Source organism: Excalfactoria chinensis, chromosome 1 (genome assembly GCF_039878825.1).
Source record: "Excalfactoria chinensis isolate bCotChi1 chromosome 1, bCotChi1.hap2, whole genome shotgun sequence".
NCBI classification, from domain to species: Eukaryota; Metazoa; Chordata; class Aves; order Galliformes; family Phasianidae; genus Excalfactoria; species Excalfactoria chinensis.
The window spans coordinates 6,718,328-6,860,279 of record NC_092825.1 but is presented as its reverse complement, the minus strand read 5'-3'; the positions used below and the strand labels follow the sequence as shown (position 1 = coordinate 6,860,279).

Here is a 141,952-nt window from a genome sequence, read left to right as displayed (position 1 = left end):
AGGGTCATCACTGTCATGGTCATCAACTGAAAAACAATCTCTGATAACCCATAACAAATGAAGATCAATGGCTGAACTACAGACAACACTGGATGCATGGTGGTGACTACCTCTCTCTTGCTTCCCACAAAGGCTCCTTGCTTTTATTTCCTATCTTTTCAAACACCTGTCTTCCAATCCCCATGTCCCTAAACGACCAGGATTTGTAACAGAATGGTCAGACTAACATTGGACCAGTTCCACCTTCATCTCTCCATCAGTTACACATATATTAAGAGATCCTCCTCTCCCTCCTATATATTGGTGCAGGACAGTATGATACAAACATTGATGATACGATGCTAAGGTCGTGCCGACAATACAGCAGCAGTTTGTTACCAAAGCATCACAGAATGCTTGGGTTGGAAGGGTCCTGACAAGCTGAACTAATTCCAACCACCTGCCGTGGCCAGAGATTCCACTCCAGAAGGTTAGAACAGAGCATCCATCCAGCATGGCCTTGAAAACCACCAAGGATAGGGCATCCACAGCTTCTCTGGGCTGCCTGTGCCAGTGCCTCACCAATCTCAGGGTAAACAATCACCTCTAAGACTTAGTCTAAACTACTTCTCCAGATTAAAAGTAGCTTAAACCATGTTCTATCCCTATCAGAACATGCAAAAAGTCACTTACCACACACACTAGACACCAAATATGCTGTTAACTTGCAGTCTTTACTAGACCATGCAGAAACATAGACTGGACTCAGATCAGAAGTGCTAGCGTGGGACCAGGGCTGAAGTGTGGCCAAGGGAGAGCTGCACTTCAGCATCTGCCATGAGGAGCAGAGCCAGCAGGTTGAGGGAGGCCGTCCCTCCTCTCTGATGCAAGGCAGCACCAGGTCCTCACTCTGCGCTGCCTGCAAGGGCTGCCACCATCTTGCTTGAGGGCCTGCACCCACACCCGCTGTGAGGCAGTGACTGTGATGTCACAGTGGGTGTCAGGGAGGGGCCATTGTGACGTGATGCTTGGAGCAGAGCTAAGGCTGCTGGGCTCAGCCTGAGCATCAGTGCGGTTTGGTGAGGCGTGGAGAGAGCAGAGACTCTCGCAGAGCTCACTGTTAGCGCACAGTATGTCCGGTAGGAAGAGGAAGGCCTCCAGCTCGGAGGAGCCAGGTGAGAGCACAGCATCCCTGAGCACAGCTCCTGCCAATGGGCAGAGGAGTGCTGGGGGTCTGCCTGTGGCTGAAAGGCTAAGAAGGGACAGGCAGGAACTCCCCAACAGCTGCAAGGCAGGGCCACTCTGCTCCCGGGCAGGTGGGCCCAGCTTGGGCTGTGTCTGCCCACTAACAGCATTGGGCCTGCCCTGGCTCCTTCTCCACCACCGCCTTCAGCCAGCACAGCAGACACTGAGCAGGACCCTGGGGACAGCCCTCAGGGACACCTGGCTGTGCAGGGGGCTCTCCACTGATCACATTTGCTCTCTCCTCTGCAGTGTGCCTGCTGTGTGGCCGGGCAGATGTTGACCCGAACATCTGTGGGCACATGGTCCATCAGAGTGGAATTAGCGTCCATGAGTTGTGCTTGGTGAGTTCCCCCATGGGCTCCTTCCACGTCACTGCTCGAGATGCTCCCTTCCCTCCCGTCCTAAGGAGATCCTGCTCTTTTCTCTCCTACAGGAGTTTGCCAGCACTATTGATGAAGCAGCACGGGCCCGGTCGGGAAGTCAGGGCCTCCCTGTTGCTGCCATCAGACATGCCGTCAAACAGGCAACCAAGAAGGTAAGGACTCGTACAGAGCAGGCCGATTGGTGCCAGGAGAGGCTGACACCAGCTTAGTCTGGAGCCAAAGAAGGCAATCGCAGCCTTTCCAACGGCCTCCTGGACAAAGTTAGGGGATGAATCCTGTCCACCTGGCACGTTTGTAGAACATGACCCAGCAGTGTCCACGTCCTGGGCCCTGCCCAGAGATGTGCGGCCAGACACAGAAGCCCAGAGCCTGCTGCTGACAGGCTTGTTCTGCTCCTTCCAGCAATGCTGCGTTTGTGGACAGAGGGGTGCTACCATCGCATGCGCACAGACAGGCTGTGAGCGCAGCTTCCACCTGCCCTGTGCCCAGGACGGGGAATGCATCATCCAGTCCGTGATGCTACGCAGGTAAGTTCTGTCAGCAGCAGCCAAGCCAGGGAGGAAGCTGCACTTACACCTCCCGGCAGCCGCACAGAGCCTGAACCAGGGCCTGGGGCTCCTTCCTGCTCCTCTGCCCTTCTTGCAGCACTTCTCACTCTGCCCATCCCTTCCATCTTCCTTCAGGTCCTTCTGTTCGGAGCACCGCCCTCGCCAGGAAATCCAGGAAACTCCACCTGAGGGCACCAACTGCCTCATGTGCCTGGAGCCTGTGGGGGACACCCTGTCCTACCACACCATGGTGTGCCCAGAGTGCAGACACTCCTGGTTCCACCGGGGCTGCATCCAGGTAGGAGCCCTCCCCTCACCCTGCAGGCACACTTGGAGCTCAGCAGCACCAGGCACTGCTCACGCTCACACTGCTTCTACTTCTCCTGCAGCAACTGGCCAGGAGTGCTGGTCTTTTCTCTTTCCAATGCCCCAACTGTCGGAGTGACATCCCATTCATTGCGGAAATGGTCATCCTGGGGATCCACATCCCTATGAGGTTGGTGCCCTTCTGCCCACTTCTGCTGACAGAAAGGCTGTTGTGCTGGGCCTGTCCAGGGACCGTCCTGGCTGGATCATGAGCGCGTGTGTCCCACCTTCGTGGAGAGGCTGGAAATGGAGTTGGGCTGGATGAGATGGGAAGACCTTGGATCTTATGCTGGGGACACTGGGGGCTCATCACTTCCACTCCCTTCTTTTGCAGACCGCCAGAATGGGAAGAGAACGATGCATACGCATATCTTCTAGAGAGGCACAGCCGCTGCGATGCCAGCGAGTGCCTTTATCCTGGAGGCAGAGAGCAGGCAGAGGGAAGTGGGTGAGTTACCGCAGCAGCTCTCAGGGGCTCTCTGGGGGATCTCAGCCTGAGCACAGGCTGGGGGAGCAAGGATTGAGCACCAGAGATGTGCTGTGCTGGGCACTCCCTGGCTTGGCTCTCTTGGTCCTCACAGCCACAACCCCTTTGCTTCCCCAGGCCCTGGCAGCTGCTCCTGTGCAGCTCCTGTGCTGCTGAGGGAACCCATCGACGCTGCTCCCACTTGAGTAACACAACAGAAACGTGGGAGTGCAACAGCTGTGCTGGCCTGGGAACTGGTAAGAGGCAATCAACTGCGTGACACCATAGTGGAGCCAGGCAAGGCCTGGCAGCAAGCGCTCAGGGCAGCTTTGCTAGAGTCTGTCTGCCCCAAGTGGTCAGGCAGATCTCACTGCGGAGCTGCAGCTTCATCCTCATAACCTTCCTGACTCTTCCTACAGCCTCCAGTGCTGATGATGAGAGTGCCAGTCCCAGCACTGCCTCTCAGAGGGCTCTGGAGCCACCCAGCAGCTCCGTGGAGCCTGAGGACTCCACGCCTTCCAGCCAGGCAGCACGGAGGACATCACAGACCTCCCAGCTGCCTGAACACAGCAACCTGCCTGACAACGAGCAGGAGACAAGCGGCCCACGTCCATCTGAGGATCGGGCAACCTCTCAGCAGCGGCGAGGACGTCGTGGGCGCAGACCAAGAGCAGCCCAGAGAGCTGAGAGAAGCTCCCGCAGATCCACCAGGCGCAGGGCATCCAGGTCCTGCAGGGCGTCTCGTTCAGCTGCACGCAGAAGACGTCCCAGGCAGCGAGGAAGAAGCGGCACACGAAGCCGCTCCCCGCTGCAAAGTCGGGTCTCGCATTCCAGGAGCCGGCCAAGACGACGTCACGGCAGCGGGAGAAGGCCAGCCTCAGGGGAGCAGAGCGGCACCCGCAGATCAACAAGATCTGCAAGATCAAGATCTGCCAGGTCTTCCAGAGCGCCTGGACGTAGGGGACGGTCCAGGCGCTGAGAGTGGGCCCTCACCCAAATCCTGATCAGAGACCTCGGGCCAACAATTCCCAAAGCTCACAACAAAGAAGCAGCGTGAGCTGGGCCCAACAGTGGAGGCCTTCCTGTGAGTGAAGCTGCTCCCCGGAACAACATCAAAGTTCCCCCAGACAGCCACCGAGTCAGCGTAGGAGCAGCCGACTGCCTTTCAGAGAATGGCCTGGGTCAAAAAGGACTACACTGCTCATCTGGATCAACCCCCCTTGCTGTGTGCACAGCCAACAACCTCTACACCACACTGCCCAGAGACACATCCAGCCTGGCTTTCCATGCTTCCAGGGCTGGCGCATCCACAGCAGACTTGGGCAAGCTGTTCCGGACTGTGTCACTACCCTTTCTGAGAAAAAAGTTCTCCTAATATCCCACCTAAACCTCCCAGGTCTTAGTTGAAAACCATCCCTCCTAGTCCTAATGCTATCCTCCCTCGCATACTGTTGTACCTCCCTAATGTCATCCCTCATTACTCTGGTCCCAAAATTCCATCACAATAAAGATCAGAATTCCCTCACAAACACTTGTTGGCTTCATCCTTTCCTGCTATGGCAGTGATGGGCAGAGGTACGGACCTTGACAAGAGGCTTTTCTCCTCCCCACTACCATCCCAGGCCTCACTTCCCCTGGCCTAGTCCAGGCTGAGCTGGGTTTAGGCCACATCTCTAGTGGGGCACTCGACCCACATTCCTCAAGAGCCCAGGCCGCACTAGCAAGGTCAGCCCATTCCTGGGCTTGTTTCTGTCTTTGGGGTGTCACCGTGTTCAGAGAACATGTCAGGTCCAGGGCTGCTTCCAGCTATGCCAGAGCTTGGGCTTTCCTCCTGCAATGCAACTATGTTTCTAAACTGGGGTAGGGAAGATTTAGTCAGGGTGGATGCCAGGAGGAAGTTGTTTGCAGAGACCGCTGAGGTGCTGCAATAGGCTGCTCAGAGAGGCTGTGGATGCTCCATCTCTGGAGATCTTTGGAGCTGATGACAACTCAGCAGGCCCTGCAACCGCTCCAAGCCTCCAGCGGAGGTGGCAGTTGCTCCAACTGTCATGACGGAGCCTGCAGCCGCTTCCGTCCCAGTGACAGGCCCTGCCGTTGTGACGGGCCCTGTGGTTGAGACAGGCCCTCTGCTTGCTCCAGCCCCTGCCACAGGCCCTGCAGCTGCTCCAGTCCCCGTGAGAGGACTTGTGGTTCGTCCTGAGAGCCCATCTGTGCCACCATTAGACGCCCGTGGAAACAAGATGAGTCAACAGCTGAAAAGCTTGCAGAGTTTAGAAAGGAAATCAGCTGTTACTGGGATGGGCTTGGAAGATGAAATGAGAAGGAAGCCGAGCCATCACAAGATGTCTGCGGGAAACAGTTCAGGGAGAGGCAGGGGCCTGCAGTCTCCTCACAGGTTGGAAGCACCGTGGCTCTGAGGTGCTGTGAGCGGAGCCAGGAGTGACGTGGTCAAATCCTGAACATACAATGGCTGCTCTCAGGGACTGTCATCAACCAGGAGCGTGGCTGAACAGAGCCAGCAAACGACTGTGGCACGGCCCTTGGCACAGGCAGGGCGAGCAGGGAAGGCAGAGTCTCCCTCCCCACTCAGGAATGGCTTCCCAGGGAGATGGTGGAGTCACCGTCCCTGGTAGCGTTCAAGAGGCGTCTCAATGAGAAAATACGTTTTAGTGGTTTGCTGTAGCTACGGTAATGGGAGCACAGTTGGACTAGATGATCCTGTAGGACCTTTCCAACCTTGTGATTCTATGATTCCATGATCTACTTACCAACTCCCCACTACAGGCAGGGACACCACCTGCCAGAACATGCTGCTCAAATCTCCGTCCAGTCTGGCCTTGAATACCTGTATTCGTTACGGTGGTGCTCCAGCCCTCTGACCATGCCCTCCTCCCAGCTCTGCTCCAACCACTCCTTACCCTTTTTACTATAGGGGTGCCAAAACTGGATGCAATAGTATCTGAGAATTTAGGTGTGTGGCTTAGTGGGCAATATTGGTGACACCAGGACTTCTCAACCAGTAGATTTTAGAGGTCTTCTCCAACCCTCCTTAAAAATTCAAGGATCTCTCATTCTGTGAATCTAAGAATGGTATATGGATGAGGCAGAACTCTTAGAGCTGACAAAAACTGTTCAACTGCTGTGCCCAGGGGTGAGCTGAGAGATTTGTGAAAAGACTTCAGCCATCATCCGGGTGAGCACTGTGCCCCATGGCTGCTCTGTTTATGGGAGAATGGGGCACTTGGTCTGTTCGTGTACAGTGAAGGCAGGCATCTGAGATGCCTTTGAAGAGGAAGGGATGCTGACAAACCAATCAGAGAAGGGACATCTGCTTTCATGGGATGGAAGAGATTCTTTCTCTGCCATGAAGAAAAAGTACCCATTCAGGTGAGTTCAGGCAGGTGGAAAAGTGGTGAGAACCAGAGTGAAGTAGCTGTGCTTGGATGTGATGCCTAACACTGAACAAAGAAAGGAGAGATAGATAAAGATTGGATGCTGGGAGGAAATTCTTTATTCAGAGGGCAGTGATGCACTGCAACAGGTTGCCCAGAGAAGGTGTGGAGCTGCCAGTCTCTTGCTTGGGAGATGAGGTCCCACATCCTGTATGTCCAATGTGGTGAGGTGACCATGATGCCACAGAGTGTGGCAGGGAGCGGCCACCCAGACCCATGAGGCCAGGAATCAGGCCTACATTTGGTGCCCAACTTGAAAGGAATTTGATTCAGAGCAGCATTTCTTATTTCGGGAACTATTCTGGGCTCAGGGGACTGGGATCCATGTGGAGGAGATTGTCATTTCCACAGGAACAAGCTTAGAAAAACGTGTAGTATAAATTAAAAACATAGAAATGATGTAAAAAAAAAAAAAAAGTTGTCCGCTAGTACAGCCACAGCCGTACTTCCTGTACTGTCTTTTGCCACTCCCTTTAAACCTTTCCTTTCACCTACAGTTTATAGGATGAACTGCCTTACTGAGCTTTCTGAACCCTTCTTTGTTTTTGACTCAAAGCTTGCTCTCCGAGGCATTTCATGATGTAAGACCCTGACATATCTAGGAGATGAGTTGTGTGCTGCCGTGTGGCAGTCGGCATCACTCGATCACATTTCAAAATGTTTCTCTGGAGCTGTTTGCCTTCGGAAGAGAATGCTCAGGGCTATTTACTGGTAGAAGATCTGGCCTATGCCCAAAGAACTCCAGCTTGCTATGGGAGACTGGGAGATCATACCACTGTATTCTGTGAGGGCAAGATATAACATGGTGCCTCCATGCTCCCTCTTATCTGCTGCCAGGGCCCAGAAGATGAGAAGGAGTTCCTGCTGAGATCCAAAAGCCAGAAGCTGTCAATCCAAAAGGAGCTGACTCGACCACTTTGGACTTATCAATTGATACGTCTGTACTGCCCTCGGAAAGGGTCATCACTGTCATGGTCATCACTTGAACAACAATCTCTGATAACAAACAATCTCTGATAACAATCTCTGATTTGTGAGCCTCCGGTGGCGCAGTGGTATAAGCTGCTGCTTGCAACACCAAAGGCATGGGGTTCGAATCCCCCCTGTGGCACAAGTGGTAGAAATGCTGCTCGGCTAAACAGAGGGCTTGAATCCTGGAAGTTGGACTCGATGAACTATAAGGTCCCTTCCAACTCGCACGGTACTGTGATACTGTGATACTGTAATAACCCATAACAAATGAAGATCAATGGCTGAATTACAGACAACACTGGATGGTGACTACCTCACTCTTGCTTCCCACAAAGGCTTCTTGCTTTTATTTCCAAACTTTTCAAACACCTGTCTTCCTATCCTCATGTCCCAAAATGACCAGGATTTGTAACAGAATGGTCAGGCTAACATTGGACCAGTTCCGCCTTCATCTCTCCATTGGCTACACATATATTAAGAGATCCTCCTCTCCCTCCTATATATTGGTGCAGGACAGTATGATACAAACATTGATGATACGATGCTAAGGTCGTGCCAACAATACAGCAGCAGTTTGTTACCAAAGCATCACAGAATGCTTGGGTTGGAAGGGTCCTGACAAGCTGAACTAATTTCAACCACCTGCCGTGGCCAGAGATTCCACTGCAGAAGGTTAGAACAGAGCATCCATCCAGCATGGCCTTGAAAACCACCAAGGATAGGGCATCCACAGCTTCTCTGGGCTGCCTGTGCCAGTGCCTCACCAATCTCAGGGTAAAGAATCACCTCTAAGACTTAGTCTAAACTACTTCTCCAGATTAAAAGTAGCTTAAACCATGTTCTATCCCTATCAGAACATGCAAAAAGTCACTTACCACACACACTAGACACCAAATATGCTGTTAACTTGCAGTCTTTACTAGACCATGCAGAAACATAGACTAGACTCAGATCAGAAGTGCTAGCATGGGACCAGGGCTGAAGTGTGGCCAAGGGAGAGCTGCACTTCAGCATCTGCCATGAAGAGCAGAGCCAGCAGGTTGAGGGAGGCCGTCCTTCCTCTCTGATGCAAGGCAGCACCAGGTCCTCACTCTGCGCTGCCTGCAAGGGCTGCCACCATCTTGCTTGAGGGCCTGCACCCACACCCGCTGTGAGGCAGTGACTGTGATGTCACAGTGGGTGTCAGGGAGCGGCCATTGTGACGTGATGCTTGGAGCAGAGCTAAGGCTGCTGGGCTCAGCCTGAGCATCAGTGCGGTTTGGTGAGGCGAGGAGAGAGCAGGGACTCTCGCAGAGCTCACTGTTAGCACACAGTATGTCCGGTAGGAAGAGGAAGGCCTCCAGCTCGGAGGAGCCAGGTGAGAGCACAGCATCCCTGAGCACAGCTCCTGCCAATGGGCAGAGGAGTGCTGGGGGTCTGCCTGTGGCTGAAAGGCTAAGAAGGGACAGGCAGGAACTCCCCAACAGCTGCAGGGCAGGGCCACTCTGCTCCCGGGCAGGTGGGCCCAGCTTGGGCTGTGTCTGCCCACTAACAGCATTGGGCCTGCCCTGGCTCCTTCTCCACCACCGCCTTCAGCCAGCACAGCAGACACTGAGCAGGACCCTGGGGACAGCCCTCAGGGACACCTGGCTGTGCAGGGGGCTCTCCACTGATCACATTTGCTCTCTCCTCTGCAGTGTGCCTGCTGTGTGGCCGGGCAGATGTTGACCCGAACATCTGTGGGCACATGGTCCATCAGAGTGGAATTAGCGTCCATGAGTTGTGCTTGGTGAGTTCCCCCATGGGCTCCTTCCACGTCACTGCTCGAGATGCTCCCTTCCCTCCCGTCCTAAGGAGATCCTGCTCTTTTCTCTCCTACAGGAGTTTGCCAGCACTATTGATGAAGCAGCACGGGACCGGTCAGGAAGTCAGGGCCTCCCTGTTGCTGCCATCAGACATGCCGTCAAACAGGCAACCAAGAAGGTAAGGACTCGTACAGAGCAGGCCGATTGGTGCCAGGGGAGGCTGACACCAGCTTAGTCTGGTGCCAAAGAAGGCAATCGCAGCCTTTCCAACGGCCTCCTGGACAAAGTTAGGGGATGAATCCTGTCCACCTGGCACGTTTGTAGAACATGACCCAGCAGTGTCCACGTCCTGGGCCCTGCCCAGAGATGTGCGGCCAGCCACAGAAGCCCAGAGCCTGCTGCTGACAGGCTTGTTCTGCTCCTTCCAGCAATGCTGCGTTTGTGGACAGAGGGGTGCTACCATCGCATGCGCACAGACAGGCTGTGAGCGCAGCTTCCACCTGCCCTGTGCCCAGGACGGGGAATGCATCATCCAGTCCGTGATGCTACGCAGGTAAGTTCTGTCAGCAGCAGCCAAGCCAGGGAGGAAGCTGCACTTACACCTCCCGGCAGCCGCACAGAGCCTGAACCAGGGCCTGGGGCTCCTTCCTGCTCCTCTGCCCTTCTTGCAGCACTTCTCACTCTGCCCATCCCTTCCATCTTCCTTCAGGTCCTTCTGTTCGGAGCACCGCCCTCGCCAGGAAATCCAGGAAGCTCCACCTGAGGGCACCAGCTGCCTCATGTGCCTGGAGCCTGTGGAGGACACCCTGTCCTACCACACCATGGTGTGCCCAGAGTGCAGACACTCCTGGTTCCACCGGGGCTGCATCCAGGTAGGAGCCCTCCCCTCACCCTGCAGGCACACTTGGCGCTCAGCAGCACCAGGCACTGCTCACGCTCACACTGCTTCTACTTCTCCTGCAGCAACTGGCCAGGAGTGCCGGTCTTTTCTCTTTCCAATGCCCCAACTGTCGGAGTGACATCCCATTCATTGCGGAAATGGTCATCCTGGGGATCCACATCCCTATGAGGTTGGTGCCCTTCTGCCCACTTCTGCTGACAGAAAGGCTGTTGTGCTGGGCCTGTCCAGGGACCGTCCTGGCTGGATCATGAGCGCGTGTGTCCCACCTTCGTGGAGAGGCTGGAAATGGAGTTGGGCTGGATGAGATGGGAAGACCTTGGATCTTATGCTGGGGACACTGGGGGCTCATCACTTCCACTCCCTTCTTTTGCAGACCGCCAGAATGGGAAGAGAACGGTGCATACGCATATCTTCTAGAGAGGCACAGCCGCTGCGATGCCAGCGAGTGCCTTTACCCTGGAGGCAGAGAGCAGGCAGAGGGAAGTGGGTGAGTTACCGCAGCAGCTCTCAGGGGCTCTCTGGGGGATCTCAGCCTGACCACAGGCTGGGGGAGCAAGGACTGAGCACCAGAGATGTGCTGTGCTGGGCACTCCCTGGCTTGGCTCTCTTGGTCCTCACAGCCACAACCCCTTTGCTTCCCCAGGCCCTGGCAGCTGCTCCTGTGCAGCTCCTGTGCTGCTGAGGGAACCCATCGACGCTGCTCCCACTTGAGTAACACAACAGAAACGTGGGAGTGCAACAGCTGTGCTGGCCTGGGAACTGGTAAGAGGCAATCAACTGCGTGACACCATAGTGGAGCCAGGCAAGGCCTGGCAGCAAGCGCTCAGGGCAGCTTTGCTAGAGTCTGTCTGCCCCAAGTGGTCAGGCAGATCTCACTGCGGAGCTGCAGCTTCATCCTCATAACCTTCCTGACTCTTCCTACAGCCTCCAGTGCTGATGATGAGAGTGCCAGTCCCAGCACTGCCTCTCAGAGGGCTCTGGAGCCACCCAGCAGCTCCGTGGAGCCTGAGGACTCCACGCCTTCCAGCCAGGCAGCACGGAGGACATCACAGACCTCCCAGCTGCCTGAACACAGCAACCTGCCTGACAACGAGCAGGAGACAAGCGGCCCACGTCCATCTGAGGATCGGGCAACCTCTCAGCAGCGGCGAGGACGTCGTGGGCGCAGACCAAGAGCAGCCCAGAGAGCTGAGAGAAGCTCCCGCAGATCCACCAGGCGCAGGGCATCCAGGTCCTGCAGGGCGTCTCGTTCAGCTGCACGCAGAAGACGTCCCAGGCAGCGAGGAAGAAGCGGCACACGAAGCCGCTCCCCGCTGCAAAGTCGGGTCTCGCATTCCAGGAGCCGGCCAAGACGACGTCACGGCAGCGGGAGAAGGCCAGCCTCAGGGGAGCAGAGCAGCACCCGCAGATCAACAAGATCTGCAAGATCAAGATCTGCCAGGTCTTCCAGAGCGCCTGGACGTAGGGGACGGTCCAGGCGCTGAGAGTGGGCCCTCACCCAAATCCTGATCAGAGACCTCGGGCCAACAATTCCCAAAGCTCACAACAAAGAAGCAGCGTGAGCTGGGCCCAACAGTGGAGGCCTTCCTGTGAGTGAAGCTGCTCCCCGGAACAACATCAAAGTTCCCCCAGACAGCCACCGAGTCAGCGTAGGAGCAGCCGACTGCCTTTCAGAGAATGGCCTGGGTCAAAAAGGACTACACTGCTCATCTGGATCAACCCCCCTTGCTGTGTGCACAGCCAACAACCTCTACACCACACTGCCCAGAGACACATCCAGCCTGGCTTTCCATGCTTCCAGGGCTGGCGCATCCACAGCAGACTTGGGCAAGCTGTTCCGGACTGTGTCACTACCCTTTCTGAGAAAAAAGTTCTCCTAATATCCCACCTAAACCTCCCAGGTCTTAGTTGAAAACCATCCCTCCTAGTCCTAATGCTATCCTCCCTCGCATACTGTTGTACCTCCCTAATGTCATCCCTCATTACTCTGGTCCCAAAATTCCATCACAATAAAGATCAGAATTCCCTCACAAACACTTGTTGGCTTCATCCTTTCCTGCTATGGCAGTGATGGGCAGAGGTACGGACCTTGACAAGAGGCTTTTCTCCTCCCCACTACCATCCCAGGCCTCACTTCCCCTGGCCTAGTCCAGGCTGAGCTGGGTTTAGGCCACATCTCTAGTGGGGCACTCGACCCACATTCCTCAAGAGCCCAGGCCGCACTAGCAAGGTCAGCCCATTCCTGGGCTTGTTTCTGTCTTTGGGGTGTCACCGTGTTCAGAGAACATGTCAGGTCCAGGGCTGCTTCCAGCTGTGCCAGAGCTTGGGCTTTCCTCCTGCAATGCAACTATGTTTCTAAACTGGGGTAGGGAAGATTTAGTCAGGGTGGATGCCAGGAGGAAGTTGTTTGCAGAGACCGCTGAGGTGCTGCAATTGACTGCTCAGAGAGGCTGTGGATGCTCCATCTCTGGAGATCTTTGGAGCTGATGACAACTCAGCAGGCCCTGCAACCGCTCCAAGCCTCCAGCGGAGGTGGCAGTTGCTCCAACTGTCATGACGGAGCCTGCAGCTGCTTCCGTCCCAGTGACAGGCCCTGCCGTTGTGACGGGCCCTGTGGTGGAGACAGGCCCTCTGCTTGCTCCAGCCCCTGCCACAGGCCCTGCAGCTGCTCCAGTCCCCGTGAGAGGACTTGTGGTTCGTCCTGAGAGCCCATCTGTACCACCATTAGACGCCCGTGGAAACAAGATGAGTCAACAGCTGAAAAGCTTGCAGAGTTTAGAAAGGAAATCAGCTGTTACTGGGATGGGCATGGAAGATGAAATGAGAAGGAAGCCGAGTCATCACAAGATGTCTGCGGGAAACAGTTCAGGGAGAGGCAGGGGCCTGCAGTCTCCTCACAGGCTGGAAGCACCGTGGCTCTGAGGTGCTGTGAGCGGAGCCAGGAGTGACGTGGTCAAATCCTGAACATACAATGGCTGCTCTCAGGGAGTGTCATCAACCAGGAGCGTGGCTGAACAGAGCCAGCAAACGACTGTGGCACGGCCCTTGGCACAGGCAGGGCGAGCAGGGAAGGCAGAGTCTCCCTCCCCACTCAGGAATGGCTTCCCAGGGAGACGGTGGAGTCACCGTCCCTGGCAGCGTTCAAGAGGCGTCTCAGTGAGAAAATACGTTTTAGTGGTTTGCTGTAGCTACGGTAATGGGAGCACAGTTGGACTAGATGATCCTGTAGGACCTTTCCAACCTTGTGATTCTATGATTCCATGATCTACTTACCAACTCCCAACTACAGGCAGGGACACCACCTGCCAGAACATGCTGCTCAAATCTCCGTCCAGTCTGGCCTTGAATACCTGTATTCGTTACGGTGGTGCTCCAGCCCTCTGACCATGCCCTCCTCCCAGCTCTGCTCCAACCACTCCTTACCCTTTTTACTATAGGGGTGCCAGAACTGGATGCAATAGTATCTGAGAATTTAGGTGTGTGGTTTAGTGGGCAATATTGGTGACACCAGGACTTCTCAACCAGTAGATTTTAGAGGTCTTCTCCAACCCTCCTTAAAAATTCAAGGATCTCTCATTCTGTGAATCTAAGAATGGTATATGGATGAGGCAGAACTCTTAGAGCTGACAATAACTGTTCAACTGCTGTCCACGGGTGAGCTGAGAGATTTGTGAAAAGACTTCAGCCATCATCCGGGTGAGCACTGTGCCCCATGGCTGCTCTGTTTATGGGAGAATGGGGCACTTGGTCTGTTCGTGTACAGTGAAGGCAGGCATCTGAGATGCCTTTGAAGAGGAAGGGATGCTGACAAACCAATCAGAGAAGGGACATCTGCTTTCATGGGATGGAAGAGATTCTTTCTCTGCCATGAAGAAAAAGTACCCATTCAGGTGAGTTCAGGCAGGTGGAAAAGTGGTGAGAACCAGAGTGAAGTAGCTGTGCTTGGATGTGATGCCTAACACTGAACAAAGAAAGGAGAGATAGATAAAGATTGGATGCTGGGAGGAAATTCTTTATTCAGAGGGCAGTGATGCACTGCAACAGGTTGCCCAGAGAAGGTGTGGAGCTGCCAGTCTCTTGCTTGGGAGATGAGGTCCCACATCCTGTATGTCCAATGTGGTGAGTTGACCATGATGCCACAGAGTGTGGCAGGGAGCGGCCACCCTGACCCATGAGGCCAGGAATCAGGCCTACATTTGGTGCCCAACTTGAAAGGAATTTGATTCAGAGCAGCATTTCTTATTTCGGGAACTATTCTGGGCTCAGGGGACTGGGATCCATGTGGAGGAGATTGTCATTTCCACAGGAACAAGCTTAGAAAAACGTGTAGTATAAATTAAAAACATAGAAATGATGCAAAAAAAAAAAAAGTTGTCCGCTAGTACAGCCACAGCCGTACTTCCTGTACTGTTTTTTGCCACTCCCTTTAAACCTTTCCTTTCACCTACAGTTTATAGGATGAACTGCCTTACTGAGCTTTCTGAACCCTTCTTTGTTTTTGACTCAAAGCTTGCTCTCCGAGGCATTTCATGATGTAAGACCCTGACATATCTAGGAGATGAGTTGTGTGCTGCCGTGTGGCAGTCGGCATCACTCGATCACATTTCAAAATGTTTCTCTGGAGCTGTTTGCCTTCGGAAGAGAATGCTCAGGGCTATTTACTGGTAGAAGATCTGGCCTATGCCCAAAGAACTCCAGCTTGCTATGGGAGACTGGGAGATCATACCACTGTATTCTGTGAGGGCAAGATATAACATGGTGCCTCCATGCTCCCTCTTATCTGCTGCCAGGGCCCAGAAGATGAGAAGGAGTTCCTGCTGAGATCCAAAAGCCAGAAGCTGTCAATCCAAAAGGAGCTGACTCGACCACTTTGGACTTATCAATTGATAAGTCTGTACTGCCCTCGGAAAGGGTCATCACTGTCATGGACATCACTTGAACAACAATCTCTGATAACAAACAATCTCTGATAACAATCTCTGATTTGTGAGCCTCCGGTGGCGCAGTGGTATAAGCTGCTGCTTGCAACACCAAAGGCATGGGGTTCGAATCCCCCCTGTGGCACAAGTGGTAGAAATGCTGCTCGGCTAAAAAGAGGGCTTGAATCCTGGGAGTTGGACTCGATGAACTATAAGGTCCCTTCCAACTCGCACGGTACTGTGATCCTGTGATACTGTAATAACCCATAACAAATGAAGATCAATGGCTGAATTACAGACAACACTGGATGCATGGTGGTGACTACCTCTCTCTTGCTTCCCACAAAGGCTTCTTGCTTTTATTTCCTATCTTTTCAAACACCTGTCTTCCTATCCCCATGTCCCTAAACGACCAGGATTTGTAACAGAATGGTCAGGCTAACATTTGACCAGTTCCACCTTCATCTCTCCATCGGTTACACATATATTAAGAGATCCTCCTCTCCCTCCTATATATTGGTGCAGGACAGTATGATACAAGCATTGATGATACGATGCTAAGGTCGTGCCGACAATACAGCAGCAGTTTGTTACCAAAGCATCACAGAATGCTTGGGTTGGAAGGGTCCTGACAAGCTGAACTAATTCCAACCACCTGCCGTGGCCAGAGATTCCACTACAGAAGGTTAGAACAGAGCATCCATCCAGCATGGCCTTGAAAACCACCAAGGATAGGGCATCCACAGCTTCTCTGGGCTGCCTGTGCCAGTGTCTCACCAATCTCAGGGTAAAGAATCACCTCTAAGACTTAGTCTAAACTACTTCTCCAGATTAAAACTAGCTTAAACCATGTTCTATCCCTATCAGAACATGCAAAAAGTCACTTACCACACACACTAGACACCAAATATGCTGTTAACTTGCAGTCTTTACTAGACCATGCAGAAACATAGACTAGACTCAGATCAGAAGTGCTAGCGTGGGACCAGGGCTGAAGTGTGGCCAAGGGAGAGCTGCACTTCAGCATCTGCCATGAGGAGCAGAGCCAGCAGGTTGAGGGAGGCCGTCCTTCCTCTCTGATGCAAGGCAGCACCAGGTCCTCACTCTGCGCTGCCTGCAAGGGCTGCCACCATCTTGCTTGAGGGCCTGCACCCACACCCGCTGTGAGGCAGTGACTGAGATGTCACAGTGGGTGTCAGGGAGCGGCCATTGTGACGTGATGCTTGGAGCAGAGCTAAGGCTGCTCGGCTCAGCCTGAGCATCAGTGCGGTTTGGTGAGGCGTGGAGAGAGCAGAGACTCTCGAAGAGCTCACTGTTAGCGCACAGTATGTCCGGTAGGAAGAGGAAGGCCTCCAGCTCGGAGGAGCCAGGTGAGAGCACAGCATCCCTGAGCACAGCTCCTGCCAATGGGCAGAGGAGTGCTGGGGGTCTGCCTGTGGCTGAAAGGCTAAGAAGGGACAGGCAGGGACTCCCCAACAGCTGCAAGGCAGGGCCACTCTGCTCCCGGGCAGGTGGGCCCAGCTTGGGCTGTGTCTGCCCACTAACAGCATTGGGCCTGCCCTGGCTCCTTCTCCACCACCGCCTTCAGCCAGCACATCAGACACTGAGCAGGACCCTGGGGACAGCCCTCAGGGACACCTGGCTGTGCAGGGGGCTCTCCACTGATCACATTTGCTCTCTCCTCTGCAGTGTGCCTGCTGTGTGGCCGGGCAGATGTTGACCCGAACATCTGTGGGCACATGGTCCATCAGAGTGGAATTAGCGTCCATGAGTTGTGCTTGGTGAGTTCCCCCATGGGCTCCTTCCACGTCACTGCTCGAGATGCCCCTTTCCCTCCCGTCCTAAGGAGATCCTGCTCTTTTCTCTCCTACAGGAGTTTGCCAGCACTATTGATGAAGCAGCACAGGGCCTGTCGGGAAGTCAGGGCCTCCCTGTTGCTGCCATCAGACATGCCGTCAAACAGGCAACCAAGAAGGTAAGGACTCGTACAGAGCAGGCCGATTGGTGCCAGGAGAGGCTGACACCAGCTTAGTCTGGAGCCAAAGAAGGCAATCGCAGCCTTTCCAACGGCCTCCTGGACAAAGTTAGGGGATGAATCCTGTCCACCTGGCACGTTTGTAGAACATGACCCAGCAGTGTCCACGTCCTGGGCCCTGCCCAGAGATGTGCGGCCAGCCACAGAAGCCCAGAGCCTGCTGCTGACAGGCTTGTTCTGCTCCTTCCAGCAATGCTGCGTTTGTGGACAGAGGGGTGCTACCATCGCATGCGCACAGACAGGCTGTGAGCGCAGCTTCCACCTGCCCTGTGCCCAGGACGGGGAATGCATCATCCAGTCCGTGATGCTACGCAGGTAAGTTCTGTCAGCAGCAGCCAAGCCAGGGAGGAAGCTGCACTTGCACCTCCCGGCAGCCGGACAGAGCCTGAACCAGGGCCTGGGGCTCCTTCCTGCTCCTCTGCCCTTCTTGCAGCACTTCTCACTCTGCCCATCCCTTCCATCTTCCTTCAGGTCCTTCTGTTCGGAGCACCGCCCTCGCCAGGAAATCCAGGAAGCTCCACCTGAGGGCACCAACTGCCTCATGTGCCTGGAGCCTGTGGGGGACACCCTGTCCTACCACACCATGGTGTGCCCAGAGTGCAGACACTCCTGGTTCCACCGGGGCTGCATCCAGGTAGGAGCCCTCCCCTCACCCTGCAGGCACACTTGGAGCTCAGCAGCAGCACCAGGCACTGCTCATGCTCACACTGCTTCTACTTCTCCTGCAGCAACTGGCCAGGAGTGCCGGTCTTTTCTCTTTCCAATGCCCCAACTGTCGGAGTGACATCCCATTCATTGCGGAAATGGTCATCCTGGGGATCCACATCCCTATGAGGTTGGTGCCCTTCTGCCCACTTCTGCTGACAGAAAGGCTGTTGTGCTGGGCCTGTCCAGGGACCGTCCTGGCTGGATCATGAGCGCGTGTGTCCCACCTTCGTGGAGAGGCTGGAAATGGAGTTGGGCTGGATGAGATGGGAAGACCTTGGATCTTATGCTGGGGACACTGGGGGCTCATCACTTCCACTCCCTTCTTTTGCAGACCGCCAGAATGGGAAGAGAACGGTGCATACGCATATCTTCTAGAGAGGCACAGCCGCTGCGATGCCAGCCAGTGCCTTTACCCTGGAGGCAGAGAGCAGGCAGAGGGAAGTGGGTGAGTTACCGCAGCAGCTCTCAGGGGCTCTCTGGGGGATCTCAGCCTGAGCACAGGCTGGGGGAGCAAGGATTGAGCACCAGAGATGTGCTGTGCTGGGCACTCCCTGGCTTGGCTCTCTTGGTCCTCACAGCCACAACCCCTTTGCTTCCCCAGGCCCTGGCAGCTGCTCCTGTGCAGCTCCTGTGCTGCTGAGGGCACCCACCGTCATTGCTCCCATTTGAGTAACACAACAGAAACGTGGGAGTGCAACAGCTGTGCTGGCCTGGGAACTGGTAAGAGGCAATCAACTGCGTGACACCATAGTGGAGCCAGGCAAGGCCTGGCAGCAAGCGCTCAGGGCAGCTTTGCTAGAGTCTGTCTGCCCCAAGTGGTCAGGCAGATCTCACTGCGGAGCTGCAGCTTCATCCTCATAACCTTCCTGACTCTTCTTACAGCCTCCAGTGCTGATGATGAGAGTGCCAGTCCCAGCACTGCCTCTCAGAGGGCTCTGGAGCCACCCAGCAGCTCCGTGGAGCCTGAGGACTCCACGCCTTCCAGCCAGGCAGCACGGAGGACATCACAGACCTCCCAGCTGCCTGAACACAGCAACCTGCCTGACAACGAGCAGGAGACAAGCGGCCCACGTCCAGCTGAGGATCGGGCAACCTCTCAGCAGCGGCGAGGACGTCGTGGGCGCAGACCAAGAGCAGCCCAGAGAGCTGAGAGAAGCTCCCGCAGATCCACCAGGCGCAGGGCATCCAGGTCCTGCAGGGCGTCTCGTTCAGCTGCACGCAGAAGACGTCCCAGGCAGCGAGGAAGAAGCGGCACACGAAGCCGCTCCCCGCTGCAAAGTCGGGCCTCGCATTCCAGGAGCCGGCCAAGACGACGTCACGGCAGCGGGAGAAGGCCAGCATCAGGGGAGCAGAGCGGCACCCGCAGATCAACAAGATCTGCAAGATCAAGATCTGCCAGGTCTTCCAGAGCGCCTGGACGTAGGGGACGGTCCAGGCGCTGAGGGTGGGCCCTCACCCAAATCCTGCTCAGAGACCTTGGGCCAACAATTCCCAAAGCTCACAACAAAGAAGCAGCATGAGCTGGGCCCAACAGTGGAGGCCTTCCTGTGAGTGAAGCTGCTCCCCGGAACAACATCAAAGTCCCCCCAGACAGCCACCGAGTCAGCGTAGGAGCAGCCGACTGCCTTTCAGAGAATGGCCTGGGTCAAAAAGGACTACACTGCTCATCTGGATCAACCCCCCTTGCTGTGTGCACAGCCAACAACCTCTACACCACACTGCCCAGAGACACATCCAGCCTGGCTTTCCATGCTTCCAGGGCTGGTGCATCCACAGCAGACTTGGGCAAGCTTTTCCGGACTGTGTCACTACTCTTTCTGAGAAAAAAAAATCCTCCTAATATCCCGCCCAAACCTCCCTGGTCTTAGTTGAAAACCATCCCTCCTAGTCCTAATGCTATCCATCCTCTCATACTGTTGTACCTCCCTAATATCCTCCCTCATTACTCTGGTCCCCAAATTCCATCACAATAAAGATCAGAGTTCCCTCACAAACGTTTGTTGGCTTAATCCTTCCCTGTTCTTGCTGAGATGGGCAGAGGTACGGACCTTGACAAGAGGCTTTTCTCCTCCCCACTACCATCCCAGGCCTCACTTCCCCTGGCCTAGTCCAGGCTGAGCTGGGTTCAGGCCACATCCCCGGTGGGACATTCGACCCACATTCCTCAAGAGCCCAGGCCGCACTAGCAAGGTCAGCCCATTCCTGGGCTTGTTTCTGTCTTTGGGGTGTCACCGTGTTCAGAGAACATGTCAGGTCCAGGGCTGCTTCCAGCTGTGCCAGAGCTTGGGCTTTCCTCCTGCATGTGGTCTGGCCCTCTCCTGGTCAGATGGGCCAATGCAACTATGTTTCTAAACTGGGTTAGGGAAGATTTAGTCAGGGTGGATGCCAGGAGGAAGTTGTTTGCAGAGACCGCTGAGGTGCTGCAATAGGCTGCTCAGAGAGGCTGTGGATGCTCCATCCCTGGAGATCTTTGGAGCTGATGACAACTCAGCAGGCCCTGCAACCGCTCCAAGCCTCCAGCGGAGGCGGCAGTTGCTCCAAATGTCATGACGGAGCCTGCAGCTGCTTCCGTCCCAGTGACAGGCCCTGCCGTTGTGACGGGCCCTGTGGTTGAGACAGGCCCTCTGCTTGCTCCAGCCCCTGCCACAGGCCCTGCAGCTGCTCCAGTCCCCGTGAGAGGACTTGTGGTTCGTCCTGAGAGCCCATCTGTGCCACCATTAGACGCCCGTGGAAACAAGATGAGTCAACAGCTGAAAAGCTTGAAGAGTTGAGTAAGGAAATCAACTGTTACTGGGATGGGCATGGAAGATGAAATGAGAAGGAAGCCGAGCCATCACAAGATGTCTGCGGGAAACAGTTCAGGGAGAGGCAGGGGCCTGCAGTCTCCTCACAGGTTGGAAGCACCGTGGCTCTGAGGTGCTGTGAGCGGAGCCAGGAGTGACGTGGTCAAATCCTGAACATACAATGGTTGCTCTCAGGGAGTGTCATCAACCAGGAGCGTGGCTGAACAGAGCCAGCAAACGACTGTGGCACGGCCCTTGGCACAGGCAGGGCGAGCAGGGAAGGCAGTCTCCCTCCCCACTCAGGAATGGCTTCCCAGGGAGATGGTGGAGTCACCGTCCCTGGTAGCGTTCAAGAGGCGTCTCGATGAGAAAATACGTTTTAGTGGTTTGCTGTAGCTATGGTAATGGGAGCACAGTTGGACTAGATGATCTTGTAGGACCTTTCCAACCTTGTGATTCTATGATTCCATGATCTAGTTACAAACTCCCCACTACAGGCAGGGACACCACCTGCCAGAACATGCTGCTCAAATCTCCGTCCAGTCTGGCCTTGAATACCTGTATTCGTTACGGTGGTGCTCCAGCCCTCTGACCATGCCCTCCTCCCAGCCCTGCTCCAACCTCTCCTTACCCGTTTTGCTATGGGGGTGCCAGAACTGGATGCAATAGTAACTGAGAATTTAGTTGCATGGTTTAGTGGGCAATATTGGTGACAGTTGGATGTTTGGACTAGTTCATTTTAGAGGTCTTCTCAACCCTCCTTAAATATTTGAGGAACTTTCATCCTATGATTCTAAGAATGGTATGTGGAAGAGGCAGAACTCTCAGAGCTGACAATAACCATTCAACTGCTGTCCATGGGTGAGCTGAGAGATTTGTGGAAAGATTTCAGTTCACCAAAGGAAGAGACCTTTCAGCTGAGTTCATCTGCAGTCAGGAAAGCTCAAGCCATGCTGGGAGGAATGTGTTTGGGCATTCCACAGACGGTTCATGAACTGTACGTCTGGGGGTTTTCTTTCTCTTGTTCCAAGTAAGCTTCATACTACATCACATACGTATCTGCAAGTGTGGAAGACTTCTACTTTGTAGATAAGGTATGAATAACACCATTCATGTTTTGCCCACTGCCCATAATACAGAAGTAGTTTGGATGAGCTGCATACTCTGGAAAAGCACTGAAGACGCTCAGCTTGTGGCAATGGTACTACAGCAAAGATTGTTGCCACAGAATCACAGAAAAGGTTGGGTTGGAGGCAAGCTCCAACCTCTTCCTATGGACAGCGTTGCCACATTTTAAGGTTAGAATAGGATGCTATCCAGCACAACATTAAATGCCTCCAAGGATGGGGCATCCACAGCTATTCTGAGCAGTCATCAAGATGCATAAGTTCAAAGCTCGTTCAGTTCTGCAAGGGAGGCTGTGACTCCAGGGTATCAGGTATACTGCTCTTGGCCAGCTAAAGCTCTCTGAAAAGCTGACTGATGTCAAAGCTGGCTTTCTGAGCTCTCTCAAATTTTGCCTCCTTGTCCCCTGAATTTAGCATCTGGAGTAAAGACAGGGATCTGAGCTGACTAAAGGGACCCCAGTGCTCAGATAGGTAAACAGGACATGGATGCAAAGCTGTTGGAAATGCATGGCAGCTGCCCAGTGAAGCTGTATCCCAAGGGAGTCAGGGTTTTAGTGAGGGATTTTCCTTTCCTCCCCTCACACCACCATCACCTGCATTTAAGTTTTTTTGAGATGAAAGACAAAATACGTGCAGGAGCAGGGGCAGCTCAGCAGCCACTATAGAATACTGTGCAAACCCATCCCATCCTATAGCCTTGCTCCTGCTTCCCATGACTGCCAGAAATACTTTCCAGAGTTGGTTGCAGGCTGTATTTTAAAGCTTTGATTTCTTATTCTACGTGACAATTTCTTTAACCAGGACAGTGAAGAACTTTTCCATGAGGGCTCCGCACTACTTAAGACAGGGAAAGATGAAACAAAAAATCAAGTTTTCCAGTGAAAAGAATATTACTGCCAAGCATATATCATAACTAAATGTTGATTGTGCTGAGAATCTGGTGACAAATCAAAGATGAGCAAATGCAATGAACAAATGGGACAGCTACGTTGTAGTAGTAGTTAGAACAAAGAATGATGATGGATGAAGGATGAGACGTGATGGTTATAAGTTCATACATCCACAGGTTTCCACTAAAGAGGCTGCAGCACTGAATCGCAGAAGTGCAGGGTTTGCAAGGGACCTCTGGTGATCATCGTGTCCAAACCCCCTGCCAGGGCAGGCTCAGCAGGATGCACAGGTGGGCATCCAGATGGGTCATGCCCACTGTGCCCACTAAACTGTGTGCTTCAGGGCCACATCTCCATGTTTCTTGCATGCCTCCAAGGATGATGACTCCAACACATCCCTGGGTGGTGTGTTCCAATACATTTCAACTCACAAAACTCTGAGTAAAGTATTTCCTCTAGGAGTTAATCTAATTTCAACTTTTAGATTAAAACAATCCATCCTTATCCTATACCTAGCAAACCATGTAAAAAGTCACTCACTACATACACTAGATATCAAATATGGTGTTGACTTGCAAATGTTTAATAGACTTTCTAGAAATCTAGACTGGACTCAGACTGGAAATGGTAGTGTGGCTCCAGGGTTGCTGCCTTGGCTAAAGGACAGCACTGCTCCTGCCTCTGGCTGGGGGAGAATTGCCAGCAGGTTGAGGGAAGCCATAATTTCCAACCTGACTCTGTGCCACCTTCCAGAACTGCTACTCTCCTATGTAAGGTGGTGACCGTGATGTCACAGTGGGTGTCAGGGAGCAGCCATTGTGACGTGATGCTTGGAGCAGAGCAAAGGCTGCTGGGCTCTGCCTGAGCATCAGTGCGGTTTGGTGAGGTGAGGAGAGAGCAGGGACTCTCACAGTGCTCACTGTTAGCGCGCATCATGTCCAATAGGAAAAGGAAGGCCTACAGCTCGGAGGAGCCAGGTGAGAGCACAGCATCCCTGAGCACAGCTCCTGCCAATGGGCAGAGGAGTGCTGGGGGTCTGCCTGTGGCTGAAAGGCTAAGAAGGGACAGACAGGGATTCCCAAACAGCTGCAAGCTGGGCCACTCTGCTCCTGGGCAGGTGGGCCCAGCTTGAGCTGTGTCTGCCACTAACAGCATTGGGCCTGCCATGGCCCTTCTCTTCCACTGCCTTCAGCCAGCACAGCAGGCACAGAGCAGGACTCTGGGGCAGCCCTCAGGGACACCTGGCTGTGCAAGGTGCTCATCACTGCTCACATTTGCTCTCTCCTCTGCAGTGTGTATGCTGTGTGGCCAGACAGATGTTGACCCGAACATCTGTGGACACATATTTAATGAGAATGGGATTTGTGCCCATGTGTTCTGCTTGGTGAGTTCCCCCAAAGTCTCCATTCAGATTCCTACCAGGGATGCTCCTTTTGCTCTATCCTATTGAGATCCTGCTCTTTTCTCTCCTATAGAGCTTTGCCAACATTGTTCCTGAAGCAAGACCACCATGGTCAGGAATTGAGGACATCCCTCTTGCAGCCGTCACACACATGTTCAAGCAGGCAAACCAGAAAGTGAGTACCTGAGTGGAGCAGGCAGATTTGTGCCAGGAGAGGCTCAGACCAGAAAAGTTGAAACCCAAAGAAAAAAAATGCAGCCATTCCATCTGCCTCCTGGACAGAGTTAGGAGACGAGGCCTGTCCACCAGGCATCTTTGTGGAACATGACCCTGCAGTGTCTGCGTCCTGGGCCCTGCCCAGAGGTATGAAGCCAGCTGTGGAGGCCCTGAGCCTGCTGCTGATGGTGCTGTTCTGCTCTTTTCAGCAATGCTGTGTTTGCGGTGAGAGGGGGGCTGCCATCACATGCACAGAGGGAGGATGTGGACACAGCTTCCACCTGCCCTGTGCCATGGATGGGAAATGCGTCACCCAGTACTTTGGAGAGTACAGGTAAGGGCCATCAACAGCAGGATAGCCAGGGAGTAATCGGCAGTTACAATGCAGGACAGTGGGCTGCCAGAGCCCGAGCCAGGGCTTAGGGCTTCTTCCTGCTCCTCTGCCCTTCTTGCAGCACTTCTCACTCTGCCCATCCCTTCCATCTTCCTCCAGGTCCTTCTGTTCAGAGCACCGGCCTCGGCAGGAAATTCAGGAAGCTCCACCTGAGGGCACCAACTGCCTCATGTGCCTGGAGCCTGTGGGGGACACTTTGTCCTACCACACCATGGTGTGCCCAGCATGCAGACACAGCTGGTTCCACCGGGGCTGCATCCAGGTAGGAGCCCTCCCCTCACCCTGCAGGCACACTTGGTGCTCAGCAGCAGCGCCAGGCACTGCTCATGCTCACACTGCTTCTGCTTCCCCTGCAGCGACATGCCTTGAGTGCTGGCGCTTTGTGTTTCCAATGCCCTGGTTGCCGAGACATCCTTCTCTTCTTTCAAGAAATGTCCATCATGGGGATACAAATTCCAGTGAGGTTGGTGCCCTTCTGCCCACTTCTGCTGACATTAAAACTGTATTGCTGGGCCTGCCCAGGGGCTGCTTTGGCAGACCTGGGCCTTGGCTGGATCATGAGCGCGTGTGTCCCACCTTCGTGGAAAGACTGGAAATGGGGTGGATGACATGGGAAGACCTTGGATTTTATGCTGGGGACACTGAGGGCTCATCACTTCCCCTCACTTCTCTTGTAGAGAGCCAGAATGGGAAGAGAATGATGCATTCGCATCACTTATAGAGAGGCACAGCCAATGCAATGCCAGCAAGTGCCTGTACCCTGGAGGAAGAGAGCAGGCAGAGGGAAGTGGGTGAGTTACCGCAGCAGCTCTCAGGGGCTCTCTGGGGGATCTCAGCCTGAGCACAGGCTGGGGGAGCAAGGATTGAGCACCAGAGATGTGCTGTGCTGGGCACTACCTGGCTTGGCTCTCTTGGTCCTCACAGCCACAACCCCTTTGCTTCCCCAGGCCCTGGCAGCTGCTCCTGTGCAGCTCCTGTGCTGCTGAGGGCACCCATCGACGCTGCTCCCATTTGAGTAATACAACAGAAATGTGGGAGTGCAACAGCTGTGCTGGCCTGGGAACTGGTAAGAGGCAATCAACTGCGTGACACCATAGTGGAGCCAGGCAAGGCCTGGCAGCAAGCGCTCAGGGCAGCTTTGCTAGAGTCTGTCTGCCCCAAGAGGTCTGACAGATCTCACTGCGGAGCTGCAGCTTCACCCTCATAACCTTCCTGCCTCCTCTTATAGCCTCCAGTGCTGATGTTGTGAGCGCCAATCCCAGCTCACCTGAGAACGAGCTGGGGACAAGCAGCCCATGTTCATGTGAGGATCGGGCTACCTCCGAGCAGCTGCAAGGTCGTCGTGGGCGCAGACCAAGAGCAGCCCAGAGGTCTGAGAGTGACTCCCTCATATCCACCAGGCGGAGGGCATCAGGATCTTCTTGGTCATCTCCAGCAGCTGCACACAGAAGACGTCCCAGGCAGCGAGGAAGAAGCAGCACTCGAAGCCGCTCCCCGCTGCAAAGTCGGGCATCACGTTCCCAGAGCCAGCCAACAAGACACCATGGCAGCAGGCTAATGCCAGCCTCAGGGGAGCAGAGCGGCACCCGCAGATCAACAAGATCTGCACCATCAACACCCTCAACATCTTCAAGGTCTTCCAGAGCACCTGGACACAGGGGACGGTCCAGGCGCTGAGGGTGGGCCCACACCCAGATCCTCCTCTGAGACATGGGGCTCACAATTCCCACAGCTCACAACAAAGAAGCAGCACGAACTGGACCCAACAATAGAGGCCTTCTTATGAATGAAGCTGCTCCCTGGAACATCAGAGACAAAGTCCCCCCAGACAGACACTGAGTGAGCGTAGGAGCTGCTGACTGCCTTTCAGAGAATGGCCTGGGTCAAAAAGGATTACAAGATTCATCTGGATCAACCCCCTTGCTGTGTGCACAGCCAACAACCACTACACCACACTGCCCAGAGACACATTCATCCTGGCTTTCCACGCTTCCAGGGCTGCCGCATCCACATCATCTTTGGGCAAGCTGTTCCAAACTGTGTCACTACCCTTTCTGAGAAAAAAGTTCTCCTAATATCCCGCCTAAACCTCCCTGGTCTTAGTTGAAAACCATCCCTCCTAGTCCTAATGCTATCCTCCCTCGCATACTGTTGTACCTCCCTAATATCCTCCCTCATTACTCTGGTCCCAAAATTCCATCACAATAAAGATCAGAGTTCCCTCACAAACACTTGTTGGCTTCATCCTTTCCTGCTATGGCAGTGATGGGCAGAGGTACGGACCTTGACAAGAGGCTTTTCTCCTCCCCACTACCATCCCAGACCTCACTTCCCCTGGCCTAGTCCAGGCTGAGCTGGGTTCAGGCCACATCCCCGGTGGGACATTCGACCCACATTCCTCAAGAGCCCAGGCTGCTCTAGCAAGGTCAGCCCATTCCTGAGCTTGTTTCTGTCTTTGAGATGTCACTGTGTTCAGAGAACATGTCAGGTCCAGGGCTGCTTCCAGCTGTGCCAGAGCTTGGGCTTTCCTCCTGCATGTGGGCAGTGCTGTCAGGCCTGAGTTCTGGTTCTGTTCTGGGGATGCTGTGAGCCCTAAGGTGCTGCAGAGCATTGTGTGTGTGCAGTCAGTGCAAGGCAGGGCAGCTCTGTGATCTGAGCTGTGGCTTTGCTTGCCCAGCTGTTTCCTCCAGGCTGGCTGCACCCACACATGCTGATGGAGTTGTATGAAGCGATTGCTGAGCCCTCCTCTATCACCTTTCAAATGTCAGAGTTCTGGTTTCTCCTGGAACAGTTGACTTTCATATGGTACAATGCTATGTTTTGCGTTAGGAGAAAAACAGTATTGATCAAACAATGATATTTTATTCATTTCTTTGCTGTTCTGCACGGAGCCAAGGTTTTTTCCTCCTAATGTCATCCCAGCGAGTGGGATGAGTTGAGCACAAGGAGCTGAGAGGGGACAGAACCAGGACAGCTGAGCTAAACTGGCTAACCTGGCCCTATAATGTGATGTGATGAGAAAAATACACTATGGGGAGTTGTTTGTGTGAAGGAGACAGACAGTGCTGCAGGTCTTCAATCTGTTGGCTTTGAGCAATTGCATCGTGTATTACTTGTTTTGTAAATATATATGCATGTGTACAAATACCTCATTCAGGTGGAAGAGATCTTTGGTCTCAAGGTCATCCTTTGCTGGGAGGTCAAGTGGAACTGAAAAGCCAACAGCAATACAGACTGCAAGAGGTTAAAGGTGGAAAGACTGAGTGAGGGTACCTAGCAGCTGGAATCCCCTTCACTATCATCTCTTCTACAAATTTCCCACCTCAAATGTAAATGCAGGTGAGAAATGGGTAATCTAGTTTTGCTGGAGCTGTCAGGGGAGGGAGGGCACTTTTTGTAGCTAATGAGGGAATCTGATGTATGTTTCTATGCTGTATGAACTTTGTGGCGGAAATCTGAGCCATTTCAAACAGAATACTTACTTTCTTCCTACAAGCTTCACTGCCCACAGTTGCCATGGGAACTCAGCCCGCTCACTAGCCAACCACATGAATAGAATTGTTGTGTTAGTAGTAGTAATATTAGCATTATTTTTGGAACAAGAATCCCATCATTGCTACCACTTGTGTTTCTGTAGTGTCTTTGATATGACGTGTACACATGCCCAGTACTGTCTGGAGAAAGAACTGATGGTAAATGTACCATTGGTCCAAGGTAGCTAAGAGAAACCTTTCATTCATTAGGGAGATGGTCTGTTTGCCTGTTACTGTTAGGTTCTGAATCCCTGTGCAAAGAGGAAGGGGAGAATGCGATGAATCTCAGATTGTGACCTGAACAAATCTGCTACCAGAGCCACAGAAGAGGAAAAATGAGAGTGGTGGGGAGGGGAAAGTGGGAGTGAGTATTTTAGCGGCAGCAGAGAGTCGGGGGACTGAGGAGGAGAAGATTAATACTGAAGGGAAGGAGCCTGCACCGAAGTGCAGTTTGTCATGAAGTTTGCAGATCTGCTCATTGGTCATAATAAACTGAGCATGCAGTAAATCATGCTTGGAAGAGCATATCCCTTTGCAAGTGACAGCCACGGAGACCCCTTGTTAGCAGAGTAAAAACGCAACTTTGGAAGCACAGGATGATAAAGCATAAGCAGCAGAATAAAGGTTCGTATCATGTTGAACTGTTCCTTCTACAGAGAGACAGAGGGGGGAAGCACAGTTGGATATGTGAGCTTTCACCACCTCTTACATTGATTGCTAATTTAATGATATAATGACTCATTTTCTGCTGATAGCTCTACCTTGTTATCAGTGTTTGACAAGGTTGTATTTCCAAGTTGCAGAAATATTTTTGATTTAATGAAAGGAGATGGAAATACAGGAGAAGATTTTGCTTCTGGCTGAAATGTTCCCTCTGGATCCCTTGGTGACACTAAATGTCCATTGCCATTAACCTCTGCGTCCTTCTCCTAGACACTGAGTTGCGTGAAAAGCTTCAGTCACACTCCATCCATAGGATATACTCTTTCCTTTGACCCACAACAATTTTCCTTTGGATGTAATTTGGAAAAAAAAAAGAAAAAAAGAAAAAAATCATCCATAAAACAAGTGAGCAGATGAAAAGAGAAATCATAACAGGAACCAGGATACAGGTTGCAGTACAGCACTCATCAATACAGGAAAGCAAACACGTGTTCATGAGAGTAGAATTTCATGCTTTATTTTAATTGCCATTTGCTCCAGGCGGTTAGAAGGATTTTACAAGAGAGTTCTATGACTTAGTACAATATCTGAGGTGTAAATCCCGCTCACTTCACTAGTAAGAGTAGTTCTATTGGCTAACTCCAACAGTTCTGACTGCCTGATGAGAGCACGCCATGTGGGATACATCCAGCTCTGTAAGTAGGGTGGATACGACACACCTGGCATGAGAAAAAATAAGCACATCATGAGAAGGTCTTCCAGATGCATTCAGATCCCTGAGGATCACTCCTTCCTGCTCAGAAAATCATGTGTTTCAGTCCTACAGAGAGAAACTGCCTCTATCAACATTATCATAATGAAGAAACTCGTTATATCACAAACCATTTTCATACTTGAAGCAAAGTCTTCTGCTTGGACATGATCCAATTTCCTCTGCAGACAGCATGCTGACAGTGCTAACAGATTAGCACTTCATTCCTCGTCGCATTGAATTTGCTGCAGAAGTATAACCTCTGGCCCCACGCATATGGTTGCTATTTGATGTCAATGTGACTCGCATAAATGCTCCAGCTGTGTCAGCCCCAGGTTAGCTGCTGTGTTTGTTAATGCCTATCGGAGGGGAAGGCTGCCCTGTAGCTCAGAGCAGGCAGGGGAAATCTCAGCCAATAGGAAAACGAAGCAAGATCCAAAAGCTCTAAAACTGTAAATCACTGAACTAAAATAACAAACCAAATCCTACAGAACCAGAGTGCTCCACAGGAAAGCAGGGGAAAGCAGCTCCGTACCTCCCTATGGGTACAGAATGGGCTGGGAAGCTATGATGAGGACAGAGATAAAAGTGTTGGAATACTCACCATACCTTAATGAACAGATCCTTAAAGCTGTTTTCATCTCACGAGGCTAAAGCAGCCCAGAGGTTGCCATCAGCAACCAAGATGGAAAAACCAGAGCCCTGGGAGTGAGGAATTTCTCCCATAGCCTAAAGTCATTTGCACAGCCCTTAACCTGGGCTGAGGGATCACGGCAGGAGCACAACCAAAGGGTGGGACCAAGAAGTTTGAAAAAGCTGAAAGGCTTTATATTGCTGAGAGCTTTATTCACAGTCCAGTTTCTCATTTGATAAATCCATAGCTGTCAGCTACAGACACTGCAGGGCAGATTCGTTGCATAAGAGCACAACACGCCACGCCCCCAACTCTGCTCTTGGCAGATACAGAAGTGAAGAATCAATTTCTCACCCCTTTGTTTGAAAGGCGGCTGTCTGTAAATGCTAATTTGAGACTCATTTTCTGTGAGATCCAAGTTTTCATTCACAACAAAAAGGAAAATTGGTCACACATCAGTGGCTGATGATCAGGCAGTTATTGCTCCACCAAAGGACAACCCAAGCAATTCAGAACTGAGGTTTGAATAAGAGAAAGTGAAGACAGCCTGCAGTGTGAAAGGACAATTTACACATTCTCTGTCCCAGGAATCATATACAAAGTTGGTTTAAATTTGTACAGCTCAACTGACTTCAGTGAAGTGTTGTGGATCTATATCAACCCCGAAAGGAAAAGACCTAGTGGTCTTTAAATGCTGGGGAACAAATACTTTCACCTGCAGAGCTTTGGAGACTGTGCTACAAACACAAGAGAGGGGCTCCTGGGAGATGCAGAAGCCCTGTCTCCATTTTCCTGCTGGGCTCAGGGCTCCCACTGGTGCCTGACTCTACTGACAGCAGTTCCAGAAGCGGAAGAAATTCAGGAATCATCCCCCCCCTTGGTGCACAGCTTTAAATTAACCCGATTATTTCATCCCAGCTCTTTGAACAACGAATCTGATTTTATTTAGCTCATTTAAAACAAGTTCATTTTAATGAAGTTATTTATGTAGCTACTTGATGCCATTAGCCAGATTACATGCTGTCCAAAGGGTGTGATGCATGATCTCATTTCCAACTTAAACCCCTTCTATTTCTTTCATCCTCTAGTGTAAGTAGCAGGAGTTCAGAACATATGTTCTTCCGTTTTCTCTCTTGACAAAAAGTCATTTGACAGCTGCCAGGTAGTATTACCAGCTCATTTAGCCACTTTTTCTCTAGCCCAGCAAATCAGATTAGAATGTGAAGCATATTTTACTAAGTCTCATGGAAATGCAGACTTGTTCAAGGTTCGGAAACAGATCACTCTGACACTCGTGGAAATGGATGGTGTTATCCCAGCCACCACCCTGTAAATTGCCAAATTTGATATACTGCTTTGATTGCTTCTGAAGATTATACTCACCAGTTTGTCTACATCTCCGATAGGAAAAGACAGATTGATTACAGCTCAGGTTTCAAACCCTAACTTTCAGTGAAATTTCAAAGAGCTGAACTTGACAGGGATTCATCCAAGCCCTTACTCTGTAATGGGCATGAGTCCATAGGTATGTTCTTCTGAGGAGGTTCCCGAAGTACTCCACTTGCAACTAGTTCTGCTCACATGTCCTGTAGCCTTCTCCTGTGGTTTTGCTTTAGCCTCCCAGGTTTGTGTCACTGAAAAGATCCAAGGAAAAGCACAAAAACAACAACAAATAAGTTATTCTGGACCATTTTGGTCACGCTGCATTCTGGCAGAGAAAGTAAAAGCAAGGGAAGCTTCTCCCTATCCTGACACAGAGCCATATGATGAGCCCAAGGTAGGAAGCCTGATGCTTAGCTGAGCAGGAAGAAAACAGAACTCTCACATCCAGCACACTAGGATGTGAAGGGCTTTTACATTAAATTCTTATCAGATACACTTGAAATAAGTGACAGAAGTTTGTCTGCCTTCAGGCTCACTGGTTGTTAGAATAGCATCTTTCTTTCTTTTTTCTTCTCATTCTTACTATTCAGCTCCTGCGTTTTCAGCCACTCTTCACGAATACAGGAGCAGGGATGCTGGGGACACCTCAAGCAAACCCAAGAGACATGAAAACTTTAAAACACCTACTCCAAGGGAATCTGGAAAGCAGGTGAAGTCTAGCACTGCTTTCTCAGCAGCTTTTTGGGCCTTCAAATTTAGAGATTAAACAAACTGATCCTACCCTTCATTAATCCCCCTTATTCAAACTTTCTGTTTTTGTTGTTGTTTCCCAGAAATAAAGCGTTGAGAGAAATCTTTAATCACACTGTACTTTGCAAGACAACCCATCAGCCAATGTGCCACAGCATCAAGAAGAGAGATAAAAGGAAACAAAAATTGGGGCAGAACTGCCATGAGGGATTGCTTAGGTTGTGTATCTATCTGGTATATCTGCTGACAGAAGCTCCAAACTGCTGTTTAAGAGAGGCTGCAAGATCTGCTTGGGCCCAAAAGGCAGGCTTTTTAAACACAAGAAAATCCTGCATCAGGGGGAATAACGCCATGGATAGCTTTTACTGCAATGGAAATGGAAAGATCCGGCTTTGAAGTTGAGTTCTCCCAGCCAGCTCTGTGGTAATCTAACAAAACTAGAATAAAATTGGCTGATCTGTTAATATACACAAGTACATATATATATATACTTCCATACAAGTTGGAAGCAAAAAAAAGAGGCAAAGAATTTCATTTTGTAGTGAGTAAAGCAAAATTAGGAACAAACTCGAACGACAATATAAAGTAGATTCTGCTTGATATCCCCTCTATGAGCTGAAATAGCTGGTTCCCAGTTCTAGGATATATTGCAGCACCATCTGTCTGCAGAGAGTAGAATTACATGATAAATAGTACATTTTGCTTAAGAAAAAACAAACAAACAAGCAAACAAACAAACAAAAACCCACATTGTCCCCTTCAAAGGATCAGGAGCTTTGTCAGTATTTTCATGGTGACCAGGATATGGCAAACACTGCCAAAATGCTGACCCTACATGAAAGCTAAATCAGTCTTCAGCTCCAAAACAGGTCGTGTTCCTCCACTATGCAAAACATCACTTTCCTCCTCACAGCTCCTCAGAGAGTTCAGGATTGTGGTCATACCAGCCCCAGTTACTGGAATTTCACAGGTGACACAGACTGAGGAACCAGCTCTTGTCCTCATGTCTCTCTCCTCCCTACACAGCTGCAGTTCCCCTGCCCACCCGTAGCCCTTGCACATCATCTCTGTAAGGTACCATGCAGAAAGGGCCTGTCCACTTTGGACTGTTCTTCCTACAGCAAGAACTAAATTTTGCCACCCTCTCCTCAAGCAGTGCCTTGTCTCCTCCCGCAATCAGCACCTCTGATGTCGGTGTCACACAGTAAGCCGCTTCCCAACTGGGATCCATCTGCTCCTCCCATCTGCTCTGTCCTCTTCTCTACCACCCATTTCACCAGCAATTCTGTGAAGCCTCTTTCTTTCTCCTCTTTTTCTCATGCACCCATCATACAGAAGCTCTGCAGTGGAGACAAACAGACTACTCTGCAGTAGAGAAGCCATGCAAGTTCATGTCATGTTCCATTACTTTTTCTCTGGGATCTTTCTTTCATGGCATCTCTTCAGAGCCTGAGCAGTCCTCAATAGCCAGCTCCTAACAAATTCTGAGCATACAGATGATCAAGTATTTTAGAAACAGTAGGTTGTTTATATATACATAAACACATTTTTTTTTCTATAAATAAGTAATGAATATATTTGCTATAACCGCATGTAATTATATACACATCTATACAGAGAGACATCCATATAAATACAAATAATGTCATACACAAACAGGAGGCAGACTGTTTGCAGGATGGTACAGTGAGCAGAGGTGTCTTTTTCACTGTGCATTTTCCCTCCAGCTTGTGCAAGCTTCCACCTCCACTCAAAAATTCCCTGCCCCCAGGAGTTAAATCTCCACGTATGTGACAGCAAGATGCAGTCCCTTAAGAAAGGATGGAAGAACCCACATACAAAAACTTAGACAGGGTATAAACTGTGGGAAATTATCTACTGGAAAGCAGCCCTGCAGAGAAGGGCCTGGTGGACAGCAGGCTATGAGCCAGCAGTGTGCCCTTGGGGTCAAGAAGACCAATGGTATCTTGGGCTGCTTTAGGAAGAGTGTTAACAGTAGGTTGAGGGAGGTCGTCCTCCCCTCTACCCAGATCTGTTGTAGCCACATTTAGAGTATTCTTTGCAGTTCTGGACTCCCCATTACAAGAAAGACTCAGAACTCCTTGTGCAAGTCCAACAAAGGGCTGAAAAGATGGTTAAGGGGTTGGGGCAACTCTCTGATAAGAAAAGGCTGAGGGAGCTTTAGACAGAAGAAGACCAAGAGAGGATCTTAGTAATGCATACAAATGTCTTAAAGGTATCAACAGGATGGGGCCAGGCTATCTTCCACCTGGACGTGATCCTGGACAGCGTGGTATAGGTGACCCTGCTTAAAGATGAAGGGCTGGATCCCAAGTGATCCCTTCTATCCTCAACCATTCTGTGGCTGGTTCTATGGTTCTGTGATAGCCTACCTCTTCTCCATGGGCACGTCTTCTTCCCAGAGAAAAAATGATGCATTTTTAGAATATGAATTCTAAGCCACTGCTCAGCACTCCTGATGTCTGTCATAGCCACTGGGAACAAACAGAGTTACAGCGGTGGATGTTTGGTAGGTTCAATTTGTGCTTTTGCTCTACAAGTTCCAAGTGCCAGTGGGAACGTTTTGCACTAAGCAGACATGACAAACACAAAACACATGCAGCCAAATAAGGCTCATCTGGAATTGTGGATTGCAGGAAGTTGGGGAAAAGTTATGATTTTTGCCAGCATCTTTCCATGAAACCACAGCCAAAAGCAGTAATCTGAAATGGACCCAGCACAATAGACTTCATTAAACAGGGCATGTGTAATGTGCCAGTTAACATGGAGCATAAGAATCATTGCTCGTTAAGTGCTGAAACTCCTACCATAGTGCAGAGGTGCGCAACTGACGACCTCCACGGTCCACTTAAATGAGCAGCTCATTCTGCATTTAATCACTGAACGTGCAATGGGAACTTGTACAGGTCAAAACACTTGGTGTCCCCATCCCAAGAATGGAAAACCTTGTTGCTTCAGAAGCAGAAGGCACAACTGGCACTGCTACCTTACCAAGGGGACTGGGACAGCCTGAGTAAAACCCACAGGGTGGCTAAGGGAAACTAAGCCTGCAGAAGAAGGTGGAAATGTGTTAAGGTGCTTTCTTATCCATTAATGTTCCTTTTTGATATCCACATCAGTAATCAGAAGTTGGTCTTAAATGGCAATAAATTAAACTAAGCAAAAATTTCCCAAAATTTGAGATCATTTTTTCCCACAACGCTGAAGTCCTTTGCAGGGGATTGTCCTGTATCTGTCTACTACAGCTGAGTTCTGCAGTGGTAACCTACCAGGATGTTGGTGCTCTCAGAACCAAAGAGAAGGTGCAAAACCTTCATTTGAAAGTGGATCTCAGTGGAGCTGAGCAGGAGGTGACCATTCATCTCAGAACAAATGTACTCCAGGTATCCCTGGGAAACTGAAGTTAGGAGGTAAAACAACTTCCCAGACAGGGGTACAGGCTGGTTTGATCCCTTGCTTGTGTGGGACTTCAGTGCTTAAATCAACTGACATAGGTTTTAGGCACAGTGATCCCAGCCAGCTAACATGAGAAGGAAGAAATAAAGAGCTGTACAAAATATCTCCGTCACCTCTGCTAATTGTTCTGACTTGGCATTACGGTGATCCTTATGTCAGCTCATCTCTGCTACACCATCTGCAACTGTCCCAGGAGCCTTTACTCCCTCCGAGCCTTTAGCTTGCACATAGTCTATGTTGAGATCCTGTTCTCCCTAAACCATGAGGCAGAAGACATAAGACATTAAGCAATGCATGCATATCTTAGCCAACATCATAATGTTATCCTAGCATGGCTACAGCCTCACTTCTCCCCTAATGAGGAGTGAGAGGACTGTACCTGCAGAATAATGTTAATTTAGTTTTAACTTCAGCGCAGTGAAGGGAGGAAAGTTGTGTCTCTTGGATGCAACTGGTGGGTCCAGAGCACTTTGCAATAGAGACACCTCGTGGCTACCAGGAAAATTGGCCTTATGGAAGTAAAAAACAGTATGAGTGGTTTAAATAAAGTAACTGCTGCTTAAAGAAAGAAATTGTGAGGTTCCATATTGTTTGATTCTTTCATCAACTTAAGTAATTACTTATAATTGTTTCTTTAACACAAAACAAATCAGGATGCACAGATCTCATTTGCTTCACAAAATAAGAGCCTGTTACGGAGATTTCATCCTCCTCATGAAACACCAGAGAATGGAAGCCATTGTTTCTTCCACATGTCTGCATTGAACTCACTATAAAGTAAATGTTTCTGAACAAGGTTTATACCGTTCCTCAGCCCACTAAGTGCTTCAGTGTGACCTGACAGCAGTGGTTTATCATCACTGCATCCCACAACAACACATCACAGAACATCACTACATAAAAGCAGCCAAAGATTTTTTTCTGTTAGAATATTGTTTTCTACAAGGTACATTTGGATAAATACGATAAAGGGAGAATAAGGATAAAGACTTTACATTTTATTCATGTGATAACATGAACGTCTCACTTGATGAAGACTGAGGTATAAGAAATGTCAGCATTATTGCCTTCTGTACATTCTGAACTGTTTGCAGCAACTTATTGCAGCTACCTTCTTGTCCCAGCCATACTTTTATTCCCCATCTCTCACCACCATAATTTTAGGGGCAACATCTCCTCCCTATCCTTTCCTGTGTCCCTATTAAAATTCAGTCTTTGCTTCCATGTAACAAATGCAAAACTTGATTCTACAGATGAACACCTCCGGCTTTTCTTTATGACTACGTTTTAATGTGTTCTCTTCTACAGAAGAACAATGCAGGGAGGACCCTATTCACCCCCGGATCATGAAGCTGTAGCACGCTCAGGGCATGCACGGTGAATTGAAACTTGATGGGCAAGATGCATTTGCTGAACCATTGACAATGAGATGTTCTAGACCAGATGGAGTCTCTCTCCTGCCCAGGCTCCCTCCCATTGCTTGTTCAGAAGCACAACATTTCCCTGGTTCTGTACAACAGTTCCAGGTAGGCACCTTCCCAGCCTTTGGCTTCCTCATGTGGAGGAATGGAGGGGCAGAAGCTGATCTCCCCTCTCTAGTGACCAATGACAGAACTGGAGGGAATGGGATCGAGCTACAACAGGGGAGGTTCAGGAACCTCCCCAAGGTCAAGTCTGGGATACAACCCCTGTTGTATCCCATTCATTTACGAGGCTGGTCTGTGAGGAAGCCCAGCAGGTTACTATTTACCAAGGGCCACATCCATGAGGTGACCGACGCCACGAGCCACACACTGCCAGGTGCCCCTATTCAATTTTAAAGCTCGTATTTCAGTGATACGTATCTTTTTGCTGAGGTAATGAGGCCAATAAAAGCAAAGTGGACGGAAAGAGAAGCTTCTAACCATTAGGGAAAGCAGGAGGCCTTCCTCCTGCAGCGCTTAGGGCCGCGCCATGGAGCCCTCGAAGGTCCTCGCCTCGAAGCCCCGTGCGCTTTGTGGCGCCGCCACAGCGGTTAGCACCGCGCTGTGCGCTTTGTGGCGCCGCGGTGGGGCGGAAGCGGAGCCGGGTGGGCGGTGGGCCCTTCCGGCGGGCTCGCTGGTTGCCTGCGCTTCGCTTTGCCCCGCCACCGCCTCCTCCTCCGCCTCCTCCTCCTCCCCCACCGCCGCTCGCTGCCGCTCGGCGCCTCCATCCTGGTACTTCGGAGTCTCCATCCTGGTTTCTCAAGTGCCCGGACCCAAAACAGGAAGTAAGGCGCGCGGGGGCCTGCGGGCTGCCAAAGGCCGGGAGCGGCCGGACCGAGGCGGGTGGCGGCGCCGGCGGCGGAGCGCGGGGCGGGGCGGGCCGAACCGAGGGCACCGGGAGGAGAGAGAGAGAGGCGGCCATGTCCGACCCCGCGCTTCTGCCGCGGCCGGGATGGCGTGGGCAGCGCCACAGCGGGCCGGACTGGCCTCAGCCGAAGCCGCTGCCTGCTGAGAGGACGGGAAAATGGCGGCGGCTGCGGGCCGGGCCCAAATGGCGGCGCTGGCGGCCGGGGGCAGAGGCTGTGAGGCAGGCTGTGAGGCGGGCCCTGAGGCTGGGGGAGCCGCTTCTTCCCGCGGCCGTTCTTCTCCGCCTCCCCGGGCGCTGCCGGGCGGCATTTGGGGGCGGGGTAGCGAAAGTAGGGAGAAGCTGGAAGAGTCCCCACGGTGATGGGGCCGGGGAGGGCGGTGCGGGTTTTGTGTTACAACTTCTTTCTCTCTGTGTCTGTAGTAATGGGCCACTTGCGGGAAAGTGATTAAAGCGCCCGGTTTCCCCTCTCTCGGGTATCCTAAGCTCGTGGCTTTTATCTGTTTCATTTCATTATTTCTTATCCAGCGAAGGTGTTGAAGTTGCTCGGGGCGTTGGGTTCTGAAATATATTACCCTGCCAGGATCAGGGTTTGCATCCAAGACCAGGACCAAGCTTCCTAGCATCACCATTAAATTCCGCTTCACCACGGTGCCCATTCAGGAGGAGCTGCTCCATTATTTCCTTCTTTCTCCCCCGCCCCCCTGTATTGGTTTTAAATGTACAGATGGAAACAAAATGTACAGAAGGTATATAAGTGAATGAGTAAAGGGAAAACTCACCAACGGTGGTGCCTTGACTGAAGCAGCTGAGGCAGTCCTCCCTGGTGAGCGATCTCCAAGAGATACTGCTCCAGTGGGAGTCAGCCCTTAAATGAGGTCTCAGAGGGGATGGAGTCAAGCTCCACCCCTTCCGGGAGCACAGCTACATCACTCTCACCTGTGCTCCCACAGCTGACCCCATACTTGCCTCAGCTGATTAATCAGAGGTTCAGGCTGTGATTACCAATCTCCCATACACTCCACCCCTTCACAGCGTGAACCAATGATTAGGTGAGTTTTCCCTTATCACAGAGACCCAACGCGACGCTGATACAATTTCCCGTCGCACCGAATGCTGATGTTATTCAAATGATGATTGGATGGGTATTCACGATCTTCCGTGGGCCAGTGCTTGATAGATGTTACTGGAGACAAGCCATCTCGAGGTGCAGGTCCATTTGCGTTTCATCAGTCCACACAAATTGTTCTCTGATGGTCCTAGAGGCTTAGAATCTTAGGGAGAGTAATACAGGTGTTTCAAGGGTACCAGGAGAGGAAGGTCTGCCCTCCAGGGCAAGATACAGGCCGTATTCTTGTCTTGGGTCAATACTTCTGCTCGCACCGGATTATGTCCCGGCCTCCGATACCATACCCTCTGGCCAGATATCTGTGGCTGTATAACTATATCTGGCACCAGAGGAGGAGTCCTGATCTGCCATAGGGACATGATGGGTGTCCCTTTAGCAATAAAGACCGGAGTATTGACCACGATGTCAGTAGGCCATGTACCTATCACCGAGGGGGTAACTGAACCTCCCACCTCCAATAGTCTCCCCCAAGGTGCAAGTAGGCCACACCACTTGGGTCCTACTTGCACCTTCCAGGGCCAATTTATCTTATGGATTCCTGGTTTTAGATTCTCAGGGGCAGGGAGCAGAAGATTATTGTCATTACCAACCTGCGGTTTTACCTCATTATCAGCACCTGTAATTTGAATCCTAAGAGGGGAGGCCCATATAGTGTGTAACATTTTCAGAGCACTGGGTCTGCCATCCCGAGGTCTTTCGTTCAAGTCCCGCAGGGTTTCGTATAATCTTTTTGTCCACCCCTGCAGGGACTGGGAGTCCGTCTTCAGGGCAGCCTTAAGAATACCATTGTAGCGTTCAATAAGGCCTGCCCCTGTTGGATTATATGGCAGATGGAATCGCCATTCAATGTTGTTCTCTTCTGCCCAGCGCTGTATCATCGCTCCAGTAAAGTGAGTCCCTTGGTCGCTCTCGATGACTTGAGGTGTCCCATATGCAGACATCAGTTTAGTGAGTGCCTTAATTGTATATGCTTGATTTGCCTTTGGTACGGGATAGGCTTGCAGCAGTCCACTTACAGTATCAACGCAGGTCAGGGCATATCTCGCCCCCTCAGACCGAGGGAGGGGCCCAATGTAATCAACCTGCCATCTCTGAAGAGGACTATATCCTCTAGCAATGTGGGATGTTGTTTCAGGCAACGGTCTTGGTCTCATCTTCGAGCAAGCGTCACAGTCCTGACATGCTTGGACGATATCAGATAGCTGTACAGGCAGCCCCCATGCTTTAGCAGCTGCCCACATTATCTTTTGTCCAGCATGCCGTAGCTTCTGATGTAACCATCGGGCAATATTTTCGGATTGTGAATTCCCAATCCATCGAACTCGGGCCAGTGTGTCCGCTTCATCGTTTCCTGGTGACTGCAGGGGTTGATGACCAGAGACATGGTAGACACATACCGTCCTGTGTTTGACTGTATTCCAAATGTCTACCCACATGTCTTTCCCCCAGATCGGTCGGGCGTGGATAGTCCATTCCTGGGTAGCCCACTGCGTAATCCACAGAGTAAGCCCCCGGTACACGGCCCAACTATCCGTACAGATGTTCAGGATGCCATCACCAGGTTCTTTAGTTATAACCATCCACACGGCTCGTAATTCTGCCCATTGGCTGCTCTGACCATCCCCCTCATCAAACCAGATTGTCTCAGTAGAGGGATGGTATGCTATAGCTCGCCACCTGCTCGGGTTGCCTCTGCTGGACCCATCCGTATACCAGGCATCTTCAGGAATAGGATATCTTCCTTCCTGAACAGGGCTCTTCTCTGGTGGAGCGACCATTGGTTCTTTCGGCGTATCACTGCGATATGTCACTGGGCCTAGGATCTTCTGTAATTCCTCCTTGAGTGGAGACGAAGACAGGCTGCTTCTTTGACTTAGATAGGCGACCCATCGTGCTACCGTCTGTGCTTGGGCCACCCCTGTCTTAGGAAGGTGAGTTAGATCTCTTACCCACCCCTGGATCGGTAATGTAGTTTTAACTATAACCTCTGCTGTTTGCGTTATTGGCTCTACCGCTTGTAACGCTGAATAGGCAGCCAATAACTGTTTTTCAATCATGCTGTATCTTTCTTCTGCTCCGTGCCAAACCTGAGACCAGAATCCAATGGGGGTTCGAACAGAACTCTGGCGTTGCCACAGGCCCCAGCCAAAACCATCCTGGGTAACATGAACGTCTAGTTCAGCTGGGAGGGTCGGATCAAATATACCCAATGCCTGGGCTTGTTTAACTGCCAGCTTTGCCTGTTGGAAAGCATCTTGTTCTACCTTCCCCCAGTTCCACGATTGACCCTTCTTGGTAAGCTTATACAATGGCCTCAGCAACTGAGCTAAGTGAGGTATAAAGGAGCGCCAATACCCCAATATACCTAAGAACTCTTGTAGCTGTTTCGATGTTGTAGGGACTGGGAACGCTTGGACTTTATCCACTACTGCACTGGGTAGTACTTTGGTTTTTCCGGACCAAATTACTCCCAGGAATTTTACAGATAGCCCCGGACCTTGCACCTTCTGTGGGTTTATAGCCCACCCTCTCTTCTGCAGATAAGCTATCAATAAATCTGCTGCTTGTCTCACCGCCTCTAATGAATCGGATGTTAACAGGAGGTCATCAATATAATGATATAAATTTACATTATGTGGCTTCTGCCACTTAGCCAGATCACGCGCCACCAAATTATGACAAAAAGTAGGTGAATGCACGTACCCTTGCGGCAGAACCTGAAAAGTCCACTGCCTGCCTTCCCATGTGAATGCAAACTGGTCTTGTGATTCTTCACTAATTGGAATACTGAAGAATGCATTCGCTAAGTCTAGGACACAGTGATACGTTTTAATTTCTCTACTTAGTGTGTCCATTAGGGAGGCAATATTGGGTACGGCTGCATGAACGGGCGGCGTGACCTTGTTTAATTCCCTGTAATCCACTGTCATCCTCCATGTTCCATCCGATTTTCGCACTGGCCATATTGGGGAGTTGTACGGGCTATGTGCAGGCCTTATAATACCCACTCTTTCTAATTCCTGCACTGTTTTTGTTATTTCATCCTGCCCACCTGGGAGTCTGTACTGTTTTACATTAGTAATCCGACGTGGCTTGGGCAGACAAATAGGCTCATGTTTTGCATGGCCTCTCAATATTGTCTGAATTGCCCGGATACTAATGCATCTCTGCCGCAACCGGAACTCTCCCACTGTTGTGTGGAGAGCCAGACCCCACAAGATATCAATTCCCAATATGTACTCCGGAATTGGAGCAATAGATACCTTGTACTCCCGTGGTGGGAGGCGCCCGACCCCCAATTTTACCCAAGTTTGGGTGACTGGAACGGTCTGTCCCCCAAAGCCTCCAATCATTACTTTGTTCCCTCTGAATTTTGTTGGGTCTCCATATATTATAGATGTTTCCGCCCCAGTATCAACGAGGGCCATAACCTTCTGCACATTTTCTCGGGACCAATATATTGTCAATTCCACATAGGGCCTCCGGTCCCGTCTAGAGGCCCTAGGGTGACTGACGTCCCTCATCACGCCATAAACTGGGCCAGATTCAAGTCTTTTACCTCTGATGCCTCTGGTACTGTGACCCGAGGCACCTGAGGTGGCCTCTTTTTCCTATTTGGCACGATAAAGTCTTCTAGATTCCAAACTGTTGTTGGTCGTCGTTCTATAAGCCTTATCCCCGGTCTTTTGGGGCGGTTTTGAAATTTTTGTTCATCCTTCAGCTGTTTCCACAACTGAAGCAGAACGTGATTGGGCTGCCCATCAATTTTGGCAAATTGAACACCTGCTCGGAGTAGATCATTAAACATTTGTTTTCGGGACACCCTAATGGGTCCCGCCCGAGGGGTTCGTGGAGCCGATCTCCTGGCTCGGGCTATTGGAAAAACTTCAGAATCTTCAATTACTCTAATATTGCGCTTGGTTCTCAGGCGCTCCGTTTCCCCCAGGTCCGCTACCAATTGGGCAGCATGCTGGACTGCTGCCTCTGCGGCCACTAAAGGATTCAATATAGAAACCAATGTTCCATACATATGTGAGGGAGCCTGTTGTAAGATTAGGTCCCTCATTCCCGCGGAAAACTTCACCATGTCCGGACTAACAGATACATCTTCATAGACAGCCTCTCGCATGCCTAGTTCCCGGATATAATTTTGTAGGTCTTCCATAGAAGACCACATTCCTGTATGTATTGGCATGTCTGTTTTATTTGACCATACCATACGGCAGGCAGCCATTATCCAATCTACGATTGAATGATTCTCTTCAGGGAACTGGGACCCTGAGTACAATCTCTGCCTCAGGGCAGGATGGACTGTTATTGTTGCTAGCTTAGATACCTCGGAGCCGTTAACTATTACACTTTCTGCTCCCGAGTCCCATAATCGTAGCAGCCAGGCTGGGACACTTTCCCTCGGTCTTTGCCTGAAGCGCTGTACTAGATCCATAAGTTCGGTGGGTGTGTATGGACGTGCTGTTACGTGTAAATAGGAGTCAGCAGGGGTCCATTGATCAGGAGGCACCCCTGCTGGTCGCTCCTGGACTTTTTTTGTTTTTTGAGTTACCATAGGACGGACTTCTAATAAGTCCGTCTTAAGTGGCTCTTCTAGGTCAGATTTAGTGACCTTAGTTTGATCCGATGTTTCAGGATCCTTACTATCATCCATTGTAATATATCTAATTTGGGGGGTGTTTGAAAAAAATGATGAATTTTTCCCCGTTAATAGATTAATTTCGCCCTCCAATTTTTCAATGCGGGCTTTTAATAATTGATTTTCATGTTCAATCTTATCTGATTTAACCTCTGCCTGATTTAAAGCATTCAATAAAGGCCAAGCAGCCATGGATGCAGCCATTTGCCTTTCTTTGGTTGTCAAAATATCTTTTTGCAACCCCTGAAAGTATTCAGTTAGATGGTAAGGGGACATATTGCCCGTTACCCGTAAGGGCCCCCATTGTTCGATAATCGTCGCTAATTGAAAATATGGGGACGCCTCAAACCCTGGTATTTGTCCAGGGAGGATTTTCCCTAAGGGGGTGATCTTCTCCCCCTTGAACCAGCTAAACACATTCCATAGGAAAGACATTTTTTTTTTTTCCGATATTTGCAGGCTCCTGCCTGGCTCGCCAAATGTATTGGTTTTAAATGTACAGATGGAAACAAAATGTACAGAAGGTATATAAGTGAATGAGTAAAGGGAAAACTCACCAACGGTGGTGCCTTGACTGAAGCAGCTGAGGCAGTCCTCCCTGGTGAGCGATCTCCAAGAGATACTGCTCCAGTGGGAGTCAGCCCTTAAATGAGGTCTCAGAGGGGATGGAGTCAAGCTCCACCCCTTCCGGGAGCACAGCTACATCACTCTCACCTGTGCTCCCACAGCTGACCCCATACTTGCCTCAGCTGATTAATCAGAGGTTCAGGCTGTGATTACCAATCTCCCATACACCCCCCATCTTTCCTTTTGAGATCTCTTTATTCTTGAGTGTGTATTCAGGCACAGTGAAGTGTGTTACGCTTCAGATCTTTGGCTCACACTATTTGTGTGCCTTTATTCACCATTGCTTAGACCCACCTGGCTGTTATAAGTAATACACCAAAGTAATCTAGAAAATCCTTTTTGTTTGCCAGCACTGCCTTGGCTGTAGATGCAATTAATTCCTTGACAGCGTGTTTAAAGTCCTGCTGCAAAAATAGAAGGTGTCTTAGCAAGAAGGTGGACAGTTCTACTTCAGAATGGCAACAACTTCATGCTTGCTTTCTGGACGTTTAATAGAACTATCTGTGTAGCATTGTGTGACTTACCCAGAAGAATAAAGAGTGAGTTAAATGCCTTAAATAGAGGAGTTAAATACGATGATCTTTACGGATCCCTCCCAACTTTGGATATTCTGTGGGGATAGCTTTAAGCTGAAGGAGGGGAAGTGTAAGTTAGATGTTAGATTCTTTATTTAGGGGGTGGTGAAGCTGTTTGCCCCGTCACAGGAGGTGTTGGTCCCTGGGCTGCCTGGTCTGATGAGGGGCAACCAGCCTGTGGCAGGGAGTTGAAACTAGGTGGGCATTAAGGTCCCTTTCTTCTCTGATTCTGTGAAACATTTTCCATGTGTCTGTAGTGTTTCTTGCCATTTCTAGCACCGCACTATTTGTGAGAGCTTGTGCTGTGTTTCTTCATCTAACAGAAGGCAGCAGAGCTGTGTTTTTATCTCATGCCTTCTTTAATTAGCATCCAAAATTTGATTGTTATCCTAAATTTCCGCCTCTCTATAATGGTGAAAAAGTTGATCGTTTAACGCTTCAAATGAAACTGGATTTATACGAAAGAAAATATACACCTCAGTCTTACCAAGATTCTTATCCATACCCATACTTGGGTCTGAGGGCTGTTCCCTGTAATTGGGAAGGGGAGACACTTGTTTTGTTGTGTTTTCCCTTTTGGAGCAGTGCTGACTTCACTTTGTGTGTTTTTGACATGTAAGCATGCTCAGTTGCTTCTTATCAAAATATCAATGGATAGGCTAGCACTCATGGAGCCAGACATAAATCAGTTTGCATCAATGTAAATGAGAACAGTTTGTCCCATTGACTACAGTATATTCCCATTTTTTGTGATGACTTGCTTCCTTAAATACCACAAATGAGTAGAACTTAATTGCTCTTGCAGGACTGCAATCTTATGTTGATATGGTTTAATAAATCTTGGTGTATATTTAACTCCGGTCTCTGGGTCCTTGTGTTTGATATCTGTCCAGTTTGCTCCCCTTCTTAGCTTCTTGATGCAGCTGTTGAAGTCATTTCCTCTGTGACTTTGATTTCGATTGGAGTGGAATCCATGCAGCGTGGGAAGAAAGTTTTGTGGGTTTTATTTCATTTTTTTCCATCAAATAATAGCGTAAGAGAATCGGCTCAGGTCATATAGCAGCATCTCCTGATTGTGCATCAGAAGCGTTGATATTACAAAAACCGTGCTATGGAATACAGAAAACATTTAGGTTCTAGTAAATAGATGTGTGGTGTTCTGGAATGACACCGTATCCACTGCGTCACTCTTGAGTGAATGCACTGAAATCCTAGAGCATCCTATGTGGGTGTTCCCACTGATAATTCAGTAGCTGGAAGCCTCCTTTAGTGTGCTTTAATACTTGCTTCAATATTAATCAATAACAAGGCATCGTAACGGAACCTTTTCTGCAAGGGAAAAATGCTATTTCTTGCAAGCACTTAATTTTCCTAACCCGCAGAGCAATTGAGCCCATCTGCCTGATGAAGATGACTTGGAATTACAGGAATTTTATATTAAAATATTTTTTTTTTCTTTTTTGTGACTCGGTATAAAATAAAACTTTGTTATTTTCTGCCTAAATTTGCTGTATGTTTTTTAATACAGATAAGAACTGCTGTATTATGTAGTGGAAAATCAATGTTGGTGTTCTATATTAAAGGATTCTTGTGGGCAAAATGTTCTTGTATCTCTTTAGTTGTGCATTGAAACCTATTTGAAGTAGTCAGGAGCTGTGGATTGTTAGCTTTAGTAAACACACCCAACAATCTATCAAAGCACTGTAAGGTGCTTATCAAATTTGCATTTGTTTCTCAACTGTCAGCTTAGAAATAGAAAAAATCTTCAGTCTTCATTTCATTATATCCATCCAGACTGTTCATGCACATGTGTTCAATGCTGTTCCCTTTCCCCACAAGCTAACGCCCTCCTTCGGAATACAAAATTAATGATAGATTTATATCTCTAAAGAAAGCATTGGAATCCAGGATGAAGAAGTGTCCTGGGTCACTCATTTACAGTGAACGAGCTCCTTTCACATGGAAAGCAGTGCATTTTCAAAGGCAGACGTTCACATATTTTCAGTGATGCTATGAAAATAATGTTTTGGAAATAAAGGGACTGCTTGTTACATTCTCACTTATTAAAAACTATTGGCCGTCATTAACTTTGTTGCTGACTTTTTCATTAGTGGATGTGTGGCTGATATGCAGGTGTACATACTAAATGGAACTTGCATGGCCCATCCCAGGTCTCTGTGGTAGTGGTGCAATATTGTCTCGCAGGGCTTTGGCTGTCAACCTGCAAGAAATGGAGGACCTGGGGTGAGTGGAGTGTCCAAGCAGCCATGTCAGGGCATTCTCACCAGGAGAAATGCGCTTTCTCCGCTGCACACCCCATAAGCTTCAGGTGGTCCCCTCCTATATCATATCTGATGGATCTCCAGCATACAGGCTAGTTCTGTTGCTACTCAGCTGGAAACCAGTGATTGTTACGAAGTCTGGAGATTTGCAGGCTGTTTTCTATTCACATGTCTTCTAGGTTAGTGCTGGTGTCCTGGTGTAAATGTACCTTGAGAGAGCAAGTTTCTTTGTTTCCATTAGTTTACCTTGTATCTATGCGTTTTAATTAATAAAAAGATATAATGTTTAAAAGACCCGCTTGGCTTTGACTTCATGTTCTACACAGTGAAGTGTTTTTTGTTTTGTTTTTTTTTTGTGAGGTTCCAGCTGATCCATTAAAACTGATTTGAATTTTTCCACTCAAGTGTAGAATTTGGCCCTTCCTCACTTTTCACCAAGTCCCAGTTAGGTTTATTAGTCAGGGAACTTGAGATATGCTTAACATCGAGTGTCAAACGGAACATGATTCTATTTCTCGGTGAGAAACCAGCTGTTGGGATGAATCAAGCTTGGGAGAATGGCAGAAGGTTACAAAGGCCCTGCTCAGGCCAGGGGTTACACCAAGGGATGTTTCTTTCCTAGAAAATCTCAACTTCTGGGACAATACTATGCGAATCTTTCCATGCTTTTTAAGGAGTACTTAGGATCTCGATGCTGTTGTTAGATGTGCCCCAGCAGTTGTCTGTCTGGATTCCTGTTCCAGCTCTGTAGCAGCTGCTGGTCGTGGTGAACCTTCCTCCCCAGCTGCAGTGAAAAGTCTCAGGTTTGGATGAACAACATTCTCCACAGTAAAATTATCCAGGAAGTAAATATGAGTTCTTCACCTTTTAGAGTTAAGGTTTCCCCTTTGGGTTCTTAACGGTCAGCATTTAGCCATGCAGCAAACATCACAGCTAGTAAAGACCTGCACTGGTTTTGTCTTTCCAGGCAAATACTGCTCTCAGGTATCTTCAATACCAAAGTGCTTGTTTGCTGATGACAAGTTGTTTTTTATTAACTGGTTATGTTTGAGAAGACACTTGTTTTGGGGTGTTTTTGTTTGTTTGTTTGTTTCAGTTAGTAGCAGTATTTGTTTACACAGATTTGTTCAGGCCTTGTGTTTCTGTATAGTGTTTCTGTGATGGCAGTGACATTAGCAGGAGCACTTTGTAACACTGCAGTTCACTTCAGTCCGTATTGCTTTCTGCTGGCACTACTTCTGTAATCTTTTATGCTGGTGACCACCTTCATGCAGCTTTTCTGGTGCTTAGGTTTGTTCTTTGATGGAGAAGAAGCACTAGCAGTTACTTGTATGCATGGAAGGGAGTAAAACTTCCCGACTTAGCTCTACGTAAATCGCTCAGCTATGAGCAGTGTGAGTACAAAAGTATTTCTCAGCGTTGACTGACTTTTATATAACAGTAAAATTAAGAAATGAGAAATGTAACAAATACCAAAGGGGCAAATATTACAAGATGCTGAAAAAGCAACAGCTTAGTTTTCTATTCCAAAATAAAAAGAACAATAAAGTAGGTCTGAAATGCTCCTGAGTATGAATGTTGGGTGTTATTTTATCTAGAATAGTAGCTTTGATACTACCAGATCTTACTCCATGCAATGTATAAGTATGCAGAAGTGGCAGATAAATCTCTTTTAACTCTGGAATTATTGTAGAAGAACAGATGGAGATTTGTCGTTCTCTGATGAGTTTTGATGGGCTGTTTGAGAAAAAGAAGGCAGCGTTATGGGCAAGGTGGCAGTCTGAAGGAAACTAACGTGTGCATTGTTCTTTCAGGTTTGAGTATGAGCACAGTTGAAGAAGAGTCTGACACAGTGACAGTAGAAACAGTGAACTCCGTGACTCTGACTCAGGACACTGAAGGAAACCTCATACTTCACTGCCCTCAAAACGGTATAGAATTCTATTGCACAATATTATTTCTTCCTCTTTTCATTGATCTTTCTATGATTCTTGCCTGCCTCCAAATTAGACAGGCTATTGGGATTCTGTTTGTTGTGCTGAGATTAATTCTGTTTCAGTTTAAAGAAGGATGAAGTGTCATATGAAGCATAAGCCCCAAAATTTGGTAGGTACGTGCCTGACAAGGCTATAGCTGTTCTCATTTATTTCAATGGAATTGTGTACTTAGAGCTGAGCACACACACAAATTTCTGTAGGCTTAAGGGTTTTGTTATCAGCAGAGAATTGATTCAGGAAGGATAATGGTGGAATTTATGAAGAAATCTTCATAGATGTACTACAAGATGTACTACATGTACTTCATGTATGCGAACTGTTACTGCTCATAGCTGATTTTAAGATCCTGGGCAGTAATAAACATTTCAACCAACCTCTCACATTTGCTGCTGCTTTTGATTTGGTCGTTATCCAGTTTTTCTCAAGAATTCTACTTTGCAAACAGAAAGGGACCTGTGTGTGTTTTTGTTGTTAGAAACTGATGAAGTAAACTCTGAAGACAGCACTGAACCTCCACACAAAAGGCTTTGCTTGTCAGAGGATGACCAGAGCCTTGATGATTCAGCTCCCTGCATTTCTGTTGTTGCAGTTCCGAGTAAGTTGTTATAAGTTGAAAGAGTTGTTTTTGTTGGTAAGAGTTAAAAGTTAACTCTTTGGATTATAAGCAGAATGTTTTGTGTTGAGTTTACATGTTCTATTAATACATGTTTGTTTGTTTGTTTTTTTACCTCTTAAGAGTCTTGGATGTTTTGCAGCAACTTGTATCTACAGTACAACGGGGAATGGTTATAAACTGAGACAAGGGAGGTTTAGGTTAGATGTTAGGAGGAAGTTTTTCACGCAGAGGGTGTTGACGCACTGGAACAGGTTGCCCAAGGAGGTTATGGAAACCCCATCCCTGGAGGCATTGAAGGCCAGGCTGGATTTGGTTCTGGGCAGCCTGCCCAAAGCAAACATGCTGTGTTTACTTGTTTCAGATTTGTTTTCTGATTGTAGTCACATGAAAAACTGAAGGTTTCTGTACCCATCCTTAAGTTTTATGAACAAAAAGAGTTGATAATCATCAAGATGATTTTACTCAATCAACAGTTAAATACCAGATAAGGCCTCTTTAAAATTCTCAGAGCTAAGGTGGCAATTGGTAAAACCCATAAAGTGTACATAAAAATGTTACCGAAGTGAGGTATATTACTAACTTACCTATTCTGAAGTTTCAGAGAATGATCAGAGCTTTGAGGTGACCATGACTGCTACTGCTGAGGTAGCTGAAGATGAGATTAACGAAGGAACTGTTACTCAGATTCAGGTACAGTAAAACTGACCTTTTTCATGTATATTGTTTTGTAAATTGAAATGGAAACAAGGAGCAGAAAAGTCTTATTAGATGAATGAGGTTACTTTTAGTATGAAGCTGATGCATTTGAGGACAGGCTGTATTTACAAACATGTAAAAGTGCAGTTGGATAATTTTATGTATATAAAAGGTTATTCAAATCTAACTAAAGAGCAGTACAGTAAACAGTAATAGGTGTAAACCTCTAGTGCTAATTATTTGCTCCATGGTAATCAGCATAGATGTAAGACAAGATTATTTGTATTTCTGCTGGTTCTGGGGTTTTTTTAGTTATAAATTCAACTTTATAACAAAGTTTAAGCAGGCTTGTCACCAGTTCCAGTGGCCACGCTCTGTTTTTGTTGTGGGCGTATCATATTTAAAAGGTCTATACTGGAGAACTTGGTTATAGTCCTCATTCCTCCAAAGCCCATGAAACAGTGTGAGGTCTGCTGTCTACTTAATTCCCACAGCATCTGTCCATTAAAATGCTAAATCTTACTTTAAGTCTTAGGAGAAAGGTGAATTTACTTTTAATGCCACATCTAAAAGTGGTACTTCCTGAGCATTCAGCAAAGTAACTACGTGTGGTACTTTCCTTTTCCTTCAAGTTATGCCTCCATGTTAGATGGAAAGTGATTGAACGAACTGAAGATTTCAAACGATTTCATTCTTGTCTTTTCAAGATTCTTCAGAATGAACAGTTGGATGAAATCTCTCCAATGGGCAATGAAGAAGTGTCAGCTGTTAGTCAAGCCTGGTTCACAACCAAAGAGGATAAGGATTCCCTGACAAATAAAGGTAGGATACTTACGTTCTCTGTAGGAATGTAAGCTGTTCAAAATGCCCTTGAGAACGTTGTGCAGGTTGCATAAAGTAATCTCTGGTGTGGCTTTTTTAGTGTAGATACTTGAAAAGACCAATTCTAAATCTGCAGAGAAATCTAATGCATTAAGTCTTCGCCATCTCTCTTACACTTCGTATGCAAGAAGAAAGATGGAACTCCAGATACACTTGGAAGGGAAGAGGGGCTGAACTTGAAGTGGTCAGACTGTTTCTAGTGGCCACGTAGAGAACTGCCATAGGTAATGTGTCTTAGCACACATGAGGCACATGGTTGTATGTTGTCTCCATTTGCTTGGTTGGGAGATGGGAAGCACCTGTCACAGGCTAGGTACTTGTGAAAAAATGAAGTTCTGAACTTGTGCTCAGATTAATACTTAAATAACCACTGCTACTCCTAAAACTACCAGCTAACAATTCTTCCCTTTCCAAATGCACGGTCCATGTAGCGGTTCAGAAGTTGCTGAGCTTCAGAAGTTTGTTGTTGATATTTTTTTGTCCCTCCATCCTCCCAGGCATGCCTAAGCAACTTATGTCATGTCAAATGAACACATCTCTCCATATTCCTCAGTCTTTCCACTATTTGTCTCATCCTGACCTTACTGCTTCACAGAAGAAAAGCTCTTCCATCAGTCCAAAGCAAAATCCTTTACTGTTAGAAAACTCGAGGGGAAGACAATGGTTTTCTCTCACAGAAGCAAATGGTGCCTTACACAATGATTTCTACTCCAGAGTGCTGCTGAGTCTGTGAAAAAAAATATGGACGAAGCATGAAGAGTTCAGGTGTTGGATATGGAAAATTAAGAGGAAGGGAGCCAAGCAGTTCTGTCCATGTCAGTTAGGCTCACTGTCATGTTACTACAAATACTGTTACAAGCACATTACTACATTTCTGTGCTCTGGGATGAGAGAGAGCACAGAGATTACCATCTTTTTGATAGCTAATGGTGAAGGACTTATGTTGAGCTTAGCACATTATCAGCTCTGACTGAAGGAGTCAGTACTGGTGATCTGGCAGAAAAATGGCTGCATGTGGCTTGATGACCTTATATTTGATGAGTGTCCTGCAAAATGTGTCTGAAACTTACTGCATTTGGTCCCTTATTTTTTTTTTTTTTGTAGCTTTCTCACAGGCATATTAACTGACATCACAAGTAGTATTTTACAGCTGTGAATGAATGAGGGCACTAAATGTTGTGCTTTTAATTAGGAGAAATAGCATGGGGAACACCTTTCCAATGAAATATATGAAACAATGAAATCCAATGAAACTATACTAGTTGAGCCTCTTATGAGGTCTCCGTGAGATCAGCTGTGGAGGAATCCCACTGCTTATCTCCTCTTACAGGAGCTGGAAGTTTGACGTGTTGCTTGAGCTTATCATTTTATAACAATCACCACCTGTTCAGAATGCCCACGTGTCTTGGAGAAAAGAAAGCTTGATAAGCTTGGCTCTAAATATGCAAACATGAAGTATAAAAATAGACTTCCTTTCCTAAAATAGTAGGTTGTGAAGGGTCATTCCAGATAAAGAAGTAGCTGTGTCCATTCAGAGGTCAGTTCCGGTGCTTTGATAATGGCATGAATAATCACAGCTAGAGTAGTAAGTTCTGCCTCTGTAGCTTTGGAAGAAGACTTTGAAATTGTCATGCACAGGGAAGAGTTTTCTCTCTTCAGTTTGAACAGAATTAGTGATAATGCCTGTACTTTGAATTCAAGTAAATAGCCTTTTGGTGTGTACTGCTTCTCGGCTCCAGTAATTAGTAAGCTGAGAAGGAAGTACCCTGACTTCTCTGAGCAAAGATAGGCAGGTAGCCAGCACTCACCAGGATGTAAACTGGGTCACGAGCATAATCTTAATTACAAACGATCACTGATATTAAGTATGTTATGAGGGGAAAAAGAAGAAGCTATGCATAAATTCAAGGAAGGAATGTCTCAGTGTTTCAATGAAACTGGTGCTTGGAATTTTTTCTTAGAATAATCTGAATTATTTTTACTTTTAGAGCTTAGCTGCCATTGAGGTAACTAAGGACATAGACAGAGGAAACGTAACATTATTCCCAATGCAAAAATAGAGGATGCCTCTCTGGAAAGCACCCTGGTAGATAGCACTACTCATGAGCTGGGAAGCAATAAGGCATGTAAGAGAAGCCCATGTTGCTGTCAATTTCCAAAGTTATATCTTGAGTTACATTTTAAGTTCCAGCTTTTGGAATCATCTGAGTGCATAGTGATTTCTGTCAGCTTCAAGACAGAAGTTTTCTAAGTTTCAGGTTTTCAGGTTCCTACTCTTTTTTTTCCCCTCAAGTTGGGTATTAGGAAAAATTTCTTCTCAGAAAGAATGGTGATACACTGGCACAGACTGCCCAGGGACGTGTTGGAGTAACCATCCCTGGAGGTATTCAAGAAGTGAGGTGATGTGGCACTGAGGAATATTGTTAGTGGGCATGATGGGGATGGATTGATGGTTGGACTACATGATCTTAATGGTCTTTTCCAACCTTTATGATTCTGTGATAGTTTTGTCTGAAGAGAGACCCTGAAAACATGAGCTAACAGCACTTAAATCAGTGGGTTTTTTTCAAAGAATAATGGTTTGGATGAGGCATCTGACTTACTTGATTTAAATATTTGTTGACAAGTCACTAAGTATCACTTCCCAGTTCTGAAATAGCATCTGTTCAAAACCAATTCTAGTTAAAATACCTAAAATTACTACTCTTTTTTTCTCTGTTAATGCATTGCAGTAATGAGGGATGTGTTTTCTGATATATTGCTTTACTGACTTTCACTTCAGTTTCATTTCTGTTTTAAGGCCATAAGTGGAAGCAAGGGATGTGGTCAAAGGAAGAAATTGACATTTTGATGAGTAATATTGAACGTTACTTAAAGGTATGTGTTAGAGTACATTATCTGCCTGTTGATATAGCTATACTGCTAATAGAGCACCACTAGAGCTCCCTTAGCACTTTCCAAAATGTGCTATACGTGATTCTCATCAGTACGTAGTAGAAATTGTCAGTATTCATTTGAAATACATAAGATAATTGTACGCAAGATTTAAGACTACAGAACAAACGCTGCAAAGATAATTTTCCTTCCTAAGTGCTGAGCTGAACTTTCAGAATCTCGATACCATATCTTACCTGTTTTTACCAGGTTGCAGGATGTCTGTCTGCTTTCTTACCCTTAATATACCAGTATCATAGTTCAGCATAGGAATGCAGTTAACGTGCCAACAATGATAACTGCCAGTAAGTCAAGTTTGTGGTAGGCTTACAGCTGAGAATATTTGAGCTTACTTAGTGCTTGCAGCTTCAAATACATAGACTGGATATAAGAGGTTCGCTATCCTTCATTTGTGGATCGGAATAGCTCTGAATTCAGTCTTCATTGGCATAGAAATGGTATTGGTTCTAGCAACTTGTGCCTACCCACATCTGTATTAAAATTTCTGCTATTAAATTGTTCACAGTGAGTAATTCTTTCCTAAATCTAGATGTATGTTTTTAAGCCATTTAGATAATTGATTTACTGCTGATTTGTCTGATTCCTCTTTTTCCATTTATCTTGCTTCTTGTTTTTTGAAGATACAATACTTTTAATAAATAAACTATTATGTTTTTTTGGTTGAAGCTAAAATGAAACAAAAACTTTCCATTTATACTTAGTTCCATTGGCTTTTTTGTATTAAAATCTGCTTGCAATTTCCATTAGAAGTAGCTTAAGTGGGGAAAAAAATGCTTTTAGATCAAGAATATCTAAAGTTAAGTAATAAATTGATAGGGAACTGTTTGACAACTTTTCCTTGTATGACACCAACCTAATTCTACTATGATGTTCAACTTTTGATAATAAAATATGTTGGACAGTTTTTATGTGGATGAAGGTTAGAGCTGCCGTTTCTGCCCATGCTTCAATGCTAAAAACCAAATGTTCAAGACTTTTATTTCAAGTAGCTGTTTTATAAACACTCAGTTAAAATCCTGGGCTTTCTTATTTGGAATACATAGAAAACCGCATAATGGTATGCAAAGCTTCAGTTCTTAAATGTTCTGCATGAGCTTTAGGAGTCTTCATCTAAGCTTTTTTTTAAATACTTTCCTCTAGGCCCGTGGAATAAAAGATGCCACTGAAATTATATTTGAAATGTCAAAAGATGAGAGAAAAGATTTCTACAGGACAATAGCTTGGGGTCTGAATCGGCCTCTCTTTGCTGTTTATAGAAGAGTTCTTCGCATGTATGATGACAGAAACCATGTTGGAAAGTATGAAAACCTCTAATGCTGCATGGTTTTATTGGTATGAGTAGAGTCGTTTGTTTAATGTGTGACGTGTTACGCATGAGACAGAAGATACTAGCCAAACAGACCCAGCTCTTCCTGATCATAAGTGACCTCTGCTGAATTCTGCTTGAACAACCGTGATAATAGTTAAGTTGATGGTATCCACAACTTAAAAGGCAGACTGCAGAGGGGATTCTGATGCAATTAGAAGACTTTGACACAAGCATGGATCTGCTGAGGTATAGTTTCTTCCTAGAACTGTGACCGTGAGCTAATTGCTCTTAATCCATCTGCCCTTAGTTTCCCTCTCTGTAAAGCAGTGGGTATGGTGCAATCTGGAATTGCTGCTGAGGATGTGTGGTTTTATTTTTTAAAGATGGTTGGAAAGTAAAATATTATCCCAATGGTGATTTTTTTTTTTTTTTAAATTGGTTTCTGCCTAATGCTGGTTGTAAACTGAGACAGAAAGTAGACAGAGAGTAGCTGTTTGTTTCAGAGACTAAGAGATGACGTTCTAATTGTGTTTCTTAAAGTGACTTCACTGTGAATGGAGATTTTCAGTGGCAAATGAAACAAATTTTAGACCAGATTGCCTTAGAAATGCACTGACATGGTAAATGGCAGTTGTCCTTTGTGTTCTCTCCAGGCATTCTGTCATTGTTTCTTAGAGCTGAAATTCTTTAATCTTCATGGTAATTAAAATTTACGGTGTGGTTAGTAAAACAAAAATGTTTGTGTTGTATGCTTTCTGGTTAAATGATGTCTTTTCATTTACCTGTTTCCTAGGTATACACCCGAGGAAATTGAAAGGCTTAAAGAGTAAGTCTTATTAACGAGGTCATATTGAATACCTTGGGTGGTTGTAATGGGTTGTTCTGTTGTATGAAATCACTGTAAGGTCAGGTGTAAAGCTGAGTTCTCCACATATCAGAAAGTTGTGGCTGCTAAATTAATCTGAAGAGAAATTAAATTGTGATTGTTTTTTAGTGTATATTCAGGACTTAAGTAACCTGCCGCAAAGTCTGAAACAAGCCTTCTGCTGAAACGAGTCATGTTTCAGATGTGCCATGAATACTCATGGCTCAGCATGTTAAGTGACCCTATATTGTGTGTGGCAGGAAAATAATAGTTACATTTTGAGTATGATTTTGCAATATTTTGCCTCATTTAAGTTGTAGCTCGCCTGGATTTTGATCAGATGCTACTTAGATTTCTCAAGCAGTCCTGTTCCACTTTAAAAAAATCAGGGAACCTTTGTAGAAGGGATATTGTGTGTTTGTCTAAACATTCATAATGTACTTACACAATAATTAAGCTTCATAACACACCTGAATGACAAATAGATAATAAGTTACAGATGCTTGTTTTAAAAGCAAGTATCCTGTGGCTCAGTTGTACCACTGAAAAGACATCCAGAGATGTGTAGAAAAATTGTCATTGATAGCAGAAAATATATTAAAGCTCTGTACAGTAATAACAGAGTGACTTCTCATTTTGTTTTTAAGTTTGAGAACTGCATGTTTTCCTACATTTGTAGAGAATTAATTTGATAATCTCAGAAGTGGATATAGTGCTAATAGGCGTGTTTCTCTTCAGACTGAGAATAAAGTACGGCAATGACTGGGCCACAATAGGAGCTGCGCTGGGGAGAAGTGCTTCTTCTGTGAAAGATCGATGTAGACTGATGAAGGATACCTGCAACACAGGTGAGGTAAATGCCAGTCAGTGACATATTCCAGTTAGAGTTGTCCCATCTCTGCCTTTGTCAATAACTGATTAAATACAAGGAAGAAATTACTCATTGTGAGGGTGGTGAGATAACAGAACAGGTTGCCCATGGAAATTGTAGATGCCCCATGTCTGGAAGAGTTCAGAGCCAGATTGGATGGGGCTTTGGCAACCTGATCCCAGTGGATGGCATCCCTGCTGGTGTCAGGAGGTTTGGTACTGAATTATCTTGATCCCTTCCAACCCAAAGCATTCTGTGATCCTGTTTTCAGATGTGTAGGACTGGGCTGAGTGGGTAAAGTGTGAAATCTGGAGATATTTTTAGAATGCATTTAGTATAAGTTTCTGCTGTTTATCATCTTAAAGATACTGGAGTGGATTAAAAATACTTTGCCTTTTGTTGAGTGTTTATAGACATACACTGTCTTCATGTCAATTAAGAGACATGAACACTTAAGGAGTAAAGTATTGTTTATTTTGTAATTTATACATTCAAATGGAAGAAAAACTTCATCAGACCCCATGTAGTTATTGTAAGCTAAAGTTTTCTGTGTTTTATTTACTTCAACTCATATATGTCGTGTAGCTTGGACCAGTTTGCTTTGGTGTTTTATAAGTTCTGTGTGGCTTCATTCATCCATAAGAAAAGAGGATAAAACTTTACAACAGCATGGCAAAAATGAATTATGAACCCTAACCCTATTAGTTAAGAATGGATTATACTGTAAATTGTTGGTAAATGAGAACAGTCTTACATTCTTTGCAAGTCCATACTTGCATCTGGAATACAGTGTTAAGTCATGAAGATAAATGTATTGGTTGACATCACAGATCAGAAGAGAGGTCATCTGCTGGTGGTTAAGTTGGAGGGCTTTTCTCTCTTTCAGGAAAGTGGACAGAAGAAGAAGAAAAGAGATTAGCAGAAGTAGTTCATGAGCTAACTAGCACAGAACCAGGTGACATTGTCACGCAAGGTGTATCATGGGCTGCTGTAGCAGAACGGGTCGGAACACGCTCTGAGAAACAGTGCCGCTCTAAATGGCTCAACTATCTCAACTGGAAACAAAGTGGGGGGACTGAGTGGACCAAGGAAGACGAAATAAATCTGATTTTAAGGTTTGTTATTTTAGTTGCTTTTAAAGGTTCAGAATATGTGATGCTAGCAGGATTCCACTGGGGTCCCTTTTGCTGGTCTCTTAGACTCTTAAAAACTTTAGAAGCTTCCAAAAGTCACTGCTGCATTTACAGTTCCCAGAGATTTATTATTGAACGTATTTTTTGTTTTTTGTTTTTTTAGTGAATTTTAGTGCTCGTGAAAGGTGTCAGATTGAAAACCCTGGAGACTGAAGTCTTCTTTATTCCACAGAACAGGTACAGCACAGGCAGCGACCGTGCAAGCTTCCCACACGTTGCCCCACCAATGCGCTTCAACCCTTAACTGGAGGGTAGTTCAGTCTCCCTGCCCGTTCAGTCCTTGGCCTCTCTGATGAGATGACCAACAAGGGTCAAGTGTGGTGGTGGTTTCTGTGATGTGGACATCTCGTCTACAAAGAACTAAACTGAGACTGCAAATTAATTTCATGTAGGCTGACAAACACTGACTGGATTTCAGCATTTTTGATGACTCCATTTGAACTGTCAACCTGGTAGTAAAAAGCTCAGTAACTTTGGAAATCTCTCTCCAGTCCTCCTCCCATTTCAAATGCCTTTAACTCAGGCTTTTTAGCCAGTGGATTTTTATGGGTTCATAGTCGGGGGTGGGAATTAAAATCCTGGGCATACAGGGGAATCTAAAAGTTATTTACAGAGCACTATTCACTGATATCCTGAATCCGTTTGACCTGATCTCAAAATGAGTAACCTGATTCTGTATATGCTGGCTGTGATTTATGCACAAGTGGTATCTTTTTAACTCTTAGTACAGTCATCCTTCAGGGCTTGTTTTGGTACCTTTTTCCCTTTTTTTATTCTTTTTTTTTTTTTTTTCTTTTTAAGCTATCAGTATTCGGTATCACTGCTTGATTTATGAGCACTCTTTCATGTGCTCCAGGTACAGATGAGCAGGAGGTACTTCAGAGATATTAACGGTATTCAGACAGATTCTGGTAGAATCTGTTGTGTGTAATGTCTGCCAGAACTGTGTGGAGACTGCTCCTTTCCTGGAGAGCCTGGTGGGATCCATTTATGAGGAGCCATTTAATATTGTAGCTAATTTCATCTATATCTACTTTGGCTAAGAAGCATTTGAGAGGAGGCAAAAAACAAACAGTTAAGGATGGATGAGTGTTATTTAGGAGAAAACAGAAGTAAACATAACATGAAATTAATTAAGTGAAAGTTTAGAGTGAATCTCAGGAAATATTTCCTGCCATGGAGATGTGTTTGAGGAATGATTTTCCAAAGAATAAAAGATACAAATGCCATTGTTTGTAATGCCTAACAATAATCTGAATAAATCCCTAATGTATATGTAATAAGGAGAATAATCCTGCATGACAAGGGGATGGTTTGGATCATCTAACAGGTCTAGTCCATTTTCTGTTGTTTATGATTTTGCTTGACCTCTGGCAGCGTGGAGCCTTGGAAGCATATGTTGATACATGAGCTCTGGCAGACTATTCACTAGCATGCCATTTTGCCTCTGTTACACGTGACAAGACCAGAGATGTGCAACACCCCCTCTGGTCCAGAAGGTAGTTTTTAATAGGTGAATCTTTTCTATACCCTGTCAGGATAGCAGAACTTGAAGTTTCTGATGAAAACGACATCAATTGGGATTTACTCGCAGAAGGATGGAGCAGTGTCCGCTCACCACAGTGGCTTCGGAGTAAATGGTGGACCATCAAAAGACAGATTGCAAACCACAAAGATGTTTCATTCCCTGGTAATGTACTAGTTGTGCACTTTTCTGAAGACATCAAAGAAATAAGGCTGGATGTTTTTTGTCTACTTAAAGCATTGCAGGCTGAAGAGCGCATTGCTCTTAGGCTAGAAGTTACCAGCCCATTGTATCTACCAGCTAAGCTGCACCCATGTCCAGTCCCTTCAGTGCTTCTGTTGAAACAAGCCAAATTGTTGTATACAACTAAATAGTAGATATTGCCAACTCCTTTCACTTTGTCTTAAGTGAGAGCACATAGATAAGCAGATCAGCTGGCAGGTCACAGTTGATGACTGTCTTTGGTATTTAGGGCAGCAGCCCCTTCAGTTTCAGGAGCATGTGGATTTGCAGCCTAGCGGTGTCACCCCAGATTAGGTCTGTTGCATTTACCACTTTAAAGGTAACCTGTGTGAGGTTAGATGTTGGCTCAGTATTGGCTGCAGCAGAAGGCAAATCAGTTACTAGCTGTACAGTGAGGAAGAGTGGAAGAATTGGGATTACAAAGCTCTCTAAGTCTGTCACTCATCACTTTCATTCTTGGCTGGAGAAACTAGAGCCAAAGTGGATCTCAGTTTCTGCGAACTTTTATTTAGTTCTTCATTTCTGTTGTGGGGAGAGGAAAAAGATCACAGAACCATCAAAATCAATCATATTGTAATGAAAGTTGTAATGGGAGGATATGGTTGAGAGGGTGTCCCTGTTATGCTTAATATGGTACAAAAAATAGGTTAGTAGGTAGTTGTTGTATCAAATAGTTGATAATACAAATACATGACTGAATCCACAAGATCTGTTCCTGTTTCTGAGATGGAAAATACTTATGCTGTCAAGAATGGGAGGTGTGTAGCAGCTCCCTGTATTGCATGCTAGAAAAAAAAGACCACAGCTTTCTCACTTTATTTATGTCAACTTCAGAAGGACCAGTGATAGTAAGAGAAAATAGGTGGGTGGTTTTATTGGAGTAATGGGCCACTTAGTATGCAGATTGTAGTGCAGCTACTGAGAGATTAAGTCTGACTGTTGGTTCCTATTTCCAGTGACAGGCTTGTCAACTACCTGAATAAATCCAGTCCAGCAAGACTGGAGGTCTTACTTCTTATAGCAACATTGCCCAACTAGTGGTGCATTTAATTATAACTTGGGAAGATACTGTGAAAGCTTTTGAAGAGGTCTAAAATACCACCAGCGTTTCCTTATTTTCCATGCGTGCTGAAATATCTGGGATCCCTGAGAAATTCAGGCCCATTCCAGTAGGTGACTATAAATGTGTTGCATCTATGCACTAACTTTCTAGTTTAAAATCTCTCTGATTTCTTTAGGTTCCAACATCAAAAGGATTTTGTTGTTTTGTGTTTTCTTTTTTCATCTTGGATAAATGTCCCATGCAGCATTTCAAATGCCCTTCTTCAACGTACCTGAGCATGAGTATTCTTTCTTTCAGTGCTGATAAAGGGTCTTAAACAACTGCATGAGAACCAAAAAAACAATCCAGGGCACCAGCTTTCAGAGAACAAGTCTGGAGGTGGATTACCAAACAGTAACTCTACTTCGGGTGTTCAGCACGTGCAGATTCGAGTGGCTCGCCTGGAGGAGAATGCAGGGAACACACCAGGCCCTGTGACAGCTTTGCAGATCCCAGTCCAGATTACACATGTCTGTAAGTAGCTGAAATGTATGACTTGCTGTCCTCTAATGGAACTACAGCTCCCTTATGTTAAGAAGGTGAAGGAGAAGTTAATTCTGCTCTGGTTGTGACATAATTTCAGATAAGGATTCCTGGGTTCTGTTCACCCATCTTTGTTAGGCAAATTTAGCTACAACAGTGACAATAGGAGCTAGGCATCTAGCTCCTCTCTGCGTGGACAGAAGAGTGTGCTGTATAACACATTAGTTGAAAAAGCCTCTTTTTGAAAAGGCCTTCTGAGAACATGCAGGAGCCTCTTAAGGAAAATGCAGTAGATATGTTTAATGTTCATGTTTCTTCTGGTAACTCTTGTCCATAATTTACAAGATCTTTTGTGGAAGACGTTACACCGTTGTGCTTATCTTCTGATAAGGGGCACTGAAGCAAGAAAGTATTCAGCAGTTTTTATAGCCCAGCTCCATTTTATGCAGTTATTTCTAGGCACAGGCAGCCTGGAAAGCATTAGTTGCTGATTCACACTCAGGAGTTCAGCCGATGATCTTCTCTAACCAATTTTTTTAATTTGGTGCTTCCCATCCTCTTAAGGAAGAGCTTTACTCATTAGCAAACGTTTATTACCAGCTCTACCCTGACAGTCATCCTTGTTGTTTGGTTTTGTAGCTAATCTTATTAGGTAACTCCAGTTAGACTCCAGTCCTGTGACTTCATATGCAGTTTGTCTTCTCCATTGGCTACCATTCTTCAGTTCTTACTGATTAAAATGTTAGGTAGTTGGGCTAAGAACTGATTCTTCAGAGAATGAGTAGGAAGGCATTTGGTAAATAATTTTCTGTTTACAATTTCGTTTAGATTAATCTGTCTTAATCTACTTAAGTGCCACCTTCATTTTATTTAGTTTATTTCTTAGAAAGCCGTGCAGTACCACGCTTAGAACTTTTTAGCTGTAGTAACACATCAATCTCATAAGTTCCACCCATCTTGGTCAAAGCTACTGGTTTTTGATCAGCCAGCTGGTATTCTGTAACCCTTAAATCCTGTCAGAGTTCTATAGTGGTTATTTTGTGATGTCACTCGCTTCTCTGCTTAACAAGCCTCCTCCCCGTGCTAATCTGCTTTCTGGAAGAGTTTTGCTTGTGTAATCAAAGTGAATTTTTCATCATGTCTTTTCTGTCTGTTTCTCAGTGCCTTGAGAGCTAAACCTATTAGACAACTGCAGCTGCATATGATAGGAGACTCAGTGTTTCAAAAGGGTAATTACTATAAGCTTTCTGGACATAACTGGCTAGGTAACAGACAGACCCCACCTTACAGCTAACTGGTGCTGGATGCCAGGAAATCTGCAACAGGAAACCTTGAACACGCCACTGCAGTAATAAAAGTTTCAAAGTCAGAGCTCCTATCTTCTTAGCAACCAAAATTAGTCTACTTTGAAAGCACAGACTCTGGGATGCTTAAGTTTTCAGTGCTTGTAGCATTGCTGTTGTCATATCTTTTGCCCTTTAAGTATGGAATTACTGTATAATCTCAGACAAGTATTTATTTGTCTCCAGCTTCCTGGAACTTCTGAGTTTTTTGAGAGTAAAGTTCTTAATTCTGGTTCTGAGCAGAGGTTTTGATACCTTTTAAAACCTGAAGTACTACTTGTTTAGACGTGGTGATCCTTAAATGTCTGACGTGTAAATTATATGTACTGTTAGCATGAATGGAATTACATAAATACTTGTGATCATAAATAATAGAATCATAAGAGTGATAAGAGTCTGATAAGAATAAGAATGATAAAAGTGATAAGAATACTTAGAGCTTTTCTACACTTCAACCAGAACACACAAAATACCTTGGGGAGTGCCTGATGTGTCGTCATTGGCTGACATACTGTGGAGGGCAGAAAAAGTTAAAACCAAAATTAAAAATAAAGTAGTAATATAAAAGTAAACATCACAGTATTACGTCTGTCAGTGGTTTAAAAAAACAACAACAATATTCAATTCAAAAGATATCATTACACCGGAATTCCTTACAAATTTCATACGTATCTTAAGTAATTAGGTGACCTAGAGGGTGGTGACGCACTGGAACAGGTTGCCCAAGGAGGCTGTCGATGCCCCATCACTGGAGGCACTGAAAGCCAGGCTGGATGTGGCTCTGGGCAGCCTGGTCTGGTGATTGCTGACCCTGCACATAGCAGGAAGTTGAAAATGGATGATCACTGTGGTCCTTTTCAACACAGGCCATTCTGTGATTCTATTATGTCAGGTTTACTGTGTTTGCTTTTATCACTGTGCATACTTTCTTTGACTCCTGTAGAGCCTTCTGTACGTGATATTGTGTCTTAAGTACCAATTAGAGAGCCTTGTCATTAGGATTGCAGTCACTTTTCTTTTTCATACTACTGGACTTAACAATTTTCTGCTGTGTAGCAATTACAGTGTGTAATGCTCTCTGCGGGACTGAAACATTTTGTTTTACATACTTACCCTTTCTTCTCTTCTTCCTTTTGCAGCCTCAACAGAATCCCCTGCTGCTACAGTTGACTCTGAGACGATAACACTGAACAGTGGAACACTACAGACCTTTGAGATTCTTCCAGTGAGTAAGAGAGAACTGGTGTTTATGTGGATTTTTTTCTCTTCAGCACAGCTATTTCTGAGACTGGAACTGGGTGTTTTCAGAAAAAGAAGGCTCAAATGGGAAGAGGAATCTAACAGATATAAAACTTGTAAAAGTTGTAAGCAAAGTATATTTCCAGAGCTTTAATTTGTTAGGTCTACAGAGTACAATGTGAATTGCAGTTGTATGCTTTAAATCTGTCTTGATGCCTTAATACTATGAAGTTTTTCGCAGTGCTTTTATTGAAATCTGACATAGCAGCAGAAGCTCTCAGCAAGTAGAGATTCTCTTAGTTCCACTGTGCTGTTATAGCACTTTTTGTCTCATTTCAGTGTTGAGAGTAAGTTGAATGTAATCACTTCCTAACTGCTGTTATTCCTCATAATACAGTCCTACATGGCTTAATATTTGTCTCTGTAGCCTAAAGCTGTAGATGAGGTTGTTTTTACTTCTTGAGTGCAGTATAGCAATTGGTGCAGCAGGGATTGGGTTTTGGTTTAGTTTTGAGTTGTTTGTTGTTTCTAGTTCATGTAAATAAGCATGCTCTGGGTGCTGAGTGTGGCCCAGGAAGGCAGTGTGTTTGGGTATTAAACTTGTGTTATGTCTTGTAGTCTTTCCATCTCCAGCCTACAGGAACACCAGGTACATATTTGCTACAGACGAGCTCAAGCCAAGGCCTTCCTTTAACACTGACAACCAGTCCTACCATGACTCTAACAGCTGCTGCTGCTCCAGCCTCCCCAGAACAGATCATAGTACATGCCTTATCTGTACGTATTCTGAACGGTGAAATGTTCCTTGAAAATGTGGCTTAGATTGTTCTTACTGTGACTGAACGTGATGTCTCCATCTAGTGGTTTGTCCCAGCAAAACTACAGTCTCCTGATGTTTCATTTATTCTAACAAGCGAATACTCGTGCTCACAAAACTTATAGTGGGAGTCCTGGTCTTTATTAGAGGGAGGGAAAGAGAAGGAGACTGAAGAATTGAATAACAAATACGATGTAAAAGTCAGGAAAAGAAAATAGCTCTAATCTTTAAAATATCTGGGGCAATCCTCACCTGAATGGTTACTTTTATTTCCTACTATGGATGTACTTTATACAGTTAGCACAGGGTCAGCACGTGATCTGGGTTGACGTGCTACATATGTAGACCTCTAAATTACGCTGAATAATGGCTTCTTTTCTGTTTGCTGAAAGATGTGAAGATACCTGAGGGGTTTTTATTTGTCCTTATTTTTGTTTGTTTTTTTTCTCAAATATCCTTACAGCCAGAGCACTTGTTGAATACAAGTGACAATGTCACAGTGCAGTGTCACACACCAAGTGTCATCATCCGCACCGTTGCTGCCGAAGATATCTCCTCCTCTGTCACTCAGGCAGAACTTACTGTTGACTCAGACATTCAGGCAGCTGGCCTGACAGATCCTCCTGATACCCTGGAAACAAACAGCTTCCCAGATGATATCCATCAGTCCAAGCTGAGTGATGAAGAACATTCAGCGTACAATGAAGATGATGCCTCGAAATTCAGCAGCAGAAATAGCAGTGAACTGATGGATGGAGTTATGGTAAGAACTGAAGAGGAGATTTCAGATGCCAGCCTGAAGCAGGAAGAGGATTCGCACTCTGATTTACCCAGCACATACGTCACTGAGGTAATCAAGTGGATAATACCTGATTTTTTTTTCCATGCTTCTATATTGGGAATGATTTCCTTGCATCTTTGACCTTTATGCTGGTCTGTTCATATCATCTTGACAGTGATTTAATGCATATTATAATTCTGAGAGCTTTTTTTTTGGATCCTCTATCATTAATATGTTATGAATGTGAAAGTGGTGTGATTTAATTTGGAACTAGGGCTTAAATTTGACTTTGTCTTGGGCACTGAATACCTCCCTAGCTGTGGAGTTGCTTCACCACTCAGGGTACTTTGGAGTGGTGATTGTAGAAAGTAATGATGCTAGTGGCTTGGAACAGCTGTCTTCATCACCACTTGATGCTGTTTAAACCAGGCTGTGAATTGTTTGTTGCATGTATTTTATGGGTAGGTAGACTGCTGAGCAAAGGAGGCGAGAGAGAGTATTCAACTTCTGTTCTGGGAATGTAATAGTGTATTTCTATGTGCACCACTTAACCTGGGTTTCTATGTTTGAGGACTTTCTTTAAGTATCTGTTAGGTGGGAATGAGAAGCATTTAAACTATCTAGGTCTGTTGCTTCCATTTCATTCAGATCAGATCCTTCTGATGCAGAAACAAATGTATCCAAATGATTTCAGACATTTGGAGTGTTTATATAGAATTCTTCCTCTTTCATTTACTGAAACTATCACAGAGAATAAGGGAAGGAAAGTGGGAATATGGAAAAGAAGACAGTGCTATTTAGTGGGTGGAAAATATGTCTTTCTTTAGAAGCTGGATTATGTTGGACAGTGGCAAGCAATGAGTTAGATTCAAATACTGCCTCCTTTTCTCCAAAACAGAAAGCTACAGTTGCTGTAATTCTGCTTTATATCCATCTTGAAAAGTCCATTGTTGATATAGTTGATCTTTGTTAGGCTTTGTCTTTGCAGAACTGAATAGGCCTTGCATATCCCTTATGCTGTCAGTAAGAGGAGGATCTTTGTGTTTCTCAGCAATCTGCTGCTACATCCAAAGATGGGGATTATTCATCTGTGTTCTTCTTTCTTGTCTCATATAGAAACAGTCGTCATAAAATTTGTTCTTCCTTATAATTCTTAATTTCTTTATCCTTCTAATTAGATTCAAGTTTGTGTGTGCTTAAATTCCAGGAAACAGAGCCTGCCTGTGGGTTTAAACGTTACTCTACAAAGGCAGGTCTAAATTACGCTTACTTTAAGCCAGTGTTGTTCTTCTGCACTTGCAAGCATTGTGTTGTTGCTGTAAGTATGGGCAGTGGGAAGTACCCAGTCGTGCTGCAGAGATTTGTTATTTCTGACTGGGAAAGGTGCCCATTTGTCTCAATGGCATTTTCAGGTTTTTTTCCACACCTCCTTTTCTCAGTTTTAAGCTTTGCCACGTTCTGCTTTTCGTGGGTGGGTTTTCAGCTGTGTTCTCTGCAGAAACTGGCTTTTGCAGGTCAGGCACACTGTGTCTTGCATGAATGGGTGCACATCTGGAGTGAGCTGAAATCACTGAGCTGCAGCACAGGTAGTCAACTCCTCTTCAGCAGCACCACAGAAAGAGAGTTCAGAGGATGCTGCCTGTGCAGAAACATTGCAGAAACCACATAGGGAAACAGGTTTCCTGTAACTAACTGGAACCTGAAGATTTTCTTGAGTAGGAGGAGCTGTTACCTCTCACAGACATTTCTTGGACCCTCTGAAAATGGGGATAAATCCCTGTATTTTCACCCTGCCAGCTACATTTGCTATTGTTCCGCATCAGTAATTCCTGAAGGTTGAATGAACCTTACACATGCTGCATGCACAAACTGGAATTCAGATACCTGGTTATTAAGTCTTCCCACTGCACATGCAGAACCAGGAGTCCACCGGAGTGTGCTGTGACACCAAGTAAGCCAAGTGTGTTATTCCCTATCAGTGCTAGTACTACAAGAACCAGGAAAGAGGCAGCAACAGAAGCTGTGGGGTTAGAAGAAAGGAGGGATATTGGCAGCTTGCACCTGGAAGGAATGAGTGTGTTGCCAGTTATTTTTTGTTATAATGTGGTTCAATCAAAAAAGATCTGGGCCACCCTTCTGTCAGCAACTTAAAGTACAAGGCACAGCATTTAAAACTGGTCTTCTGAGCTGTGTGTCCATTAGTTAAAACTTGTTACAGAAGCAGGAGTTATGAGACTTAAGGACTTATGAGCTTAAGCTCAGGTAAACCCACCACATTTGTGGAGTTGGTAGGTGCTATAAAGGTATTGCTTCATTCTCTCAGAACTAGGGAGCAAGTAGAGGAAAGGATTAATTATTCCTGTTAATAGTCAGAATTTGTTCCTTACATGGGAACATTTTATCACTATTGTGCAGTCTCTCATTCCATCTCCCCCATGTCCTTGATACCGTTCACAGGGTAGAATTCCTCTTATCTCATTTCAAATACCTATCCTAGGATGAAATGTACCCTACGAATGCTGAAGTAAGTAGCTCAGATGTTGACATTTCAACTTACAGAGATAACGTTCATTTGGGGAATCTGTTACTTCTTCTGGAGTATGGCAGGCCAGAAAGTGTGTTGTTCTGTTTGTGCTATCAAGAATAACACCCACATATCCTTTCCGTCTGCGTTTTACAGGACCTGGGTTCTCCAACAATAGAAGAACAAGTTGATCAGCCTACAATAGACGATGAGACTGTGCTCATTGTTCCTTCTTCCCATGGTTTTATCCAGACATCAGATGATATAGACAGCGAATCAGTGTTGCCACTGACAACTCTAACAGGTATGACAGTCCCTTTGTAGGGTTCACTACATCAGAGTAGTGCTTTTAACTTCCCTTAAACAATGCTTCATAGATCCTTGCTTTCTCTAGAGTTGTTTTCCTTATCATTGCTATGAAACTTTAACCAAGGTGATTAGCTCGCTTACATCAGTGGGATTGGAAGAAAGTCTCACTTAACCTCATGGGAAAAGCAATAGAACAGCAGGTTCTTCATGACTTTCTGAGCTGTTCCCATTGTCCTTGAGCCTTGAATTAGTACACATAGGCTAATGAGTAACTCTGTTTAGTGCACGTTTCTTCATGCCTGCTGATAGAATGAAATTGGTTTCTCATTTAAGACAACACTGGAGACATCAGAAATGCAATTTGCCACTTGTTACCTCTTATGGTGAGAGGCTGGGCTCTTCAGGATGTTTGCACAGCACTCACCTGGAAGGACTTTCATATCTTGTGCCACACTTCCCAGTGCCAGGAGTCATCTCATACTTGGAAACAGCACAGGAATATTCTCCCAGTGCCACACCTACCAAATAATCCTTTCTGGAGGGAGGATCTCATTGCACAGCCACCTGAGGGTCAGCCTTAGGCCTGGTGCATTAATACCTGGGGTGTCTGAACCCGAGTCGCACTGGTTGCATCTTTATTAGTCATGGCTTCCCTTGGGACTAGAAATTAAGAACTAGTTTCATTTTGAGTTAACATTGCCTAAAATGGTTTCAAAGCTCAGACTGCGTTTTCTGTCTCACATGTATTTAACATTTGTTCTAATGGAACTGTGAATGATGAACGAGTTCTCTTTTACTGCGTCTCTTGACAGATCCTATCCTACAGCATCATGGAGATGGGTCACACATTATTGGCTCATCACTGGGCAGTCCTGACTCAGAGGATTCGAAAGATGTTGAAGATCTGGTGAGCTGTCACTGAGAGAAGCAGTAATCATGTCCATTTTGTATTGACCTTGTTTGCATTGTGAAATTAGTTACAACCCTGTGCCACGTTTCCAAAGAAGGCAGTCAGTCCATGTCTTTAAAAAGAAACTTAACAGTTTGAAATGACGACGGTGCACTTTTTCTGCTCGGGCCATTTACCTCATTTGTGAAGGGTTACAGAGCAGCCAATAGAAGCCTGATGTACTACAATCCAACCAGGGTGTGTTTTCCAGTGTTTCCCTGTTGGCAGTGCTCACTGCTAGGAGCCACGTGGTCAATTCTGATCTGAATTGTGCTGAGCTGCACATCTCAGAAACTGGACAGAAGGCAGCGATTGTGGACCGTGGCCTCTTAGTGCCACAGCAAGAAACAGTTTGCACGTTTCATGAAGAATGGGTGATGATTTCTGCACTTATTGACTCTCACAATACGTGGAACAAGACTGTTACATTTCAGGAAGAAAATGCGTTCCATCAAAGACTTCAGGGAGCATGGGCAGCATCGTAAGGAAATGGTCTGTATTCCCATCTCATCTGGTTTATTAGTATGTCTGCAACATAGGACTTGAGGCAGATGCTTATGGGATTTGTCGGGTCTGCTTGTTCCCAAGTAGTCCGTTGCTGGCAACGGATAGAACTCAGAAAGATCATTTGTGGAAAATCTTTTTTGTTTTCCTTCCTTCATCACTACGTGAAGCTGAATAAAAGGGAAGGCCTATGAGAAAGGGAAGCTACAACACCCACCAGCCTCTCCCTGAACCGTTATGAAAGGTTGAGTATGCTGGAACATTTGGTCTCGCTGTTTACATGACGCTACCAGCCACCTCTAGAGGTGATTTATGCAGCAAGGGAGTCGATGGCAGGTTGGTGTGGAAGTGGCAAAGTCTTGGAGAAATAGCTCTGTGAGAACTTAGGCACAGAGCCCTGAGGCAAAGGAAGCCAATTAATTCCTGTATTCAAGGATTGCAACAGGCCGTAGGCTGAGCAACAGCCTGTTAGCTGGGGACTGAGAGTAAGAGCTATAGAAACTAAAGACTCATGTATAAGTTATTTTATTTATTTCTGTAATTAGCTCTTCATAATCAAGAGTTGGTCTTTTTCAGTCCGTGGTTTTGTTAATGTGAAAAATAAGTTGTAGTTTCAAATGGTTGCCTAGGGAACAGAAGTAACTGTATATTCAGTTTCAACAAAATAAAGAGTATTTGTCTTATGCAACCGTAAGATGCCATTTATTTATACTGCTAAAGAGCCTCGCAATGCTGCAGTTTATTCGTACAGTAATAAAAAAATGCTCTTTTTTTTTTCCAAAATGAAAAAGCTTGTGCCATTCAGAAACGTCGGTACAACAGGAATGTTCATTAGGTGCAACTGTAGCTCTTCAAAAGAAAGCAGAATGTCACATCTTATGGCAATAATTCTCCCCAACAAGAGGGACATTACATATACATTTACATGAAAATCATGTACTGATTTGTCCTTGCACGATCCACTTCTTTCAGGCTAACTGTACTCATTTATGTCTCAGGTAGAGCCGAGAGCTGAGCTGAAAGCAGTCTGGTAACAGCAGCGTCATCGCTGGGTATTCCCAATGCCTCTCATTTACCCACTTCATGGAAGTACAGGTTGGCACATATACATAACATGACGATAGAGAATAATACATAGTAAATTAGGTTCCTGAATTTAGGTTCCAGGTCTCCCTGTCGATACCAGTAGATCTAGAAGAAAGAGTGAGTTCATGTTAGTTAAGGTTTCAGATATTTCTTCCTAGGAAACTTGCAGTAGAAACCGAACTGGCATCTTCTGCAGTTGGGTTGCTTTTGGTTTTTGTTTGTTTTTTCTTGAACAACCCAGCTTTGCCCAACTAGAGGAAGCTAAATATTGAGTCCAGCACATTTTCTTAATAGTTAAGATACAGCATTTCTGTTCTGTGGGTGCCCCATCCCTGCAGGCATTGAAGGTCAGGCTGGATGTGGCTCTGGGCAGCCTGGTCTGCAGGTTGCTGACCCTGCACACAGCAGGGGGTTGGAACTGGATGATCATTGCGGTCCTTTTCAACCCAGGCCATTCCATGATACTATGAAGACGTGAGTCGCCTTTCACTTTTCTTGAAGAGATTTTGTTTTCACAGAATCATCATATGAGTTGGAAGGGACACTTAAAGGTCATCTGGCTTAACCCCCCTGCAGTGAACAGGGACACCTCCAGTTAGATCAGGTGCTCAGAGCCCCAGCCAGCCTCACCCTGAATATCTCCTGGGATGAGTCCTCCACCACCTCTGTGGCTACCTTTGTTTAGTGCTTCAGTGCCCTTCATGTGAAAAACCTTTTCCTTACATCCAGTCCTTTCCCTTACATGCAGCCTCTTCTTGCTTGAGGAGTGTTTATCTGTTTGGTTTTTAGGCTCTCCCACCTGTCTACAGTCGAGTCAGCAAAAACAAATGGAAGGTTTGGCCAAACACAATTTGCCTTGGGGTGACAACCAGCCACGGACACAAGCACTTCAATGTCCTTCCCTTCTTTTCCCTGCAGTGATATTACAGAAACTCTTGTGAGTGACATGGGGATTTTCCTGCTGTATGACTCACAGGGAGGGTCCTCCCGAAACTAGCAGCTGTTTTCATGGCCATACAAATACATAGCCATACAAATACAAGGCCATACAAATACACGGCCATACAAATACACGGCCATACAAATACATGGCCATACAAACACACGGCCATACAAATACACGGCCATACAAATACACGGCCATACAAATACACGGCCATACAAATACATGGCCATACAAATACACGGCCATACAAATACACGGCCATACAAATACACGGCCATACAAACACATGGCCATACAAATACACGGCCATACAAACACACGGCCATACAAATACACGGCCATACAAATACACGGCCATACAAATACACGGCCATACAAATACACGGCCATACAAATACACGGCCATACAAATACACGGCCATACAAATACATGGCCATACAAATACTCCTCCCTTTGCGGGAGGAGGAATTGGGCAGTGTGAAAGTGAACTGGAAACACATCTGGGTTGTGCAGTGTGACCTAAAGCTGACGCTGGAAGGGGTGCAATTAGCAAGGCCTCCTGTGAGGGCAGTGAGATCCCAGCAGTCTCTCAGGAGTGTCAGAAAGTAAAAGGCACCACGTAAATAAGCTTTTATTTAGTGACACCTGAAAGCACGCCCAGCAGACGAGGTACTTACAAGTATGCCGGCAGAAATGCAACACAAGAAGATGCAGATAGCAAAAAATATATTCACAGGTTTTGGACGTAGTTGTGGGAAGACAAAAGCACTGATCAGAGTGACCTGTAAGGAGGAAAACACAGATGAGTTAAGCCCTCCATGTCTTGGCATGGCATGGGCATAAGCTCACGTCCTCATCAGCTGGGGTTGCTTCAGTACAATCAGCCCTATAATGTTACACTGGCAGAAGTTCAGGAAGCTGTGTGATAATCAGGCCATAGGCACCTATGGCACATTTTCACTTGAAAACTCAAAGACGGGTTTTCTGGGGGCATAACCAGCACTGGCAGAAGGGAAGCATCAGGTTTTCACCTCAGTGCTTACAGGAGACACGCAGCACGGGACATGGGGTACTTACTACAAACAGCAGGGACGTCAGGCTGCCAACAACTAGATTGATGATCCTGTCCTAAAGAGGAGAGAGGAGAATTACACGCACGCCAAAATGCACGTAAACCAGACACAGAGCACTGAACCAGTGAGCATTCCTGTTATCAAAACAGCCTCAGTGCCTGAGAGCGGCAGCACTGAAGTGTTTGAGTTGGAAGGGACCCTTAAAGGCCATCTAGTCAGGGACATCTAGTTAGATCGGGTTGCTCTGAGCCCCATCCAGCCTGACCTTGAGTGTCTCATGTTAGAAAGGGGGAGCAGAACCTGCATTCAGGCACCAGCAGCAGAACACGTTTCCACATGGCACCGGTCCCTGTGGGTCAGGGTTTCCCATGAGTGCTGAAATTTTCCAAGCAGGCCGCTGGCAGAAGAAGGTATTTCAGGTTACAGAGATTAGAGGCACTGATCCTGAAATCCCGGACTTGGCAGAGCAGAGACGGGCTGTGTTCCCTGCGGCCACTTCAGCTCCGGGGCAGCTTAGCAGAGCAAAAAGGTTAAAAATACACAAGCAGAGGCCGAGACGGCTAAAGGGGATTGGGGCTGATTGGAGCCTTTCACCTCCAGGCCATGTCCCAGAGCACAGACTGGGGCAGTGATGGGCGGTGTCCAACCAGCACCATGTGCTGCACCGGGGAGACTCTGCATCACTTTATTATTAGACCTGCACATCCAAGCCGTGAGCGTGTGGGCTGCTGGGAGCTAAGCAGGAAGATGGCTTGTGCCAGCACAGCCTGCAGCTGGGGACTCGTTTATGATGGGGATGTCCCATCCATGGAGGTGCTCAAGGCCAGTGTGGATGAGGCCCTGTGCAGCCTGAGCTGGTGGGGGGCATCCAGCCCATGGCAGGGGTTGAAGCTGGGTAGGGTTTAACGTCCCTCCAAGCCAAGCTATTCTGACTGTGTAACCTGCAGGCATGATGGAAGAGCCGTGTTCACACCCCGCATCACCAGCTCCAGATGGCCGGCAGAACTCCCAGCGTGATTCCAGCCCACTGCAGCCACAGAGGACGCCTCAGCCTACAGCCAGGTGACACGGCATGGGACAGCAGACAGGATGGCCCCGTACACCAGAGGAACCAAGCTCAGCTCCTCCAGCCACACGCCTGCAACAAGGCCTGGGGACAGAACCCCCGCTGTGCCCCCACCATCTCCACATCATCACCCTGTGCTGCACGGCCTCCTTGCTGCCTTCTGCTCCCACCCGCAGCAATCAGTGCCCACTCAGCTGTACTGAAACGTTCCCACCGCAACGCAACATGAGCAGCTTCCACTTTTAACTTCGTCCTCCAGAAATCCCACACCTGTGATGCTTTGCCTATTGTCACATAGCATCTCCTGCCTTCGTTTTGCACCGAGTCCTACCCAGCACTGCAGCCATAGTAACGGCAGCAGAGTCTCCATCTCCCCGTACTGATACCATCCATACAGCTGCACCTCGGGGCTGCCCCTCACATCCCAAAGCCCCGTGTCTGAGTGTTGGCCAAACGCTCCTTGGACTCTGAGCTCAGGCTGCCCTGGGCATGGTTCCATGGTTCCATGGTTCCATGGTTCCATGGTTCCATGGTTCCATGCCTACCACCCTCTGGTGCAGACCCTTCCCTGACACCCCCTGCCCCTGCCCTGACAGCTCCATGCCGTTCCCTCAGGTCCCATCACTGCCACCATCCCACGGCCAAGGCCGCCTCTTTGCCTTGTCCCATTCCCCATCCAAGCACCCATCACACACCCCAAAATCCCTACCAGCCCCATTCATGCCTTGGTGCTCCTCCAGACCTTCTCCTGTCTTAAGGCACAGTCAGCTCTCACTCGGAGCACTCCCAGCTCTGGACCCCTCCGGCATTTGTTCCTAAGCAACCCTGGGAATTCCCAAGGCACCATTCAGCTCCAGCACAGAGCTCCTTTGTCCGGCGCTGCCACGGATACGTGGACCTCTGCCTGTCCCATGCTGCAGGTTTCCAAAAGCCAAAGTGCTTTGGGCAGAGCAGATGGGCAGGGGGAGATGTGCAGGGTGCTGGATCCACAACGCAGCACATGAATTCAACGCCTGGAGGTTTGTATTGACTGCTCCCCTCTGCACAAAGAGCAGCAACGGGAGAGAGATGGGAAGTCTGGGCCCAAAGGCTTGCCTGGGGACAGCGAGTTCTGACCCATCCCCGGAGATGCTCAAGGCCAGGTTGGATGGGGCAGCCAGCCCACAGCACGGCTTGGAGCTGGGTGGGCTCTGAGGCCCCTTCAAACCCCAGCTGTTCTTTGGCTCTATGGTTCTATGGTGAATTTGAGGTTTGCCTGTCTTGCCCTTCCCAACCAGTCCTACTGCTCTGCGTCCCGGTGCTGCCGGGCTGTACCCACCATTAATAACCCAAACCCCCAGGTCCTTATAGACACCAACCGCCACGAACCCCTGCAGTTTATGCTCTGATGTCTGGGTGGTGCTGAACAGGGACGGTGGAAGTGGTTTTCTTCCTTTTGCGGGCAGCTTCGCAGTCGTTTCTTTGCTTTCTGTTGCTGTCCCGGGGGTGCCGGGGGGGGAGGGGGGGAGATACTCCTCCGTACCTGGGGCTGTTTGTCATTATTGGGTACTTCACCGTTTCATTTTCATTTCTGTTTTGTGGGGTTGTTTTACGGGGGGTTTCCCTATTCGGGGCTCTTTTCCCCCCTTCCACCAGCACATTAAAGCCCATCCGCTCGCCCCCCCTCCCCCCTTCCCTCCGCCGCAGCCCTTACCCTGGCCGAGGTCTCCCCGAACAGCGGGCGGTTGTCCGGCCCTCCCGTGCCGTAACTCCGGGCGGCGAAGCCCTCCATGGCGGGGGGGCGCTGGGGCAGCCCGGGGGGGGCGCGCCCTCATACTGCGCTCCGGACCGCGCAACGCTCCGCACCGCTCCGCTCCGCACCGCTCCTCTACGCCGCCTGCGGCGCCGCCCCCGCTGCCGGCCCGGCCCCGCGCTGCGCGCACACACATACACGGCTTATACACACACACACACACACACACACACACGGGGCTGCAGCTGCACTCAGGTGCCGAACGGTCTGAGGGGGGACGGGGAGGAAGGGGGAGGGGGGGACTATTCTGTTCTATTCTATTCCATTCCATTCCATTCCAATTCTGTTCCTCCATCCCACCACATCTCATCCCATCCCACCCCATCCCATTTCATTCCATCCCATCCTGTCCCACCTCATTCCATCATTTTCCTTTCAGCTCGTGTTGCAGAAGGAACCAGCCCAGCTCAGCAGCACAATGTAGTTGAATATCACCATACTGACCCTATCTCATCCCACCCCACCCCATCCCATCCCATCTCTTCCCATCTCATCCCATCCCACCCCATCCTGCCCCATCTATCCCATCCCATCTCATCCCATCCCATCCCATCCCATCCCATCCCACCCCACCCCACCCCATCCCACCCCATCCCATCCCACCCCACCCCATCCCACCCCACCCCATCCCACCCCATCCCATCCCATCCCACCCCACCCCACCCCATCCCATCCCATCCCATCCCATCCCATCCCATCCCATCCCATCCCATCCCATCCCATCCCATCCCACCCCACCCCACCCCATCCCATCCCATCCCATCCCATCCCATCCCATCCCATCCCATCCCATCCCATCCATCTCATCCCATCCCATCCTCTCCCATCCCACCATTTTCCTTTCTGAATGCTTTCAGTCACGTTGCCAAAGGAACCTGCCCATCTTGGCGGCACGATGCAGGTGAATGTCACTGCACTGACCCTGAGCTATTTAAGATCTTGCTACTGAAGCTGATACCGTGAGTTCAGCAGATTAAAATGTTTATTATTGATGCTTTAAAACCATCTGATGAGCTCAAAAATGAGCTTTTGGGGTCTTCCTTTTCCCCTGTGCAGGTACATGAAGTTTTTCTTACTCTTTGCCTCAGTTTGTCTCACAAGATACGTTTCCTAGTGGCAATCACGGCAGCATTTCTCCAAGTGCATTTTAGGATGAAAACAACAGCAGATGAGCAATAAACACACACACACACACACCCTCCCCCACAAATGCTGTGCATTCATTTGCTCAAGGCCCCAGTTTGGATGAGCCCAATCATCCCAAATCCCCCTTTGAGCCAGTGGTCACCACTCATGGGAGCATCCCAGCTCCTTAGTTGGGGAACCGGGCACTTATATTGCAGACTATCTCAGCAATTGGAGGCAGAGGAGAATGCTTGGCCCTCAGTCTCGGGGCACACAATGTGTACTCAGGGCCCAAGCACTCTTCATCCCCACTCAGCCTCTCCCCTCTCGCGGTCACCGCGTTTGAAGACCAAAGCACCGCAGCTTCAGAGATGAAAGAGAAGTTCAATCAAACCATGGAGGGTTCTCTGAGCTGCCTTTGTCCCGAGATGAAGTGCTGGGTGGATGTCAGAAAACCTCGACCAGCCCTCGGGTGTTTGCTCCCACACTCGCTGGTTGGTGAAGGAGAGTCTTGTGAAGGGCTCTTCACGTCACCTTGATCTGCTCAGAAAATACATCCCACAGGTCAAGCAAGTGCTCTTGACATGTGGAAATGTTATGGTCAGTTTCATTGGTATTTCAGTTCTGCTTTGTATGCCTGAGCTCTGCCCAGCTCAGTTCCAAGGTGCCAGGGAAGCACCACAGTGCTGTTGTGGCTGCCCCTGTGTTGTGTGCTGCGTTTAGTCGTGGAGTTATGGCTGAAAATGGGCACAACTTTCTCTGACACCCAATTGAATCCTAATAATTAAGAACAGATGCAAAATCCAGCCACAACCTGATGGAAGCACCAACCCTCACTCAACGTGCATAGCATCTGTGATGCCGATGGAGGGGCTGAAGACGCCAACCAGTTGCATTTGAGATCACTCTACAGTGGTTGGGTTTCATTAGACCAGCACAACCATTTAGAACCATGGAATCGTTTGAGTTGAAGGGGCCCTTTAGAGGTCATCTGCTCCAACTCCCCTGCAATGTACAGGGACACCTACAGCTCCATTGGGTGCTCAGAGCCCCATCCAGCCTGTCCTTGAGTGCCTCCAGGGATGGGGCATCCACCACCTCTCTGGGTAACTTGTTCCAGTCCTTCACTGCCCTTACTATAAAAACTCTTAGATCTAATTCTGCTCTCTTTCAGTTTGAAACCATTTCCTTTTGTCTCATCCCAACAGACCCTGCTAAAGAGTCTGTCCCCTTCTTCCTCATAGCCCCCCTGTAGATACCTGGCGTTTCAATGTTGGTTTCACTTGTATGGGTCAGTTCAAAGCAACCTGGGCCTCTATGGGCTGCTGCACGTGGCCCCGTGCACGAGTTGCACACACAGCTGGATCCCTCCGGAGGCTGGAGATGAGTTATTCTTTATAGCAGGAGTCTGCAGGGAAGGAGGACATATGACCAGGCAGGGGCTGTCTCACATGAGAAGACTGGAAAGCTCAGCTTGGCTGCTGAATGGACAAGAAGAGATTTTGTGGTTTTATTCGACACATGAGAAGGAGTAAATGCTAAGGAACAAGCTAAATGTTTAAGCTAATGGGTTTTGCTGGCACGAAAGCAAATGGCAGTGAATGATATTCAGACTGGGAGGTTTCAGGCTGTCAAAGGAAGGAAGCTCAGGACAACCCTTCAGATGGAGCTGTGGGAGCAGGAAACAAAACTGCTTAAAGGGTGAAGTTTGGTTGGCTTATGAGAAATATAATAAGGTGAGAAAAGGGAATCAGGTGTCCTTTCCAGCAGTGTCTGCTTTCCACAAGTCACAGGTTGGATGCAATTTCCCTTCCCTCGCTCCTGTTTAGGATACATCACATCTCTCACCTATCAGGTGTGATAGGTGGCACAGCTGCACAGAGAAGCTGTGGGTGCCCCATCCCTGGAGGTGCTCAAGGCCAGGCTGGATGGGCCCTGGGCAGCCTGAGCTGGTGGGGGGCAACCAGCCCATGGCAGGGGGTTGGAGCTGTGTGGGCTTTAAGTTCCATTCCAAGCCATTCTTTGACTCTATCACAGCTGGCTGTGTTGAAGTGCCCACGCTGTTCCAAGGTTTACTCACTGCACTTGAGCTCTCCTTTCTCACAAACAGCTCTGGCATTGCTCCCAACGCATGGATTGAGCCCATACATCGCAGAGAGCTTTGGATTCTCTTCAGAACATCAGCACCACAAATATAGTATATAGTATAAATAATCTCTCCTTTAATATTCAGCAGAAGGGCTGGCAGCATCACTGGTGTCCCCTCTTGTTTCTCTTGGCTTATAGCAACTTTCCCTGAGTATCTTCCTAACTGTAATTGGTCATCTTCCTTTAATCGAGGATTCATGCCTTGTTTCAAGGTGAATGGAAAGATCCAGTGGCACCGAGACCCAAAGTGAACTCAGCGCTGCTAAGATGACACACACCGGCATCAGGCGCTGGGGGCTGATGTGAGGAGCTCCTTCCTGCTGTGGTCACCAGCTGGGACGTGGGAAGGGCATTCATCCATCGGCAGGAGAAAAAAACAGTAACAAAAATCACTCCCTTTTTATCCTATGCGATAAAGGAAGGGGCTACGGGAGCCAGGATGCAGTCAGCAGAGGGAGACGTGGGCTCACAGATCCAGCGCACAGCTCCATCCCAAGGCATCCCTCGCTGGCTTTGCCATCTGCTTCTTCCCATGGTGAGATCTCAGGTCACTGCAATTGACAGCAGATCAACAGAAATCACTTTGCTGGTTATTGTTTTTGTTGTTGTTGTTGTTGTTTCAAATTTTTTGGAAAAAAATATCTCCAAACAGAGAAATACTTCATTAAGTATAAATATACACAATGAAATTGTCCCTCTTCCACACGTGATATTCGTACAAGCAATGCAGCAGCATTCAGCTCTTCTCTTCATTCTGCTGGCAGGCTTTGAGCAGACGCATGGCTGCGGGCCATCCCTGTGAAGAGCAGGGGAAAATGCTCCAGCCCACACCAGCTGCTTCCACAGGTAACAGCCATAGGATGAGAGCGAATGGCCTCAGGTTGTGCCAGGGGTGGTTCAGGTTGGATAGGAGGAAATATTTCTTCTCAGGAAGGGCGGTGAGGCATTGGCACGGGCTGCCAAGGGAAGGGGGGGGAGGTTCGTGCTCTGCTTTGTGCTCTGCTTTGTGCTCTGTCCCCTGCCAACCCAGCAGCCCAGGCAGGGCACTGTGCCTCTGGGGGAGGTGTTTGGGTGTTCCTGCCAAGGCTGCTGACAAACATCTGCAGCAAGGAGCTGGGACCGCCCCCAACCAGCCAGAATGGAGCTACTGCCAGCAGGGGAGGGAGGTTTCTGTGGGTACCAGATCATAGAATCGTAGTCACAGAACTGGGAGGGAGTTTAAAGCAGATCCTGTTCCAATCCCCTGCTGTGGGTTGGTTGCTCCCCACTGGATCAGGCTGTCCAAGGGGGCCCTGACCTTCCAGGGATGGGGCATCCACACCTCTCTGGGCAGTCGGTGCCAGGGTCTCACCAAAGCTCTGTGCATCTTGTGTCTGACTCCCCAGTTCAGGGGGTGTTTGGACAAACATTCTCAGATGTAGGGTTTGAATGTTGGTTGGTCCTGTGTGGAGCTGGGAATTGGACTCAGTGACCTTTGTCATGTCCCTTCCAACTCGGCACGTTCTAGGATTCCATGGTTCTTTGAGTTCACAAAACGACCTACGATCTGGCAGCACCTGACACTAAAAGCTGAAGGATATGGAAGAGTTCAGTGGAACCGGGGAAATATGAGAGAACCTGCAAAGAAAATACAGCAATTCCATTCAAACTGTCCCCAGACAGGCTTCATGTTTTTCCAACAGTGTGAGGCACAGACACACCGACAGCTGCTGAGTTAAAGTTCTCCTTAACAAAGTTTGAAGCTATTCCCAACAACTTGAAAGAAGGAAATGATGTCTAAAAAATTGAAAGGTTGAGGCTCAAAAGCCTTCAGAACTGGAACTGTCCACTCAGGAACTGTAAGTGAACGGTGAAATGCTTACGCTGATACTTGGTGTGGTGGTTGAGCCGCTGTGACTGTAAGGCAATCAGCTGTAGAATCACTTTCAGACAATACAGCTGCGTAATGAATTCAAGTAAAGGCTGAAAATCAGCCTAAAATACAAAAATACAGCTTTATTTCCTCGGTGTGAGCAGATGAATTCCGAGGGGTTGCACCCTCATCATTTCATCTGTAACTGTCAAACGCAAAGCTCAAAAAGTAGGTGTGGGAAAAGTTTGTTTTAGCACCTCTTCAGAGCTTCACCAAACACAGAGAGCATCCATCTTTGTCTGCTGGGAAGCCACAGAGTGAATTAGAATGAGCCTGAGTACCTCGGATGTTGGGCAGCTGGCTGGGCTTGCTGACAGGCAGCCTTGTACCTGGGTGTTATGCAGGCTGCTCCTTGTGTCCTCCTCAGCAAGCAGAGCTGAATACCAAACCCATTTCAGGAGGAATAACTCAAGCAAGCAGCGTTACACCAGATTAATGTTATCTTGTGATCACAGACAAAGCTGAATTCAGGCAAGAGCCCCATACCTGTTTCTCTTTTAGCAGAAAAGGAATCACTTTGGCTTCGCAGCTGGGGCCTTAAATTTGGCACAGATTGTATTGCAATATGAATGCAAGCTGGATGCCAAGGGACAAGTCCTGCTGAAACTGTCACCTTCAATACAAGACCTGTTCTTCTGGTAATGGAGTGAGCGAGCTTTCAAACATGGCATTCGGGCTGACTAAAGCTACGCCATAAACTGCACTGATCACAGGGCTTTTCTTTTCACCCCGTTAATCTTTTAAATATGACAGTGAGATTCAACACGCACAGAGCAGAAAAAAACTGTTAGTAATAAAATCTAGGCTGCTCGCCCTCTTTAAGCACGAGGAACCTGCCAACTCACTTCTTCCAAAGTAGGATGTGAATTGCTGTCCTGCTTGTCTGAGCCAAGAAGAAGCCCTCGTGGGCTGTATGAGATGTGTGCTCACTGTTTTAAAGCACAATGCAGACAAAACCTGCAGCACATCAAAAGCATTAAGTGCCATCAGGTAAAACAAGGGAAACACAGAATCACCTTTTACTTTTGTTTCAGTTTCAAAAGGCTCCTAATAAAAAGTAAAAGCTTCAGGAATTTCCTGTTGTTTTAATTCTGCTTGAATACCCAACTCTGTCTTTAATATAGATTGATAAAACTCATTCTCACTTACCATGTGTGTGCTGATGGCAAAAATTCAGCCATTTCTGCTGATAAATTCATCTACCTGTTTTGGGGCAGTGATGTCACTTTCCATATCCACTGGAAGCTTCCTTATTTCAGAATCTGTGGGAAAAGGGAGAGCCTCAATCGTAAAGTGACAAAATGGATGGATTACAACTGTTCTGTTCCTGCTATTTGTTTGCAAAGCACAAAACAAGGCCTCTCTTACAAAGAGATGCACAAAGCAACCAAACAAAAAGAAAAGAAGAAAGAAAAAAGAGAATCTGAACGGTAACGTACTGCAGTGATGCTTTGTTGCTGTTGTACACAACACCGTGACCTTCCTGGAGCAAAAAAAGCCTCACAACTGTTTCTTAGCACCTTCCAGTTGTTTCTCTAATACAGTCAATATAAATCTAGGCTAAAAATCTCCAAGTCACCTAAATAAGATGACTAGAACATTGCCACCTCTTGCCAACCAGATCTTTTGAACGCTGTATCTATACTGTTTATTGTGGCCCTTTGTTTGCAGGTTGAGCTGGCCTTAGTTTCAAAGAGAATAACCCCAAGATATATTCACCCCAGGGTTATACATAACGTCCTCCTTCTACATCCATGCCTACAACTTGGTGGAGATCAACCTGTGCTTCAGTCTGGAGACAGGAGATTTAACATCTTTTCTATAACTACTATGAACTCAGATGTTTAGATGACAGCCAGCTTTTGCAGGTCGGTTATCCACAGTTTGGGCAGAATCAAGTATTAAAGTGAAGGTAACTATGAGGTGCTTCACATTTACCAGATGTCTCAAGTTAGGAACACGTGTGGACAGCATCTGCACAGCTGATGGCACAGCAACAGGCTGGTGCTCCATACCAGCACTGACAAAAATTACCTCGTGCACAGAAGATCCAGCTGCCCTCTATTCAGAACAAAGAGTGTAAAATGAGAAGCTGTAGGTATTGACAACATGGTATTTGAATTTAGGTAAGATAAATTCTGCCCAGAAACCCCACGTATCACTTGTGTAGGTTACCTACTCTTAAATATTACTTGAGATGCGTTCCAAGGTCTCTGAGCAGTTTTGTACTCCCTGATCCCACTGTATGTAAATCCACAATCTTTTTCTTCTTTCTTTTCCTCCATAAGACAGCATGAGTTTCCACATCAGTGAACGCTGTAAGGATATGTGGCAAGTGAGACAGCTTAGTTGTTGATGTAAAATTGAGGCCTCACATCATTGGGATGACGAGACAAACAAAAAGAACAAGTACTTATAGACTGAAATTCTGACCCACTGGTGTTAACAAAGACAGTAACCAGAAATGAACTTGGTGGGTTGCCCTCATTAATAAGAAGTGGCATGTGGGAATGTTTATTGCAGCAGGGCCATCTGATCAAGGACTTCCAAATGAGAAAAACAAACAAAAGAAACAGACCTGGTTAGTCTCAGTGACTGATAAGGAAACACAGAGTGTGAGAAAGTTTATTTGAGTAGAGCCATTTGATGGAGGACTCCTAAATCGGGCTGCTAAGGGCAGAAAGGGAAAGGCTAAGCAAACATACTGGGGAATAGATCTGACACAACAATAACTAAGTAAACAGTAAACTAAAACAATAACGTTTTCCGCTGGTTGTTGCAGCTTCTCTCCTCTCCAATTAGACTTCTGGACTTACTTGGAGCCTCACAGCCCTTAATTACATCAAGAGACTGCAGCTGACACAAGCTGGTATCAACAAGATTATGTCGTTCAGAATAAAGATTAATGACTCTGCTCACAATGGACTTTGTATATTTGGTTTGACTGTGCAAAGTTCCTTTGCAGCTTCTTATCTTTTTGATATCAAATTATTTGGAACACGCTGTGTATTCCCCATTCTATCCAAGAACAACATTTATACTCTAAATGCTGGATTGTGCAAATCTCATTTACTTACAGATCCTAACTAACAAAAATTTTTATTAAGAAAAGAACAATACAAACTTTAGGAAGTAGCAAAATTAGTACACATAAACTTTCACTTTATGAACATCTTTGTCTTCGCATTCTCTTTGCTTATTGTAATAATAGAAGGTGTTGTCCTTTCTCTGAAGCTTCTTCACAAATCCAGTTTCTGGCCAACACTCTACCTACAAAGGAAATAAAAGGATATTCATCCACTGGAATAAGTTTGCACTGAGTGATGCTTGTGCCTCATTCTGCATTACTTTGGCATAGAGTTGAGTTATGTGCACTCTCTGCCTGAAGATAAAAGCTTTAGCATTTGTTACAACTACACTGTAATTACATCATTAATCATAACTGCACTATGGAAGCATAACATGGAGTAAATACAGCATCTCTGAATGTGTAAGTTGGAAAAGAACTACCAGATCCTGGCAAGTTTCAACAGAACACACATCTTAAATCAACGTAAGTGATGCTCTTCAGCTTTTATGAGGATTTAATTGTGTGTGGTTACACAGTGCCATAAATCTTGAATGGACTGATCCTACCACACTAATTGCAGCATTTATGTACATAGGAGGTTAGGAGCTTTTAAAATGTTTCATATTATATAAGCCGCTTTGGAAGATCAATTACAGAAACTCAATACAGGTAACACATTATTTGCACTATTACCCTCTGTTGCTCTTTTGAAACTGAAGAAACCACCGAATATCTCATTTGATGAGCTAAGGAGTTTTGCCATCAGATGTAGTGAGCAGAAGAACAAGTCCTAAATGTGTTCTATTGACAAATGCCTGTAACACAACTCCCTGTAACATAAAAGCTGCCATCAGATAATTCAAGTTTGATCAGATTCTACAGAAACCAAATTTTGAGCGTGCATGTTTGATTGTGCTGCTATGCAATAGCACAGGACTGAGTTCCTGGACAATGAATGTGTTTCCTATCAAGTCCATTGGCAGAGATACGGGGAGACTTCACAGAGAATTACATATTTCTTTCCTTAAACCTGAATTAGTATTTTGGACAACAGCTACATCTGTTCAAAGAAATCGATGTGATATCTCCAAGCGGAACAAAACCAGGCTGGCTTGTGTTTCTGTTTCACTTCTGTAAAATAAATCACACCACACAGCTAATAATAGCACAAGTATTCAAATCAGATCGGGGAGGAAAGAAAACTGTATCAGAAACTAGCATAATGACAGGAAATAAGAGGCACATTCAGTTTTATTTAATAACTTAACATGAGAGAGGAATTCAGTGTAATAACCCTTGCAGAGTTTTAAACCTTACCGTATCAACTTGTTTTACTTGTTTATATTCAACTTCATCTCTGTACCCAGCTTGCTGGAACCTGTATAAGTTCTCCACCTCATCTGACCATTTCTTGGCATGACAGATAGATTTTGGTTTGATGTCAGCTTTAGACGCAGCTGCAGAAACTTCGGACATTTTCCTGAAATTAGATTTTTTGAAAAGGAAGTAGAGAAGACAAAAGCAAAGTGATCTTGTGAGGATGAAATAGAGATGGGTAGAACAAAACTGAAACGATAAAGTACAGCCAATGCAATGTCTTCCTCTCCCAGTCTGGGGTTAAAAAAAGAAAAACAAACACGGAATGGCCTGGGTTGAAAAGGACCACAACAATCATCCAGTTCCAACCCCCCTGCTATGTGCAGGGTCACCAGCTACCAGACCAGGATGCCAAGAGCAACATCCAGCCTGGCCTTGAACGCCTCCAGGGATGGGGCATCCACAACCTCTCTGGGCAAATAATCATTACAAACAATCAGAATAAAATTAAATGCACTAGTTGATCTCAAAGAAACCCATGACACCCATAACTCCTCTATCTATGGAACTGTTATTGTAATATTTTTGCCACCCTGAGTTAACAGTGCTGTCTAGAATTTACTGGTGCATGTAGACACATAAAAAACAAAGAAAACGCAGTAATTGTTTCTAATTTCACACCTCCATAGACACTGCCCCTTTGAGATGGAAAGTTCTTCAGGTTTTTCTTTTCTGCTACTGAAGGAACACCAAAATGGCAAGCACAGAATGAAGAAATGGCTGGTACAAAGAAAAATTCAGGCAAGGTGAGGAACAGAAGGAGGAATGTACTGCCAGTTATATGGTCACAGTGAAGAGGGCAAAGAACTTGGGTGGGGTTGGATGGGGTATGAAGGCACACAATCTACCAACATTCATCCTAGTCAGTGCTCGCCCAACCAAAATCTTACTGATGCTACCGACTCCCTCCCCACATAAAACCCCTTTGCAAACTTGGCAAGTTCCAATGTCAGCTGAGAGTTCAAGAAGATGACAGCTGGTGAGTTATCAAATGCACAAATGGTTTTAGTTAAAAAGATCAGTACAGAAAAAAACTGCAGCTTATGCTTCTTTAGGAAAATGAGAAGTGCTATCACAATGTGGAAACTGAAATCTGCATCTCTGTCATCTAACGTATGAGCCACTGGGAGAGAAAGGGCCTTTCTTCATCCCTAACTGCATATGCTTCATTAAAGGTCAAAAAATATGCACAGTCTCTCTTCTAGCAACAATGATGTACTTCTTGCAGTCCAGCACTTAGAACATTAAGTAGCAAGAGCTCTGCAGCTCTTAGTGGTGTTTTGTAGTTGAAGGCAGACATTTAGTAATAAAAATTAAAGAAAAAAGTAATTTTCAGACCCAGTTACGTGGTGTCAGATAAGATTAAATGCTCAGCATATCTTCTTATTATAAATCAGAAGTGTAGTATTATAATCTTGAGATAATTCTTCAGTCTCTTGCTGCAAAGGGCCCTTTTGTAGCCATTACAGAATTTTGTGTACGCTGTTTATGTTAGAGAGCCACTGTCAATCTGGGACTTGAGAAAGACCGTACCATAAGTAAAGGCATTAGATCTTAAATTAATAGTAGTTCAGCACTTATTAAGCACCTTATGATAACTTACATGTTACTGGGCTTAAGTCCTTCTTTAGAGGACGTGCCGAATTCATCTGATGAGTGCAGTTCTTCAAGACATCCCGATGCACTCGGCATTTCCTGACTCACCATCGTTTTGAACTGCTTGCCCACAGGTCTTCCTGCTCAAAAACACTTCTAGGCGTCACATAAAGCGTCAGCTTGGTGACTTCAATAATTAAAAATAAATACATAAATAAATAAATACATCCTGATATTCTTAGGCTGGCATTTCAACCCTTTAGAAATGGCACTCTTTGCCTACTGTGGTGCCTCAGCACAGAGCTGGTCTCGTTGTATAAGAGCACAAGATGAGCCATACTCCAGTCAGTCTACAGTTCAGTGAAAAACAAGCAAAAGGCAGCAGACAGATGTAGGTTAAGTGAAAGAACGCAAGACAGCAGTAAGAAAACGTAGTTCAGCAAAATACTAGTGCTTTTTATGCAAAGAGCATCGCCGAACAGCAAACTCTGCTAAAGCAATGTTTGCCTACTCTTAATTCAGAGGAAACGGCGAGATTCCACATACCTCTGTTTCAGCTTTGAGGAAAGTTTTTTAGGTCAATGACAGCTTAATTTCAACTGAATCCAAACCAGCCTGAGCCTGTGTATGTTATTCCCACAATACTTATACAAGTCAGCACTCACAGGGACTATCTGGGGTCCTTTAAGTATTGGTGAGATATTTCCAATGATTTCAACAGGCTTTACATGAGAACCCTTGAATTTTCCAAGGTGTTCAGGCAGGTGTCCAGGCCTGATACTTCCCTGACTGAACAAAATCCAAGAATGGATGAGGTTGGCAGTGACCTCTGGGTCAGTCTGGTCCAGCCCCACTCAAGCAGGGACACCCAGAGTAAGGTGACTCCAATCACATCCAGGCAGCTTCTGAAGACCTCCTAGGAAGGAGAACCCATAAATTCTCTGGGCAAGCTGTGCAGGTGTTCTGTCACCTGCATAGTTAAGTTGTTTTTTTTATTATTATTTTCAGAGTTTTTTGCCTTATTTTCCTGCATTTCAGTCTCATCCAGATCATGAAATAACTACTGGACATGTGGGGAAAATATCAGACAAGACAGAAGCAGGTGTATTTATAACAAAGTGTGGACACCTCATAAGCGAACCTCAGTCCTGAGCATCTGAAGAGGGAAAATCAGACCAACAGTCTGCATAATTCATGTTTATATAAGCACTGTTTTGTTTACGTGGGTGCCAGTAAATGCATTGTTTCCAGTATGGGTACATTTTCAGTCTGTATATGTGAGAATGGGCACGCTTACAGGGAATATTACTCTCATATCAGCTACCTACTGGAAAATGAAACACAGCAGCCCGCTTCTGTGGCACTGGAACAGAAGAACACCCTGATATTTGAAGTCTTTGGTGTCTGGCTTCCCTTAACAATATTAAGCACTGCCAAAAGCTGAGAAGCTAGAAGTAACTCACTACTTACTTCTTTCCAGTTACTGAAGCTGTGTAGTATTTGCCTCTCATTAAATCAGTTGCTCCTCAATGCTGCTTCTTTCCCCAACTTTTTTCCTTCTGCTTCCTTAAAACTCACAACAGAAAAGAACTCGTACGGCAGAAGATTGCATTTAAACAGTCACCGTGCCAACAGTAGAGACAAACTGCTCAGAATATCTCTTGTATCCACGGTTATTAAGGCAGAGCCCAGCATGAAGGCAAAGTTCCCACCACCCAACCATGAGATTCAAACACCACTCTGAAGCCTGAGGCCTAAAGGCAGCCAAGCCTCAACCGATGCAATTCCAGCCCACATAAGGATGGGCTCCACACAGGACCACGACCCCTAACCCCACAACCTCCGCACCAACTCCAGCCCCTCTGCCACCACCACAGACGATTTCCACCCTGTCCTATCACCATGACTCCAGCCCTACCATCTCCCTACCAACCCCACACAACCCGCTCCCACTCCCCGTCCTTAGAAACCTCAGTGCCCGCCGGGACGGGCCCACCCGGTGATGGCGGACCCTCCTCACAGCACCAACGGCCGCCGCACCGTTGCTAGGCAACCACCTCCCGCCGTTGCCCTTTTAAACCCTTGCTCCCGCCTCTCCCCCCCGCCGTGCGTCTGATTGGCTGGCAAGAGGCGAGCTCGCCTTCCGATTGGCCGAGGAGTTCGAGCGTCACGAGGCGGAAGCGGCCGCCATGAGCCGGTTCGGGGGCCGGCTGCGTGAGTACCCGCAGCTGTCCATCGACCGCTTCGACCGCGACAACCTGCGCGCACGGGCCTATTTCCTGTCGCACTGCCACAAGGGTGAGCCCCTCCTTACCCTCCGGCTCTGCGGTAACCCTCCCTCACCACTCCTTTCCCTCCCTGCGGTGACCGCTGTGCCGTTTCTCCTCAGATCACATGAAGGGACTGAGGGCGCCCGCCCTGAGGAGGAGGCTGCAGAGCAGGTACTGAACTGTGTGGATGTGTGCTGGCTGGCACGGCCCAGTAGCGCTGTAGTGACTGCAGACTGTCCCAGGTGTGTAGTCATAGAATCATAGCATGGCCTGGGCTGAAAAGGACCACAGTGATCATCCAGTTCCAACCCCCTGCTATGTGCAGGGTCAGCAACCAGCAGGCCAGGCTGCCCAGAGTCACATCCAGCCTGGCCTTGAATGCCTGCAGGGATGGGGCATCCACAGCCTCCTTGGGCAACCTGTTCCATTGAAACCATACATATCTGGAACAGACCTTGGTGTGTGTGCAAACAAGCAGCGATATCTGTAAATGTGACCATCCACAACACACTTTCCTTATGCCTGCACAAAAATACACACGCATTGACACATGGAGATAAGACTTGGGGTCTGCTATGTTGAAGAAAAGGCTGCTCTACAAGGTGCAGCAACTCCTGCTGCTCCCACTTCAGGCTGGGGCAGCACAGCTACTGCTGGCTTGCTGTTCTGCAAGTCTCTTTGGGTGACAGAGGGGCCTGTGTGTGCTTTGGTGTGCTTGGTGCTGGGTACTGCTGCATCTTTGGGTTGCTCCTTGCCTCTACATAAAAAGAACACAAAGAAAACCACTCATCCTTTTCCTTCTTCTTACAGCTTGAAAGTGAAATTATATTGCTCTCCAGTAACTAAGGAATTGCTGTTGACAAACTCCAAATATAAGTTTTGGGAGAATCACGTAGTAAGTTTTCTTTTCTTTTAAGTTTTTAAATTCCAAATGGTTTGAATCCTTAGTATAAAATATTATTTGACACGCATGTCTGTGTTTTGGAGCAGTCTTTGAGTCTGACAGTTGTCTGATTGATGAGCATTTTTGTTTGTGATGGGGAACAGGCTGCCCAGAGAATATCTCCTTCTCTGGAGATATTCAGGTCCTGCTTAGACGCCTACCTGTGCGACCTGGTGTAGGGAGCCTGCTTTGGCAGGAGGGTTGGACTCGATGATCTCTAGAGGTCCCTTCCAACCCCTAGGATTCTGTGATTCTGTGGTTCTGTGAAGCTGTATGTTCCCAGCTTTTGTGAGTACCTGCTGAATGGATCTCTTAGAACTGCCCAGAAATTTGGGATGGGGTGTTCTGTGAATCCAGTTGTGCAGTAAAACCCACTGCTCTGAGCAGGCTGCTCAGCTGAGAAGAAGCTGGAGGTCAGACCTAGAGGGGTGATGACAGGAGTCTTTCACTTTGGCTTTTTCTTGGCAAAACAGCTGTATACAAATAGGATGGGAGAGGTGCAGAGCATGTATGTTGGAGGACTCTGAGTTAGCACAGGGCATGCCAAAACAAGGAGATTAATTGCCATCTGTAAATTAGTTTCCTCTATACAAGCACAGGAATACTTGCTGCATGCAATTGGTGAACTCTGCTTCTGGTAATAGGGAACAGTAAGGAGAAGTTGTGCTGCAGCATGGAGGCCTGACCTTGCAAGATCTCTGGGGCCGGGGAGTTGAGCATTACAGTTATCTAAAAGCAAAGCATGTCATCCCACCAGAGAAGCGTGACTGCTTACTGTTGAGAGTCCAACAGGCTTTTTTAACCATGCACACATTAATTGAGGTATCTCTGTTCCTTCTTATCCACTGGAAGTAGAAATGTGTGACTTTCTACAGGAAGTCAGATTAATTTGACTATTTAGATATAGGCTATTTGGGTATTTCCATGATGAAATCTTAGTCAAATATGAACCACGATCATTAAATCAAGTCACGCATTTATTCACTTTGTTACAGGTTGCACTGGAAGTTGAAACTCCTACTCAGATTTCTTTAGTGGATGAAACAACTGGTGAGGTAAGTTACAAAAACAGGAAACGTTGTAGGTTTGTAATGGGCAGTAAAGTCTATCTGTAACATCAGAAGTGGACGAGCTGTTTTTAAAATGCCTGTTATCTTTCTTTCCTCCAAAACGTGAAGCCACAGGAGTTCCCCACTTTTGTTATTAACAATCACGATTTTTCTGATAAGGTCTTTCCTCTGTATTGGGGATCTCAAAATTACACATTCTTTCTATAATTTTTCACTCCATATTTAAGTGTAGAATTAGCAAGTCTGGTAGATCATCTCCAAGCGAAGCATAGCCTGGGATGTTTCCATGTTTGTTTGCTAGGAACCAAAGAAATAGGGCTGTCTTCTGGCTGACTGGCTCTCATCAGCACTGACCATTGGGTCAGTCATCTGCCATGAAAGGATGGTTGTTGCTCCCCAGGGCTTGCTGGAATGTGAAGAGATTGTCTTTTCATTCAGAATCAATGTGAAGTGATGCAAGTGGCTGTGGAGAGTTGTTTTCACTGTGTCAAAGTACCAGAAGTATTTGTTCCAGTATGAAAATAATGCTAACCCCTCTGTTGCAGAAAGAAGACATAGAGGTGACACTTCTGCCAGCTGGCCACTGTCCGGGATCAGTCATGTATGTCCTATTGAGTATTCAAAGTGTTTCTGCTGGGAGGTTTGTTCTCAATAAGTAATATGGTTGTGGATGCAGTGGGTAGCTGGGTTATCCCAGCCGTACTGACTGAATTATTGGGGGTGCCTGAAATTACTTGAGGACAGAATTGAGCCCCGTATTTCTCTTATGCCATGTTCTGCTCACACAGACATATATGAGCAAAGTAACAAATCAACACCTGACAGTTAATGCTTTTTATTGAATCTGGTGGAAATGTTTCTCTTTGTAGGTTTCTGTTTCAAGGTGAAAATGGCACTGTGCTGTATACTGGGGATTTCAGGCTTGCAAAAGGAGAAGCAGCCAGGATGGAGCTTTTGCATTCAGGGACCAGGTATGAGAAAAAGCACCTGCATTTTAATTCAGTTCCTGGTGCGTATTATGGTGTATATTAGTGCTGCATTGCATTGCTCACTCTGATATCACATTTGTCTCTTTCAGAGTAAAAGACATCCAGAGTGTTTATTTGGACACCACTTTTTGTGATCCTAAATTTTATCATATACCAAGCAGGGTAAGTCTAAATAGGCTGTGAAAGGTCTTAAAGCAACTAATAAATTATTGAGTTTTTGGTAAACGTGAAGTGATATTGCCTATCGAATCATAGCGCTTTACAGGTAGCTTCTGAGACAAATCACAGTGTTTTTCTACACCTTTCAGGAGGAGTGTTTGAATGGGATCTTAGAGTTAGTGCGAAGCTGGACGGCTCTCAGTCGCTATCACGTTGTGTGGTTGAATTGCAAAGCTGCTTATGGATATGAATATTTATTCATAAACCTCAGTGAGGAGCTTGGAATCAAGGTAATGCTTCCGTAATTGTTTCACAACAGATCCTGCGTAATAATTATGAACTGAACTGGAAATGGCTGTATAGAGAACTACTGTATGTGAAAGGTGTGCACACGGTGCTTAAAAACAACTACAGTTGTGCTCAGAAATGAGTTAACTATTTGTTTTCAGTGTGTGCCATCAGTGGAACATCTAGGCTCTCGAGAGTGAATTAAGATTAAACTTTGCCTTTTTCTTTAGGTGCATGTGAGTAAGCTTGATATGTTCAAAAATATGCCAGAAATCCTCTACCATGTAACTACAGACCGATACACTCAGATCCATGCCTGTCGACATCCTAAGGTGTGTATCGTTTTGGAAAGCCTTTGCTAGTCTTGCTATGAAGAGCTGCCTGTAGATGTTTTGCTGCTGTCCTAGAGCGGACTTGGCCCAAATAGTTGCTTGATGCAGTAGGAAATGAAAATTCTAGCAGGTTAAGGCTTAACTTTTAATTAGAAAAGATAATAGCTGATAGCTGGAAATAGTTGAACTTCGTTTTGTTAATTAAGACAAAGAGCAGATTAAATCAGATAGGTATCGTTCATTTTAATATATCAAAACCAACTTGATGATGCCTCCTGCCGCCACGCACTGCACGCTTGTAATTTATGGCTTTCCCTTTCCAACGTGTCTGATGCTGACGGCTGCAATTTGAAAGAGTGCAGGTAGAACTGTAGGTGGCACTGGGGCAATGGTCTTTGAGTTGCATTGTCAGCTATGATAGCAGAATGCAGCAGAAAAGAGATGGTGTTCAGAAGAGCTGGACGTGAAAATTTGGTCTGGCTAGATACTGTGTAGCTTAATTTCTTGGGGATAATATCAAGATTGGTCTTAATTTTACTTTGAATTTGACAGGACGATGACTACTTTCGAGGGAACAGACTGCCATGTGGAATCACTTGCCAAAACGGGAATCCCTTGCATGTAATTAGCATCAAACCTTCCACTATGTGGTTTGGAGAAAGGATCCAGAAAACCAATGTAATAGTGCGGTGAGCATTCCTATGAAGAAAGGTTGAGGGAACTGGGTTGTTCAGCTTGGAGAAGATAATAGCTGATGCTAGGAATAGCTGAATAGTTGAGGCTCTTGGGGAAACCTCATAGTGGCCTTCCAATACTTGAAGGGAACATATAAACAGGAGGTGGAATGGCTGTTTATGAGCATGGGCAGTGATAGAACAAGGGGGAAAGGTCTTAAACTGAGGCAAGGAAGGTCTGGGTTAGATACTAGGAGGAAGTTTTTCAGAGAGGGTGGTGATGCACTGGAACAGGTTGAGGTTGTGGATGCCCCATCCCTGGAGGCATTCAAGGCCTGGCTGGATGTGGCTCTGGGCAGCCTGGTCTGGTGGTTGGCGACCCTGCATATAGCAGGGGGTTGGAACTGGGTGATTCAAACTGGTCCTTTTCAACCCAGGCCATTCTGTGGTTCTGCGAGCATTAGGCCATATGGAAATCTGTTTCAGGGTGTGTTTCTTGCCAGAGTTTTGTGTAGCTGAATCTCAAAATGGACTGTTTTAGACTAAATTAATCTTGCCTGTTGAGTGAGCTTGAAAACTATCTAATTTATGTGCCTCTTATTTTTCTTTTTGTAGGACTGGAGAAAGTACATACAGAGCTTGTTTCTCCTTCCACTCTTCGTACAGTGAGGTTTGTATACTTGTAGTACTGAGTAGACTGAAAGGGATATTCTCACCTGCAAAAATAAGGACTCAAAGTCCGGTAGGAAGAACGCAAGGCTGATAAGATCCACAATAGTGAGGATGGTGGAGGTTCCCAGGGAACTTGTTGGAGTCGTCATCGCTGGCGTGTCAGATGTTTTCTTTCAGAGCTGGTGACTGTCTGTGTAGGTGGTGATACTGTGAGGTGGTTAGGTGAGGCTGAATTCTTAGCATCCTTTCAGATCTGTGTTATTGTTACACTTTCACAGTGTTTTGACTTATGGCTCCTATCATTCTTGGTATCAGACAACTGGAGAGTACCTACTGTGTGCAGTTTTTAAGTAGATGATGCAACTGATGATGCAACTTCTTAAACTGTTTCTCCTTCTCTTCAATTTAGATTAAGGATTTTTTGAGCTATATCTGTCCTGTGAACGTGTATCCCAACGTACTGCCGGTGGGTGGGTCAGAAGAGAAAGTTGTGGAAATGTAAGTGACAATAAGCTGGCTTGTGAGTGAAGGTTACCGAATCCGTGTCCAAACTGTGTTTGGGTGGCATCTGAATATGGCATTTATCCCTTTTTCTTTACCTATTGACTTCTTTCTGCTTGTCAGTACTATTTGTAGGAAGTTCCTATGAAAGAAATTCTCTGGGCACTTTGAATTGCCAATCTGTGTGCAAAGCACCCATGTACAGTATCACACAGGCCTGCAGTCACATGCTGCTAAAGGTCGTGGCAGCTTAGTTGTGTTATGGAGTAGAATAGTAGTGATGTTACTGAATCTGAACAAAATGAGGATTTTTGCTCCTTTTTGTTTTTTTCCTTAATAGGAAAGGAGATACTTTGCAATAATTGAATAAACCTGCAGGCAGATTTTCAACCCTGTCATCTCTAAACAAGGGCCTAAAAGATAGTTTCCAAATGCTGTACATGTTAAGGTAAATAAATTAAAATGACAGATTTTTTTAGCATTTAAAGCTGTCTCAGCTCACAAAGCGTTAACCTTTTTCCCATCTATTGCTGCATTTGCTTTAACACGTTTGCTGCGGTGCCTGTGAAAGGCATGAAGCAGCGTCAAAAGATTGACTTTTGTGCCTGAAAGTATCTGCTGAGTTCTCAGTGCTGATTTGTTCCTTTACCTCAGATTACAGCCCTTATGCAGATCATACAAGAGAAACACAGAACCCAGGTACAAGCCCTTAGGAGCACTGAAGAGAGCCTGCAAAAGAAACTTATCTGATACGGGTAAGAAGTTCTGATAGTACCATCCCTAAATGAAAGTTCAAAGACTGGAGGTGTCAAAAGGCACAGCGCTCACCAGTCTGTGTCTAAAGCAAGAAATACAGCTAGAAAAGAGAAACATAAACTAAATGAAGTCAGGTTTCAGGAGGGCGATGTGTTTGCTGCTGTATTTCTTTTCCTTTTTTAAGTATCTAATTTGGCAAGTAATGGCTTTGAGGGTTACTGTTTAAGAGGTCTCCTTTAGCAGTGCAGTCACTGTTCCAACAGAATGCTAGAACTTAAGGCCTGTAGTCAATGAACTCGGATGGAATTCAGTAGCACTGTGAGTAATCAAGTTGCGTCAAGTTGCCTCAAGTTGCGCCAGGGCAAGTTTAGGTTGGATATTAGAAAGAACTTCTTTACAGAAAGGGTGGTTAGGTACTGGAATGGGCTCCCCAAGGAGGTGGTTGAATCGCCATCCCTGGATGTGTTTAAGAGCCGCTTGGATGTGGTACTCAGGGATATGATTTAGCAGAGGTTTGTTGTTGTGGTATTGTTTTGTGGTTGTTTTTTAAGAGATAGGCTACTGGTTAGGCTGCGGTTGGACTTGATGATCTTCAAGGTCTTTTCCAACCTGAGTGATTCTATGATTCTATGATTCTAATGAAAGCCCAAGTGGTAGAGTGAACTCCTGTAGACTGTAAGATACTGAGGTATGAGGCAAGGTGAGCACGCTCACTATAGTACTGCTAAGCTTCCAATTGAGTTAAATACTTCATTAAATTTTGTCCAGTGCTCTCAAGAAAGTTTTCTTAGGGCTTTTTCTTTTCTGATTTCCATGACAGATGAAGATGAGCTCTTTGATACAGAACTTACCTCCGCAAGGCCTAAGATTGCTAAATATCCAGGAGAAGGAAGTAAGCCATCCAAAACTGCACAGCCTGAAAATGCTGAAAGAAACATAAATGAGAGCACGGAAAGCTACAGAGCAAACATACCTTACACCTCTCTCAAGGTAGACTTCTTGGACTGTGAGGAGTCAAATGATGATGATGACGACGATGATGACAAAGATGATGATTGTGAAAAAAACACAGCTCAGGTTCTTTGCCACGAGCCAGATGTCAATTCCACAGCAAGCTGCAATGGAACACCTGGCAACCAACAGGAGTCTAATGCTGATATCCCTAGCTGGGATATGTTTTTTAAGTGTAACAAAGCAGATGAAAGCTCTGAAAATGAGGACAACTTCCCATCTTCAGCAGATGCTGGTGGGTCCCAGTCACTCTTCAGTGATTCGGATGGAGTGAGTGACTCAACTCACATCTCCTCCCAGAATTCTTCTCAGTCGACACACATATCAGAACAAGGGAGCCAGGGCTGGGACAGCCAAATGGACACAGTGCTCATCACCTCCCAAGAGAGAAATGCTGCTGAATTCAGCTGCTTCGGCAGAGGTGGCAGCAGAACAGCTTTGCTATCACATGAGACCCCCAAGGATAGTCAAGCTGATGACAGCAGGTGGAAACCACTTGGCCCAAACCCACCCTGTGCTTCTGATGGCATCTGTGACTTGAAAAGCGAAGACTGCGAGAAAGATGCAGAAGCTGGCACTGCTCAAGATCTGCTGGTGGAAATAAGTGACAGTTCCAGGACTCCTGATCTAGAACTGAAGAGGGACTCTCAGAGCTCCTCTGACTTTGAAATTCCCTTAACTCCAGATGCTGAAATACCTCCACGAGATAAGCTGCACTACTTCTATAAGAAGCTTGCAGCGGGTGAAAGCATAATGAGAAAAAACTCTCCCGAGAAGAGGTAGAACTGATTGTATCACGGTAATAGTGAAATCTGCTCTTTAAACTTGAAGTTATTCTTTGTACTGCTGTGCGAATCTATGCAATTTTTTGTACTACTGTTACAGACTTCTGCAGTCTGTGGAGCTTCATTTTCTTACCATGAAATAGCCAAAGGTGTTTCTGAAAAGGACTACAAAAGCATTCTACCTCCTAGGGTTTGGTTCTCCGAGGCCAAAACTAGATAGAAAATAGACCAAACAAAGCTAGAGGTGAAAAACTAAACTGAAGTTAAATGTTTTCTTCTATCGCGAGCTGTAAGAGTTTGCCTTCTACACGTGATCTCCAGCGTTAATCAAGTGCCATGTGTTTAACTGTGGGGGGAAGAATACGGCATCTTCCCTGACCAACCATGCAAACACTGAAACCATTACCATTACGTTTTGGTCTGGCATTTCAGCTTTGTGTTTTCTGTTAGATCTCAATCCTTTTAGGATAAAAGACTCAAACAACAGAAGTAACCTCTGAGCTCCCCAATCCACAAGGCTTAAGGCCTGAATAGTTAAAAAGACTTTCTGTATGACAGCTCTCCACACACCTGTTTTTGGGCTACCTGCAGTGAAATGTAAATGTCCCATCAGCCAGCATCCGGCTGCTGCAAACAGCTGCAGGGAAAGAAAAACCCGCTTTAATCTATGTATGATTTGAGTTCTATTCAAATCAGTGTTTTTTCCACTGTCACTTTGCCTACTCTCCGTTCCTGGGATTTGTTTAAAGTCCAAAATACAGATCAATCTATCAACTTGTTTCTTAAGCAGGCTGAAAGTGAATTCTGCCTCTGAATGAAGTCACATAGAACAGAATTCCGTCCGTTGGCTTCATTCCTTAACTAACTGCAGTATAACTTTCAGATCAGGGCTGAGTTTACAGCGTGCTTCAGTTAGATGGGAGCCCCACTTATTTAGACCAGTTCCAATCTGCCATGAACTGAATAGGAGACACATGATTTCCTCTTGATTGCTCAACTTCAGTCCTCTCAGTGCTGTATAGGACAGCAACAGTAAAATGTTTTCTTCCCCAAAAATGACAATGGCAAGGAAAAAAAAACCAACCAACCAAACTAAATTGAATTTATTTTGTCAAAAACTGTAGGAAGAGAAGCAATACGAGAGGTCACACGTCATGAGAAGAAAATGTTCCTGAGCTTACAAACTGCATATGCTAAAGTACACAGTCCTAAGACATACATTAGAAATAACCCAAAGATTGACTTAACTTGGGGATTAAATAAACAGTCTGACAGATAAATCTTGCAGCATTGGTTCTGCTACCTCCGAAAATAAAGCCAACCACAAAAAAAAGCCAGATGACAGAGCACGGGTTACCTGACTCTCAAGTACAGGCATACAACTGAAGCAGTGGCCGTGATGATGCTCACAGACCACAAAGCCAAACGAAGGCAGAAGCTGGGCTGGTTGAGGCTCCTTAAGAAATGGAAAACACCTTTCTCCTTCTGTTCCAATTTGGCACTTTCCCCCCCTGAACTCATAGAAACAGCAGGAGTTTTATAAGCGATGCAGCGTTCCGTTATGCTCAGTTACCAACCGCAAATGCGCTGAGTATGTAGATACCAACACTGTTCGGTGTTCCAAATTAGAAACTGGATATGTGAGCTCACTTCAAATAAATACAAAATACTGTTACCTCCCAGAAGATAAAAGTCCTTTATTTAACACACAGGAGGTAACATACATATCCTTATAGAACAACAGTGTTTGTTACTTCATTGCTGGTGATAACATACACTGCCTTGGGAAAAAGGCAGAGACGGAACTCAAGTACAACTGGTAAGACTTGGTCTTTGAACGTGTATTTATTTGTGATTTTTAAATCCAAGAGGGTGGTAAACCATTCTGTCAACTCGCACAGCAGAGGCCAGAGAAACCAATGTGGTAAGGAATCTATTATTTCCTGCTGCAGAACTCCTGTACCAAGGAAAGGCTGCAGGCTGCAGCAGATCCAGGAGCTGGAGGTTGCAGATTCCATCTGTGTGGAATGCGTTTCTAAATTGGGCTACATACAAGAGAAAGCAAACAACTCCAAATGATAGAAGAGAATCTAGAGTTTGTTAAAGCTCCACATTCCACTTCAATAAATAAAACACTGCTGGAGAAGGGACACTTCACCAACTGACTAGATGGAGCATTTATCCAAGTGTGTGGATACAGCTGAGCCTCTCAGCGTCAAATACGTTTAAACATAAGCAAGTTTCCTCCTACTCATGTGAAACAATTTCAACACGTATCTCTTTGTGTTGTAGATTACAAAGCTCAGGCAGGACTTTCAGTGGCCCACGCTCTTGGCTCCTACTGTGAAACTGATTTTAACATCTATAAGCATATAGAATGATGCTTTCTGCCAAAGAGCCGGATGTTCAGTGCCAATGCAACGGTGCTGCTTAACCTGCAGACAACCTGTGTTATCCTCTGAACCACTCTTCTCAGAGTGCTAGGAATTAGCATGAAGTTTAAGGCATTTTCTAACAAATTAAGTAAACTGATATATGCTGGGTACTTGACTTCATTCACCTGAGACAACAGCTATGTACCTTATAAAGGCAACTAGCTGACCTATGATACATAGCTAGCATCCATTTAGGGAGCAACAACATTCTGCCTGACTGTCAGCATCTTGTAAGCAATTACTTGTAAGCAACATGCAAGTTTTACAAGCTTTTTATCCATGAGAATAAAGCCCTTCACATATCCCCAGAGCATGGACCTTGGCTGTAACTCCACTCATAACCAAACTCAAGTGCTCTTCAGTGTCTTTGAAGCCAAGCAAAACTTAGCACATATTATGAACAGATCAAGACAACTTTAAGGTAATAATAATAAAATGATTCAAGCAGCTGAAGAACAGTATTCTTCTCAGCCTTTACATTCAAGAACATGTTACAAATGACTACAGCAAACGGGTAGATCAACCCTAGCCTAACTTCACTGAAGTTAATATTTTTGCAACAAGAGAAAAATAGGCCTAATCTCTTAAAAATCTGTCACTAGGTTTTAAAAAAAAAAGTCACAGTATGTCAAAACTTAAGCAAAACCAACTGTTAATACAAATCAATTCCCAGGCTATTTCTACACCTAACAGGTAACTACGTGTATCTCCAGAATGCATCAGTGTTGATGGGCAATAGGCAACTTTCCTTAAATGATTGTATTTTCTATTTCCAGACTGCAGCCAGTAATTTCTTTTTCTTTCAGCAATGACTGCCAAAGTGCTGCAAGGAAAATAAAACCGTGTGTGTTACCGATAATAATCCAATATTTACAAGTTCTGTGCAGAAATGAAGACCTCCTACAGAATCTGAACTAAAAGTCAGAATGCAACGACTAAAGAAATTCTATTCATAAAGCTTCTAAACAACACAACACCAGCTAAAGATGTTTAAGACCCCCAGACTCAACTAATCCCGATGACTTTGCTCGTGTGGAATTCAATGGAGCTTTTACAATCTGCATTCCTCTGAGCCTTCTTCTAGGCCTGGTCCGATGCCTCTCATCGTGGTGCTGTAACTGTTATTGCTACTCTCTCTCTGAGCCTTTCTTTTACGTAGCACCACTAAAAAAAACCCAAAACAAACAAAAGGGATCTGTCTGCTATGACATAGGACTCGAATTGAATGCCTTCTATTACCTTCTTTCAAGGTACAGAAAATATGTAACACCACTTTATGCCACTGAAATCAGCTCCTAAAAGACCTACCACTGTGAGCTTACATTTAATATTCAAATCGAGATACATTTTCAAGAGTTTTCTTACCATATACTTTACCGCTTCCTAAATAACAATGATAGAAAAATTAAATTTTAATCCACATTATCAGTTTCAACCTGAAACACTAGATCTCTTTCTTTGGCCAATGCCATTTTAATTACAAACATTACATCTTACTTTCGTTGTATTTCTTTACATAAGCTGTAAGAATAATATATGTATGAAAGAAGAGTCTCCTTAAAACTCTTAGAGAAGAGAACCAAGTATTTGTGACTTTGGGCGCTCAAACTCAGTTGAGATAACCTCTGCAGCACACAGCTCCACATTTACAGACTGTTCTGATCCTCTTTCTGGATGAGCTCAGACCATCAGCAGAATCTGAAGTCAGATCTATTGAACCTGCAATACAGACAAACACAAATAAGAACATTTTAATGGAAAGACTGAAATTGAGCTGGGAATTCAAGACAAACGGCTTCAAAAAGCTTTCTACCACCCCAGCTCTTGAAGGAATTGCGTGTGAAGCAATGCTGAACTCTACCAACACTCACATTACAACTGCTTATCCAACACTTGTCACACACGTCAGCATCCAAAGCTCGATGAGCTCAGGCCCTTTAGGCTCAAGCCTATAGGCATGTTGGTCAGCTGAGACCGCAGCCTGCCTTGAACATCAGCATCACAAGCATCACAAAAAAAAGGGGGAGGTTTAGAAGAGATTCCAATAAGGGAACTTGGTCAGTATCGAAAGAGCTTCTGCAAGAACATGGTACAGCTCTGGAGCATAAAGATACTTCTGTGGAAATTAATTAGCTGGGAAAACAATACGATGTGGCTTAGTGGTTTGCAAGCATGCACAGCTTGACACAGAGAACACCACTGCCAACCAGGTTCAAACATCTTATACTGTACTGGGAAAAGGAACAAAAAGAAAACAGAATTCCTGAATGGAAAGTCAATTATCAAAGAAAGTGGTAACATTTTACCAAGAACATTTCTTCCCAAAGTCTCTGCATAACAATCACTATATGCACCTATGATACCTTACATCACTCAGCTGTTACAACTGCCTTCATAACTGTCACTAGCAGTTACTTCTAAGGACATTCTTTAGTGGTTTACCTGAAATGCCAGCTCCAATAAAAAGCTTTTCTTAACGTCACCATGTATGTTTTTGTCCTGACCACGATTTTGAGCAGCCCTGTGACAGATCTTTAAAGCAAGCTACCTTGTCAGAGGTTCCAACCACAACCCCTTGCTCTGAACCAGGAGTGCTGAAAGAAGTAATGCACTAGAGGTGCACACAAAGCTTCTGGTTGTGCGCTGTTTGCACTGTCAGTGAGGGACATCTGTTCTAGTGAGATGCAATGCCTGACCTAAAACATTGACATTAGTCGGACTGCAACAAAATCAACCGCTGCCCCACACTTCCCTCAAGAGCAACATAAAACCTGCAGACCTTTCATCTGGTAGTCAAAGGTCAGCTCTTCTCCAGCCTTAATGGTCCTTGTGGAAAACAGTGCTATTCGAGGAAGACGCAGGTCCAGGTTATCGATAAATACATTGAAGACTTGAAGATTTGGATCACACTGTGGAGCAAAAATTAATGTAGTTTCTGTTAAAAAAACGCACAGTAAATTTCACTGAAGTATTTGGGAGAGGGAGAAATGGTTCTTAGTGACAAAGTCTAAAAATCATCAAGTCATCTGTGTTCCAAAACCAACAGTTCTGAAACAGCGTTAACAGAGACCATTCAGAGCTTAAGGCAGAGGTCTTTCAAGAAGGCACCTTTCGCACAGTACAAAGACTATCAGTATATAACAGCCTACTTAAAATAATGGTAACTTCAAAATACGGCAACAAAAAAGACAAAGGCTAAGATCTACTTACTAAATCCTTGAAAATAATTAATAAGCTTAATAATAATAGCAATAATATGAAAAAACCCAACAACCTAGCACCTTAAGCCACACAAACATAAATGCGGAATAATGAGTGCAAACATTGCTTCTAGGCCAGAAATAATATTCTCATACTGCAGGTAACTATTTTTAATTGCTAATCTCAGCTTTGAATTATCTGTTACAGGCAGGAGGGGAGGTGTCAGGCAAACTACGTGTGAGCTATAAGCTGCTTTCTCGTGTTTGACAGACGAAGTTTCAGAAGTCAACAGTCACTAAAACGCTTGTTAAAACTGCAGTTAAACTGCAGACGTGCTTTTTACAAGTAACACATATCCCATATTACAAAGCCAAACCTCAGGTCAAACTTTTAACTTTACAAGTGCAAGAATGTTTTGTTTCCATTTTCAAAAGGGAAGAGCAGACGATACCTAAAACTCTTCATGCTTTTCCCCAGCACGCCTGCATGAAATGCCAATCATGTCTTCAGCTCACAGATCTGAAGATGCGAGTGTACTGTATTTGTAGTGCTCTACTTGTAGAATAGAGTCTGCACACATCAGTAATGAGCAGATCATTATTGAACTGAACATCATTATAATTTCTTTACATAGTTCAGGTTTCGTGTTTTACGTACTTCAGTTCAACAGCAAACAAAACACAACAGTTCTGGATTTCATACCGAGAAGGAAAAAAAGGTGCTCACGCAAGAGAAATACCAAAGAATGTGTAGGAATTTCTCTTTTCCAGCTACTAACGTCTGGAAGATGACATTTCACGTCCCTAAAAATCCTGCTCTGCTGCAAAACAGCAGTTCCACCATCTCTGACTCCTCAATAATTTGATTGAGACTTTCTCATGTGTTATGCCTTTCAGTTACTTCAACAAACAAACCAACTCTATTTTGGCTGTTTAGAACCAGCAGATTCAGTGGCTGCCCTACAACCACCACACGCTCACTTTGTGCAGCCTTATGCTCCTGGATTTTTGTATGTACTCTCACTCTGAGTAAAAGCAAGTATTGCATTCTATTCATTGCACTGTGCTGTCTAACTACCTAGATTGCATTGGCATGAAAAACTTGAGAAAGAATTGTGAATACAGTACGAAAATATTTGCAGTAGGAGAAGATATTTCTGGCCCAATTAGGATAATTCTCTAAGCAGCCAGGATATAAACCAAGGTCTTACACTGTGATTCACAAAGTGGGACACGTTTCCATATCGAGCTGCATCTACTGTAAACTCATCTGAGTCATAGTCCAAATCAAACAAGTATGTATTTCCCTGGTTGTCATAGAATTGGCCTCGTCTCTCTGCTTCCTCACTTGTAATCACCTACAAAAAGATAAAAACAAAGAGAAACCTGCATCATATTATTAACTATTACTACATTAAAATAAAAATCACAAGTTAGAACAATTTTGCTTAGGAAAAATACCACATTTGTTGTTGTGTTTTTTTTCATGTTGAAACAGTACTTTGTATATAATGAATAAAAGAATACATGTATAGAGCTAAATTAATTAATTAGTGACTGAGGCTTCTTTGGATGTAACTTGTCTATGGCTGATGCACGGCATCCCGCTGGCTCAGGAAAAAATATCACCCAAGTTAAGTATTTTGCTGCTGGTAAATGCTAACCAGAGGTGGAAATCCAGAGGATCCCCAAAGGAGCAGAAGAACTACAGCAATGTTTGATAGAAGCTACAGCTTTAAAAACTGCAACCCACTACATTAGAAGCATTCCATGGTGCACAACCAGCAAAGGAATCACAATTTGTGCAGCACGGATATAAAAAGTAATAGAGTTTGAAGTAATAGAATTTTTCTGACAGGCCACATCTTTGCTTTAAGCAACAGAGTTCTGCAATCACACCAGCCTCCTGCATGTTTGTAGGAATCAATTCAAAGGGCACAAACCTGACGAGTTAGATGATATGGGGCAGGGAGCATGGAGGTAATACAGTCAAGACCGTAAACATTTGTAGCAGGGACAGAATGAATTCTTTTGAGTCATCGTATTAGCAAAGCAGATACGTGGCAGGAACGCAACAGGATCGGAGAGGCTGCCAAGAGCAGCTGATGCAAAGGGCCCTGAAGCAGAACAGAGGCTGAACCAGGTAACACAAAGTAAGATCAAATCTCAAGAGGAAATCAAACTGTGTATTTTACAGCATTAAAGTTCTGTTCTGAAATAGCACGAGACAGGCTATGCAGACAGAACAGAAACGGGACTGACTGACTGGGTGCAGAGTTTGGTGACAACTGTGCCTAGGGAACAGCAAGAACTACAATAAAGATATGGAAAAAAAACCAACAAGGAATACAACTGCCAAGAAAGAAAAGGAGGATCCATTTTGAGAAATGCTAGAATTTTGAAATAATTATCAAAAATACTTATTTACTGACACAAAAGATGTGTCCTCTTCGTATCCAGCCTCTGGAATGGAGGATGTTTTGGACAATGTAATTTTACTGCCAGCACAAATGTCTATTCAGTGTATTCTTCTATTCAAAGGTAGACTTATACAGCTGAAGTCAGGAAGTGATGAAACTGAGAGAAAGCTCATCAGGATTTTTGCCTGTTTTCTCCTTCAAAACAATCCATATGAGATAAATACATACCTCTCCAACATACTCCATCACAAAACTGTTGGTATTAATTTTCTGGAGGGTTTTCACTCCCCAGCCTCGGCCGTTGTTAGTTCTGAAGATGCAAAGAGAATACTGTGTACCTTTCTGTACTATTCTATTAGGGCAGTCAGGGCCACACCTGCAAAACGAATTGCATTCATAGATGGGCAAGCCAGGCTGGATTTTCAGCTTCTTTCGTTTATTGTAAGCCAAAATAAAACCAGCTTCCTTTGGACAGCACTTCTCAGCAGGGCAGTCTGAGCATTCACAGCCAGTTGTTATTCCATTTATTACATTTATTCCCGGAGCAGGTTTATACTCGTTAATGTAATAGAAGTCTATAGGAGGACCTTCAAGATCCACAGTGTTTTCTACCAGAATCATTCCTTTATGATTCTTTTTCCTGTTGAGTTCTTCTTTCCATCTCTGCAGAGCTATTCTTTGTTTAGCCTTCTTTACAATGTAATCTGCAACGGCAGGTTTCAAAGCTTTAACACTGTTTCTCACTTTCAGGGCTCTGCCTCCTTTCATCCGAGATAAATATTCATCCTTGTCACTAAGAAAGTTTTCAAGAAGTTTTGGGCATTTCAGATTTTTCTGAGGTTCCCAAGTATTTGAAGATTCTGGCCATCCTTTCCATTTCACAAGATAGTATTCTTTGCCCTTGAAATACAGAAACATATAACAGGTTTTAGCCACGATTCGATCGACCAAAAGACAACGTCACAGAGTGCTAGAGTTAACAAACAGCGTGTGGTACAGAAAGGATGTCCACATATAACAGTTAGAACTGGGAGAAAAGGAAAAAAATCAACTTTTCTGTTTGCAAGTTAATTTACGGCACAATTTTGTGCACTTTACGTATCAGTTCAAGGGGCACAGAAATACACAGCTGTGAAGATCTCAGATCGCAAACAGTTAACAGGGGGATGCTAGAGTCTTAAAGCAATTAATGATACTATCTGGCTGTATGACTTGCATGCATAGAAGAATACAGTTGTAGCACACACAAAAAAAACCCCAACAAATCCTAAACTTAACCTAACAAACACTGTCCATCCTGTATCAACGGTGCTCCTAACGAAGCAATCTGGTCAAAATGCTTCATACTGTATTTACAGTCAAGAAACATGTGCTTGGTACTCATTTTAGAAGGACCAACTGTAATAACTGTTAACAAGGTCAAATCCTGATGCTGAATTTCAATGGTGAGCCCGAGCCATAGGAAACAGTCTACAACACTGCACATATATGCAGCTGCAAACAGAGAAGCATCAGAATACAAGTTACAACCTACAAGCATCAAGTGTTTTGCTTTACTTCTGGATATCAGGTGAAACATTTTATAACCCCAAATTCCCATAATTTCAGGGAAAACAAGGCTCACTTCAGCACACTGAACGTGCTTAACTACGCCACTTTCTGTTTGCAAAGTTCAGAAGGTGTTTTCTTCGGTGTCATCAACAGCCTTGTACTTGGCAGCCTGCTGCTTTACATCATAAGCACAGCTACCTCGGTCTGGCTTCCAAATTTCAGCTGAAAGAGCGATCGGGTCGGTCTGCGTTTCTCTTACCTCTTCTACCTTGTAGTCACACAAATATTCCACCTCATAACTCTTTAGACTCTTGTTGGTGATTCCAATGGATTTACATCTCAGATTTTCCTTCCTACATAATTCTTGGAGGGTCTCATGTGAAGCCAGACATGGCACATACCAAGCTACAATAAGAAAATCGGTAAAAGAGTCCTATTTAATGTCTCGGCTGAATGGAAACCATCCCGCACTTGGTTCACCTCACCCCAAAGTCCCCATGTACCGCTGCGGCACCAGCCCGCGAGCCTCGTGAGCAACCACACGTCTCACACTGAGCGCTTCTCCAAGGGGCAAAGCCAAACAAAACGGCTCCCTCCCTGAGCACTTCCTCGGGCACGGATGTATATGCGTACCGATAAAAGCAACCCTGCCGGAGGGCAGACACCGCAGCAGCACCGGACTTCTGCAAATGGAAACCTCACGAGAAACGGAACGGGATAACTCCCGTATAATGGAAGCATCCCAGAGGGCGAGCAGGCAGGGAAGGATTAGGCCTTACCCCGGCCGCCCCTCGCGCACCGCGTCTTCACCTCAGGTGCCCCCCAGCCCCCTCCCAAGCCCGCCTCAGGGAGCGCGCGAGGCCCCCGGCCGTCCCCTCAGCGCCGCGGCACACGCGGGAGGCTGTAACGGTCCCGCGGAGCTCCGCGTTGGCTTCCGCGGCCTCCCCTAGCGCTCCCACTCGGCCCGCCCAGTGCGAGGAGAAGGGAGGGGAGATCGACGCCGTCCCCATCCCGTGCCGCGGCCCGAACCGCCGCCGCCGCCGCGCCCTCACCTCCTCGCCAGCCCTCCATCTTGGAGGGGCCGCGCAGGGCCGCAGGCGGCGGCAGAGGGAGGGGAGGGGGGAAGGGCGGCGCTATGGTAACGGCCGCCTCCCGGCGCCCGCGCGCCTGTTCCTCACGGGGCGGCGGGGCCGCTCCGCCGTAGGTTCCGCTTACTTTTCCTCGGCCGGCGGTGATACCTTCACGTTTAGGGATTGTTTTCTAGTTGTGAGCCAGCCGGTGAAAAACCGAGAGCCCAATAAACCGATCTCGATGTCCATAGTGCTAAGAAACCACTTTCACTTGGCTTTAAGCCCGGAAACGTTCCCGGTCCTGAACCAAAGGGCCCTGCCGGCTTTACGCCTGTGCTGGAGGGAAAGCAGCAGTTAAGATGATTTTTTAAGCAAATGATACTGAACTACATTCAAGTGGCTATAAAGGCACTTTAACATTAAGTTCGTTGTTCTATCTCGTGCCAGGTAGAACATGCCCCATGCATCCACTCTTTACAGCACTGCTTCAGCAGATACACACGGGCAGGGGGACAACAGGCCTCCAGGAAGCCCCACTCCCAAACTGCCCCGGCCCAGTTCAGTTACAGTGAACGATTTCAGACGCTTTAAACACATAAAAGCGTTCCCTCATCACGACACGCTTCTCAGAAGAGCTGCTCGCTGCTCAAAATAGCTTTCAGCTCAATCCAAAACCCCATAACCCCCCGCCCAAGTTGTACCGTTAGGCACAATATAAACTTACAGCCCTTAGGGAACATTCAGCTACTAGGCTGTGCTCATCAGCCTGGTAGAAAGAGAAGAAAGGTGCAGCAGTACTGGGATAAGGGACAGCACTGCCCCGACAGAACCAGGCTTTGGGTTTTCCCAAGACTCCTTTTAAGAGAAAATCACCTTTAAAAGCAGATAAGCTGCCGTGTTATTCACTTACCTTTAAAAGATCACAGAGGCAGGGGTATGGGAAGCAGAACTTAAAAGAGTACTTTTGCCCATGAGTATTCCAAATTCAAAGCCACGTTTAGTCCGGTAAGCCAGACAACAGAACTGTTTGGAATGCAGAGATTTCCATCTTTACAAAATTGCTTTTGTAAGACAGAAAAGAATATTAAAACATACAACCCACAAGCAGGTAATGGAGGAGCATTAAAGTCTGGAAGTCTGTAAGAAAGCAATAACTGAATCCAAGTTGCTTGAAGTCCAAACTGGCATTCCTTTCTAGTTTCTAATGATGCCTGTGTTTCTGAGTAACTACTTAGTCACTCTTAACTGTGGAGCTGTAAGGGCTGAACTACAGCCACTCTATGCATTATACTGAGACCCGCAAAGGCCATAACTATACTTGCCCATCCCACTTTCTTTTTATTACTCCTCTACTCAGAATTAAGAGTGTCAGTTGATATCCAAACATACAGCAACTTACAGATGAGAACAGTGCCACAGCATCGAGGACAACAGCATCTGTATAAAGTTTTTTATTAATAAACACATAAATAAGCACATATAACCCTTACACATATTTTTCCAGGTAGCACCACAAAACCATCTTACAGTAACACCAGAAAAATCCTGCTCAAGGGGCCAGCCCAAATGGGCACAACCTCCACGGTTTCAGGCAACATGAAGCCCATGCCAAGTTCTCAGCACAATTTGTACAATTACTTAAGAGTGGATTTTCACATATCTAGCCTCTTACTGGTTCAGTGTTATGCTGGTTGGAACCACAGGTATACTCTCTGAAAACATACAGGATCTGATTAGTCTAAAAACATTTTGTTAGATTACATGACACGCTTGTTGCTGAGCCACAGACATGAGATATGCCCTCGAATTATTTTTAAAAGGGTGCTGATAATTCAGTGCTGCTGCCTACCATCTAGATAGACATTCTGCACCATGTTTTCCACTGCAAACAGACTTGGTGGCAAGTTAACTGTTTACTTCTTATTACAGTTCTCTGTGATTCATTAGATAACGTTTCAGTCATCATTTTAGGGGAGAAGCCAGCAAGAGACAGAAATCAACTCAGGAAGGTGCTGCCTTTCAAATGAGATTATGATGCCACTTCAACAGTGATGATTTCACACTTTCCAGTATCTTGATCTGTGCAGGTAACATGCAAGGATCCATCCCTAAAAGAAAAATTAGAAAGTATCATCTCAACACAGCACTTAAATGTTAATGTCTGTTCCAGAGAAACAGAAGTCTTGTGCAAGTGAAAGCAAGCAAGATTAGCAGAGCATCCAGGGAAGAATATGCTTATTTAAACTTCATTTCAGTTTTAGTTTACTGCGTTGAAAATTAAGGTACGTACTTCTTGTTCTCCATTAAAGCTTTGTTGTATAGGCAAACAACTTCCCCAACTATAACAGAATTGATTGAGTAACGTAGCTTATACATTTGTATTGCTATTGTAACTAACAGTGCAGGTTTGAAAATGCAATACATGGTAATATTCAAAATAGTCATACTGAGAAATGAGTGATGGAAATCAACAGAGAAGTGCGTCTCCCTCAAAGCACAAGGACTGTTACAAAACAGTCTTCAAACAAATAAAACTTCCTGAAAAAGAAGCTTATATCAAATCCTATTTCATCTAGGCAGAAGACAGTCATATGTATGATTTAGACCAATGTGTTCTGATGAACCTTCACTGATGTATTCCTTTTAAGTAGTACTTATAATAATTTAAGGTTGTAATACTTGAACTTAGAATTGTAAAACTCTTGAAAATAAGTAATGCCTAGAAAAATATTACTTACAAGAAATGGAAAACTCTTAAAATAATTAGTATGTTTTTACCTCACAACCATATATATATATATATATATATACACAATATATATAGATCCTGAGACATATCTCTTACCAGTGCAAACTCATAACCACTGCAAGACTGAAGTATTTATGTCTATTAATACAGAATTAAATATGCTTGATAGTTAACATACAAAAATGAAAGTATTTTGCACTCGAATAGCAAGTAGGGATTTAGTTTCTCAGCAATACCTAGAGAACTTATTATTTAGAAAAGCAGCACTGACTTCAATAGAACCCTCAGAAGACAAACATGCTTTTAATACTTGCAATTCCACCTTTGGGTATCTTTACAGACTAATTTGACTATTTCACATCAGCCCAAGTGCACAACTTTCTAAGATATCTGAAAGTGAAAACTCTTCAGTGTTAATCCCATACTCCCTCCCCTGTCATAAATGTAAGATCCTCTACAACAAGCAAACAGGTAATTCTCTAGAAAGGACATTTAATGAATCCCAGTTTCCTGTGGCACTGGTTTTCATGCTTAACATGCCTCTAAAAGGAGAGGACCACTGGACTTCTTCATAATTGCAGCACACATAGGAAACCCTTCATGTATTTATTAGCAACTACTACAGACTGATCTCATTTCTGTTATTCCCAAGAGGACACTGGGCAGAACTACCAGAACACCTTCCAGAGGACACCTGAGAACCTGACTGCTCTCAGCTATAGTTAATCCATTTGTTAGAAGTGTGATGAAACAAGTTAAATGGCAGAACAAAAAATACTTTGTGTACCTTTTCATAGTGAGAACAGTCAATATATCATGTAGGCCATCCTCCTTTTTGTCTAAATCCTGGAGCACAATCTAAAAGGAAAAAGATACCACAGTTTTTATTAAGCTCTCTAAGATCTTGCACAGCAATCTAAAGAAAAAAAAACAATGCGTGCAATAACTGAGGATTGCAATTTAGTAGTAAATTCGTTGGTGTTTCAAGCAAGCTGCGTTCTCGCAAAAAGCTGACTTCCAAATGTTATCTTTTCATTCTTCCTGGTGATAATATGATTAAACCTTCACTTGATCTGAACTGGTATTTAATACCAACATCCTATCTAATTTAGGAAAGTCATAAAGGAATTACATACACCAGCTTCTTCATTACCTCCATTTCTAAGGAGGTACAAGAGTGACTGCTTATGGTGTCTCATCCCAGACAAGCTGCATGCACCACAGTAGTGCCACACCTTAACACCAGACAGGCTTTTATAAACTCAAAAGAGAAACCCAAATTTCTTTTAAGAGCACTCAATAATTTACAATACATTAATAGAAGAACGTTCAAGTATAGTTTCCAGAGAAATGCATTTCATTCCAACTGTGTAACAAGTTTAGTAGAAGCGTGGTTGCTTTTGGCTTACCCCCTAAATCCACTTCATTTCCACGTGGGATATACTACAAGGATACATGCACATGTATATACTCACTTGCGCAAATTTGTTTTCTTCATTCATAGGACTTTTCCCTAACGACTCATACAGTTCAAGGCATACAGAAGAAGCGTTTCCAGGAGCATGCAAAGTGTGCTGCCTTCGAGCTGGTAACGGCGTCCCTGATGGAAACAGCACTGTGAATTTGTCAGCCCCCGTCTCATCTACTCCCTTTAAAAAGAAAGAAGAAAAGTTCATGCCTTTCTAAGTATTTTAGTGAGCCAGAAGCTTTGTAATAATGCTCCATGAGAAAAGAAATGCCAGATACATTCCCTCTGTTGTATTTACCATCACAGCAATTCCATTTTAAAAATACTTTCTGTAAGTGGAAAGAATAAAAAATCCAGCAATTCCAAGGACACAGCATTGTTAGGGAAACAGCAAGGACACAATCCATCTTCTTGAGAGTCAAGAGGAGCTGCTCTATCGATACCAATACACATACACTGGTCAGGTGTTAAGTGGTAATTTATTAAAACAATGTTTTTTTTTTTAAACATCAGTGCACAAGTAGTACTACACAATCATTGCAGCAGTAACATCTCAAGTAATTTTACCCTTACCTTAAGAAGAATATCCTTGGCAGAACACTCAATAAACAACGCTTCTTCTTCTAGAGAAGGGTTTTCTTTCCCTAGTAGGATTCCTGCCTCTATTGCTGCACCAATGGGAATAACTTCGTCCGGAGGTATTGAGCTCAGTAGTTCCACATTGGGGAAAATGTCTTTGATCAGCTGCTGCAGTTTTGGTATTCGAGCAGATCCACCACACAAAACTACCTGGAAAACATGGCAGTGTTTTCAAATCTCTTTTCAGATAGAAATTAACAAACAACAACAACAGAAAAAGACAGGCAACAGCCCCTGCAATAGAGAACTGTAAACTGCTCTGGGATCCTTTAGTAACCATAGCTGTTAAAAAAACAAACAAACACAAAAACCCTGATGCCATTTTTGCTTGAATTCCGTTCCTTTTCCATTTGAAGTTAAAGGAAATCGCTTGCAAGTCTGAAATAGTATCTTGAAAGTTTCTCATAATAAGCACTAACAGGATGAAGAACCATTTTAAAGACTGAGGAATCCATCATAAAATCTGGTTAGGCTGGGAGAGTCTCCTGCTCAGAACTCATCAACAGGCAGCTACACAGATGTAGATTCCAAAACCTCTCTGCAGGCCCCACTTTCATTGTCTGATCGCCCTCATACTACAACTTCTTGTGCTGGTTGCTATTCCATCATGTACTTCCACAAATAAGTCATGTTTTGTCTTATTTATGCCTTCCAACCAGGCAACTGTAGGCAACACAAAAGTCTATCCCTGAGCCTTCTAACAGCCAAGAAAACATTGTTCTTCTGGCCCTTCCTTGAGCATCTTATGATTCAGCCTTTCTGCTGCATGAGTTTCAGTATTTGTTACTGTGAACTACAGAAATGGCCATCCAGATGCAGTTGTCAGAGTGGGAATGAAAAACCTCAACACTCATAGCTATGCTCCTGTTATTACACTCTGGTGTGGGATTGGCCTTTTGTGCTGCAAAGGCAAACTGCTACTAAACGGCTACACCAATTCCATGAGTAATGAGTACAGTGATATTCCCTACAGGTAGTTGCACAGCAGTTACAGTGAAGATACTCTGTTGTACTAAAGCCAAAAGGACATCTGAAGCAACTGGTAATATTTACACCCTTGACATTAAAAGCACTGATTTCAAATACAATGTCTTAACGTGAAGGAATAAAGGAGAAGCAGTGGCACCAAGCAGACATTCAGCACCTTGTTTAACTCATGAGAACAAGCTGACACTTGGGCTTACTTCAACTGTGAGCTAAGCCAATCCAAAACACAGCGAAAGCAAAATCTACATACTGAACTTACAGAAAGTACTCCTCAGATCTACTGAGAGTTACACTAACACACCTAACAGACAAATCTCTGCTGTTCACTCAGTATGCAACAACAAAAACATAATTGACTGAATCTACGTTACGCTTCAGTTCAAATACCCTGTTAAGACCTGGAATGTACACACTGTTGCATCATAGCTAAAAATGCATAAACGTATCCAGAAATAGCTCAGAGTAAGGAAAACAGATCCCCTACTTTTTATTGTGGCACTATAAGGCAGAACACAGACAACTATTATTACCTTATTGATATCCTCAGCTGTAAATCCAACTCGCTCCAGGAGCTTTTTAATTGCTTCTACACACTTAGTAAAAAGTGAAGAACAGATCAGTTCAAACCTGGCCCTAAAAAGAAAAAACACAATAAAAACCACATACATCTTTCATTAGCGACAAACACCTACAACAGATCAATCATTCTTAGAATATAACTTTACTTCTCTAGCTTTACCTCATTTTATGCCATTTGTAAGTAGTCAAGATCTTATTTCCCAATTATTAATCTTATATTTTGTTATGATAGTACAGATATTATCTATTCTATCACTAACACCTTTAGGAAATTCAGATTCATTTTTCCTAGCGTTGTACCCTTGGGAAAACAATCAGTCCCATGAAGACAACAATAAAGAAGCAAAAACATTCAAACTTGAACTTTCAGAGGCAATCAAGCTGCTTCCTGCTGCTTCCATTTTACTGCATAAAATGAAAAAGCAACCTGTGCTTAATTCAGGCTCTTTCAAACCTGAACAGGATCTTTCCCTCCACAAACATACAGTCAAATTCTGTGACACAAGCATTGTTATCCCCATTGAGGCAAACATGCCATATAGCAGAGCTGCTTGTGCTTAGAGACACTGTGCCTGACTTCACCACATCTAACTGCTGCTATAATGCATGCACAGCTTTGGAATAAAAAGAGAACTGAAGCCCAGTTTCACTTTGCCAAAGCTGCTGGTGACTGGAAGAATGATAAAAAGTTCCTGAATATTTCACTAAAGGATCATTGCCAAGAAAGAAAGTACTTAGAGCAGGACACTGTTGTATAAACTTTTCTCACTCCAGCTGTCAAAAAGCCAATATCAAGCCAATATCAAGATATCCACGACTCATTCTGAAGTTCATTTAACTAAGAGTCCCTCTAAGAAAAAAATAAAAATACAGTAACAAAAAGAATGGAGAAAATGGGAAAAACATCTTGAGTAACTGAGTATCTATTTGCTTTTCATCAGGGACCAAACTCCAAAAATGGGATCTCCTTGTACCTTTACAGTGTATTTTTTTATCCATTACAGAAACAGTTCCAATGTTACTGCTCAGCTACTAGAGATCACAACATGACTAAATCAATATGAAAGACAGCTCAAAAGTTAAAAAACCCACAAATTGACCTTTTGTCTTATTTCTGTTTTCCAAAGCCAGCATTGCCAAATCCCAAAGCTTACTAACATTCTAAATACAGAACAGAAAAAACTTACAGCACACTTCTACGTAACAGTAGAAGCTTCAAGGTTTGATTTACCTGGATACGTTACAATCAAAATCCAATCCATCATAAAGTGAATCCACAAAACAGTTTGCACTTCCCAACGTTGATAATGAGTGCTTTGCAACATCAGCACTGTTCATTAACTTCATCATAGCCCTGGGATTTCCTCTGATGTCGTGTTTACAAGACCTACATTAAAAAAAGAAGTCTGTTTTGCAAGGGCAGCATTTGAATAGCAACATTTAATTGCTGAAAAAAGATTATTCAGAGCTGTTAACATTTGTCTGTAGATATTTTAGCGTTACCTACAGGGACTCTACTGAAAGCTGACAGAATATGAGAGCATCTACTTCATTTCCAACTAAAGAACACCGGGGAAGGCATTACTCTTAACTTGGACATTCATGTTTAAGTACAAAGATTTAAGTCTCTGAACTGTTTCTCAGCTCCAACAGTCTCCAAAAGCCGACTGTTTCTTTACTAACTTTGTGAGTAAAAACACTCAATCTGCTGCATCTGGCACATTAATATGAATTCTTCTTTTGAAAACAAGCATCAGATAATGAAGTTCCTGTCTTGACAACATACTTGGCATTCAAAACCTACCTCTGGAATTCAGATGCTAAGTGTTGTGCTAAAGCTTCTGTGAAGCACACTCCACCAATGCCATCGTCTGTGTCTGTAGCAAGCACACGATATATTCCGCTGTTTACCTCTATAACTGTGATAGAAAGCGATGTTCCACCAAGTTTATAAACCAACACATTGCTGCCATGGTAAAGAACATGGAAAGTGGCATTAATAAGTCATCTAAAATTATGCTTACTTTGGCATACTTTCTAAACTCACCACTACCATGTAAAGTATTACAGGTTTCAATCAGTTCTGCCAAGAAAATCTGATTTCAGCTGTTTGTATTTACCTATCCTGTAACTACTCACTACTTGACCGCGTTTCCTAAAGAACAACTTACTCTGCTCCATACAACAAGAATCAGCAGTGTTAACCCTACAACACAACTGAGCACTGTGTTTAAGGCTATGGGTCCTGTACATAAACAGTAAAAAAAATAAACAAATACCAATAGGGAAAGAAAGCCATCTGTTTTCACCGATGGCAGTCGTGGCTATTTTGAAAACCTTGTGAATTATCTGAATTCTCCTGAACTCAATGCACATTCCAGGCAGAACCTTTAATTCTTCAAGTGTACGTAAAGTGATTCCACCTCCCCCAGCTGGCTGAGTAAACCTACTGAATAAGGGATTCATTTTTCTTCAAGCTAATCAGCTCATTAAAGAGCAACACAATCCGGAGACAAATCTTTAAGACAACACTTAAAAAGAAGCGAAGAAATCAGAACAACGACAAGGTTTTAAACACTGTACATTTCAATCTCAAAATCTGGCAATGCAGCACTCCCTCATTTAAGATCTCTCAGGCTAGAATGCCATGTGTTAAATCTCTATAGACCTAAACCACAGCTTCTTAAGTTTAAGAAGTAAAATATTTACCTTTTCCCAGTGGGTGAATCTTGGCCAATTCCATAAGCGAGGAGAGCTGCAGAGGGTTCGTGAATTAATCTCATAACATTAAAACCAGCAGCTGCAGCTGCTTCCCTGTGATAACACATAACAGCATTTACCTTAGTGATTTCACTGTAGTTACGCACACTGTTAAGACTTCATCAGAACTAGATATGCAACCAATCCAGCACTTGGTTATATTTGTTGGCATTAACAGTGAAATAACCGAAAGTATCAATTAACAAAGTGAAAGATGTTCAGCTGCAGTTTCTTTCTTCAGTTAGCTGGATCTGCTGCATGATTTTTGTCAAGGACAACAATGATCGATCAGACTTGCACGCTCCACAAAAAGAAGAGCCAGCACATTAACTGATGTCCTATTTCTCTTGATATGAAAACTCCCATTCAGTTTAATTGATTGAGAATTTCAATTCACAACAGTAAGTCCCATGTAAAGTTACTAGTCGGGATTCGATTTCCTATCTTTGCATTTTTTTTTCCCCTGTTTCAAATAGGAACCTAATGTCTTGATTGAGAGCTGAAGTCCAGCAGAACTTCCATTGCTGATCTGCCAGAAGGTCTGCTTTAGGCACGTCAAATAACAGAGAAATCTTAATCCTCTTACCCAAGGGCATTTTTCTGATTCTCTCCAAAATCAAATGGTACAGTGATAACAACGTCATTTACATCTGAACCCAATGCAGACTGAGCAGTTTCTGTTTATAAACATAGGCAGAACATGTTGATTAAAAGCAAAACACCAACATATCGTATCTTAAAACTATGAAGACAGCTTGAAAACATTTATTACATACCTTTCATTTTACTGAAAATTAGCTTTGCCACATCTTCAGGGCTAATAAGTTTATTATCTATTTCATATTGAAGTTTTCCATTCTTCTCAACTACCTGTAAAGAAAGACAACACACCTTTGTTAGATGCATACTTTGGCTACTACTGAAACTACTGTTCAATGTACCTTCTGTTCTAAGTAGCTAAAGAATAAAAAAGGAGGAGCTTGTATCATCCAACAGCCAGAACAGCGACATTCACCGTGCTGTAAAACTTCCTTTGCCTATCAAAATGTTTTCTATACTACAACAACTAAACCACTCTCCTGCTTCTACTCAGTAAAAATAAACCTATGGATATTGACTGTCAAAAACCAGAGGAAAACCCACATCTTAAGGAAAATATGCTCCAAGATGGTTTTTTTTCTCCTCAACTATTACAAGAGGCCAGGAAGTTTCTAGTAACTAGCAAAGTATTGTCCAAACTAAATACTGTGACTACATCAGATGGCAAAGCATTTGTAATCACAAGATGTGCTACCCTGAGCGTCATCTACCAGCCCTAAGAAACACTACAGTGCTATTAGAAGAACTGCTTTTCTTGATGCGGTCAAGAGATGTATGTGCTTTTTCTGTTGAGTTACATCATAGCAACACATCTCAGAAACTGATGACATTCTCCACTGTGTAAAGAGATAAACACGTTCAATACAAGAGCAAACAGTTGATGTACTGAGAGCTGATCACTAAGAACACAAACAGCATGGCACAAACAATGCAGAGAACAGCACTGTAAGCTGAAAGGAGTTACCCTGAGAATAAAAAACTAGATCATACTCACACAACATTTGCTTTCTTTAATATATTTCTCTGCTTGGGGGTCACCAGAACTGTGAAGACAAACACAGAACAGCAAAATAAGTTGTCGTTGTGCATGTAAGCCATGCTAAGCCATCTCCAGAGAGGAAAGCCGTACTTACACGCACACCCGCTGGCCCCGGGCCCGCTTACCTCCTCCCCAGGATCTGCTTTACTTTCACCACAGTGTTGGAAATGTTCCTTATCCTGCTCTGCTTCGCAGCTAAGCCCACAACCTGAACGAAGCACGGCGAAATAAGAAGCAATCCCCAAACAAAGCCCCTCCCGACCCGCCTCCCAGCGCGGCCTCACCTCCTCGTTCTCTGCGAAAGCCACAACCGCAGGAGTGACTCTATCTCCGGCGTCGTTAGCGACCACATCGGCGCGGCCGTCCTGCAGAGAGAAGCATCACCGTGAGCCGCCCTGCAACGCAGCCCCGCATCGCCAGACCCCGCCGCCAACCTGCTGCTGCCCCGGGCTCGCACCTTGTAGACAGCGGCACACGCGCAGGTAGCGCCCAGGTGAACGCCGATGGCCGCCATTAACCTCTCCCGCTCCACGCGCGCCCGCCACCCCACAATGCCCCGCGCAACCAATCCCGTTCTCCTTCTCTTCCCGGCCGCCAATCAAAGCCCGCCTCTTTAACCAATCACGACGAAGCGCACGGTTTGTGCGTCTTTCTCTACATCCGCGGCTTGGGAGTGGCGTCATCGGCGGAGCGACCAATAAGAAAAAAACGGTGAACGTGACGTCATCGATCATGGCAACGCGGCAGACTTTGCGTGAGGAGCGGGCCGTTTGGCGGGAAAGGGCTGCTGAGGGCAGGGCGGTGGGCGGAGCCGGGAGTCAATTTAACAGCGCGTTGTTACGGAAAGGGAGGTTGAAACCGAGAAGGACGAATGAAGTTATTTCGTGCATACGCTAAGGAAGTTGTATGGCTGCGCTTGCGGTTAATGAAGCACATGTATTTTTTTTAGCCAAGTCTCATTAACATTGGGGCGGTCATGCTGAAGTGCTGGTGCTGTGCAGTCTAACCAGGCCGACGCCTGAGAGTACATCGTGGTGTGTGGAGAAAGCCGTCTGCACTGCCACAGATTAAAGTTATTATTTGTACGAATCAAGGTGCTTTCTAACTCCGCCAAAACCCAGGGGGTTTTGTTTCCTAAGTCGTAGGACTATTGCCCTTGCACTAACTGAGCTTGCTGAAGGCTGACCAAGAGCTCTGTAGCTGGAGCTTAACTTGCAACTGTCTGTGCTCATGAGATGATCACGGAGAAATCTTACTTCTCTTGTGCTTTCTGTCCTAGTGCCATTAGCACCACTTACATGAAAAGATGGGATTAGAACCTAAAAAGGTATGTGATGTGTGTGGAAAGGTGCTTGCAGCCACAGTACTAATGTCAGCTACACTACTGAGCACGTCTGCGGTTATTTTCCAGACGTTGTTATGCCATGGATACATCAGGACAGACACACAGAAGTTCTGCTTATCTTAACTAAAGCAGTTAACACTTTTTACGGCTTTAAGTGACCTGCCTGTGAGCAGCTGGAAATGCCTTAGCAGTTGTTTGTGACAGCCAGTAGTACTGGAGTAAAAATAGCTTGTCTGTCTGTGCTTCATATGTTTCCCTTAGCTAATGGGAAACTGTGAAGTTGCACTGGGCTGGAGTTAGCTTAGAAATAGGGTGAACAACCCACTTCTAAAGAAAAGGTTGCCCTACTTGTTATGGCAGTTCTGTGAGTAAGTGAAAGCCTTGATATGCTTAATGTAGGAAGAAAGAGGGGAACGCTAATGCCAGCAGCAGTCTGGACGCAGGGTGCAACTAGAAGATAGGTTTTCACAACCCTAGCCAGGAACAGGAGAAAAACCCATCCCAAGTCTGCTTAGTGTCCCATGCATTCCCAGGTACGTACATCAGTCAGGCCCATGGTGCTCCCCTGTTACAACACTGTGTAGATTTGGCATGGTATGCTACTGAAACGTGTTAGCATTATTTCCAAAACAGAGGCAAAAAGTTTCTCTGCCTGAAACAAGGTCAGAATCGCAGAGGTGCCCATTTTCTCCCAGTCTGTGGCACACATGTCAGCCATCCAAAAACCAGGCCTGCCACTGTAAAGTGTGATGTGAACTTGCTCAAAATAATGCCTGTGTTCTCAGGCAGCCTGCAAGGCTTGAATGCAGAAATACTGTCCATAGCAGGAAAATCATGCAGTAACATCTGTTAAGTATTTAGAATAGAAGCAAGTCTGAACAACAGACTGTTTTGTGGCTGGTAAATAGCGTCTATACTCTAAAATGTCCCTTGGGATGAGAAAGGAAGGATGAGAGAACTTCTTTTAATTTTCATATGTGTTTTCTGACTTCATTATCAGGAAATTAAGCTCCAAGGAGGATCTGGCAGCTGGAAGACTGTGATCTCCAGCCTGGGGATGGGGCTGGGATCAATGGAGCAGCTAAGGAAAGCTCTGGGGAGAGCTTGGCTGTGAGGAGACATGGACAGGGATCCACTAGATGGCACTTCCCTCTTGGTTTTCAAAAAGAGCCTTCCCCAGACAACATGAAACTGTACAGGTAGGTGCCAACATCCTACTGATGGAACCTGTCTGCTCCTGTCACTTGTTTTCATAAAAGCATCCATCTTATATATATGTATAAATTTGTATAAGATCCTCAAACAGCTTGCTTAAATCCTCATTAAATAATGCAGTTATGCCATCATCATTCCTTGCACTGCTTGCTTTAGATTCCTGGATACCTGTGCATCTCCCCTGAAGCTGTTGGCTTTCGGTGGAGGATGCAAATGAGTTCTGGGTTTGCTTTAACACTTTCCATCCATTGCAAAAGGCACACGATAAAGTTGATTTCATTGCCTTCATTGCTTCATGATCACAGTAACTAGGTGACAGGGAAGAGGTGAGTTCAGTTAGTGGGTAAATAATTAAATTGTGATTAATCAGTGAATTAAATACTTGCTTTAATGTTTAATAAGCTGGACAAAGTCTTTTTATGGATCAAGATTCTAACTGCAGATTCAGAATTGGCAGAAAAAGTACAGAGAAAGCTTGGCAGGCAAATCTATTGAAAGGCTGGCATTAAAACCTGCAGGTGGCATCAACGCAGCACATAATTGCAGTGTTACAAATCACCTACAAAGCCGAGCTAGTTTGGCTCAGTAGGTTTGCAGTAAAGTTGAAGCCAGTTTGTTTGTTTTTTAACTTATACTAGAGTGCTAATTAGAAAATATCCTAAGAATATATATTTTTTTCTTCAGATGGCATGAAGCACATTAAATATCAATTTGCTTTTGTTTGGAAGTCACAGAATCACAGAGTTGTAAAGGCTGGAAGGGATCTTTGGAGATATATAATCTAACGAGCCTGCTAAAGCAGGTTCCCTACAGCAGGTTATAGAGGAAAGTGTAGGTTTGGAGTATCTCCAGAGAAGGAGACTGCACAGCCCCTCTGGGCAGCTTGTTCCAATGTTCTGTTACCCTCAAAGTAATTTTTTCCTTGTGTACATATGGAACTTACTATGTTCCAGTTTCCATTGTCCCTTGTTCTGTTGCTAGGCACCACTGAAAAGAGCCTGGCTCCATCTTCTTGCCCATGAGATGTTTATAAGCATTGATAAGATCCTTGACTTATCCAAACTGAAGGTCTCTCAGCCTTTCCTCATAAGGAAAATGCTCCAGGCCCCTCATCATCTTTGTGGCACTATGATGGACACTGTCCAGCAGTTCTCTGTCTTTCTTGAACTGTGGAGCCAAAAACTGGACATGGTATTCCAAATGTGGCCTTAGCAGCACAGTGCAGAGGGGGAAGAGGCTGGGACTCCGATCAGTGTTTATGCAAAGAGCTTTCAACTCATACACTGAAGTTTCCTGAGTGTAATTGCCAATGACTCAGTTTGAAAGCAACATTGTCCTGAAGATACAAACCTCTTCCGTGTTGCTCTGACACTGTTCTGCTCTGACACTATTCATACAGATGCAGGTTATTCAATAAAAGAGGAAGGCACCAATGACAAATTAAACACAGGGAATATATTTCATTGCTAAAACTGAGAACTCACACAAGTCACATTTGAGAAAGCTTTGTTTGCAATTATGAAAATCAAATATGTATGATTTTCTTTAGAGTAATAATAAGCCTGTGCTACAGGTAATTGCATGCACAATCTATGTTAATAAAGCAAGAAATATGTATTCTCTTTGCTGTTTCGAGAATTGCTGTAGTCTCATCAGGTGCTGCTGTCGTCTCTGGGCACGTCTGTGATGGTCATGGTTGGTTAAACAATGTTATTGCTTTTATTACTTAGGTAAAATCTGTGAATGTTTAAATGTATGTTCTTTTTTTTTTCTTTTTTTCCTTTTTTTCCCCATGAAAAATAATAGAAAAATCTTCAGATTACACCATTTTAGCATTTTGGCCTTTTTGCTCTCCATGTCCCAGTTTTTCCATCTCCTAAACGGTGCCAAAATCACTTTACAGGAGCATTGGAAGGCTTTAATAATAGGCAGGAAGTGTGCTGAGGTCTTTGTTGGAGAGTGCTCTGTAAATATAAAATGTTATGGTTAATAATGCAGGCCTGGATGACAAAGTGAATTAGAGGAGGTGTCATGGTGCAATCCTGCAATCCTAGAGCTTTCCAAGCTGGTTTCAAGGTAACATACGAATGAGATTTGCTTTTGTGCTGTGTATGGAAAACGTTCATTGAGCACTGGGTGAATTTTGTACACAGTAGTATCACTTTCTTACAAAACAATGGTGCATGTAGGAAGAGCTGATTGACTAAGTCACACTCAGCTGCAAGTCAGTGACAGATACCTTAATTTTTGGTGTAAAGACTGATCTAGGGATGGGGATACAACCTTGAAACAAGAAGGCGACGTTGTATGCTCTCACAGATTCACAGTGTGGCCTAGAGGAAGTTATTTAAATTTACTGTTTCTTGAGTTCTTCATCTGAAGAACTCTCTTCCTCCCAAGGGTGATATGAGGATAACTACATTAATTAGTTGCCTGCTTAGAGATGGGTTTAATAGGCTAGGGTAGCTAGAACATCACTCTTCCTTATCTCTACTGACCAGTCCTGGTCAGTATCTTGTCACCTAAATTGATTTTTGCAGAAGGTGATTAAACACAATTAAATGCCCGTGTTAAAGCTGACTCTAGGATTAGCTTTATTGAACCGAGATGAAAGTGTTGATAGACTCTGAGCTCCTTTTATTAAGAAAAAAAAAAAAAAAGCATGAATGGGTTCCGTACAGTCGGCAGCACAAATTCCTTTCCCACAAGCCCACCATTATCTAGAAGATGAAATTAGAGTTCTATTTCTAAACTACAGTGCAATCATCTCCCTCATCTTAATTAAATAAAGTGTTAATGAACCCCGTCTTTAGCTAACCTGCTAACTTTCCTTTGGTGACTTTACCAGTTTCTACTGTTCAACTTCAGGCTTTTACTTTCTTGTTGCAGTCTGTAAAGACTTTTTCTTTTTTTTTCTTTTTTGGACAGATTTTACATTTTACTTGAAAGAAATCCAAATTTTGCTGTGGACACCATAACTGGTCAGCAGCTGTGAGGATGGAAAGGGAACAGATCAGCATCTGGAACCATTCTCTTTTTGTTTTAGGTTCTGAGAAAGTCCTTTTTAAATGGCAGAATTTCTGTTAGATAAAAATCACTGTCCATCTGCTCTCATAGGCTTTATTTCAAACCCCATAATGACAATAATAATGATAATTGCTAGTAACAGAGGATGGTCCTGTGGCCTGTGTGAAATGAGTCTGCAGGAGCAGTGCTTAATTTTCAGTATGTATGGCTCCGTGTTGTTGGGCAGTCATTGAAATCAGTGGGACTCTTTCCAGCAGCTTCCCTGATCATTGGCTGGGACGCTTTACACCACATTACAGCAGGAGAAAATCAGCATAGCTGTTGGCAATTCAACAGCTGATGACTAAATAAATAGAGTGAAACCCTTTTTACCTTTCCAGACTGAAACTGGGAGAGGCAAGTGGTGCAGAGGTGGGACACTGCACTGCTTATCAGCTGACACCTGCCCTGTGAGAACTTTAGGGCTGATGTAGTTCAGGCACCTGTTATTTTTCACTAGTATTACCCACCTGGGTCCAGGTAGTTGCATATAAGGAGAATAGCTCTCATAATCGTGGAAAGCTGTGCATACTTATGAAGGCTGAAAGACTCAATTTCAAGGCAGATGCGTGGACCGTACCATTGGGACTCATTACATTGGCAGGTCCTTCTGCAGGAGCTTTGTGTAATCATACAGTTTACACTGTAAAATCTCTCTGTGCTCTGATCTTAATCGGTGATGCTGCAGGTATTCCTCACTTCTTTAGAAGTGTGGGGCAATCCTTGAGATTTTTGCAGAAGAGCTGCTGCAGAACACTTGCTGCTTTTTGGCCTGTTCCCTCCACACAGCAGACACCATCAGTAGCACCAATCTCTCCCATGGAACCACCTTTTGAGGAAATGCATGAAAATGGATTTTTAAGTCTGTATTTTCCCAGGTTACCATTTGGTGATTTTCCAGAGCTGCTCTTATGTCCGGATATTATTCCTCTGAGTTCTGTTCTACAACAGAGAAAGAAACACGAGACCTTGAAGAACTTATAGCCATTAGAATGAAAAAGAAAAGCAAAGATGTGAGCCAAGCCAACAGGAATTCCCACTCCTGTGCTGAAGAGTACTTCTTCACCACAGGTCCCAGTGGGGCACATCAAACAGGTAGAGACAGTAGGCTCTCATCCTTGATTTAAAACCACAGGCAGTCTGTTTGCCTTCCACACATAGTAAAAGTTAGCAGGAATCCCCCACTGTTTTCTGTGTGATGCACTCCAGCATGAGAGAGGAGTATTTCATTGGGGCATTGCCTTATGCATTAATTCATTTAATTGCACATTCATTATGTTTATTCATGTGACAAGCTGGCACAATCCAAGGGTTACCTACAGGATTTATTATGGATGCAAATTTAAACAAAACGATAATAACATCATTCAATAGCACCTAGAAATAGAGAAGCCATTATTTGTGTGTTATGGGCATTTTTTATGAGCAGGACTCTGGCACTGTTGTGCTCTCTGCTTTGCCAGGAGAGATTCTACCCCCACAGAAGAGGGATTCCCATCCCTGTAGCAGGTGACTTCTGACCAAGTTAGCCCCTGATTTTTGGGTGCATCTTCTAAGCCTGTGGGCTCTCAAAAGTGCTAAAAAGGTTCCCCTCTTTGCCTGCAAAAAGCATTGCTGAAGTCAGTTGGTGACCATGTGCCTCTGCTAAAGATGTGTGAAAAGTTTAACAAGACAGATGTTCATCAGATATTGTAGGTAGGCTGAGGTTTTAAAGCAAATTTCTGGGATTTGGGTTTTTTTCTGGTCACGTTTGTTTGTTCTTCTTGGGACCCTGTCCACACTTCTGACTTTCTAAACCTAAGAAGAAAGGGAAATAATCTGTTTGTGTCTACTTACAGATCAGGCCAGGAAAAAAAGAGAGTCTGGGACTTGTATTCTCATCCCAGACAGAGCAGTCTGGATGACTCACACACGTGGATGGGCACTTTCCCAGCTCTTGAATGAAGCTGGAGCGGAGCTGAATCCTTGAGAGTGAGGTTGCTCGTTCAAGTTGAGCAGCTGTTAACAAAGACTGCAGAGTTTTAAATAACCTGCATAAATGGAATCTCTTCTTCCCCTTCAGTTAATTAGGCTTTGCTTTCTTTGTACGTCAAAAACTCACTTGCTCTCCTCTTACTTGGACAACGTGTGGTGGCGGATAAAACCTGAATGTCATATATAAGCAGCCAGTGCAGGGAGTGAATGGAGCCCCATTTCCCATGGCTTCCTGTCCTGTGGTCTTGCTGCTTTTGTCCTAGCAATGCACAAGGGTTGGCACATCTCGCAGCTGGGCACGTCTTGTGATTCTGTTGAGAAATTGCTCTTAGTGGCTATAGAGAATCGTAGCTATGGAGAAAATAAATGTGACAGAGGAGCTGCTGCCACCACCTCTAGGAGTGTCATGGACCACCAAAGCACTGGTCCTGAGCTTTAAACACTTTAAGCACAGAAGGCTGGAGGGCAGAAGACTGCAAGCCCAGGTTGTTTGGGGTGCAGTAGCTGCTCTCCCTGCTTGATTTTTCAGCAATTTTCAGCAGCTATGTATTTTTTTCCTCTCTGGCAGAACAGTGGAGTTAAAGGCAATGTGAAGCCTTACGTGCTCTCAAAGCATCTTTTGCATTCTTTCCTCTTACAGAAAGGAAACTGGACTTAAAATCCATGGAGCTTTCCAGGATGAGCAAGGCTGAACCTGAGGTTTCTGACAGGCTGAGGAGAAGTGAGTACAATTAGTGTGGGGAAAGCAGAACTTGGGAGCCTGAGGATGGAGCTGGATGCTCAGCATCCATGCAGAAATCCCAGAGCAGGCACTGGTACCAAGGGCATATTGTTCACAGGTACTGTCTAAAGGCACTGTTGCAGAGTTTATTAGGAATTGCCTTTATAGTAACCTTGCAATGCAAGACATTTTTTTTCAAACACCTTCAGAAAAGGTTACTAACAGACATGTGATCATGAATTATTTACCTTGCAATAGGTAAGCCAGGGTCCCTATCAGCCATGACCTGTGCATACACTTGCACAGGCACGTGTACACACACACTGTTTTCCTATGTTATTCTCTAATAAAGCCACAGAAGAATTCCATAAATAAATAAAACTTGAGGGCTCTGCCCTATTACTGGTGAAGTCAAGGGTCTCTACTTGCTGATAGTAAAAGCAGATTTTACCATGGGGTATTCTAGTGCTGTGGGATTATGGTAGGGAAGGAAGGGAGTGCCAGAGCAGAGTTGAGGTGAAAGCTGTGTGTCCTGCAGCACAAGGTCAAGCTCTGAGCTCGTCACATGTGACACAAATGGACATTTGGAGCTGCTTTCAGTCCGTCAGAATTAGGAGCCCACACAAGCAGGAATCTCACTTTCAGAAATGAGCTTTAGCACAGATGGATCCTATCCTACATTCTCTGTTGTTTCTTCTCTCTTTCAGCACGGGTGGGCAAGTGAGCAGCAGATGAAAACTGCAGCTGTTAGCCAGAGAATACTAACCAAAACTAACCACCTAAAGCCTGTGTTGCTAGGAAACACTCTGCTTTTTACTATGCATCACCACTATTTGTATGCATCCGCTCTTCTGATTTTCTTATTATTATTCTTTGCCTTGGATCCATTAATAAATTCTTGCTAGGAGCTGGCACAGAATGCGTTCCTCTCCAGGTCTGCTGGGCTGATCTAAACCCACCCCCATGAGGGGTTGACTCAGCTTTTAACATCAAACCTTTGTTATAAGATGGTTCAGTTATTTCATTTTTTTTCATTTTACTCTGGCAGAAAACTGGCAGAATTCACACACGCTGTTATACACAAGCACCCAGCAAACAGGGACAGTCAAGCTTTGGAGGACCGTGCAGGGTGTCCTGTCTTCTGCTTTTCCAGTCTTTTGTGGAGGTTTCTTCATAGAATCATAGAATTCTTCCTTGCAGTGAAGCTATTTCCTCTTAAATGCCTTCAGGAACTAACTTGCCTGCTTGTAGTTGTGCACCCATATCCATAGGGAAACCCATGCAAAAGAAATTAATTCTGCTAAAATGATTTTTCTTTGGACAAGCTACACTGATAGAAGTACCTCTAACCTGAGATTTTGTGTCAGTGCTAGGGAGCTCTATTGATTTAACAGATTTGAATTTAAGTCAATGGAGTTCAATCAATACTCAACTGGAGCAGAGATTAGGTTCTCCATTGATTTTGAGTGTGGCCGACACCAGTAGAGTTTGTAATTTACAAGCATGAGTTATACTGACGTGAGGCAGGTTTAAATCACTCCAGCCATGTTGCTTGAGCCGCTTCTGAGCTCTGCTAAGATTTAGAATGGGAATTGAAGGAGGATTCCAATGATACATTCACAGCTTGCTGGTGGTTGTGGCTACGTGAGTTCTGACAAAACATGGCATGTGACTGCATCTTCATGCAGTTCTATCAGAAGCTGAGGTTTAGCAAAAATCAGCTTGTAATCTCATACAGTTATTTGCCTGCACCTTCTGTAGCCAAACAAACAACAACAAAAAAACAATGCATTCTGGCTTTCCTAAAAGCTTCTTTCCATTCATTGTGGTGGTAAAAGAAAGAGGCAGGGACCCTGCAGATAACCTTTTTCTATTACTGAATAAAGCCAAACCCTGGAAAAACACTCTGAGTCTGTTTTTTTAAAGCCAGACTGTAGTTCACAAAGGACAGAATAATGAGTTCCACTTGTAGTCTTTTTCATGGATGGGAAGATCAGTAGGGCATAAATACATGCTATGCTCTAATTAAAACAAAACTTTCCAATGCCAGCGCGATAACGTGATAGATTCTGCAGCTATACAGCATAAACACAGACTGGTTTGAGGAAGGCAAGGACCTGTTTGATTTAGTGAATTTTTCCTGCTAGTTCAGGAAGGCCAGATTGTTCCCTGCAGTTATTGAATGCCTCATCTGATCCGTACCTGTGATTTACCGTGGGGTTTATTCGATACACCATAGGTCTTTGTTTGGGAATAATTATTGAACAGTCCTGCATTTTCTTTTGTTTGTTGTCTTTGTAGCATCTTGCCACATACACTCAGTCTAAAGCGGTTTAGAAGCTAACATAAATTTAAACATAAACGATTCAATCTCTTTTGATAGATCACTAAACTCTTCTGATGCATCTCTATCTACCTGTATTATATTCTGCCAAAATCCACAGTTAGCCAGGGATTTCGCCGCCTCTGCTAAGCTGAAGTTTTCAGGGGATTTTAATACAATTTGAGCTCTCATCTCTCACATTTAAGATCGAGGAATATTTTGCTGTGATACATTTTATTTTGTTTGGCATTCTTCAAATCCCTTGCTATTCAGTGTTTATACAATGGATGGTCACAAAGCCAGAAAATCCCACTAATCCAGAATGTTTTGCTTGTTTAAATGAATTATTTGCCTTCCATACAGGTAGATCCTGTACAGCTTAATTTTAAGTTGAGAAATAGATAATGCAGAAAGATCAGTACAACTCATGAAAGGACAGCAGAGTTCGTTCTGCCTTAGAAAGTTCCTGTCCCCCCTGCTGGAGTCAGCAGAATCCCCTCTAGCCCCACCAGAGGGGAGTGTGCCATCTCCCAGCCTGCGTTGCTGTGCCCAGGAAAGCTGAGAAAATCAGCAGGACAGACTCATAACTGAGACAGAAGTGAGCAGCTTCAGCCTCGGTGGGCAGGGTATGAGCTAGTCCCAAAGCTTGAGATTGGCAGCAGATCCCTCAGTGGCAGGACAGAACCTTCACCTGGTTGAACCACTCTGGAAAAGTGAGATCTGCTTATTGCAAACTGGAGAAGAAAAATAAAACCCGATCCAGAACTTAGGAAAAAAACCTTTTTTCGTGTGTTGGAAGTCCTTGTAATGGGCTGTTATTTCCATAGTTCAGTGCCACATCACAAGCTAATAGGAAAAGGATTCAGATTGCATTTTCTTCACTTTCAGTGGTTACTTGTAGGCATGCTTTCTGTTTTGGTATACTGGGGTTAGTGAACTCATGATGCTGTAATTTTCATAGGCACTGATGCAGTCCCTGAGCAGCCCAGTGAGCAAGCATTGTGCCTATGTTTTCCTAGGACAATGGGCCAAACTGAAGGATCCTTTTATTCGTTTTCTTAGGTGTAACTAACTCTAAGCTAAGTTACTGAGATTTGGCAAAGACAAGGGAAAGAGTAAGAGAATCAGTGTGCATATATGTAGCATAAGCAGGAGGGAGGACCTCTGACCCTTGTCAGTCTTGCGATGTCTGGTAAACCTAGATTTGAATCAGTAGTCTGAGCATCTCTATTGCCATTTAGGATGCCTTAATGGACCCTGTGGAACTTCCAGCTGGCCTGGAAGGATGTGCATCTGCTGGAGGTCCCGTGTCATAGCCTGCACTGGATGAGGTATATGTGTTGGAAGTCACTGAATTAAGCCTGTCTTCTCTGGTTTCTCAGCAAGTTTTCAGTATTTCTTGTCACAAATATTATAGATAGATGGATGCATTTGTAAAATATTTGGGTACATCTGTTCTAAACAAGGAGGTGCAGAACTGCTTGGAAATTAATGTGTCAAATGTGGCTGAAGTGCTCCAATGAGCAGATGAAGACTCTCAATAGATTTTACTCTAATGCTGATCTGCATTTCCTATCCAAAGTTACCATATTATTTTGCAGTGATGTAGAACTATGTACAAAAAAACACAAATACATGTTTCATTGCAAAAAAAAAAAAGTCAGTAAATGAATGAAACTCATTGCCTGCAGTTTTTAAAGTACCTGTTTCCCTCGTGGCCACGAACATGTATTTATTTTCAGTTCCATGTTGTCTTGCGTGCTCAGCCATGACTTCATTTGCCTGAAGTGTGACCATGGAGCCATGTCACATGAAGACAGACTCACTGTTACCATGAGTCAAATGAGCTCAGCAGACCCCCAACATTTCCATTGTACCACAGCTTGGTAGGGTTTCCTATACAAAATTATTTAGTGGGAAAAGAGCTCACATCTTTTATGTGTTTAAGGAACGGTTTTAAAAATAGGGGGAAGGAAAATGTTTACTCTGGAAATGTGTTGTGTACCAGGTGGGACTCCCATACCCAATTAACTGATGCAGAAAATAGCTGCCATCAGCCTGCAGCATTCTGGAGAAGTCGCATTCTGCAAGTGAATATTTGCTGATGCCAGCAAACTCAGCAGCCTGAAAAGCTATTTTCTTACTGCTGAGACCACCATTTTGTAGACTATGGCAAAAGAGAGGCCTTCTGTCTCCCAGCATCACATGATGAGAGAAAGCATTTTGTCTACCTGCTGCAGAGCATAGAAGGAAGTTGTGAAGCAATGGGCGGCGGGGGGGAGTAGGGGGGTGACCTTCCAGCTGCACTGGTGACTGTGGGTAGAGATGGTGGAGATAGAGCAGTGTCTTGTTGGGAGTATTGGAGGCATATGGCTGTGCTGAGCCAAGAGATCTCCTTAGATGTGATATTGTTATCAGTGAATGTTTCCCACAGCATTTCTGGGGAGTTTCTGTGATTTGAGAGATTTCTCTGGATCTCAAAATGCAACTGTGAAATTGGTAGCTATCTCAAAATAGCTAAAATCCCAGGAGGGGGCTCAGAGCATGGGGTGGGCAGAGCCAGCATTGGGCAACTTTGAGGCCAGCCAGGTTTGACATCTGTTTATTTGCTAGAATCCACCTTTTTAATACCCCCATCCTGTGCCTGCCCTCTCTGTCTGCATAAGAACAGCTCCCATCATCATCAGTTTTAAGGGTGTTTGGGTGTAGGAGACATGATGCATTGGTCCCCTCTGCAGCACAGCAGCCTCAGCTGCTCCTCTGCCACCTGCACACCCACACTTGATGCAGACAGACCCAGTTGCAATGAGGTTTTCACAGTTGCTGCTGAAATTTAGCAGTTATTTTCATACTGGAGTTGTGTAAATAAAGGGCCATATTTTCCAAGCCTGAAGCACCTTGAGCATGCCAGCGACTTCTGTTCTTGCCAAATATTCATTTTTGAAGGTAGAACAAAACACACCCACACTGTGGTTTGTCATGACCTGATCATATCACAGTGAAGTTGAAAGTGAGGGCAAAACAGCTATTTAAAACTATTTTTAGAGAAATTGGAGCAATCCGTGAGAGCAAGACAGCTGCTAGATGCATTTTGGTCTCAGTTGAGCAGCCAGCAGAACCCAGCCCTGCAAGTCAAGCAGTGGAAAACTGCACCTGTGAGCTGTGGGTGTAAGAAAAAGAGGATGTTTTAATTGTGGAGCTCAATTAAACTATGATACGTGGAGTGTGGAAGTGGTGTGGAGGTGCAATGGCAATAGGTCTGTCATGAAGCTGTTTATGGTCCAAATGTCTGTAAAATTGACACCCCTTTGTTACAACTTGTGTAGGTAAGTAATTAGGCAATGTGCCCATTGCCTAAAGGTCTGGATAATTTGCTTTTATGAATATTACAGCAATACCTTTGGATTGTCTCTTGTGAGGGTTAAGCAAGCATCTGAGTCAGCAGAATGTCTGCAGAGGCAGGAGCAAACCCCACCATCTGTGTTGCCTTCCAGCACTGTAAACAAATCTTAAACAAGTGCACTGTATGAATGCACGAGTGTATTTCAGTGCATTGGTCCCAAACTGCATAAGCAGTCAGCATGGCCTTGGAGGGCAGCCCCAGCCATTGGGACCCATATTTTACTATGGGAGATGGAGCTGTAGATCTCATTCATAGCTGATAGCTATGATTCCTGGACTCAGTGAATGAAGTTTTTATGTCACTTGATTCTACATGAGATGAATTTTGTGCAGAGGCTGGACTTGTTCCTTCATTCAGTAGAGACGCAGCAACAGACTCTGCTCTCCATTTTCCCAAGAGTCTACCATGGGTGTTGCGAAGTGAAGAAAGCCAAGCAATGTTCAGACGTAGCCAGTATTAGACCAAGGACAACAAAGTGGTACTGAACACTGTTTGAAGTAATCATCTGGCTCTGATCAAGGCCATTATATAGATTCTTTTTAATATTGGCTTTCGCCTAACAAAGATCATTTACCAAAGTAATCATTTTGAGAGGTGGCAGTTGTTTTGGTATTATTTTTTCCCATAATTTATTATTATTATTATTATCTTGCCAGGAAGAGAACTTTTTTGTACAGATGAAAAAGAGATGGTATTTTTCATCATATAAATGAAATGTTAGCATTTTTGAAGTGCTTATAGAAAGCACCCAAAGGTTTACAGGGAAATACAAACCAAGCTGCAATTATACATTATAAAAAATACCTCATTATATTGCCCTTTTAAGTTGATTATATTACTTACAAATTGTCACTGTGTTGAGGTGAAGGTTGAGTTTTGTTCAGCAGGTGTGCAGAATGCACAGAACAATATGTGGCTGAAATCCTGTGAGGGTGTGTTTCAAGTCTAAGCTGGGGAAGAAGGAAATTCTACAGGCAATTTCAGAGGGCAGTTTTGTGCCTGTATGAGACAAATCTGTGACTCTCAGATCCACAGATTAGCTCCCAGACCTATTGGCCCTGGAGACTTGGTCAGTGAAGGGTTCAGAATCAAAGGAATTGGGTGAATTTATACCGAGAGCTAATTGGTACACTGTAATTAGCGTAGTTAAGCGACAAGAGGCAATTTGAAGAGTCAGATACTGTGATGGGGCCTTTAAGTAGCTCTGATAGTATTTTCTAGGTAGATTTGGGTAGGGTTCAGGCAGGTCAGTGGGAATGCAGAGACACTGGAAATGAACTGTTCCTGCCAGAGAAAAACCTCCAAGGTCATCAGGAATTGAGCAAGAAGAGAGTGAACAGGAGCCAGAGAGGACATCCAGTAAAGGGCAGCTACTGGCACCTCCATGGGGCCCATCACCCATGCTCTCAATGACAAGGTGCTCCAGACATTGCTCTCTTTCTTCGTACGCCTCATTTCTCTGCGTCCTCCACTCAGCTCAGCAGTGCCCGAGGGCAGGTCTGTGCTGCTTGCATTTGCACACTGCAAAGGCAGAGCAGCGATGGATGTCATCTGCAAAATGACTAGTTGTTTTCCAACACAGAAGGCCAGAGAGCAGCTTTGCTCTCTCCGTGATACTAATTAGCCATCTGTAGTGTGTGGCTGGAAGGGGTTTGCCTCAGCCAGCAAAACAGGAAGGGGCAGCCAGAGGATGGTGCCCCAAACACAGCTTGCTTGGCTGATGCTGGAGCCTGCCTATTGCAGGGGGCTGGAACGTGGCTGTGGAGTAGCCAAGGGAAGGCTGAAACCACCTCCCACGTGCCTGTTGTGAAGAAGCTGAGAACATCAGAGCTGTTGGGGAAAATCCCCGATGGGACAGAGGCAGTCAGCACATGCATTTCCAAAAGGGCTTCTGGCAATCTGCTACAGCCATATGCCAACCTGCATCTTGCCCTGCAGCTGGCTGGAGAATGTCTGTTTCTGCAGATCACGATCCAGTGCCCACCAAGTCCCAGCCAGTGTACTACGAATTAGTTGGTGCTGTATTTGGCCACGAGGGTCCAGAGATGCCCCTGTTGCATGTGGGACACAAGATAATCCTTTTACTTTACTCCTTGAACATGACTTGCCTTTGAGGGTAAAAATGAGCTATGAGGCAGGCCTACGGCATTTTGAAAAGGCCGCATTGAGGCTGGCATCCTTCTTGGTAAATTCAAAAGAAATCTATAAAGTAAAAACAGCAAAGCTGAATAAGTGTTTTGTCATTGCACTTTTGTTGTACATAGTGTTCTGGTTTGCTGTGTGGTCACACCACATTAATATTGAAATCTGGTTGTGTAACAGAGGGCAGTGTAGATCATAAATGAACCTGATCATTTACAAAGCTTCAGATGAAAACACCCTTTTGGCTTAGAATCTTTGAGTGTCAGTACTGCACAACAGGCCACTTACAAACAAGAACATAGTTTTTAATGTTGAATCCATTAAACTACCGACAGAAGAGATTCTGCTCCTGTTTCAAGGACGACCTGAGTTCAGATGGAAGTTTTACTTCAGTTGCTGTTAAGCCAGCCAACTGGCTGTTATACAGTTAACTTGAAGGATAAGACTCAAAATCCGCCTCAGAAACTTTCTATAAAAGAGCTCATGTATTAAGCAACTTTCAGATTTTCCCAGCTCTCGCTGCCCAGCTGGAGGATAGCTAAATAAACATTATCATCTTAGTTGTACCCATTTCGACAGCAGTATCAAGACCCAGTTCACAAGAGCTGCTGGCTCCCACGCCTAGGACTTCAGTCTGAATATTATTTGCATAGCTGAAAACAGAAAATCTGAACAAGGTTTCTCAGCTGTTATTAAGAGAACATGTATGCATCCCTCAGACTTTTGCTGTCATCCTGCTCTTCGCTTTGAAATGCTGCAGCAGGAGGGCACAATTTCTTGGGAAAGATCAAAAGTTAAGATTTCACTTTGAATGCAGAGAGATGCCACATCTGAATTAAGAGATTCGATCTTTTAGACCAGCGTCTCAAAAAAACAAGAGATTATAACCCTTTGTGAAGAGACAGAAGCTGCACAGTGTGTGGAAAAAAGAAGTGATTACTCTCCACCCTTTTACAGATGGAGGTAGAGATTGAGTAACATCTCTACTGCCACACAGGAAGCTGGTGGCAGCACAAAAAGACTACTTGGGACTTTATGGAGACAGATGCTCTAAGCAAAAACTCTTCCTCCTTCCTTCCTTCCTCCCCTTCTCCCTGTGCATTCTTGTTTTAGCAGCCAGCTTCAAGACACTGCACAATGCACAAAGAAACATCTCCTCCTGTGTCCACTCAACAGCAGCTGAGTTTCAATGGGATGCTGCCTGGAAAGCAGAGGGTCAGAAGAGTAGTGGGTGTTGTTGGAGTACACCTGGGAGCAGTGATGCTGCAATGCAGTGAAGGAGCTTCCACTGGCTGTGCTAAAAGAGAGAACATGAACATGAGGTGCCTCCACAGCACCTTGTCTTCTCCTGCCTGACCAGAGCTACCTTTTAGTTTCCTTTCTCAGTGAGCAGCCACACCAGAACTTGAAAGTGCATTTCCAACCTAAGTCGGTGACAGATGAACCATTTTGTTTTTTATGGCTAATAAATATCCGAGCAGTGTAATTGGAGCAAGTTATACTATTGTTATATTGATACTGATACACATGATGATGCTATTATGGCTGGAGAGCTCGGGCTACATTATCTTTTTGCCTTCTTCACCAGGTAACTTGAGGCCGCAGCACTATTAACTGAGGACTGCCTGATGCTGCAGCCTCCATTTCTGTAACTGTAGCCCGCCAGGGTTATGGGACTATTGTGAGGGCTTTGTTAGCTGCTGACAACTCAGAGGAAGAGCATGCAACTGTTGAAGACATTCTCATTGTGTTGGCATTTCTTTGGCTTGCTGACAAAAGGAGCAGGCAGAGGTGAAGAGGTAGCGGGCTGACTGCAGTGGAGGGCAGAGGGGGATGTGAATGCAGTACCCTGCTCCTGGGTGCATCTGGCAGCCAAAAAGGGGATGCTGTCTGGGAAGAATGTAAGGACATTATGCCTGGGCTTTCATTTTGGGCTCTCTTCTGCAGCCTGTTGATTATGCTGCTGTGAAAAGCAGGCTAAGCGGATCCGATAACCTGTCATCCAAGATGCATCCTTTCCCTTGCTCAGCCCTGCTCACCTGCTTTGGAAATGCACACGAAAACACTCCGTTTGATCAGCCCAACACAAGCCCTCTAGCCATGGAGGAGCAGAAGACCGAGGAGACCTCAGCTGTGTGCCAGCAGCCAGCTGCACGAGCAGCCAGCAGCCTCAGGCAGGCAGAAGAGAGGGGCAGTGAGGGGATGTTCAAAGCTATTTGGTACTCTGAAAAGCACGGCCGCACAAACAGCAGTTCTAGCAATCATACTGCAGTTCAGCCACTGTCTGCTACCACAGAGCCATCAGTGTTTGCTGCTAACGAGCTGAACCACGATGCTATTGCGCTCTGTACTCACATCCCCCGACCATCCATCATCCATGTGCCAAAGGTAAGTTCTCTAGAAGTTTCTGTACAGCAAGGTAAGAGAATTGTCTCTCTTTAACAAAGTATAAAAAGGGGGAAAAATCCATAGAAATATTTATCTTGTATTGATTGAAATGCAGTCAAGATGGAACTAGTGAATATTCTTACCAAAATAATACAGTGTGGCAGCTATTGCTTCCCCATGCTATTATCTGAAGCTTTGCAGGGTGTTTGTAATTATACCAGGCACTTCTACAATGCTTCTCATTCACAAGCTTCTTCCTATCTTTTATTGATCCAAAATCCCTTGACAGGGACAGGCATTTTTTCCCCCTGAGTCGAATGAACTCTGCATCACTGCATCTTCAGCTGGGTACATCAGAACTGTAACATTACTGGTGGCAGAACCTTGGTTTTCCATCTTTTTTTTTTTAGCTTGGATGTGCTTGGAGGCAACTGGTAAAGTTTTGAGTACAGCTTTGGTGAATTCAGTATATTCTTGCCTGAATGAGCAGATCACAAAGTTGAACACTTTGCTACTGATGCCATTAAAATAATGAATAGCGATAGGCAAATAAAGCTGTTCTCGTTTTCTCTTGGTTAGGTAACTGGAGAACATGTGCTTTTTTTTTTTTCTTTCCACTGGTAAACAAGGAAGAATAGAAGCCACGTGTGTGACTCAACAGTTCTATACTACAGCTTTTATTTTAGTAGTTCATTTCTCTAGCAAGTTCCCTGCCGGATCACATATATAAGTGGTCCAGAAGTGATGGGAGTGCTGTGCTTGGAGGACTGGCTGACAGGAGGACTGACTGGCAGGAGCTGGCTGACAAAAACAAGGCAGACCTGATGTAGTGCAGGCAACAGACCTCACAGAGTTGGACAGGAGATCTCAAGAGGCACCTTCCAACAAACCTTTCTGTGATTCTGATGTATTGATGCTTACATGCTGTTTACACACATGCAGAAATAGGATCGGGCTGGGATCAGACTCTTTTCTGTTACTGAGACAGCAACACAGATGGTGCCTTTGGCATAATTACACCTCTGTGACAATTTCTCCCCTCCTTCTGCTCCAACACGCTCCTTTCCAACCACTTCACATGGTCTTTGCTCACCTTAATGCTCTTCCACCACTAACTTTTGCAGGTCAGTGACGGAACAGGCAGTGTTGAAGGGCTGAGGCTGTACTGATACAAAAATGCATCCGTAACTTTTTTTCTTAAGCGCAAACTACAAAAATACATATCAGGATTATTTGTGGTTTCGCCCTGAGGTTCTGCTGAGCCTCTTCTGTGCATCTTGACGTTTTCATATCAGTAGGAAAGTCCTTGTTGCAGCTAGGAATTGGGCTTTTCTGCTGCCCTTCAGCACTCAGCCAAAGACTGTGGAGTGTTGCTCATGGTACTCATGAAATCCCCACAACATGAGGAGCATCTTTGCCACGGAAGGGAGAGAAGAGTGGTAAATATAGATAAAAAAGAAGGCCCCAGCAATGGGACTGCAGTACAGAATAGGAAAGAGACCTATAATTAAGAGAGAGAGGGGTTATGGTCATGGTCCATGGAGGGGTAGAGGAAGATGTGAAGAAAAGATTATCAACATCTGGCATCGATCTAAGGGAAGGGACTGGAATGCTGGACTGAAGGAATATATGGGCCATGAGGTGAGAAAGAGAAGGACAAGGTCCTTCACAGACAGGGCATAGGCAGCCTTTGTGGGAGGGCAGAGTAGAAAGAAAAAGGCCCAGGGCAGCCTGAGAACAGGGGATGGAGGTATTTTGGTCCCCAAAGCAGAATTCATGCCTGTCCTAAAACATGTTCCCCCAGCCCACTCAGGAAACCCAGGCAAGTCCCTTGGTGCCTGATGGGCTGCATGAGCAGCACCAAAGGTCTTACAGCCCACAGAACATACAGATAGAGAAATACTATGCCAAACATTTACTGACCAAAGTTACCTACAGTTTCCACCTCAGTATTTCACCAAATGTATTTTCAATAACTGATGCATAAACGTTGTTTAAAAGCTTCTTGAACTCCAGCAGGCTTAGTGCAGTGACCACTGCCCTGGGGAGCATGTGCCAGAGCCTGACCATTACAACTACCTTTTTATTACAACAATCTAAAGCTGGGCAGCCTTCTACTGCTAATGCAAGTCTGTGTCAATACAGAAAGCTCCGATCTGGACAGCTGATCTGCACTGTTTTGAGAAAACAAAGTACATCAGTAATAGAGAAGTTAAAAACAATGAAGAGCGTGGAACCAGGAGTTGGACTCAAAGATCCTTGTGGGTCCCTTCCAACTCAGATTATTTTGTGAAGCCTAATGGAAAAGTCACAGATTTCCTTCCCTCTTGACAATACTGAACTTTCCTTATATCTCAGTTTCTCAAGCTATACAATGGGCAAGATTTGTCCCCTTCCCCCTGAAATCATACTGAAACCTTTGCATTAAAATAACTTTTAACTGCTAGGTAGCAAAAAGCAAACAAGCTAGATCAACACAGGAATCTCACGGTGCTATTCAAGACACCTTTAATTCATGATCTCAAATAAAAACTTTAAACAAATGTTGAAGTTATATCAAGAAAAATGCATGTGCTGATTTGTCTCTTTCATTTTTGAACTGAAATCAGCAAGGCACTAAGGATTAATATACTGAGGACTTTCAATACCAAGAGATGTGCTGCCTACCTGTCAGCGTAACCCTTTTCAAGCAGAGGATCAGTTTGTTTCTAACTAATAGCAGCATAAAATTTCTACTCTGAGCACATAATGCACTAATTAACAAGTTCTTCCAGCTGACCCTCCCTACTGGGACACGTAGTCACACAGTTTGTAATACACTGGAGTTGCGTGCGTGTAACCAAATCCAAAATTTGATCAATTATTCCCTTTACGTGAACACTGCATCTGCTCCAGATGGAGCCAGCCTTAAATCCAATATATACACGATTCCAACAAAAATTAGATTTGTGTATAATTACTGAAGAGACTGAGTTAGACTTGTTTCATGACAAATTCCTGTGGCAGCAATGTGCTTGTAAATAACTGACCATCATTTTAACATTTGCAGATTGCCTTGGTAATAAGGCATGATTAAAAGTCAATGAAGTTCTTCACATCTAGCATCTCCTGATGCTGACATGTAGGGAATTAATTCTTTTGTGCTTTCTGTCCTATCTGAAAAGTCTTTATCAGCCTTTACAAAGCCATAAATCAAAGCTGCCACTGAAGCTTTCTTGCTTAGTTTTTTGACCACAGCTACATCAAAAAAATTCCTGTACTTTGTTTCCAGGTCCAATTTAACCACTGGTAAACTTTAGGTTGGAAACTAAGGAGAAAGCCATATTGTGCTGAACCAACAACTGTGGTATGACTCCAATAAATGTTTCATGTCAACAAAAGCATATTAGTGATTGCTCTGTAACTAGTGATGGCACTCACCTGACTAGAACTCTGCTGACCTCCAGAGCTCAGCTTGTGGTTTTTTCCAAATCAAAAGAAATTCAAAAACCTTCCAATGCATCCTGAAGTCATCTCTGCCCTTTCGAGCTCTTTGGGACCCCAGAAACTCAGGATCTTAAATGAGAGATCCTGGGAGGGATACATCTGATGAAGCAAGCTTTATTTCCCATTGTACCCAGGGAGCCTCTCTGAAGTAAATTCTCTCACCTTTATTTTCCTATATAAAGTGTCAGCCTCTCGGG

At 45.3% G+C, this 141,952-nt stretch overlaps 6 protein-coding genes across 17 annotated transcripts; 2 read left to right on the top strand and 4 right to left on the bottom strand.

Moving 5' to 3' along the window:
• The first annotated feature begins 37,677 nt into the window (after nt 1-37,677).
• Nucleotides 37,678-71,239, top strand: DMTF1 (cyclin D binding myb like transcription factor 1). Its single transcript, XM_072347536.1, has 17 exons — nt 37,678-38,009; nt 49,165-49,281; nt 49,823-49,942; nt 50,559-50,653; nt 51,367-51,481; nt 54,342-54,418; nt 55,637-55,794; nt 56,599-56,631; nt 57,409-57,518; nt 58,428-58,656; nt 60,273-60,424; nt 61,863-62,078; nt 64,570-64,655; nt 65,288-65,446; nt 65,950-66,336; nt 68,948-69,095; nt 69,913-71,239. The coding sequence occupies exons 1-17, from the start codon at nt 37,715-37,717 to the stop codon at nt 70,020-70,022; spliced, it is 2,607 nt and encodes an 868-aa protein (XP_072203637.1). The 5' UTR covers nt 37,678-37,714; the 3' UTR covers nt 70,023-71,239.
• TMEM243 (transmembrane protein 243) lies at nt 71,230-76,631 on the bottom strand. The gene is made up of 4 exons (XM_072347549.1): nt 76,419-76,631; nt 73,664-73,714; nt 73,264-73,368; nt 71,230-71,744 (listed from the first exon to the last, which is right to left on the bottom strand). The coding sequence occupies exons 1-4, from the start codon at nt 76,494-76,496 to the stop codon at nt 71,622-71,624; spliced, it is 357 nt and encodes a 118-aa protein (XP_072203650.1). The 5' UTR covers nt 76,497-76,631; the 3' UTR covers nt 71,230-71,621.
• A 7,638-nt stretch (nt 76,632-84,269) lies between these two features.
• Nucleotides 84,270-89,796, bottom strand: MEIG1 (meiosis/spermiogenesis associated 1). 11 transcript variants are annotated; one of them, XM_072351785.1, is made up of 5 exons: nt 89,716-89,745; nt 89,216-89,311; nt 87,753-87,898; nt 86,090-86,252; nt 84,270-84,972 (listed from the first exon to the last, which is right to left on the bottom strand). In XM_072351785.1, the coding sequence occupies exons 3-5, from the start codon at nt 87,854-87,856 to the stop codon at nt 84,844-84,846; spliced, it is 396 nt and encodes a 131-aa protein (XP_072207886.1). In that variant the 5' UTR covers nt 87,857-87,898; nt 89,216-89,311; nt 89,716-89,745; the 3' UTR covers nt 84,270-84,843. The 11 variants fall into 11 exon arrangements, with proteins under 11 accessions (XP_072207886.1, XP_072207859.1, XP_072207851.1 ...); XM_072351758.1 differs by having other exon boundaries at nt 87,753-87,885; nt 89,716-89,741; XM_072351750.1 differs by lacking the exon at nt 89,216-89,311 and having other exon boundaries at nt 87,753-87,885; nt 89,716-89,796.
• Nucleotides 89,797-89,922: 126 nt separating this feature from the next.
• Nucleotides 89,923-99,876, top strand: DCLRE1C (DNA cross-link repair 1C). The gene is made up of 14 exons (XM_072350120.1): nt 89,923-90,043; nt 90,135-90,186; nt 90,826-90,910; nt 91,954-92,013; nt 92,574-92,629; nt 92,898-92,999; nt 93,107-93,179; nt 93,326-93,466; nt 93,695-93,796; nt 94,349-94,485; nt 95,086-95,140; nt 95,552-95,640; nt 96,298-96,398; nt 97,220-99,876. Exons 1-14 carry the CDS (start codon nt 89,935-89,937, stop codon nt 98,191-98,193), a joined length of 2,136 nt encoding a protein of 711 aa, XP_072206221.1. The 5' UTR covers nt 89,923-89,934; the 3' UTR covers nt 98,194-99,876.
• SUV39H2 (SUV39H2 histone lysine methyltransferase) lies at nt 99,873-108,895 on the bottom strand. Of its 2 annotated transcripts, XM_072350134.1 has the most exons (6): nt 108,854-108,895; nt 108,061-108,206; nt 106,479-107,150; nt 105,042-105,188; nt 103,410-103,539; nt 99,873-102,349 (listed from the first exon to the last, which is right to left on the bottom strand). In XM_072350134.1, exons 1-6 carry the CDS (start codon nt 108,870-108,872, stop codon nt 102,240-102,242), a joined length of 1,224 nt encoding a protein of 407 aa, XP_072206235.1. In that variant the 5' UTR covers nt 108,873-108,895; the 3' UTR covers nt 99,873-102,239. The 2 variants fall into 2 exon arrangements, with proteins under 2 accessions (XP_072206235.1, XP_072206246.1); XM_072350145.1 differs by lacking the exons at nt 108,061-108,206; nt 108,854-108,895 and adding an exon at nt 108,435-108,543.
• A 1,412-nt stretch (nt 108,896-110,307) lies between these two features.
• HSPA14 (heat shock protein family A (Hsp70) member 14) lies at nt 110,308-120,275 on the bottom strand. Its single transcript, XM_072340806.1, has 14 exons — nt 120,150-120,275; nt 119,977-120,057; nt 119,818-119,900; nt 119,648-119,696; nt 118,830-118,923; nt 118,640-118,730; nt 118,003-118,107; nt 117,098-117,259; nt 116,525-116,680; nt 115,245-115,347; nt 113,662-113,877; nt 113,096-113,269; nt 112,408-112,478; nt 110,308-110,979 (listed from the first exon to the last, which is right to left on the bottom strand). Exons 1-14 carry the CDS (start codon nt 120,204-120,206, stop codon nt 110,901-110,903), a joined length of 1,521 nt encoding a protein of 506 aa, XP_072196907.1. The 5' UTR covers nt 120,207-120,275; the 3' UTR covers nt 110,308-110,900.
• Between the last annotated feature and the right edge of the window lie 21,677 nt (nt 120,276-141,952).

Coding starts and splice junctions, on each gene's coding strand:
- DMTF1 (XM_072347536.1), top strand. CDS start 37,715: ATGGAGCCCTCGAAGGTCCTCGCCTCGAAGCCCCGTGCGCTTTGTGGC. Junction 49,282..49,822: donor ACTTCACTGCCCTCAAAACG/GTATAGAATTCT, acceptor TTTTGTTGTTAG/AAACTGATGAAGTAAACTCT. Junction 65,447..65,949: donor TCATAGTACATGCCTTATCT/GTACGTATTCTG, acceptor ATATCCTTACAG/CCAGAGCACTTGTTGAATAC.
- TMEM243 (XM_072347549.1), bottom strand. CDS start 76,496: ATGGAGGGCTTCGCCGCCCGGAGTTACGGCACGGGAGGGCCGGACAAC. Junction 73,715..76,418: donor TCGGGGAGACCTCGGCCAGG/GTAAGGGCTGCG, acceptor TCTCCTCTTTAG/GACAGGATCATCAATCTAGT. Junction 71,745..73,263: donor GCATTTCTGCCGGCATACTT/GTAAGTACCTCG, acceptor TCTTTCTTCTAG/ATCTACTGGTATCGACAGGG.
- MEIG1 (XM_072351750.1), bottom strand. CDS start 87,856: ATGGTGAGTCAGGAAATGCCGAGTGCATCGGGATGTCTTGAAGAACTG. Junction 86,253..87,752: donor GGACTTAAGCCCAGTAACAT/GTAAGTTATCAT, acceptor ATCTAATTTCAG/GAAAATGTCCGAAGTTTCTG. Junction 84,973..86,089: donor AAGTAAAACAAGTTGATACG/GTAAGGTTTAAA, acceptor TTTCCTTTGTAG/GTAGAGTGTTGGCCAGAAAC.
- DCLRE1C (XM_072350120.1), top strand. CDS start 89,935: ATGAGCCGGTTCGGGGGCCGGCTGCGTGAGTACCCGCAGCTGTCCATC. Junction 92,630..92,897: donor CACTGTCCGGGATCAGTCAT/GTATGTCCTATT, acceptor TTCTCTTTGTAG/GTTTCTGTTTCAAGGTGAAA. Junction 94,486..95,085: donor AAAACCAATGTAATAGTGCG/GTGAGCATTCCT, acceptor TTCTTTTTGTAG/GACTGGAGAAAGTACATACA.
- SUV39H2 (XM_072350134.1), bottom strand. Junction 105,189..106,478: donor TGATGGAGTATGTTGGAGAG/GTATGTATTTAT, acceptor ATCTTTTTGTAG/GTGATTACAAGTGAGGAAGC. Junction 103,540..105,041: donor CCCACTTTGTGAATCACAGT/GTAAGACCTTGG, acceptor TTTGCTCCACAG/TGTGATCCAAATCTTCAAGT.
- HSPA14 (XM_072340806.1), bottom strand. CDS start 120,206: ATGGCGGCCATCGGCGTTCACCTGGGCGCTACCTGCGCGTGTGCCGCT. Junction 118,731..118,829: donor AATTTTCAGTAAAATGAAAG/GTATGTAATAAA, acceptor GTTTATAAACAG/AAACTGCTCAGTCTGCATTG. Junction 116,681..117,097: donor TTAGCATCTGAATTCCAGAG/GTAGGTTTTGAA, acceptor TTTTTAATGTAG/GTCTTGTAAACACGACATCA.